This window comes from Mchenga conophoros, linkage group LG6 (genome assembly GCF_057382185.1).
Source record: "Mchenga conophoros isolate Kocher_MC1m ecotype Shallow Benthic linkage group LG6, M_conophoros_male_GT1.1, whole genome shotgun sequence".
In the NCBI taxonomy this organism is placed as follows: domain Eukaryota; kingdom Metazoa; phylum Chordata; class Actinopteri; order Cichliformes; family Cichlidae; genus Mchenga; species Mchenga conophoros.
Window position 1 is genome coordinate 4756264 of NC_140531.1, and position 116182 is coordinate 4872445.

The 116182-nt window shown below is 40.2% G+C and overlaps 9 protein-coding genes across 12 annotated transcripts; 4 read left to right on the forward strand and 5 right to left on the reverse strand.

Annotated features, from left to right (window-relative positions):
• Positions 1-1689: 1689 nt before the first annotated feature.
• LOC146571920 (malate dehydrogenase, cytoplasmic-like) lies at positions 1690-15125 on the forward strand. 2 transcript variants are annotated; one of them, XM_085275914.1, is made up of 9 exons: positions 1690-1967; positions 8198-8296; positions 9631-9727; positions 11000-11175; positions 11987-12109; positions 12755-12931; positions 13015-13128; positions 13372-13461; positions 14693-15125. In XM_085275914.1, the coding sequence occupies exons 1-9, from the start codon at positions 1914-1916 to the stop codon at positions 14813-14815; spliced, it is 1053 nt and encodes a 350-aa protein (XP_085132040.1). In that variant the 5' UTR covers positions 1690-1913; the 3' UTR covers positions 14816-15125. The 2 variants fall into 2 exon arrangements, with proteins under 2 accessions (XP_085132040.1, XP_085132041.1); XM_085275915.1 differs by lacking the exon at positions 1690-1967 and adding an exon at positions 7027-7180.
• A 1155-nt stretch (positions 15126-16280) lies between these two features.
• On the forward strand, positions 16281-32294 carry LOC146571921 (UTP--glucose-1-phosphate uridylyltransferase-like). Of its 2 annotated transcripts, none has more exons than XM_085275917.1 (10): positions 16281-16470; positions 19371-19486; positions 21133-21240; positions 25797-25982; positions 26119-26252; positions 28798-29095; positions 29183-29380; positions 30311-30553; positions 30926-31030; positions 31905-32294. In XM_085275917.1, the coding sequence occupies exons 2-10, from the start codon at positions 19388-19390 to the stop codon at positions 32010-32012; spliced, it is 1479 nt and encodes a 492-aa protein (XP_085132043.1). In that variant the 5' UTR covers positions 16281-16470; positions 19371-19387; the 3' UTR covers positions 32013-32294. The 2 variants fall into 2 exon arrangements, with proteins under 2 accessions (XP_085132043.1, XP_085132042.1); XM_085275916.1 differs by lacking the exon at positions 16281-16470 and adding an exon at positions 18498-18685.
• Positions 32295-34318: 2024 nt separating this feature from the next.
• On the reverse strand, positions 34319-52572 carry vps54 (VPS54 subunit of GARP complex). Of its 2 annotated transcripts, none has more exons than XM_085275919.1 (23): positions 52413-52572; positions 47891-48065; positions 47105-47346; positions 44884-44968; positions 44353-44387; positions 43956-44087; positions 42440-42825; positions 42195-42321; positions 41561-41668; positions 41394-41449; positions 41143-41239; positions 40612-40964; positions 39715-39844; positions 39442-39623; positions 39158-39270; positions 38337-38400; positions 38085-38190; positions 37788-37875; positions 37552-37673; positions 37321-37401; positions 36774-36881; positions 36594-36688; positions 34319-36032 (listed from the first exon to the last, which is right to left on the reverse strand). In XM_085275919.1, the coding sequence occupies exons 2-23, from the start codon at positions 48033-48035 to the stop codon at positions 35927-35929; spliced, it is 2961 nt and encodes a 986-aa protein (XP_085132045.1). In that variant the 5' UTR covers positions 48036-48065; positions 52413-52572; the 3' UTR covers positions 34319-35926. The 2 variants fall into 2 exon arrangements, with proteins under 2 accessions (XP_085132045.1, XP_085132044.1); XM_085275918.1 differs by lacking the exon at positions 52413-52572 and adding an exon at positions 51883-52090.
• A 3726-nt stretch (positions 52573-56298) lies between these two features.
• On the reverse strand, positions 56299-72568 carry LOC146571923 (E3 ubiquitin-protein ligase pellino homolog 1-like). The gene is made up of 7 exons (XM_085275920.1): positions 72355-72568; positions 65065-65225; positions 60464-60593; positions 60031-60132; positions 58791-58988; positions 58520-58708; positions 56299-58189 (listed from the first exon to the last, which is right to left on the reverse strand). The coding sequence occupies exons 2-7, from the start codon at positions 65148-65150 to the stop codon at positions 57611-57613; spliced, it is 1284 nt and encodes a 427-aa protein (XP_085132046.1). The 5' UTR covers positions 65151-65225; positions 72355-72568; the 3' UTR covers positions 56299-57610.
• Positions 72569-75668: 3100 nt separating this feature from the next.
• LOC146571924 (equilibrative nucleoside transporter 2-like) lies at positions 75669-85596 on the forward strand. The gene is made up of 13 exons (XM_085275921.1): positions 75669-75797; positions 77151-77202; positions 77313-77394; positions 77812-77948; positions 78885-79024; positions 79317-79451; positions 79592-79689; positions 79856-79925; positions 80060-80151; positions 80514-80619; positions 80837-80922; positions 81536-81732; positions 84662-85596. Exons 2-13 carry the CDS (start codon positions 77171-77173, stop codon positions 84771-84773), a joined length of 1287 nt encoding a protein of 428 aa, XP_085132047.1. The 5' UTR covers positions 75669-75797; positions 77151-77170; the 3' UTR covers positions 84774-85596.
• A 121-nt stretch (positions 85597-85717) lies between these two features.
• On the reverse strand, positions 85718-91079 carry LOC146571925 (uncharacterized). The gene is made up of 2 exons (XM_085275923.1): positions 85872-91079; positions 85718-85793 (listed from the first exon to the last, which is right to left on the reverse strand). Exon 1 carries the CDS (start codon positions 90999-91001, stop codon positions 86313-86315), a length of 4689 nt encoding a protein of 1562 aa, XP_085132049.1. The 5' UTR covers positions 91002-91079; the 3' UTR covers positions 85718-85793; positions 85872-86312.
• Positions 91009-92539, reverse strand: LOC146571926 (uncharacterized). The gene is made up of 2 exons (XM_085278427.1): positions 91143-92539; positions 91009-91017 (listed from the first exon to the last, which is right to left on the reverse strand). The coding sequence occupies exons 1-2, from the start codon at positions 92454-92456 to the stop codon at positions 91009-91011; spliced, it is 1323 nt and encodes a 440-aa protein (XP_085134553.1). The 5' UTR covers positions 92457-92539.
• Positions 92540-94519: 1980 nt separating this feature from the next.
• LOC146571927 (galectin-related protein-like) lies at positions 94520-102589 on the forward strand. The gene is made up of 6 exons (XM_085278554.1): positions 94520-94642; positions 95703-95750; positions 96641-96724; positions 100889-100977; positions 101777-101960; positions 102213-102589. Exons 2-6 carry the CDS (start codon positions 95709-95711, stop codon positions 102354-102356), a joined length of 543 nt encoding a protein of 180 aa, XP_085134680.1. The 5' UTR covers positions 94520-94642; positions 95703-95708; the 3' UTR covers positions 102357-102589.
• A 3971-nt stretch (positions 102590-106560) lies between these two features.
• On the reverse strand, positions 106561-111876 carry LOC146571928 (myelin and lymphocyte protein-like). The gene is made up of 4 exons (XM_085275924.1): positions 111587-111876; positions 110405-110572; positions 109338-109481; positions 106561-108161 (listed from the first exon to the last, which is right to left on the reverse strand). Exons 1-4 carry the CDS (start codon positions 111674-111676, stop codon positions 108087-108089), a joined length of 477 nt encoding a protein of 158 aa, XP_085132050.1. The 5' UTR covers positions 111677-111876; the 3' UTR covers positions 106561-108086.
• Positions 111877-116182: the final 4306 nt, after the last annotated feature.

The following is a 116182-nucleotide window of genomic DNA, read 5'->3' on the forward strand; positions in this document are numbered from 1 at the left end:
AGTTACTTTGTGTCTACCGTTCTTTTTCTGTTTCCCTTCCCTAAATAGCTGCAGTATTTAAAGCGAAATGATAATACACACAGTACTGTGCAAAACTCAACTTCTTCAGTGTGTATTGGATACTTTTTCAGTTATTATTGGTCAGTCTCCACCTGACTACTTTCATAGGAATGTTTGTTAAACGACTTCATTCTGACTTAAGAATAGTACAAGAATACAAAAGGCATATAACTCACAGAATGAATCAGTGCTGCATCTGTGCATAAGAGGGGAGAAAACGTTCAAATCTATCATTAACTAACCCACAAAGATTTCACAGAATGATCTTAATGGGTACAGGTCCCCCAGTCAGAAACCTGCCAGCATGTAAAATGTCCTTTGTGAACAATGTCAGCACGCACAGCTACTGGCATCAGTATGTTTACTTATTGCAGCTTACTGCAACTCTGCATCTTTCTTTGTGAACACTAGCTTTTTAAAGTGATTTTAAAGTAGACATGAATACTGCTACACTATGCATAAATATGCTAATTTACACAATGGAGCCTTGCTTTTAAACACTGAAAGATTTAACAGTCTTTCATGCAGCGGTCCTCATGTGAGCCAGTTTTGTCATACCGCTTGATGATTTTTGCAACTGGACTTGGGGACACATTCAAAGTTTTAGCAATTTTCCGGACTGACTGACCTTCAGTTCTTAAAGTAATGATGGACTGTCATTTCTTTACTTAGCTGATTGGTTCTTGCCATGATATGAATTCTAACAGTTGTCAAATAGGGCTGTCAGCTCTGTACCAGCCTGACTTCTGCACAACACAACTGATCGTCCCAACCTCATTAAGAAGGCAAGAAATTCCACAAGTGAACCCTGATAAGGCACAGCTGTGAAGTGAAAACCATTTCAGGTGACTACATCATGAAGCTCAGTGAGAGGAGGCCAAAGGTTTGCGGCGCTGTCAACACAGCAATATATTTAGAGTTATTTATCTTTTTTTTTCTTTGCTACATAATTCCATATATCTTGCTTCATATATTTGACGTCTTCAGTATGTATCTACAATGTAGAAAGAAGTGAAAATAAAGAAAAAACATTAAATGAGAAGGTGTGTCCAAACTTATATTTCACCTTAGTCTCCTTAAAATGTAAATATACTTTAGGTTCCATCTTCCCATTTGAACATTTATCATCAAAAGAGTAGTTAAATCAATTAATCACGAAACAATAGCTTGATTATTACATGATCAAATATAATTGTGGCCAACTTTCTTGTACCCGAACTCCCCTAACCTCAAAACAGTTTATTTGAACATTGTGAGTTTTTCTGTCTTTAAATCGAGCCCTGTCTGAATGTCTTTGCACATCTCTGTATCAACACCTGCATTACTATTGCCCCTTGCTTTCCTTCCAAGACAGCGTTGATTCTGCAGCAGTCCTCATGTGACCTGAAAAACATACATTTTGGGTTGGAGCAGCCATGATATCCCGTTCCCCTGCAGTGACGTCACCTACTACAGATATTCTTATTAGAAAAGCACTGCTATATTACGCCCATTATGACGATTAATTTACACCTATGGTTGCAGAGGAAAAGCTTTAGCGGTTTGGTCAGAGGCTATTTGCGTCCTCAAAATCTCATTAAGGGACTAGACGGACTGCAGCAATCGTGTGTGTTTGTGTGTTAATGTGTGTGTATAGGTAGAGAGTGGAGGTGTGACTCGGGCATACGAGAAACAAGAAGCCGTGAATGTGACTGCACCGCGGGTACAGTCGCTTTTGGTGTCGCGGTGGGATCCTCGCCTGCCGTATTCTCTTTCTGAGGGTGTCTGTGTGTCTTTCTCTCGTTACTGAGGCGCCATTTCTGCTTCAGAGGACGTCTGTTTTTAGTAGAAGACAACTAAACACCAGCGGCACCATGTTAACGCTGCTGACTTCCATGTATCTGGTGATGCGGACCGTTTCATCGCGGGTGAGTGGAAATCAGCATCAGCAAAGCATAGGATGTTAGTTTTACCACCTTGGGGACGGAGCTGACGACGCGTCCTTGAACGCATCATTAAAGTCAAACTTGACCGATGCAAACGGTCACTATTCACTTTAGCTTTCGAACTAATTGATATTAATAATTCATGTCTGCGTTAGACAGGTGCATGCCATTGTCGTTTGTTCTAACTGTTGTAGTAAACCGATGGTTAACTCATACAGCCCTATGTTGTGTTTCACCTGGGCCTTTTGCGTTTAACTACTGGTATGAAACTGGCTACCGGAAAACCTATGCTACATTCATGTGAATGAAGAAACTCAGCCAGCAGGTTGCGTCTTTCTCTCACCCCGTTGTCATTGATTTGACAACAGCCGTCGCCTTCACACTTAGCAGCTTTGGTAAAGCTTACACTGACAACCAAACTAAAATAAGCAAACCAACTTCCGCAGGGTTTCTTCAAAATAAAAGAAAAAGCCCCCCGATTTTTGTTTGTTTTTTTAACTCAAGCATGAAGATACACCCTTGGCACGGCAGAAAGTACAATAGTAAATATATTATGATAATGTCCAAATTAAAACTATGATAAAACATGTTATTGTTTTTTAAGTAAAATTGAAAAGAATAATTACACAGAGTAAACTTAAAACATTTGAATGAATAATAAATCAACACCCTAAACCTTCGCTCTGCATGAAAAATGAACACACAAAAAAATTCCCTGGCTTGCTGGAGTCTCTCCCAGTTCATACAGGAACCCATGTACAGTGCACCTAAGAAAAACACCCTTAAAACTATATAAACAGAATAAAAGGACATAAATCGTGTAACATAGATGTTTTGTCTGCCAATGAAAGCTTAGCAAATATTATACACTTTCCATCCTTTTATTTTGAAGGCCATACACCGGTGGTTGTTCCCGCTGCTTTGATGCAGTACACCACGCTGCAGATTATCAGCACCGCGGTCAGTTCCCGCCCAGCTACCGCCAACACAGACCTGTTTCGGGAAAGTTTAACTGGGCCCACACAAATCCAACATGGCTGAGCTGAATGATATGCAGAAGAATTCTGACTGTAACTGAAAAACTCACTTGGTCCTCTGTTTTTTTTCCCCTAGAACAGACCCTGCATTCCTTCACTTCCCTCCCTTCAGTTATCAGTTGCTAAAATACACTACACAGCCAAAAAATGTGTGATGGCTGAATATGAAAATGTGCCGCTACAGCCTTGACTCTCCCATTCAGGCTTTCTGCATTGTGTTGTAATTCTTTTACAGATTGGATATTTGCAGTCCCTGATTATGATTGACACCCATTTAAAGCCAAAAAAACCACTCTCTTTAAAAACATACCTTACCACTATATCCTATATTTATCAGTGTAACTATCAGTATAACTGTGGTTAAATATTTTTAAAAGGCTACATTTTGTTGTTAAATTTGGATTTCTTTTATAGGTTAAGCTTCAATGAGCAATGGGAAAGGATGCATAGAGAAAGTACATTAAAAAGAAAGAAGTTTTGGCATCATTGGATAGTTAGAGTGGAAAGAGGGCAGAGGAATGACTTGCGAAAAACAGGGGACTCACAGCTTGAAGTTATTTTATTTTCCCCATGTGAAATGCATTCTAACTGCTAAGCTATCAGGTCACTTCAGCCTCCTGACTCTTGTTTGTGACCTTGGTTGTGCCACAACACAACAGCAGATTAGATAGCTCAGCTCAGTGCAACTTTACCCCCTGCTAGGTTGACTGGCAACTTAACAAGATAGCAGCTGATCATGTTAGCTTCCTGTAGTGCATGAAGTGAACTCACCAAAAGTAACTGTTCACTTTTGGCCCTGACTTGAAAGCAATCAAAATAATTCACACCTTACTGTAAAACTGACTGACTTTTTCAGATTGACTTTTTCTACTATCTACATCAGGGGCGACGTTTTGAGGAAAACATATTGCTGCTTAGAGTTTGAAATGAAATCTTTAGAGTTTTAGATGCTTTAAAGGGGATACAAATCAACTGAAACAAAAGTCTCAAAGGCAAAGACTTGTGGTAAATAAAATAAAGCCTGCATGATGTTATAGGGGTCTTGGAGTGGGAAAAAAAAATCCCAGAGGAAACACTTAACAGGATTTCAGGGATTCTTGAGGAGGTTAGTAAGGGAGCCTCATGAGTTCTGATGAGCCTGAAAAGCCTGGTCTTTTAAAAATACACAGGTTCCAAGTACTTAGATGTAGAATAAATGTGCTTGGTGTGAATAGTCAGAGATGCATTTACTATTTATAATATTGTTGGTAGCCAAAAGGTGTCATCTACTATGCTTCTGACTTACAGAGAGAATGAGAAATACTTTATCTCATAGTTGAAAAATTATTTTGTTTTTATTTTTTATTTTTGTAATTATAAAATAATAATAATAATAATAAGTAAACATGAAATCATTGAAATGACTCCATTATTCATATCCAATTCTGAGCTTGAAAGTACTATAAAAAATTAATTCGGAAGTATAAACCTGTATTACACCAATCCCTGTGCAATAACACCTGCTTGCTGGCCTGATTTGATTTTTATTGTTTTTCAACAAAAATAATAAAAGAAATGAAAAGACTGTTACAAATTTGAATTCTAAAATGCAAACTATAAGAAATTCTGACACCTCACACAGTCGCAAAATGTTCACTCATTAACGGGAAAAGAAAACGGTTTGACATTAATCTATAAACACTTAATGTCATGTAATGCATGATGACCTTCATCTTGAATTTAATGGAAAAAATCATCAAGTCCTTTGAGGAAGTTCCAGAAGTACTTTCCATGGATGATAAGGGTCCAAAAGGCTTGGTTCATGTAAAAGGCTCACTGATACAATGAAGAGATTCTGTACACTTGAGGTTGATCCTGCTACTGCTATCAGCAGTTAAATCATCAATAAACACTAGTGACTCACTTAAACTCTTAACCACACAAGCAATCTCTACCTCCACCATGTTTTAGGACTCTAAGAGCTTTCATCACAAACTCAATGGGTACAACAATAGAGGTCGACTTCAAGCATATAGCACAAGTCACCATCAAGTGTGGGATCTACCAAGGAGATGCGCTGTTCCCACTGCTGTTCTGCATAGGCAACATTGCAGACATCGAAGACAGCTACAAGTACATGGGAATCCCACAGGCAAATGGGAACTACGCAGAGGCCGCTAGGAAAGCCGCAACCACTAAGTTCCTGCAGAGGGTCAGGCAAGTCCTGAGGAGTGAGCTGAAGGAAGAGAACAAGATCTGGGCTATAACACCCACGCCCTGCCCACGATCAGGTACCCTGCTGCAATAATAAGTTGGCCAAAGGAGAAGATAGAAGCCACTGACATCAATACAATGAAGCTCCTGACCATGCATGGAGGGTTTCATCCCAAGTCCAGCACCCTGAAACTGTATGCTTAGCGGAAGGAAGGAGGCCGGGGACTAGTGAGTGTCAGTACCACAGTCGAAGATGAGACAACAAACATCCTCGGTTATATCAGGAAGATGGCCCCAACTAACCAGGTTCAATCAATACCTGAGGCAGCAGCAACCCAAGAAAGCAGAGCAAGAGGAGGAACCATCATGGACGGACAAGCCCTCTGCACGGTATGTACCACTGGCAGATAGAGGAAGTGGCTGACATCTAGAAATCCTACCAGCAGGCTGACAAAGCTGGATTGAAAGACAGCACAGAGGCTCTAATCATGGAAGCACATGAACAAGCTCTAAGTACAAGATCCTTAGAGGCTGGGGTCTATCACAACCAAGCAAGGCCCCAGATGAAGGCTGTGTAAAGATGCTCCAGTACATCACAGCAGAGTGCAAGATTCTAGCAGGCAGGGCATACATGGAACGCCATAACCAAGTGGCCGGCATAGTGTGTGCCAAGCATGGCCTGGATGTCCGGAGGTCAAAATGGGAGACACCCCCTAGGGTGGTCGAGAATGACCGAGCTAAGGTCCTGTGGGACATCCAGATACAGATGGACATAAATAGTGATGGCTAACCAACCAGATATAGTAGTGGTGGACAAGCACAGGAAGACGGCCGTAGTGATAGACGTAGCAATACCGAATGACAGCAACATCAGGAAGAAGGAACACAAGAAGCTGGAAAAGTACCGAGGGCTCAGAGAAGAGCTCGAGAAGGTGTGGAGGGTGAAGGTAACAGTGGTCCCTGTGGTAATCAGAGCACAAGGTGCAGTGACCCTGAAGCTAGGTGAGTGGCTCCAATAGATCCCAGGAACAACATCTGAGATCTCTGTCCAGAAGAGCGCAGTCCTGGGAACAGCAAAGATACTGTGCAGGACCCTCAAGCTGCCAGCTCTGGTAGAGGACCCAGCTTGAAGAATAAAGACTGCCTGCAGGAGCAAGAGGGGAATTTATGTGTGTGTGTGTGTGTGTGTGTGTGTGTGTGTGTGTGTGTGTGTGCGTGTGTGCGTGTGTGTGTGTGTGTGTGTGTGTGTGTGTGTGCGTGTGTGTGTGTGTGTGTGTGTGTGTGTGTGTGCGCGTGTGTGTGTGTGTGTGTGTGTGTGTGTTTCACCTCAGTTCTGTGAATACTTAATTGACAATTAAAGTGTTCTAAGAATTTTAAGGGAATTCATCCACTTCTTGATATATTTCGGTAGTTTCGGTAGCCAGAAAGGTTTATGGGGTTCCATTCATTGGGTCAGTGTTGAGTCCCCATATTCCCAGTGTTATTATGTTATTCCATTGGTGTTTTCGTTTTTTAGATTGCTCATTCTTAAAACGTTCCATAGAGAGGGCCTTAAACATACTTCTGTAAGTGTAAATAATGCCGTTCTTGAGTTTCAAAGCTGTCATTTTGCGAAACAAATGATGTTCCGCTGCCGACCACAAGATGTCGACAACATACAGTTTATAGATGCTCTGTTAAAAAGGACGCTTTTCAGAAAACCATCCACCATATTCAGCACAAAGGGGCGCGGTTTCACCAGAGTGATGCATTGTGGGAGAATGGGTTCTTTTTTGTATTCTCGGCTGTGTCAAAACATCTGACTTAATATTGAAAAGGACTACAAATCCCATGGTGAGTGTGAAGAGTCGGTTCGCCGCCTGACTTGCAACACAAGGCTAGAGGTGACCCCGCAGTCCAGTCCGACTCTGACAGGGGGAATCAGGCACCGCACAGCAAACCTATCTGCATTCGCTAGTTAAAATGGTAAGCTGGAATATTTTGACCTCGTTGGCTGATAGTAACTATGTAAACTAGACGTCGAATATCATAATACCGTTTCTCTTGGTTAAAAAAACGGTTTATTTAATGATGCACTAATCGTTAACATTGACAAGAAGGCGGCAGAGTAATTGTTTCATCTCACTTCATGCTGATGGTGTTACGAGTTTTTAATAAAGGTTATCTTTGTGTTGTACGAGACCCAAGGGCAAAGCAGACACGCGCAGGCTGTGGCGCAGGAAGGAGATGCGTTATCGAAAATACGGAAGATGTAATACAGCAACGGTCTGTTGCGGGTTAGTGCACCGCTGTACTGTTTAACAGTCGCTGGTTCACTGTACATCAAAACCTCCATTTTAATATGAAGGAGAGGCGGTGGCGTGGCATCGGCCTCAAATTACATCAGCGGCCTTTTCTTTCAATCTGTTGGCGTAACCAATCACAACAGGAGCTCCATCAGATTGAAATCTCTCTTACAAACCGCCCAGTTAGAAATAATGCAAGGCGGGCTCTGAACATACTTGTGTGCAGTTTATTTTGTGTTTAAAATGCACGTTAACCCTGTATGCAATTCGCCCATTTCATTGATTATTTCTCATTAAAGTGAGTGCGAAGTCATACAAGCATGAAAGGAATTCCTTCCATGCTTGTATATACTTAAGTATGTCTGTCCACTGCTTGATGAATTTCATGCATGGACAATGAGACGGAGATACCAAGTGCTCACAGAAAATAAACAATAATTTTGCTACTCTTGCTATTATGCAAGAATATTAGATCATTCTGTTTGTCCTAATTTTCAAACGGGCTTTGTTGTGAAGTTTTGTCTATGAGGAAGACATCACTGTCCTCAATGTAAAGATTTAGTTTGTTATGCATATGTGCTTTTCAACTAGAAAGAAAAGTCACAGCCAGTGAGCCAACAATGATAGTTACTGCTCCTTCATTTCCTGCCTCAGTTGTTTAACTGGGTCAGTGACGCTAATGTTTTTGTCTACGCAGGCTGAACCAATCCGTGTTCTGGTGACCGGCGCTGCTGGCCAGATTGCCTACTCCCTGCTGTACAGCATCGCCAAGGGAGATGTGTTCGGGAAGGACCAGGTGAGATTCATTCTGAGCTTTGATTACATAATGTTCAGAAGCAGCAGAGTCCCCTTCTCTCAGATCCCGATCTCTGACTGGGACTGTTATATAATGGAATTAGCATGAGTAATGAACATGCCTTGTTAATGGAGTTCTGATCTGTGAGAGAGTGTAGGGAAAAAGGAGAAGTGAACAAAGTTTTCAAATAAAAGGCCTCTTTATGAACAAGTAGTCTCTGTGAGCCTAAAGCTCAGGCTGCTCTAAACGCTCTTTCGCTGACATGGACATCTCATGTACACAGTGCTGCCTGTAAGCACAAAAGCCCCTCCCACTTGCTGTTCACTCTTATGTTTGATGAGTGCAGCCGTTTGAAGAAAGTTGACTTAAAGGGAGTGTGGTCTCTAAGTGGGAGGGGCTAAAACAGCTTGTTTTAGAAGATGAAGCCAATGTAAGAGTATTAAACTCGTAATCATGCAAAGGTATGCTATTAGAATAAAATAACAGAGCTTTAATAACTCATATGGATTTAGGAAGGCATTGGAGAAAAGCATGGGAAAACTCCCACACTTGTGAAGGTTTGGAAGAACAAGTTTTAGGAACAACAGGTTCTACTTTAGTGATTGCATCTGAAACCTGATTCCATGCCAATATTGCAGTTTAAAACATGACCTTAATGAGTCACTCCATGTGGGAGGTGACACCGGGAAATGCATCGAAAGGTCTTTGTACGAGGTGTAGAAAGGAGCTAATCTGTCCCAAATCCTTTCACTTTCATGCTATATTCACCTTAATTACAAAAAATAATAATCTTGCTTCTACTGAAACATGCTGCACTGAGTGTTTTGCACATTTTTCCCGACATTTATAAAATGAGCTCTGCATAACCTTATCAAAGCATTATTAAGTGACTTAAGTTTGCTTGCTTTTGTCTGCCAGGATACTGGACAGCACAGGAAGTTTGGATAACTGACTGATCCTGTCCGTTCAAGATAGCATTTTCACTAGAAAGAGCTTACACGTTAGAGGACATGCTAGAAATAGCCAGTGTTAGCCAGACGAAAGACAAAGTACGAAATAATTCTGTAGATGCCCGGCTGATGTTAACCATGCGATTTCCCCAAGTATCTATCTGTCCCTGGATTTAGCCACTAGCAAAATCTAATTTTAAGCCACATCAGTGTTTTTCGTGGATACACCCTGTTTTGCTTACAAATAAATCAGTCAAAAGTTTTTGGGTTTTTTGTTTGTTTTATATCACTTACAATAAAGTGTTTGGTTTGAACTTGTGTGATGCACATTGAACACCATAATTCAAGTTGTCTTACTGTGATGTCACCATGTTGTGTTCTCAGCCAATCATCTTGATCCTCCTGGACATCCCCCCCATGCTGCCAGTGCTTGATGGAGTCGTCATGGAGCTGCAGGACTGCGCCCTCCCCATTCTGAAGGGTAAGCCCACACCGTGTGTCTGTGCATGGCAAGAATTCATGGTGAATCTTCTCAATCAGCTGGATCTAAACTAGCCTTTTAACTACAAAAATAACTGCTTGTTTATTTTCTGGAATCTTAAAAGGTGTTGCCTGCCTTTTGAAGATGTTGACAAATATTCTGCAGAGCTTTTGCTAATTATTTTGAATCAGAAACCACTCTATTATGTTAGCATGCAATACATTGTTCAAAAGCTGTTTATTGCTCATTTTAAGCTCAAGTGGATAGAAGGATGGAGATTTTAAGAAGTCAGCGGCCAGATGCAGCCACAGATGCTTGTTGTGCTCCATCTGGAATGCAGTACACTGTGTGTGTGTGTGTGTGTGTGTGTGTGTGTGTGTGTGCCCTTCATAAACTGTGGGCAGAAGCCTTCTCTGTCTACTGCTGCTGCTCTTTGGAGGAGTGTCTAAAGTACAGTTTCTGGTTGGCTGCTGGTTCAGGCACCACAGCAGCCAATCAGAGCAGTGGTGGGACAAATATGAATGGAGTAGAGATGAACCCCGACTGAAGTCCAGGCTGATACCAGCCAGCTTACGTCTAACATCAGACATCAAGCACATCTTATCAGCAAAGGCAGAATCAGCCAAGGCTGCAGATATTCATGTGGACTCAGTCGCTCAGTAACAATGAGCTTTTATTACAGTAAAAATTGTGAGAAGGTTAATGTGACCCTATCGAGGACTATCTTCACTTGGGAAATGATCATTTTTTATAAATTATCACACTGATTTTGCCATTAAAAAATAAATACTACTGTCCAAAGTTTGTACACAACTAAGAACAAAAAAAATCGCATAGTAGGCATGCCAATCAGCTATACCCTACGTATCTTTGAGATGCCAAGCTTCTGTAACTTTCATTAAAGTAGTCGCTATTTTTAGTCAGAACTTACAAAGTTATGCGCAAAGTTACGCTTGCAGGGAGTAACTGGGTACACTGGGTACTGATGCTGGTTTTAAAAATCAGTGTGTGTCTTATCAGTCCATGCATTTACTTTTTCTTATCATTACGTTCCTGCAGGGGCCCCTTTGTTCAGATAGCTCATGGTGCAGTGTAGTGATAAACACAGAAAGAAAATCTCCTGACAGGATTGTGCTTGGGGTTTGCAGACTAAAACAACTGTGTGCAACTGACAAATAAAGGCTCTCTCTCATCTCACTCATCAAAATGTTGTCAAAATATTGGAATATTTAAGTCCCAATTGCGACAGCTAACGTGCTTCGTCTCCAACAGAGGTCATCCCCACTGACAAGGTAGAAGTGGCTTTCAAGGACATTGATGCCGCCATTTTGGTGGGTTCAATGCCCAGGAAGGAGGGCATGGAGAGGAAGGACCTGCTCAAGGCCAACGTGGCCATCTTCAAGACGCAAGGAGCTGCTCTGGACAAGTATGCGAAGAAGACTGTCAAGGTGACCCCTCGACTTTCACTATACCCATATTTACGTTCATTCCATTCGCTTTTTTGGGGGGGGGGGAATATTATTATATTAGTATAATATTATTTTCAGATATTTTGTTGAAAATCTGTGACTTAATAAGCCAGTTGCAGCTGATGAACACAGGAAGTGAAAACGTCTTTTGCATGTCAAAACCATCTGTTTGTCTGCTGGACGTCACACAGCAGCGTCACGCTGCTGCATAAAAGAACTGCAGGTCTCCAAAGGTTCCAAGTGTGTTTTGTTGAACTTGCATTTTGTACTGTGCCTAATCTTAAAATCTCTAATTCAGTGAGGATTAGTCCCGAGTACTTTATCTTCAAAAATCTTTCTTTTTCATGCCAGAGTTCTGTTTACAAAGGGGAGAAGAATATTTGTGTTTTAAGTCCTTTTTGTCAAGAGAGCTAAATTTATTTGTGTGATTCATTTCTGAGTTTGTTTATGCAACAGAGCGCCGTGGGCCATAACAACCTGCCCTGCTGACTTTTAACAGAGCAGCTACAAACTCGGGTCACTACCAGCGTAGAGCTAAATCGCTAGTGCCGTTCTTTACTGTAAACGTTTACGTTTTTGATTACTCCATTAGTTTAAAAGTTTAAATTTTTTTTTTTTTTTAATAAATGTGTATTTTCAGGATAACAGAAGATTTGAGCATCTTCTAAATTCTGCTCACCCTGTGACTCTGTTTTGCCAGTTGTTCATTTGCTTTCTGCAGGCAAAGCAAATTCAGGAAATTGTCTCAGACTCTGTGTCTGACAGATATGTTTGGATCTCACCCTGACAGGTTGTGGTGGTTGGAAACCCCGCAAACACCAACTGTCTGATCGCCTCCAAGTCTGCTCCATCCATCCCTAAAGAGAACTTCTCCTGCCTGACCCGACTGGACCACAACAGAGCCTGCTCCCAGGTACATGTGTTTACAATTTACTATTGTTTTGTTTACAATATACATTTGTATAATACAGGACAACCTGCTCACATCTCCAACCAGCTGTTGACCACACATCACTGAGGCAATTAAACACTCATCCTGCTGGGACAGTTTCTGTGAGAAACTCTTAAATCAAGCTGACGAGAGTTGTCATCATGAAATTATTTTGAATTGTGAACTATAGTAATGCATAAAATCCTATCTGACGTGACTGTAGTTCGTCTCTGCCCTAAATATGTCCGGACATGCTTTAAACTTGTTTTGTTTTTTGGAGTAAACCGTATTATAATATTGTGATGTACATTAAGATCTGAAACTGACATTTGTCTTTGCAAAGACTGCTGAACAATATCACGCACAAACAAGGGCCCAGAACGTTTAGTTGCACAAAGTGTTTTTTCAGGTGCTCAAACTTTCCTTTGGTTCGATTCTGTCAGATGGAAAAATACACTTAAGTTCCCCAGTAACAGTTTGTTTTGGGTTTTTTTGCTTATATTGATAAAAGATTTTATATCGAATAACCACTAACTGGAAAACGCACCATTAATTATAGTGTTGACATATCATGGTTACTATTTTAAAATACTACTTCTGTTTTTGTTGTTGTATTCTCTCCTGAAGGTGGCGATGCGCTGTGGCGTGTCCTCTGACCAAGTGAAGAACGTCATCATCTGGGGCAACCACTCCTCCACCCAGTACCCCGATGTCCACCACGCTAAGGTCAACCTCCAGGGAGCCGAGACGGAAGCCTACCAAGCCATCAAGGACGATGCCTGGCTCAGAGGAGACTTCATCTCTGTGAGTTATTGACTCCATGCCAAACATAACAAACAGACAGAAACTTTGTTCTAATGTGAAACCTTCTCCTCTTCATCCTGCAGACAGTGCAGCAGCGTGGTGCTGCTGTCATCAAGGCCAGGAAGCTGTCCAGTGCCATGTCTGCCGCCAAGGCCATCTGTGACCACATGAGGGACATCTGGTTTGGCACCAAGGAGGTCAGTGTGGATACAGAGATTAATCCCAGCTCAATTTTATTTTATTTTTTTAGTGTTTGACAATAATAAGAATCCCGATGGTCAGAAAGGTAAGTCCTCATCTTTAGACCTGTAAGATCACATCAAAAAAGCTTTTTCTTTTCTTTTTTTCCAGACAAGTTGCTGAGTTTGTAGTCTTTCTTTATACATTTCTGCTTACATGTTATTGATGCAAACTGATTGAAACTGTTACCTGTCTTCAAGGGTGAATTTGTCTCCATGGGTGTCTATGCTTCTGGAAACTCCTACAACATCCCAGAGGACCTGATCTATTCTTTCCCAGTCCAAATCAAGGTGAATACATGCTGGACCGTAAAATAGGTCCAGATTAGGAAGTAAATGGTAAATGGCCTGTATTTATATAGCGCTTTACTAGTCCTTACGGACCCCAAAGCGCTTTACATATCCAGTCATCCACCCACACATTCACACACTGGTGATGGCAGCTACATTGTAGCCACAGCCACCCTGGGGCGCACTGACAGAGGCGAGGCTGCCGGACACTGGCGCCACCGGGCCCTCTGACCACCACCAGTAGGCAACGGCTGAAGTGTCTCGCTCAAGGACACAACGACCGTCTCGGTCCTTGGGCGAGACACTTCAAGCCGGGGCTCGAACCGTCAACCTTCCGATTACAAGGCGAACTCCCAACTCTTGAGCCACGATCGCCCCAAGTGACTGTTCAAAATCTGTCCAGGTTCTTGTGTTGGGCTGGTTTATATACAGGCTACATACATCTGTCTATATAAACAGCTGCTGCAGATCATTCCCACACTCCTGCTGCTTTATGGTCCTTAGATAACATTGTTTATTTAGCTTAAATAAACAATGTTAGTGCTTGTAAATCTGTAGCAAACCGATTTGTCTTTTCAACAGCATGTCCACCTGCACTCTTCTGCCTCCATCGGTTCAGAAAATGAACATGGCCCAAACTCTTTAAGGTTGTTGAGGGTGTATTTCTTTTTGCCTGGGCATCAAGCAGTTTGTCAGCGTTAGCAAGTAAGCTGATGTTAGCTGATATCAGCTAAAAAGAAGAAAAAAAACATGCTGTAAATATTAAAGCCTGTCAAACAGCAGAATACTGCAGTGGACATCGACGGAACATTTGTCTCACTGAACGGATCTTTTGGTTTTCGTGATCAAACACAATTCTGGCTCATGTTACCCAATGCTTAACCAAAATCAGATTAAAGTGGTTGGCTAGCTTGCCTAATTACTTAACAGCTGCAAAATGAACGTGTGCCCCTTATCACATTCATGTAAATTTAGTCGGCATTATAACTGGTACTTGTATATAAAGTGTATATACTCGTCTCCCAGATGATGTATAAGATACATTAGTGTCCAAAACTGTAGGTTAGTCACATGTAAGTCACTTCATGCTTTTAGTCGATGTTTGTCGCACAGTAACAATAACAGTGTAACAACAATGCTCTTTTGCTGACAGCCTTAGTTGAAGATGAGTTTGGACAAAATGCAATAAATCTCATAGCTCGACCATTGACTCTTCTCTCTCTATCCACAGAACAAGACCTGGAAAGTGGTCGATGGCCTTCCCATTAATGACTTCTCCCGAGCCAAGATGGACGCCACAGCGGCAGAGCTGGTGGAGGAGCGAGACACTGCCCTGGATTTCCTCTCCCAGTGACTGTCACGCGCCGGTGTCCAGAATTTAGTTCCCCCAAAGGCGCGCTGCTCTCGGCTCTGAGATTCCACCATAATAAACCGTCCAAGCTGGCGCCCGCGTGTCACCTCTGTGTGTATGTGTTTATGCGTGTGTGTGAGTGAGTGTGTGTCACTTGGCCACTTCAGGTTTTCAGAAAACCTGTTTAATGAACATAGCCTGGCCTCCTACATCTGCAAGACACTGAAAAATGTCTGTGGTGGTAGATAACACGCAGTAGCTGTCCAGAAACTGTAACGGAACATGTCACCAATAAAGCAAGAAACCGACCAAATCAGGCCTCAGTTGTGCTTCTTTCATGTTTAGGAGTCTCAGCAGTGGATACAATACAGGTTTTAAACTTTTCTTTAAAGACTGGGGTTAAACTATCATACCCACCTGGATCTGTTATAATAGATGGTCCACTGTCAGAATACAGTCTGAAAGACACATGAATGCAGTATAGGGGACATTATGTGCAGCACAACCTTTTAAAATATTATTGATATCTTTTCTATATCTCAATCTTGTAAATCAACTTGCAGTGATGTGTGGGAAATGAGCACCAATATTGGAAAGTTTTAGCCAGTGTCTACCTTATATGACACTATGTCATTATAAGGTAGACACTGCATAGTGTGGTGTTTTACCACTCTGAAAACCTCAGAAGGCAGAACAAAGCTCAACCCAGGTGGTGATGATACCTTTACTTTGTGATTTCTATTAAATCCTCCAGACAGTTGCAGTAAAAGCCTATTAGCCACAAGAGGGCAGTATCAATCTGCACATAGACAGCTGAGGATTTTTTTGTGTTGCGTTCAGTTAATAATTTATAATCAGACTCTTCCTGTTTGCAACTAAATTAATAGGTAACTATAGGGTTTCAATTGTATTACCAGTGTTTATATAAATGAAACCTTTTTTTTTTATCAACAATAGAAGATTTCTTTTTCTTTTTTTAATAGAAATGAATACAATACAAATAAAACCAGAGTAAGATATGTGGAAACAGGAGATCAGTAATGAAGGCTTGTTAACTTCAAAAGAATAAATGGCAGTTATACTAAAGCTGTTTTTGTTTTGTTTTTGTAAAATTAAGCACTGGCCTACAAAAGACAGAGAGACAGATAAATGGATCAATTTAAATATCCACCAGCTCCTTTTAAAAGCATGCATTCCTCCCGTTATAACCATAAATAAATAATATAAAGAAATGGGGCTAAAACCTGCAGCAAACAGCATAAAAGTTTTAGATGTGACAATTTTGGGGGCTTGGGGACGTAAACAGGGTTTTCTTGGTTTTCTTTGTAGAGTTTTGCAGTTTGGTGGATCTATCTGTAGAAAAAGGAAGAAGGGTTAATGGCCAGCAGCTTCGATTGACAGGCGTTTTTAGCCAATCACCACTTGGCACTAAAGGGCGCACCGTTACGTCACTTACCATCCCGGCTCGCGCTGCGCGGAGCTGGTTGTGGCTGCTGTCAGCTACAAGCTAAAGGCAGGATGACGACACCTTTTAATGTTATTTGTTTTTAAATTAAAATGAACTCCCCGGTCTGAGCCCTACTCGATCCCCGTCTGAAGTTGTCCGTGTTGTTCTCGGGTGTGTTTTGAGGCCCTTCCGTTACTTTGACAGTGTTCAGGTGAGTAAGAGCTCAGTGAGAGCTGTGGCTGCTTTGCACGTTGGTCAAAACGAGTGTTTGGAGAAGCGTAAATGAACATTGAAAAGCGCTCAAACACGAAACTGCTTCTGCCCTGTGTGTGCGCGCTGAACAGAAACGTTTCACCACGGTCTTCACACACCCTACAGCCAAATGGACACACAACAATCTGCAGCTGATAGCTTTAGTGAATTTTAAGCAAATGTTGCAGTTTTTTCTTTGTGGTGCAATGATACGTGCCTTTACGTTGTGCCAGCTGGAGTGGAATCTCAACCTTTGACCTTTAAACAGCAGCGTAAAGGTCAGGGTAAAGGTCACCATTAAAGCTTGCAGGTGATTTCAGCAACAAACCACTGATAACTTGGGAAACCAACTAAATGGATTATCTGAATGGAAGAAATATAAGATAAGATAAGATAAGATAAGATAAGATAGAACTTTATTAATCCCTCGGGTGGGTTCCTCTGGGAAATTCGATTTCCAAAAAAGCACAGCACCGACAGAAGTTACAGAGTTATACACACACACATATATATAAATACAGAGACAATATAAATAAAATATACGAAGGGGATAAATAGAATAAATAGGAATAAAAATAAAAATAAATAAAATAAATAAAAATAAATAAATAAATATAGCAAAACCTCACATTTAAAAAGGTGAATTGATTTTTTTATTAATATTTTATTTTCAGCATAGCGTTTCTACACGTACCAGTTTTCTTTAGAAGCATAAATTATTTCTGTTTGCACACAATAAAATAGAATAACGACAAAAAAGAATTGTCAACAATATTAGCCCCCTGAAAAACTGGACTAGCATGAAGTACAGCTGTGCAATGAAAATGCTTCATCTCTGTAATGCTCAAAGCAAAATTGAGTTTAATGTGAAGGATAACTTCCAACTTACACACAGTATAAAAACTTAAGCAAGGGTTTGTCACTTGAAAAAACATGCTAAAAAAACATTTTAGACTTTTTCTGTACACCATATAGAAAAAGCCTGACAGAGATGAAAAGTGGATGATTTCAAACATGCTGAAAAGAAAACTAGTGAGAGAAGTGGCTTAAGACTCCAGAACCACTACGAAGACAGCAATGACTGACTTCCCTGTCAGAAATTGTAGTCTTAAAGAAGGTCAATACCAGAACCTTTTACACACCAAGAAAAACTCCACTTCTGCACAAGCGATATGTTCAAGCTCAGGACAACCTGGAGAAAGATTATGCATACTGGAAGGCCATCCTTTGGTCAGATGACATTAAACTGAAGCTCTTCTTATGTTTAGAAAAAGAAACCCAAAGAACACCATCCTCTCAGTGAAACACTGTGTTGGGAGTATTGTGAAAGGAATCATAAAGAAAGGACGTGAAGAAATTTGAAAGAAACCTCAAGCAGCAGAATTAGATCTAGGTTATCGCTGTGTCTTTCAAAACAACAACCCATAACATACATCATCTCTGGTGAAGAACTACATGGCAAAGTCCAAAGTGAATATTATTGACCGACCTGCACATCCCACTGAAAGGCTGTGGCCATCAAATCTACAGAAGCTTGAGAGACTCGTCAAAGTAGAATGATGGGGTGGGAATCCTCAGGAGGTAGATAGGAAGAAATGAGTGGGCAACCCCCAACTGTGGGCAACTGCAGAAGGTAAAATAGACGAACAAACAGTTTTAGGGTGGACCTACTCTGTGACTGAGGAAGTTGTTATAGTATGAGCAATCCTGACCTTGGCTTGTCAGCCAGGTCTACCTCAAGCTTTAAGGCCTTTGGATAGTTTTTATTTTTTAATATAAAGTTGACACTAAAAAAAAATCTGAAATCTAGAAATCAGATTTTTACTGTAACGCAGGACATAAAAAGCCAATCTGTATTCTGTTTCTTAAAGAACTGATTAACTGAATGTTTCAACGGTACACAGCGCCTTGTGACAAACCCCCTGGCAGCTTGTGATTGGTGTGTGGGGTTGGGGGCAGGCCTTGAATTAAGCTTGGGGTCAGAGCAGCGGCTCTGTGAGCTTCCTCTGAGCTGAGGATGAGGAGTATGTGTGTTGTTCTCTGACAGCTGCTCACTCTGCTTTTCTTTGGGACCATTGTTCACTGTGAGCTGACATACCTGCCACCAAAAGCTGCCAGCTGCTTCGTTTCTGCTGACCTCGCCCCCACTGTTAAAATGACTCTGACTGTAGCTGGTAAGTTTGCATCTTGGTTGACAGGATGGACTTTCTGAGTGCAAGTCTGTTCCCTCAGACATTCGTGTTGTTAGTGTCAATAGATTTTCTGGTTTTTCCTTAAACTCTCAGTCACCAAGATTACCCGAGGGGTAAAAAAGCGACTTGAAGACTCCAGCACGTCCTCAGACATCCTGAAAGTCAGACTTTAGTATTGACACAAACACTGACATAAAAGCACCTCGTACTGTTTTAAAAGTGAGCTTCTGCTGACTGGTTTGTGTTGCACTAACTTTTTTTTCTTATGTAATTCCGTATGTAATTATTTGTTCCCAAGCTTAATGTGTGACCTAATATTTGATGTATTAAGGATAAAGTACAAGCGTTTAATTCCAGAATTACAATTCCTGTCAAACCTGAGCTTTAAAGGTTTTTTTTTTTAAAGCACTTATAATTTATGTAGCTGACAGAGAAATAAAAGGACAGAGAAATTAGCTAAATGAATATTAAAATATATTCAAAGTTGCAGCTGGCACCTAAGAATGCAGTAAAGAATAAATTCCAATTCACAGATTATAATTGTTCCTTTAACTGTGGCTCTTTTTCTAAAATATATTTGGAAACCAGTAACAGCCTGTGTATTTAATCTTTGAGCAACACATGTACAGTTAAATTAAATGAAGACGACCCATGCGTATGCTTACAGATCTGACTCGGAGAGCAATGACAGAGTTTGAGGAGAAGCTCCGTCAGCAACATGAGGATTCGATGCACCGCGAGCTGGAGGCTCTGCTCACCACAACCAACAAAGCTGAAGCAGAGGTGGGAACGCCTTTGGCTCTGCTGCTCCCTCCAAACATCCCCACAAATGCTCTGAAACTCTGAAAAATCCTCTCAAACATCACAGGACAGGAGTAAACGTGGGATTTTTCTGCATAGGATTATCTCGTGCAGCCCCAGAAAAGCTTTTTTGTAATTTAATACTATTTTTCCCTCTACAGTTTTGTTAATTGAGGTTTCATTTACCTAATTGTAGTTAATATGTGAGAGAAAACATGCATATGTCAAATAAGGTAACACATACCCATTACTTTTACTGCACGCAGACTGGCGACTGGCCATGTGTACGTTTTTTTTGTGTTTGTTCTTCTCATCCTTCGAGCTTTTGTCATCTTCTTTCTTATGGTTTTGTTGAATTAAAACAAAGTTTCTATCACAGGGTCGTCACAGAGTTGGTGCGTAGGTTGTAATGACACAAAGCGCCATCAGCTTTTTTGCCATTAACTGTTTGGTTTTTACTAGTAATTTTCATTTTGTCAGATTTAGCTCTGAAGCGATGTGGTTCTTGAAGGATGCGGTGTTTGCACTGTAGCATAAGACAGCATCTGATTCACTACTTTTGTTAAATTTGTAATTTTCTGTTACATTCTTGTAGTTTTTGGGAGACACACGAGGTGACAGATGCCATGGACTCATTGATCTGTTATATATGTAGAACAAATGTTTGTACAGAGAGTCCATTACATTCATCTGAGCACGTAGATTTTGTTGGCAGAAATTTGGCCTGACGGGGGAACCTGAGGTGAACAACCCAGAGGTCCTGTAAATGATTCATACCTGCTTCAGTAATCGGCCTCAGACATTATGAAGATATTAATGTGGTGTAGCTGTCACTCTGAAGGATGAACGAAGACAATGCTGCTCCTTTTCTTTTAACATGCTACAACATTAATTGATAGCTTATAAACCTGTTATGGTGCTAATTTATGAAGCAAGCATATATGAGTAAGTGAAAAAGCAACTTTAGACACGTCTAACCTGTTTTCACAGATGAACTTTGTGTTTGTGTGTGAGGTCTCAAAGTCCAGGGACACTGCGCTTGTGTGAAATGTTTTCAGTTTGTCTTTTAATGAGGTGGTTGTTCGTGGTCGATTATGTTTTTGTGCTGGTTTAAAGCCATTTCACCTCTTGAAACCAGCTGTCTTATCCAAGTTATGAAGGTTTCATCTGCTATGATCACATAAGAAGTTGAAATTCTAAAGACATCCCTTTGGTCTTGTTCTGCACTAATATACCACAGTATGCACTGTGAATGAAGTCCACTTTGTCCTTGTTATGCTTGTGGGCTACATAAAATATTATTAGGGGTGCACTTTAAGAAACCAGGGTAGACATGTAAACCAACCTGCAGATTAGAGCTTTAATATGATTAGCTGACAAAAACAAAATGTTTGTAAATAAAATCACCTTTGTGTTTTTAGTTTGAAGCTTTTATTGATGTATAGCCAACCTTTCTGGTGTCCGACTGACTGACTGTTTCTAATAAAGCTTATTTTGTATTGATTTATTTAATGTAGGAAGGGTAGTTTGAAAGCCAGTGAAAAATCACTGTAGATAAATGCAACATATAGACGTTAAACATAGATTCCTAATCAGTGAGTTTTGATATTTGACTTCTTTTGTTTCAGATCTCCAGAAAAGATTTTGATGGTTTCAAGAAGCTCTTCCACAGATTCCTGCAAGTCAAAGGGCCTTCAGTGGACTGGGCCAAGATCAGCCGGCCACCGGAGGAGTTGGTGAGCACAAGATAATGTTTCTGGTTAACACGGCTTGAGTTTTGACATTGCAGTGCTCTGTGCTGGTGCTCATATGTGCTTTAAATGTTCCATCTAAAGCGCAAGTACGCAGTGTGATAGTTGCACACCCTCACTCTCTGCGCATCATCTGCACTTGTAGTTTAGTTGGTTACAGTTCTTACTGTCTTGGAATAACTGCGACCACATAATTTCCTCAGGGATTAATAAATTATTCTAGAAGTAAGCTAAATAAAAGTAAGCTAGAATATAACCCATCTGAGGGCAACAGAAATATGTAAGAAAAACCTCACAGTTGGGACCTGCTAACAATCCACAGCTGCTTAAATTGTAAGGGAATAATTACATAATCTACAGATGAGCAAATGTATTTTTCCAAATATTTTCTAACTGCTTCAGTTTATATCTTAAAGCTGTATACATGTTATACAGTATGTGCAGGAGCAGCATCCACTCTTAGATCAACTCCAACCCTGAACAGTCTTTGAAAAGACCTTCTGAAGCTTTTAAATTAAGAATTAAACATTTTTTAAGACTTTTATATGCCCCTAAAAAGCAAACTCACTTACTGCATAGTTCAGCTTAATCATTAATTCAATTCAATTCATGTAGAGATGTCCTGTCCCAAGAGTTTGCAGCCAGTGTGGTGATGGGCTTCATGGCTGCAAACACCATCTACACTGTGCTTTATTCCAAACACCAATTTCTTTCACGTGTTTATTTATCCTTCAGATGAATTATATTAAAAGTTCAAAGAAATCAACAGGCAACGTTTTAGAAAGGTGAATTCAAAAATGAACATTTTAAAGATGAGTAATCGTATTATTAGAGTACAATGTTTACTTATTAACTTGTAACAGTGAGGCTAGCGCGCACTTACCTAACTCCAGTCTTTATGCTAAGGTTAACATGCACTCTCCTGACTCTCCTACACCACTGTGGCGACGGGTGTCATACTTCAAAAACAAGCTACTGCAACCAGATCTGAGGATAGTGAACGCTCAGGCCAAAGCCAACTGTTTGTCAGCATGGTGACATTTCACACACATGTTCAGTTCCTGCCTACGGTGTTCCCAAACATATCAGCCAAGTGAAGGTTAGGACTAAGATTAGCCTGACTGCTGGAGCATTTCAGAGTGTCGTGCGGAGCACCCACACATCTTCCACTCGCACTCCCCTTCTGACCTTAATCACCCTGTGCCTCAAACCACCGCTGTCGTCATGAGCGTGGTTCAGAGAAAATGAGACACTGCGTTCTAAGTTTACTGGTGCAAGACATGCGTAACACTCGCCTTTATATGTACAGCATCGACTTTGTGGGATTTCCATACCTTGGTGATTGAGCATGCATCAAGACAATGTGATGGAGGTTTTAAATCCTTTATTTACACAGTTTTTGACATTGTCCATGAAACCACCCTCACATTTTCATGTCTCAGTTTATTTCAGTCTTCGACTGAATATTTTCCAGAGTTGAAACAAACACTAATATATTTACAGTCATGATGAGCTGTGGATATCTCAAAGGAATATTACAGGAATAATGGATATAATTCATTTTTGCTGTTAAAAACCAAAATCACTGGTGGCCGTGGAGCTGTCCACTTGTTTTCTCAAGCTTTGGCCTCCTGTAGCTCAACAGGCAGAGCAGGTTCTCTATCTCTACAAGGTTTGTTGGTCAGTTCCCGGCTGCTGCAGTCTGCATGCCAAATATCCTTGAGCAAGACACTAAACCCAATTTGCTCTCCAATACATCCACAAACATGTGAAGCAAGACTTTACTGAGGTCATAGAGCAAAGGTCATAGATTCCTCTATAGCTGATCACCTGCAGCTGACCGTCTTTGGTCGGCCTCCAAGCTCACACCATTCCAGTAGATCTTTAAAAACCTCAGAACGTCACAAAGCATGAAGAGAAAAGCAATACAAGATGTCCCAGTGTTTGTTACAGTGTGACTTGCTATATATTTAACAGTTGCTCTGTTGTTGGATAGCTGTTTATAGAAGCACGGGCAGAAATCCAGCTTTGATATGGTGTGTAGTGTGACCATAAATACATGTGTCCTTTCTGTGTGTCACACTGTGTCATGAGGTTTGAAAAGTCAGAAGACTGCACTTCCAAAAGTAACTCTGTTCATTCCAGTTACGGGAGGTTATCTGTTTTGGAAAAAGTTACTGTTTAATAATGGAGCCACAAATATCCAAGTAAAACCTTAAAATAGAAAACTCCTCCTGCCCATAACTGTAGACTACAGCTTCACCCAGTATAGACCCAGCAGGCTTTATTCGGCATGCACCATTTGGAAGCTAAAAAACACCACAGAGATTCAAATTGGTTTCCCTACACATTTTTTTATTTAATTCTTACTAGAAATGATATGAATATACATATATACACATTTAGTTTACTTGTCCATGTTCTAATACCCAGCTACACATATATTTGTATCTGGGTATGCATGTTTGTCTGAATATAAAAAGGGTTCAAGTAAATGGTCTTACTGTAGACATTTGTACCACAGAAACATCTCTCTATAAAAATATACATTAAGTGTTATGTTTTTCCTTATTATCTGTAATGGATATATATGCTGTTACAAACATGGTCAATGTTTCAAATAATGAGGTAATACCTGTGAGCGCCAGACTGCTGCTATCACAGTTTCAGACAGTCTTTTATTACTCTTGGTTCTGTGTAATATCTGCAAGCAGATATTCCTAACATGGATTTGATATATTGGGGAACAAGTGAAAATTGTGTCCCCAAAGTTGATCTGGTCGAAGCAGGAAAAATGGGCAAGCGTGAGGATTTGAGAAAGTTTAAAGAGGGGCAAATTGTGACAGCTGGACAACTAGCTCCCAGTCTGCAGTGGTCAGCAGTGTTGGTCAAGTTACTTTAAAATAGTAATTAGTTACTGATTACTTCTCCAAGAAAGGAATCCTGTTACTTTACTGATTACTTATTTTCAAAAGTAATTCGTTACTTTATTGCTTAGTTACTTTTTAAAAACATGATGCACAACCTGAATACGTAATAAAGCAACAGACCTTTCAGGCCAATTCTATTTTTTCTGCATAATCCATCATATAAAATTGAATCAAATGAAAAAGTTTTTTTTAAAACATTTTTTAGGTTTAATCTTTCAACTTTATGCACATTGCATCAAGCAAAAATTAAATTATATGCAACAGTGTTTGACTTGAAGAAATTTGTTTAACAGTTAAACCTATTTTCTTCATATTCCAGCATATAAAATAAAATAAAATATTTTTTGTGTTCACACTCTTTCAAATACATGCAAGTAAAACACAGCAAAAAATAAATAAAATCAAAAACTCATCGGCACCGAGTCCTGTCGCTCTTAAATCTATTGTCACCTGTTTAGCAGGAGTGGGGCGGGTGGAGGTTTGCCCGGTGCTGCAGTGGCCATGTCAGCGGGGGGATCCGGGGGTTTCTCTGTGGATTTGACACTCCCGTGGCAGCGTGCTGGGTGCTCGCTCAATTTGAACTTTACTTTTTGTAGAAAGAAGTTTTCTTCCCTCACAGAGTGAACAGCGGACGCTAATGTTTCTGTTACTTTTTACAGAATCAAACTCAAAGTAATGTCAGTACTTCCGAGCTTTAAGCGCTGCACGATCATACTCTCTCATATTATAATATATATCTCATAATATGTTACTCATACTTGTTGATCTGCACACGTCTGTTGCCACGGACATCGCACGCTCGTACGTCATTGTCATGAGACACTCTCACAAACAAAATCACGGTGCAGTAACGCAGCGTGCATACGGGAAAGTACAGTAATCGAATTACTTTTTGCAATAGTAATCCCTTACTTTAATCGTTACTTGAGAAAAGTAATCAGATTACAGTAATGCACTACTTTTCATGCGTTACTCCTCATTTCTGGTGGTGACATAGCAGCTTTGTAGTGAACAAACAAATCTAGCACTGATGGGTTTCACTGTGTAACTTGCAGAGCTGTTTGCTGAACCTTATCCGTACCTTATTATATATATCTGTACTATGTAAATAATGTATATTTTTATAGTTTTTTCATTTAAATTATTACAGTACAATATCCTGCACGTCATGGATATATACTTATAAGCACAAACATATGGACTTTTACATTGTTTTTTATATTATTTTTTACTTTTTAACTTTTGTTTCTTCCCCCCCCCCCTTTTTTTTTTAGTTTATGTAAAATCCTTTTTAGCATGTCTGCACAGTCGGGGGGAGTACTTTTTTAGCCAGGAAAAACATTTCACTGTATGTTGTACCAGCTATAACTACATGTGACAAATAAATAAAGAATTGAGAATTGCTGTCTGTGCTTATCAGACTAAAGCCTGGTTGTATTGTTGCATAACATCCTGATGACTTACATGTAAAACAAACTGAACTGTTTGTTCAATCTCACCTTGACCTTAACTTGAGCCTCTTCACTGTTTTGTTTTACAGTATTAAAAAAAAAGCTCTACTCTTCGTAGACTTTTAACTCCCATCTTACTCATTTGTGGGATTTTGCTCAGATCCAGCCCTATGACAGGATCAAGGCGAGGGGACTACCCGACAACATCGCTGTCAGTCTCAACAAACTTGCTGTGGTCAAACTGAATGGCGGTCTAGGAACCAGCATGGGCTGCAAGGGCCCAAAGAGTCTGATCAGTGTCCGCAATGAGAACACCTTCTTGGACTTGACAGTGAAACAAATTGAGGTAAGAATGCAGAAAAACACTGCACATCTTAACCTCTGATGATCAGGATGAGTCCAGGGTCATGTTTTTGCCTCTGGTGAACTACCTTGAGGCAATTGTTGTTCTAACATGGTGCTAAATGATTGTGTGTTTTCAGCATCTAAACAAAACCTTTAATGCTGACGTGCCGCTTGTACTCATGAACTCCTTCAACACCGACGAGGATACAAAGAAGATCCTGCAGAAATACAAACACCACCAAGTCAAAATCCACACTTTCAATCAGAGCAGGTGCAGTGCGCACACACACACACATACGGAGAGTCTGTGAACAAAATCTGTTAAGTATGAAATAAGTGTAAAAAGCCAGAGGTGATTAAAGAAATGGTTCATTATTTTTTGGGTGGATGGAAACAGAGACAGATGGAAGTTACAGTGGGGCAAAAAAGTATTTAGTCAGCCACCGATTGTGCAAGTTCCCCCACTTAAAATGATGACAGAGGTCAGTAATTTGCACCAGAGGTACACTTCAACTGTGAGAGACAGAATGTGAAAAAAAAATCCATGAATCCACATGGTAGGATTTGTAAAGAATTTATTCGTAAATTAGGGTGGAAAATAAGTATTTGTTCACCTCAAACATGGAAAATCTCTGGCTCTCACAGACCTGTAACGTCTTCTGTAAGAAGCTTTTCTGTCCCCCACTCGTTACCTGTATGAATGGCACCTGTTTGAACTCATCATCTGTATAAAAGACACCTGTCCACAGCCCCAAACAGTCAGACTCCAAACTCTGCCATGGCCAAGACCAAAGAGCTTTCGAAGGACACCAGGAAAAGTATTGTAGACCTGCACCAGACTGGGAAGAGTGAATCTACAATAGGCAAGCAGCTTGGTGTGAAAAAATCAACTGTGGGAGCAATCATCAGAAAATGGAAGACATACAAGACCACTGATAATCTCCCTCGATCTGGGGCTCCACGCAAGATCTCATCCCGTGGGGTCAAAATGATCATGAGAACGGTGAGCAAAGATCCCAGAACCACACGGGGGGACCTGGTGAATGACCTGCAGAGAGCTGGGACCAAAGTAACAAAGGTCACCATCAGTAACACACTACAACGGCAGGGAATCAAATCCCGCAGTGCCAGACGTGTTCCGCTGCTGAAGCCAGTGCATGTCCAGGCCCGTCTGAAGTTTGCCAGAGAGCACATGGATGATACAGCAGAGGATTGGGAGAATGTCATGTGGTCAGATGAAACCAAAGTAGAACTTTTTGGTATAAACTCAACTCGTCGTGTTTGGAGGAAGAAGAATACTGAGTTGCATCCCAAGAACACCATACCTACTGTGAAGCATGGGGGTGGAAACATCATGCTATGGGGCTGTTTTTCTGCCAAGGGGACAGGACGACTGATCCGTGTTAAGGACAGAATGAATGGGGCCATGTATCGTGAGATTTTGAGCCAAAACCTCCTTCCATCAGTGAGAACTTTGAAGATGAAACGAGGCTGGGTCTTCCAACATGACAATGATCCAAAACACACCGCCCGGGCAACAAAGGAGTGGCTCCGTAAGAAGCATTTGAAAGTCCTGGAGTGGCCTAGCCAGTCTCCAGACCTCAACCCCATAGAAAATCTGTGGCGGGAGTTGGAAGTCCGTGTTGCTCGGCGACAGCCCCAAAACATCACTGCTCTCGAGAAGATCTGCATGGAGGAATGGGCCAAAATACCAGCTACTGTGTGTGCAAACCTGGTAAAGACCTATAGTAAACGTTTGACCTCTGTTATTGCCAACAAAGGTTATGTTACAAAGTATTGAGTTGTATTTTTGTTATTGACCAAATACTTATTTTCCACCCTGATTTACGAATAAATTCTTTACAAATCCTACCATGTGGATTCATGGATTTTTTTTTTTTCACATTCTGTCTCTCACAGTTGAAGTGTACCTCTGGTGCAAATTACTGACCTGTGTCATCATTTTAGGTGGGGGAACTTGCACAATCGGTGGCTGACTAAATACTTTTTTGCCCCACTGTACATATGTCATTGTTAAAGTGGTAAGCAGTAAAACTACAACAAGTCCATTAAAAGGAAAGCTGGAGCGTTAGCAGTGGACAAATAATCTTTGGTGTGTTCTTAAAAAAACAAAACCTGGAAGGAAGACAATGCTGGATCCATTCAGAACATCCAGACAAGTAAAGACCAGATCACTGTCCATCAGACCTGATGTTAATATTCAGGTCTGCACTGAAAAGAAAACTTCATGAGAGCAAACACAGAGGACTCATCAAAAAGTACAATCCAGTGATTTGACTCCAGAGCGAAACAGTCGGATTAGGCTTTAGGACAACGACTATAAGGAAAAATAAGAAAAGCAAGTTTTTAGAAGACTTGAAATGTCTTTTGATTTGAAGTACACTACATGAACTATAAAGAAGAACAGGCATGTATGCATCAGCATTCACTACTAATTTTTATGATGATGTTAAAAAAACATTTCCAGATTCAAGATTCTGAAGACATATCGAGCTATGCTGTCTTCTCTGATTTGGTAGTAAACAGACAAGTACAAAAGTGCACAAAATATAGAAAAATATAATTTATAAGTCAGTGATTCGAGCATTAAACATTTGTGCGCACAGATTTGTGTGTAGAAACTGTTGGTAAATAAGGGCCATCGTTTACATCTGCTGTCCAAAAATAAAAGTGTCAAAGTTGCTTTGAGGGTAAATTTGTTTTGTCCACCATCTGATTTTCCTTCACTTCTCTTGGAATAGAGAGCTCTTCAGTTCTTTATAGTCTAAATGACGGACTCTTTATTTTCTTAATAGGTATCCGAGGACCAACAAGGAGTCCCTCCTGCCAATTGCTAAGAGCATGGGCACCAGTGGCGAAAATGCTGAGGCCTGGTACCCACCAGGGCACGGAGACATCTATGCCAGCTTCCAAAACTCCGGGCTCCTGGACAAACTCATTGCTGAAGGGAAAGAGTACATCTTTGTTTCCAACATCGACAACCTGGGAGCCACAGTTGACCTGTTCATCCTCAACCATCTGATGAGCCAGCCGGCCGACAAACGCTGCGAGTTCATCATGGAGGTCACAGACAAGACCAGAGCCGACGTCAAGGTATGTTTAGTATCTCCCTCATGGCGATCTGGCCCCGGCTGAACAAAGTGTGGCTCGGCCTGTGCAGCCTGTTTCCCTTCTGTCCAGGGTGGTACTCTGATCCAGTATGAGGATCGTCTGAGGCTGCTGGAGATCGCACAGGTCCCCAAGGCCCATGTTGACGAATTTAAGTCTGTTACCAAGTTCAAGATCTTCAACACCAACAATTTGTGGATCTCTCTGCCTGCCATCAAGAGGTTGCAAGAGAAGAACTCCATGGACCTGGAGATCATCGTCAATCCAAAGGTAATCCTGCGGAAATCTTTTTGTTTAACATTATGCTGTTAGACTTGTTTGTAGGAGCTACCACTGCAAAAACATTACCACTAACCTCAGCCAAAGGAATCCAGTGTGCCTGACATGAGTGACACTGTGATTCCCTTTTCATGGATAACTTAAAAAAACACCTGCTCATGACTAAGCAACAATTCTCAGATCCTTCTTAAATACAACCATCCAACAAAGAGGTGCCGCTTGGTGTTGGGAGGAAAAAGAGTCGGATGTCAAACTCAAAACTGCATGAAGAACATATACGTTGCTCCTAGAGGCTGCAAAGTTTGTAACTTGTAATGTCAGAAAACTGATATTTAAGAATCAAAGTACCACAAAATACTCAAGGACCTTTAAAAACCTCATAATCACAGTCCTGAGCTTTTGTGTTCTCTGGTGTTGTGATATGAAGCGATATTTTAAAGGTACTTCAAGTAATGAGGCTGTGAAAAGTTTTGGGGGCAGTATTAAAATGTTTTGGGTGTGTGCTGCTTGTCTTTTACTTTTTCTTTTTAACCCTGCTTCCATTTTCTCAAGAGGCTTTATCAGACGAATACTGTTAATATGTCGTCTTAGGATACAAATTGGTGTTATCATACATCCCCGGCCTTATCTTACACAATAGATATTTTTGACATTAGCTCAGAGCAGTTTTTTCTGCACATTTTGTCAATAGATTTGGTTTATTTTGAAAGCTATTTTTGAACTCAGGACTTGTGTAAAGTCCTGAGTTCAAAAAATTTGTTCATTCCACTCCTTATCGTCCACTCATCTTAGTGGGGTACTAAGTGTATTAGTACCACACTAAGATGAGTGGACGATAAGGAGTGGAATGAACAAATTTGATTATGAGCCTGTTGGAACTGTTTTTCCTCCTATTGACTGAAGCGCTCCATCTCTCTGTAGACCCTGGATGGTGGGCTGAATGTCATCCAGCTAGAGACAGCTGTGGGTGCTGCCATCAAAAGCTTTAACAATGCCATGGGTGTGAACGTACCCCGTAGCCGCTTCCTGCCCGTGAAGACATCATCTGACCTGCTGCTGGTGATGTCCAATCTGTACACCCTGGACGCCGGCTCTCTCACCATGAGCAAGAAGAGAGAGTTCCCAACCACGCCTCATGTCAAACTGGGCAGCTCCTTCACAAAGGTCAGCTGCCACCCAGAAAGCATCATCTCCACTCTCGATCCAAGCCTCTCTCAGCTTCTGTACTTTATCATTGGGTGCAATAAGGAATTGACAGGTTTAATCACGTTATATTTCTAATTAAATCTAACTACAAGTTAACTAAAGGAAAAAAAAAAATCAGTTCTCAGGAAATGGAAAGATAATGTTTTCAGCTACAACATCATGACCTGCTTGCTGCTCAGCGTAGTGAGAAAGTAGGAGCATGTTTCAGTTTAAATGAAGTTTTATTTAAATAAGTCTGAACAGTCATCTGAAGGTGTTTTATGTTATAATGTTAGAGAGCCTAAATAATAAAATCAGGGTTTGGTTGCTTTTTGCTTTGTTGCTCCACAGGTTCAGGAGTTTCTGGCAAGGTTTGAAAACATCCCTGACATGTTGGAGCTTGATCACCTCACTGTGTCTGGAGATGTCACCTTCGGGAAGAACGTCTCTCTCAAAGTAAGCAACCGCTCCAATAACTGAGGCACAGTTGAACAGCGCCACCTACAGGCTTAAATCAAATACTTCTACAGAGCATTATTTCAGCTCTCTGAATTGAATTAACGTCGAGCCTTATTCGGGCCTACAGTACTGTTCCAGAAATTAGAAAGGAATTCCACCTTAATCAGAATCAGAATCAGAATCAGAATACTTTATTGATCCCTGGGGGAAATTATATAACTGAACTTTGTGAGATATTTACAAATATACTTGCCAACAGAAATGTCCTTGGATAGAATTTACAGTATAAAATGTAAATCTTTCCTTGATACCTCTGTTTATTTCAGCCACTCTCAAGAGAAATTCCATTGCAACTATTTTCTGATTTGAATGAGATCATTTCAAGATGTATTTTGCAGGGAAAGAAACTCAGAGTTAAATCTTAAAACACTGCGACTCTCCAAGGAAATGGGGGGAAATGGCCCCACCCGATTTTGAGGATTATTGCTATGCAGACCAGATTAAACATTTCATTTATGTCCCATGTTAGACAGAATAACGAGCAGCTCCTTCACTTTCTAACTTGACTAACCATTGTGAACAAATTGATTGAAATTTAGAGCAAATAGGTAGTGCATACACAGAATGTTTAGTTCACCTTTTAACATGTTTGCTCAAAGAAAGACCAGCTTAAAGATTTTTAGCCAGACTCAACAGTTTTCATGGAGCTTATCCCACAGGGCGGGAGGTGGGATACACCCTGGACAGGTCACCAGCCTGTCAGGGCTACTCAACTATATTTTTTAACAATAACCTTTGATTTCGAACAAAGGTTGCAAGAATACGTGACATTTCTGTCAGTTTTTCACTCGTTAATCGTTTTATTCATCAGGGTACTGTCATCATCATAGCCAATCATGGTGACCGGATAGATATTCCTGCTGGAGCCATGCTGGAGAACAAGATTGTTTCAGGAAATCTGCGGATCCTTGACCACTGAGGCCTTCTGGGAAAAATGCTCAAAGCCATTTGGATCTCAAAGATGACTTTTAAGAGATTCTGTTCTTCTGATGAACAGCAGGGTTGTTACAGCTTTTGTTTTAAACAGTTGTGTCAGTGTAAAGTCAGCCTGAAAAGGTCAGAGGTCAAATTCATCGTGCTTCCAAATTTCTCCAGCACTGTGTAGAAGAAATTTGCTGTTACTGCAAGACAATCACTGTAAAGTCTGGCTCACTGTGGTCATCTTTTTTCTTGTGTCAATAAAAAAGTGCAGTACGGGTCAGCAGAGCTTCCTGTGTTTTGTGGAAACGTCGGACTCATTCTTTATTTGTTTTATGTTTTTTTGTGTACAAGGTGAGATCAGAAAGTTCTGTGAACAGGCCCAGAAAAATGAAAATGATGGCTGATCTCACAGCGCCTCTGTGCTATTCTCAGAGTTGCTGCTACTTCTAATCACTGCTGCATCCCTTTACTCCTGCATCAATGTGTTGGGTTTGCTCAAAAACATACAAAGTCATTTGGATCTTATAGGTAGACAGGAGCATTAAGAGCTGTGACCCCATTAGCATATAAAGTGATTAAACCTGTCAATTCCTTATTGCAGCCAACGATAAAAGATCAGTGAATAATTATGCTCCTGGTCTTGCTCGTCACCTGACACTCGGCCTTAACTTAAGATCAAACAGACTTAAAACCCCTTTGATCTTAGTTGCAGACTCAGATTGGATCACTACTGATGATCCTCCTCACAAAACTCACAAATGATCATTTCATCACAGAGCACACAGTGTTAAATGGTCAGAAGAGAGATTCGTATATACTAGAATTCATGTTTTTGTACCCAAATCAAAAAGTAACTAGAATAAATAATAAAGTGCTTTTTTTGGTTTACATTTTGTCATTCAGAGCTTGCACATAACTACTGATTTTGGTCATTATTTATACTGTTAATTTGGGGCAGCTGTGTTCTGTTCGCCTTGTAATTGGAAGGTTGCCGGTTCAAGCCCCGGCTTGGACAGCCTCGGTCGTTGTGTCCTTGGGCAAGACACTTCACCCGTTGCCTACTGGTGGTGGTCAGAGGGCCCGGTGGCGCCAGTGTCCGGCAGCCTCGCCTCTGTCAGTGCGCCCCAGGGTGGCTGTGGCTACGATGTAGCTGCCATCACCAGTGTGTGAATGTGTGTGTGAATGGACGTGTAAAGCACTATACAAATACAGCCCATTTTACCATTTGTTCTAATAAATAAATATACACCAGTCCCCCTTGCTGGAATCTGCTTGAGCTGCTCCTCCAGTTTCCTACCCACTGGGATCACTTCATCTGCTCCAGCTGCCTCTTCAGCTCCTGGCACTCATCTTTTTTCCATTTTCTTTCTTCCTGATGTTACTGTCTGCATTTGTGATACATGTGGCAATCTCAGCAATCTTCTCCTCCCTGTCAGCCACCACCATCTCTAGTTGGCTGGCGAAAAGCTGCTTGGAACTCAAATTGTCACAGGACCATAACCCTGCTGTTCTCAAGCACCTTTGGTGTCGTCTCCCATCAGGGCTTGGGACTTCCAGTCCATAGATGCTCCTGTACATCATCTTAGTCACTTGATTGTGCCTTTCAGTGTACGAGTCACAGTTGGAGAGTCTCAGTCTTGTTGCCTCTGGTCTTTGTGCTGCCAGGACTAGAGTTTTGTACTGTTGTTTAAGCTGGCCTGTTCTAGCTCATTGGTAGGAGTTCTTGATGCTGTTTTTTTTTTTTTTTTTAGTTATCAAGTAATAGTAATATTTCAAGTAAACCTTGTAAAGTTTTTGGCTGTTCCATCAACCATAGATATGACAAACCTTTCATATTTTTAGCCATCGTCATTCTCACTGTCTAGAGTAACTTAAAGCTTACTTCAGTGAAAGCAAGCGATACATGATCCAAAAAGCCGATGTGAGAAAGATCTAGTACATCCAGCAATGTCAAACGATCTCTTTTAAGTGTTCTCTATCCTTACTTCAGTAACTCCGCTTGAATCAAATACTTCATGTAAAATCTTTCATATCAATTTGGAAAGTGATAGAAAGGGTCGAAAATCAAATTTTTAAAAAACTTAAGTGGTTTCAAGCCAAAGATCTTACAGGAAGTGTTTGATGTGAGTTTTAAGAAAATGAATACAGCTAGAACTGTGCAGAATAGACCGATGTAGTAACATTGGCTAACTGGAAATAATAACACTCTTACATTTGCCTTAACATGTTTTGTGAGGCTCAGACAGGAAGTATGCTAGCTCTGAAGATGACAATGTGCAACAGATGAACAGACTGACAATAGGTCGCTCCATCATCCTGTTTTATTCACAGCAGGTTTGAAGGAAACAGATTCATTTGGACTCATACACACATGCTCATCAAAACCCCAAAAAGTCTCTCACACACTCACACACACACACAGTGGTATGGTAGGCACACTGTAGTGGAGAGCTCAGATGTGTCGTCTCTGATAGTCGATTCAAAGTAGGCACTTCTGAAGCAGACAGTGATGATCGTTAATGCTTCTGTTCTCTGGCGCGCCTGACGCTGACCGCTGCAGTCACATCACATTAATCCAACTGTGCTTGTCACCATATGTACACCATTTATGCCTTCTGATTAGTGTGGGAGTTAAGAATGATTAATCTAACATGTGCAGCCATAGTCAATCATTTCAGAAGGGCAAATTATTGCAATGCCAGCTCATTAGTTTCATACCAGGAGATTTATCTTGGAAACAAGCTGCTTACAAAAGCCAACACATAGACTAGGAGAGTAGATGAATATTTGCATTTGGGAGTCGAATGGTTCCAAACAGCAGCCTGTCAGCCTGTAGTGTTCTTACTGCTGCAGAGACTGATCTGTGACTGCATCTGGACAGGTCGTTTGCTTCGTGTGACGGGAGCTCTCGGTAGCTGAACAGTCAGGAAGAGAAAATCTGATCAAATCTGATGTCATGAAGAAAACTCTGCTAGCAGGAGGAGGGAGAGCTGTAAGCACTTGTTACTTTTACCCCTGTGGGGAGTTGTGACACAATATTGCAGCATCAGAAGAAGGTATTCTGGATGATAGGTTTAATCAGATTTTCTCTTCCATCTTCGCAGAAAACTAACAGCTCACACAGACTGGAAGGTGCAAAAGTTAACAGCTGATATTCATGCTTCACATCCTGCAAACTCTCTGCATCAGTTTAGCGAGTTCTGCGCCACTGTCAATCATCACAACGACCAGGATCTGACTGGGCTGAAGCAACTGCATGACCAAACTGTTTTAAGGTGGAAGTTAAACCTTTTGAAGTGAATCTTGTCACTATGCCCACATACTGAAATTAAACCTTTCTCTCAGCTACTGTTATTATTATTTTGGAGTACAAAAAAGTAAGCAAATAAACCCAAAAGCAGCTGATCAGAGAGGATTGGAATAGTGTTAACATGGAACAGGAACCCTGTTGATTTTTTTAAGCAATAAGAATGACCCCTCCCAAGCTCTCCGAGTATGCAAAAGGGTAACCTGCCGAGCATGCGGTGTTGATAAAAATCCTGTCAGCTCCAGCATTGCAGACTGCTGGAGGAAAAAGCCTAACACAGTATAGAATGTTTCCGGAGAAAGAAAAATAAATTACCCCCAAATTTCATAAGAATAATCCACATCCTGCCCTCCCACTAAAACAGTAATAATTTATTTTTTCATTTTCTATTGAATTGCACACACTGCGATGAGGTGGCAACAGTTTTTCACCAGGCGCTGTGCGTTTCTGAACAGTCTCTGAAGCACCGGTATGCTGCTGCTCTTCTCCCATACTCGCATTTTTGGTCCCTTTGGGCCTCTTCCAGCCTCAGCCAGCCCCCGGGGGTCAGGCTCCCATAACTGCTGAGGTAAGGTCAGTTCTGGAGATGCAGATTCCATCCTCCATCACCTCTTCTGCTCCCAGACCTCAACCATGTTCAGGTCGAGCCTCTCGAGGCTCTTCAGCCCCTGGATGTTCTCGGTGTAGAACGCCACGTCTACCACCACCAGCCTGCAAACACGAGTCAAAGTGTCAAAGACATGAAAGATGGGGAAGAGCTATGCTCTGACAAGAAGCAGTTTATAACCTCCTAAGACCTGAACTCTTCCACAGCAGCATTTTTAATTTCTCTTTGATATTTGGTCACATTGGGGCCCGATGAACGTAAAAACAAAGAATTACCAGATTTTTTTTTTACCTTATTTTTGTTTTTAAGAAAAATGAGAGCCACATATGAGGATATTCTTTCAAAATTGGCAGCAATGATTCTGGCACCATGGCAGCTGTCACTGACACACACCTATCACCTACGTTAATTCCAAAACTAACTCACAGAAGTGGAACTCTAAATTTGTGTCAGGTTTGTTAAGTACAATTCTAGCACTTTAATATAGCAGATATAAAGACATGTCAAGTATTCATGTAATGTTCAAAATTCTCTTTCAATAAAATGTGAAACAACGGGGAACACCAACAGGAAAAGAGGTGCTACTTCTCTTCAGAGCGAAGCAGGAAGTGCTGCTCTGTCATATCAACATACTCCAATCATTAGCTGGTTTTCAGGGCACTTACCCATGCTGCGGTCCTCCATCATTAATAACTCCAAGCCGAGCCAGCTGCCTCTTCAGATGCATTTTGAAACTGGCATTGATCCTCAGAAACAGCATCTGTATATGGATACACAACTCTCAAGTCTCTGATCAACAAGCTGTCACAGACACAAAAAGAGTAGAGAAAACAAAAAGATCTCACCTGTGTCTGTTCTTCAGGTAAAAGTTCATAAATGGCTTCGTGCATCTTTGCCATCTGCTTACAGATGTTTCTGAAGCAGGCTGAGGGCATCGGAGCCTTCACTTCATACTGAGGACATAAAAGGATACGCCTGAGGTCATGTGATTCTGTGCGCATTTGGAATACAACAATTTAAAATACACAGAAAGATTCTGAGAAAGTGCATTACACATGTCAAAAAGTCATAAATTCTGTACTAATAAAGGACAGAAATGGATACCTGACCATCAGGTATACAGTGCAAGTATAATTTAGTAGGTTCGATTATTGGTTATTTGTTTGTTCTATTATCTAATAGCAATGATTCTATTAAGTCTACATTAATTCAATACTATTATTAAAGTAAAAAAAAAGGATTAACACAACTAACTGTGGAAATATTAGGCCTACACACACTGCCTGAATCTCATTACAACTGAAAGTCCTCTGTAAATAGAATTATTTTTATGCTTGCATAAAATTTAAAACCATTCATAAAGTGTTCTCGTGTTCCCTGCCCTCATCTAACCTTTGATAGAACCTTCTCAAACAGACTGTCCATGATGGCCACCAGCTTAGCAGAGATCTCTGCTATGTGATCGTTGTAGTCCTGCAACACAACAAACAGCCTCAGCAACACGACTCACATCGAGCTGAAATCTTTGGAGATTTTGTCATGACATTTTATTTTTAACTCTTCTCTCAAACTTTTATTTAGCCAGGATGAGGCCACACTTAAAGTGGTCATGCTGAGTGTTACCTTGGTGATGTGATCAAAGTGTCTGAGAACACTGAATTGTTTGGGCTGCAGTTTGGTCTCAAAATGAGCTCTGATGATGGGAATGTAGTGAACCACCAGCTGCAGACAGCGGGAAGCTAATGCTACAACACACACAGTTAACAGTAAAAATCAGCATTCTCAACCATTAAAAGTTGCTTCACATACTGAAAAAACAGGTCTACTTGTAAGCAGTGTGTGTAGCAGGTGTTATATACCAAGGTTTTTGGTGGTGATGGTCTTGAGGCCGACGATCTGCAAAGCTCCGGCTCCCAGAACCAGCTGGCAGCTCCGAGAGTTGAAGTGCTGCAGAAAGACAATCCAAGAAAATTCAGTAAACACCACCACTCTAAACCTAAGGCTAGCATACCAGCATGTCACGGCTGTGTCAAATGTAAACACTTCAGTGTTGTGATCAAATTGTCTCTAGGAAACAAAGTCTTTTCCTGTTTACTAACTACAAGAGGCTGAACTAACGTAGGATCGTGTGATTTGTGTGCTGTTGAGTTTCTGACCTTGAGGAGGTCTGCCAGACGCGTCAGCATGTCTGTAGAGATGGATGGGATGTCATTGACACACTGGCAGTATTCTAAAAAGATCCGGATCAGCAGCAGAACCGTCCTGAAGGAACACAAAGGCTACTCAGAAAATCTTTTAAAACTAAATGTTCACATTTAAAAAGCATTTGCGCTGTCTAACTTCCAACTTTAATGACAGTGTGAGGACAGAATAATATTTAAAATCATGAAATATGTGATTTCACCTACCCAACAACTGCATATTTCTGCCCGTTGACAAGCAGAAACTCTGTGGGTTTCCTGTCATTGGGACCTGGAATGGGAAAACGAATGTTACAAATAAGAAAGCTGTTCTTCTTGTGCTGTGATGTTTCTCTGTTGCTCTGTATGCAAGCTGTGGAACCAAGCCTCAGTGCATCACTAGAAACCTCCAAGCACCTGGAGCCTCTGACAACAACACAGAGCAGTTCTGCTCTACTCCCAGCTTCTTAAGTGTAATTTAAGTCTGTCTGCATGCATGTTTCTGTCCAAACTGGAGGAGGGGGAGACTGCTGCTGCAGTGAACAGGTTTCACTGTTTTTAACACTCTGTTTCACTACAACTCTTTGTATGTTACAAGTCCGCTCTTCTCTGCGCCTGCTGACAGACCAAGAACAGCACAAGCAGCACCAAGCAGACACACGACTGCACTTTAACATAAATTCTGCTTCATGTGGTCCGTTAGGGAAATTAACTGCCCAACCCTCACCCAACAGGTCTCATAGATAACTGCCTCTCAGGGAGTTCTTTTGTCCCCACTGTTGCCAAGTGCTGCTTATAGGGGACTGTCCAATTGTTGGGATTTTCTCTCTAAGGTTTGGGGGTCTTATAAACTCCTTGACTGGACTGAACTGTGAATCTTTACTTCTTTATCCATTTTCTTATTTTACATCAAAGTCAGCATATATATGCAACGTGTGCGTAGGTTACTCTGTAAGTAATCAAAACATTTCAGAACTGTAGAACTAAAACTACAGAAATTACAAATAAAATCAGGTTAATGAGGATTTTCGGACAGTGGAGTCTGATACCTGGGATTTTGCGCTCTGGTAGTGATATTCTACCATTAGCAATGGAGTTCACCAGATCCTGAAACTCAGCAGGAACCTCAGCCTGCTTCCAGCGCTCATTATCCAGCAGCAGGCTGCAGGGGCACAAAAGCAAACTTCAGCACCTACACTGCTACATTACAGGAGTAAGACCAGATACACACTCAAATTCAACCATGAAACTAAACCTTCACTCACTCACACAAACAGTTATCATATTTAAAAGCAAACCTTCACATCCTGAAAACAATGGTACTGCAGGTTACCTGAGTTTGGTCTTGCGTTCTTCGTGGAAGCGGTGGACGAAGCGGTTGGCCTGGCTCTGCAACGCGCCCCTCAGGGAAACGCTTCGCCTGCCACAGAGCTCCTCTGTGTCCCTGACAAATCCCTCCACTGCCTGTGAAAGACAAACGAACTCCGCTGAGGTCAGACGCTCCAGAGATCCATCCTGTTAAACGTAAACACAAACACTTCAATTACATTTTCAGGTTTATCCTTTTCCATAGAAAACCTCAAATACAGACACATGTACACCATACCTTGGCTCGGGCTGTGAGCACTTTGACGCAGCGGTCATGGCTGATGTCGGAAGCCGTGTACATGAGCTCCTGGAGGTTGTTTATCACAAGGTTCAGCTCAAAGTCGGTGGGCATCATGTTCTCACCAGGCCTGAACACAAACACACTCACTGTTAACAGGCTGAAGAACCGAGTCAAAGGTTTCACAGCTTTAATCCCTCTCAGTCATTTTCACTTTTGGTTAAATCATTTTTGTACTTTTTCTTGGGCAACAACACTTCCATTTTTGTTTTAAGAGAGCCAGTCTCTACAGGAGATTATAAGCCACTACAGTCCACACCACTCTGTAAGATCTGCTGCCACTGGTTTTCAAGTCCAGTTCTCGTGTAAGTTATGCGTGTTTGCCATTTTCGTAGAATCAACTAAAGAAATAAGAGCATCCTGTGTTTTTGTGATAGGCGACCAGTAACAAAGTATCTAAAATGCAGTCATAACACTGGTTCATCCCTTTTTTTATGCTTGAATAATTCACGGGTCAATGTTAAGTAGCATCACAAACAAAAAGTGTTTTTCACAAAGTGCTCTGATACAGGAGCCGAACTGAAAAAGAGAGAAAAAGCACCCAATGTCTAAAGAAAAGCTCCTTCAGAAAGCCTGGAGAACTGCTGCTCAAGACAACTTTAATTACAAGAAAATCTGTCTTGTTGGAAGGCTCAAGACTTTTGAACAAAACTGTCACTTTACGGTTTGATGCTGTTTTCAGTAAATAAGAAGACCTGAATTGCAAAAAAAGGAAAATGCAACAGCCTTTTAACCAGATGTCAGTTAGAGGCTATGGTGCAACGGGACTGCAATTACCATGATATTTTTGTTTTTGTTCAAACAGAAAAAGAAAAGAAAAACTTAAGAGTGACATACATGAAGCTCTGCTCTCTGCTGGCAGACATTTCTGTGGCCCCAGAGTCACTACTGGCAGTCTCCACCCGGCCCTGCTGGCTCCTGAATCCTGCTGCAGAGCTCTGATCCTGGGCTGCCGGCACTACTCGCTGTTGTTTCTGCTCCTGCCGTTTCTGCTGGGCATCATTCAAAGCATCACTGATGAACAGGCCTTCATGGGTGAGGTAGGCCAGCTCAGCCTCTCCCTGCAGGAGTGACGGGACCTGAGAAGCCTCTTGGCCGGATGGTTCTGAACAGGAGTCCTCCAGGAGACGGGTTTTCTGGTTTGAGTCCAGAACCTCTAGAACCACATTCCTGATCACATTCATAGTGGCCTAGCAAACAGGCAGTTGGGTAATAAGGTGCACAATTAGATTCAGTTTGTTGAATTCACACAGAAAGAATATTTTTACCTGCATCAAATGTTGGATAATGTTTGTGATGTGTGAACCATCTTCTGAAGTCTAGCAGACTAAAAATAGGAGCTCTGTACCAGGAGCTGTTTTGACTAACCTTGATTCTCTGCAGGAAGAAAAGGAAGCTCTCAAAGACATTTTTCAGCAGGTCAAACCACTGAGGGAATGTCATCAGACGCATTTGGTCAGCAAGCCTTGAGAAACACAAATGCACACATGTACAGCGAGTCTCCATGAGGTTCAACTTGGACTGGTATTTTCTTTGTTTACAAAGTCAATGTGCTCATTAAACATTCCATAAAATGCTTTAATACAACCAGTGGTATTAATCACATTGTTCCAACTTACTTAACAACGACTTCAGCATCAATTTCTTCTATCTGCACAACACTATCTGCCACACACTGCAAACACAAAAAGGTTTCTATTACATGATAAATCGCAGCTGGATCGCTGTTATTTAATGCAGCGCTTAGAAACAGATAAAGACTGGACTGTGTCAGGAGGAGTCACACCTGAGAGACGATTGCCTTGGCCGCTACGATCATCTCATCACTGTAAATATCCAGAAAATCCAGCTTCCGCTGCCGCAGCAGGCCGAACACCAGCGACTCCAGACGCTCCTAAAATCCACAGACAAACGCACCAGAAAATACAGGGTCCTAAAACACTGACATGACCGGGCAGCAGGGTTTCAGAAAGCTGAGATGAATTTAATATGAGACCGAAGAATTCAATTACGTAATCACATTCAAAGACTAAAAACGAATACTGATACTCAGCATGAGCAGAGCTGCACAGCTGTATATAATTGTTTCTGTCAGACTATAATAATGACTTGCTGCCAGAATCAGATTCTACATTTTGTTTGATGTAACTGAAACTAAAAGCAGAAGCACATTCGAAATGACAAAGAAATATAATTTAGTCTTTCGATATTAAGCATCACACTGATGACAGGAACAGAAACGTTGATGTTTTGTGTGTGTAGATGTAGCAGGAATACTTATATTTATCATGTATACAGAGATGCATGCAAATGTAAATGGCAACCGCACATTCCCCAACAGTTGTTGTTGTCAGTCATCTTCTAAACATGACCATCCTGAAATCTATTAGACCCTTTGTGTTGAAGGTGATTGTTCAGACCTTCTCCAGAACCTGTGGCTCATCTCTCAGGCTGCGGTTCAGGTCACTGTGAGCGTACATACTGAAGTCCTCCACCATCATCTTATCAATCAGCTTCTCTAGCTCGCACAGCTGGGAGCCCAGATGTCTGAGAGATGCAAACACAGCATTGTACAGCTGCTCTGTTGGCTGCTTGTAGAACATCAATTTCAGACATCACAACAAAAACTATCCTAGTAAAACTGATCCAGTAAACACACTCTCACCTGAAGCTGTGGATGCCCTGCAGCTCTTGCTGGAGCACCTCCTTAGTGGTGGCAATAAGTTCCAGTGCTCCAACAAACTCAGAGGTGGAGAGCAGCAGCTGTACAGTGGGCTGTGTCTGATGCACTGCGGCCATCAGCTTCAGCTTGTTGTGCAGCTTCACGCAGTTGTTGCGAGTCAGGGCGGTGCAGAGAGCCTGGAGAGGTCCTTGGCACATGACCTGGTCCATGGCAGCTGTACGGCCCCGAAGGACGGCCACGGCATGCTGCGTCTCCTGCAGCTGGTCCTGCAGCTCGTGCTGCGACGACATAGCATGGAAAAACGCTTCGGAACGCAGCGAGATCTGTCGAGCAATGCTCACCTCCACCACATCTAGGTAGTGGCTGAGCTGGAGGAAAAAGAACATCATTTGATTAACTTCTACATATGAAGGTCGCTGGTTTAACTGATCTAATGACTGATGAGCACAAAAGTGCAAATCAACAACTATCCTGTTTGATTAGGATCCTGTTAACTGTAAGCAGTTAATCACATGACACATGACCGATACTAAACCTCCACTGCGGTTATATTCTACTTGTCATAAGTTTTAAATATCTTCAGGTAAATTAACTGAACAATAACAATATGCATTTCATCCTTAAATATATAACAACAGACGTCTAATTTCTGTGTTTAGATCAAGTCCATCAAATACAATTATAAATAAATTACAATTAGCCATCATTTTTCTTAACCTCTCCAGTCAACACCAACCAGTGTCCTTTTAGAAATCATCTTGGTAACACCTCAAGGTAATTAACTTATAGAATGTATCTACAGGAACTTTAATTTCACTCCTCATCAAAAGTGACTGGACCGGTGAGTCTACAACTCCTGCTAGCTTTCCCTAAAATAAAGATTGAACGATATATTACAAAATTTCCTGGAGTGCCACGTGTCTTTCTTGTAAAACTGAGAAAAGCAGAAAATACTCACAGATGTAGAAGCTAAAGGGATTTAAACAAGTATTTAACAAAATTGCTACTAAAACTTATTAGTATTATTATTTTTAAGTTCCTTTTGTTCTTTTGTTATGCTACAAGGCCCCAACACCAAACTACCTCTTACTGGTCAGTGGTTGCTTCTTGTTTAGGTTGTGATTAGCTGTTTAGACAGATAAACATGCCGGTGTCAGAGCCAAAACCACTGTTTGTGGATGTGTAAAATTCAACACAAACAGCAGGGGGGGGCAGGAGCACCCTGAATTCAGCCCTCTGCAGGTTGATCATTTTCATTCCCATTAAACAATCGCATCCTTTATTCCTTACATTTCACAGTCCATATCAGTACAGATACTCAGCATGATGCTTTTCTCCATTGTGATCTGATGCGTTTTCAAAGGAACACTATATAACTGCCTTGGAGTGTTACCAAGATGGTTTGAAAGGAACACTTTGAAAACACATCAGTGCAGGTTTACTCTCGATCTACAGATCGCCCTCCCTGGGTGATCTGTATGTGTTGATGAGAATTCACCTTTTCCTGGAGCAGTTTGGAAGAAGCCACGTCTCTGCTGCTCTTCCCCCCAGCATTGTTAAAGTGTGACCAGGGAAGGACCATGTTGAAGGTAGCGGGGTCCTCAAGAGCAAAGTCGGGCTTCATGAAAATCTGACAATATAAAGCACAGTGAGACAGTGAAGCAGCAAGGTCACTCTGGAGACAGCCTGTTGTCACAATAGTGTCACTATCATGTCTAAGCTAATAAATGAGACATGCTTAGTTGCAAGTGTCAAAAGAGTCACAATGTGTTTGAGTCCACAGCTAAAATGATACAACGGAACTGCATTAGAGCATTGGCCACACTGTCAAAGTTAAAGGGAAAGAGAAATCCAAAGAGAATCAGACAGAATATTATGCATGTTTGCATAATTACCTTCGGGACTTGCTCCAGCTCAGTTCTGGATTTGTCTGGAATAAGCAACAAAAGCTCTAAATCACTATCGGTTACAGTAGTTATGTTTAAGAGTCAGAATATCCTTTTGTGTTGCTCAGCTAACAAAGTTTGACAAAGTTTAGTTTCTAAGACTGACACTAGAGTGTGCTCTGTACAAACTAAACAATAAAAATAAAAAAGACAGGAAACTTGTGAAAAGTGCAGCAAGCAGAGAAATGTGTTTATCAGATCAAATTCTGAAATGTGCATTAAAGGCATAAAATATTGTTTTGGAAGCAAATCAAAAGAAAGATAATAAAACCCGTGTGTTAAACTGTAAAAACCCTTAAATCTATTAAAGAGCCAAGGTTCAGGACCAAACTACGCTCACATACACTTAATGTGTGGTACAGTCAGATGTGACAGTGTATATGTATACACTGTAGCCTGCATATTTGCATCTGAAGTCATTGCGTGCTGCCAATCTTAGGCAGTCAGAGAGTCCTGCAGCAGCTGGTTAATAATTCATACCTTGGTTGGTGGTGATACTAGAGACAGCGTCGACATCATCTTTGTTGGGGCAGATCGTCTTGCAACGTTCATGGATTCGTTCCCTCTAAAAATGAAATCATGAAATCCAAAAAGGAAGTTCAGGATTTTTGGCCCAGCCCGCTCTCTGTAAAGCTAACATGATCGTTACGCACCAGGAAAAAAAGGCTTGAGTGAATCACAGAAGCCAAGTTTGATGATACAAACTAACAAAGGTTACAGCTGTGGGTCATTAGAGAAGAACAAAGCAACACACTGAACAAGAAATCAGATGCATGAAACCCGTAGGAGGAAGTGAAAACAAAGCTACAATAACATTTCTAAAAACTAGATGACTCTTACAAGAACAGAAATGCACTGTCAGAAGTGCAAGAGATGTTACAGCTCAATCTCACCACACTCAGCTGGTAACAAAAGTAATAAAAGACTAAATGAGGAACAGAAACCTTCTGTAAGAGCTATTTTTGCCACTTGAGGCATTATAAAAATGAAGCAGCACAGGCCAAGACAATTTAAGAATTTAAAAACACATAAGAACTTTAAAGCCTGTTTGTATTTTATTTTCATTATTTTAATTGTTTGTAGAATGTTTGTTGACAACATTAAAGCATCAGCTGCATTTCAAGACATCTATTCTACTTGAAACATGACAGCCAGTAAAGGAAGGTTTTAGAATCAGAATCAGAAACTTTATTGTCATTGTCATGAGAACAACGAAATTAAGAATGGTCCCCGATCATTGCATCATCCCTAGCAATATCAAAATATAAATAAAACAATAAAATTCAATAAATAAAATAGATAGAATACTTAAAATACTAATAAGATATAACAGTAAAACATTCACATACATTCCCACACACATGCTTCAGACCGTGCATAGATTAACACAAGAGTGGCGTGATGGACATTTTTTTGTAGTATTCAGATGTGTTATTGCAGTTGGATAACAGCTGTGTTTGAGTCTATTAGTCCTTGCTCTGATTGCCCTGTACCGTCCAACACATTTATCCAACACATTAAGGTGTGTTTGTACTGTATCGAGACTGGGTTCCCTTTAAAACTTTGAATCTTGAATACAAACGTACAGCTGCTGTCTCTTAAACACAAAGACATTCCTCACTGGGGCTGGGTTAATGATGAACGTAAGACTATCTCAAAACGCCATTTTTACTCACGTCACTTCCATAATCGTTTAAGCACGCTACTCATCCTACCCACAGCGCTCTGGCTTTGGCTTGGTTACCAGTTAACTTCTGTAAATCAAACCCTACTTTAACTATTAAACAATAAATTACTATCAGTAACCATGTATGTTACTGTTCGTATCTATACACATAACTGCAGTTGTCATGTTTCCTCCAGTAGAAGCTATCAGTTAGAACTAATGTAGCTTAACTGTGAGGCAAAACAAGAAGAGCAAATCTCAGCCAAATGCCAGAGTAACACAACCATTGTGATAAGTAACTCTGTCAACAAATGAGTGCATGTACAAGAAAAAAAAAGAAAGAAAAATCAACATGAAAACCCTGACTGGTTAAAGTGAAAATCACATATTTAACATACAGACTGAGACACATCTTTCCATCACAACAGCTTTGGCATCAGTACTTCTATTGCTTTTTTATTTAGTAAACTCCTCTAGGAAATGCAAATGCCTCCAGTATTCAGGCTGTTTGAATTCCTGAGATTTAAAAAAAGGTCCAGCTTTATTCAGACATTTTCATCTTTTCTTCTTCTATAATGCCACCTTTGTTCTAAATGGTGGGAAAATACAGCAGCTGCTCATCAGCGGGAGACAGTTGCATTGTTTGCACAAGATCCATGCACAAGATTTCTTAAACTAAAGTTCTTAGTTAACAGATGCATTTCAAGACTTCTACTTTACATGTCCTGAGCAAAAAAGGCTACAAAGTGAAACTGCCTCAGATTCTTGACAAACCCAAAACAAGAGAAACGTAGAATCTTTCTCAGGAACCCCAAAAGGTTGATTGTAGGGTTTTCACTGGGAGAAACGTTTCGTCACTCATCTAAGGGACTTCTTCAGTCTCAGCCGACTGCAGGTTTCCCCAATCAAGACTCTCTCAAGAACAAAAATATCCTAATAGCATCTTTAACATTGACTCCACACAGATCTGAGCTGCAGTGATACTGACTTGTCAACAAATCATAAATGCTCTTAATAATTCGCTCTAGGTATTACCTGAGTCATCTCTTGCAGGTAGGGCCCAAAGTGCTCCTTGGTGATGTTGGGGAGGCAAAATGAGGGCATCACCTCCGTCTCGGTGAAGTCCAGCCCCCATGTTTTAGTGAAAAAGTCAGATTCCCTTTTGGCGAGCCGAGGGTCATTCAGTGCAGCTGGGAGGTTGACCTTCGAGCTATAAACTGTCCATCGGTCGTGCTCTGCCACCACAGATGGGCCATTACACAGGCCCTGCCCCTCACCTGGAGGACCACATAGAAATAAAGTCAGTGCTTTCATTTTCTGCGGAGAACAACAACTCATAATTTAAGCATCTGGCCTGCCATGGTTTCTTGGTTTTGTTTCCATGTTCCTGAACTTAAATCACAGCTGTGGCCCAGGTGAATGCAACAAACAGCAACATCACAAGCACAGCAGTAAATCAATGCACAACATACAGATAAAAACTGCAAGACGCTGTGTTTTCCTGCAGTGTCACAAATTTGTCTATTTAAAGTTCATTTGTGTTCAATATGACAACGTGAAAGAAAGAGTGGGCTTTAGATAGCCAGTATGTAAAAAAAAAAGTATACTTAAAAAGATATTAGCATCACTGTTTATGTTTCTATGTAAACTTTAAATGACTGATGACCCTTAGCGCAGATGTATAGATGAACATCTAGATTTTCACCACCTTTTATAGACTATTTTCACTAACTGCAAAATATGTATACTTTCTGGTTATGTTCTACTGCTAAAAATGATGCCTATGCATGCCATTGCACTGAAGTCAGTCATTCTTCCTACCAGTCGGCTCCTTCGGGCAGACGTCAGGCAAAGAGCGGATATGCCGGTAGCGAGGTGGGGAAGGATCTCGCTCCTTGTGATAGATCCCATCTCGGCCTCCGCTGCTGGGACGAGGCACTGGGGAGGAGCTGTGACTGGAGGCCATGTCATTGGGACGTGCCTCCCAGCAGGCTAGCTGGAAAAAAAGATGAAAACAGGGCTAGCATTAGATAGAGAAATCATAATCAGCACTATCAACTCCAAATCAGCAAAGTTCCAAACGAGTTATGTGGTCCATCTCTCTTAAAACTTTGCCCAATCTGTAAAGAGTCACAGATGTTTTCAGAAGATTGATCTTGTAAGATGTTAAAGCATCAATAATTTCATAAAGTCACTGGGCATTGTTTTGGGGTTTTTTTGTTTTTTTAAATAAATAGTAATAGTGAGTCTTTGGGAACCATTTTTTGTAGTGGATGACTAGGGGACTTTCTGAAGTCTCATTCCACATCTCTGCAGGTTTGTGGTTTCAAAATGATGATTTCTTGAAATTGGCAGCTTTTAGTATCACGTCTTCCCCTTCTGTTGTACACCATTAGGGATAGCAACACTATATTAAAAAAAACGATTGGTGGCTGAATCTAATTAACCTTTAAATTTGAGTGTTTTTAGACCCATTGCCACAGTCTGAAATCAAGCACATGACCATGCAGTCTGTCTTTACAAAGTTTTGTGAAAGAATGAATCATTCTAACAAGCTCAGAAAATTCGAGTGTGGTACTGCAAGAGAAGGCATCCTAGTCCAAGTCTTCCCTCCTAGATATGATCAACTGTGGGGGTACTGTAGGGGATGTTATTGCAAAGTGAAAGCATTTAGGAATCGCAGCAACTCAGCCTCAAAGTGGCAGACTGTACAAAGTTATACTGTGATTGCTAAGTGTTGAAGTGCATAATGTGTAAAAGTTGCCAATCTTCTGCTGACTCAGTAAATGCTGTAGCATGGGTTTCAATGGCTGAGCAGCTCTTGTACTTGTAATGTGTTGGTGTTCCTTTAGTTTTGCCATAAAGTCTTACACATTCATCTAACCAGCAAAAGATCCAAAGTTTGATCATGGGACAAGACACAAACCTCTTCATGGTTGCATCAGAAAGAACATCCAGTACAAAAAAATTCAATAAAATGTGTTGAGCTACCTGCTATAGCGAACCCTTGTATATAACAGACAAATCAAAGGTAGCTTTTAGTGTAACTTGTTAGCTGCAGTAGAGAACGACTATGTGTTCAGCTTGCCATGTACAAGGCAGACTAAAGTTACATCAAAATTTGTGAAGGGCCTCAATTTCAATACAAGTTCTACATCAAACTGACACAGAAACGTGCCCTGGTTCATCCACTGGTGCAAGCAAGTCTCCAGCTCTTTCTGTGTGGTAATGTACACAGTGGTTTTATGGGGGGGTGGGGTGACTGGTACAGCTTTCAACAGTGCTGCATTAAATCTAACAACTGAGATAATAACATGCATTCATTTTGTTAACTACATTTGAAGGTTCAGTTAACACTTGCATGAGGCTGGTGACCTGTCCAGGGAGTACCTTGCTTATGCCCTAAGATAGCTGGGATAGACTGCAGCCCCCCCCACACACACACACAACCCTGAAGTATAAGATACCATAACTGGATGAGTAGGTGAAGAGCGAGGTTATCAGCTAATGTTGGCAAACTACATCCAAAAACTGACTGATACAACACACACATACATACATATGTGCTATTAAATAAAAAGTAAAAGACTTTTTGTAGCTCTCTGATGTACTGTATAACATATCGAACAGTATCATTTATCATTTCATTAAAAATGCTCCAAATACACAAACAACACAAATATAGAAAAGTCCTTTGGTTAAGTGACAAATTTAAGGCCTATCAACCTCCAGTCAGTAAGCCTACATACATCTGCAACGTGGTGAAAGTGCTCTCAGATGTGCTTAAATTCTTTAAAACTTAATGCAGACATTTTCTGCAGCATCTGTAGCGAAAAATGCAAGCTGACAAAAAGCTGACCAAGGCGGCAACACCCGATCAAACACAAAATGCATCTAAACTTTGACCACATGTTTCATATTTGATGCTCTGCTGATTCAACTGGAAAAGGTACCCAGCTCCACCTGCCTGGGTCAACAGACCTGTGCTGCTTTTCGGCCGTCTTACAATTGTTATACAAGGAGAAACTACCTATAGGGTCAGTTTTGTGTACCACCCTGTAAAATTTGGACCAAAGCTGACTTGGCCATGGAAGAACTGCATTTTTTAGAGTTTTACATTGGCTCCATTTCACAGCCCTGGTGGTTAACAACTGAAAGAAAACTGCTGGTTAAATGACAGCTGTAAACCAATGATATGTTGCTGTGCTAACAGTCAGTTGTAATCTGACTGCTCAAACTGTGGAGGTGTATGACCCTCTGCTGTTAATCCCATCACACAAATGAGAGGATTATAGATCTATGCGCTCCCCATTATTATCAGAACCGTTTTTAGCTCCTTCATATTGCTTTTACATTTTAAAAAAATGCTGTCAAAATATTAAGAACCATCTTAACACATAAAACTTCAGACTTGTCACAGATTCAAGCACTCACAACCATCTTGGATCCTTGGCCCGTCAATTTTCTACCACCCACTGCAACTGCATGGAGCTAAAAATAGGAATGATTGTCCGATTCATCTTTTTGAAGACAGACTGCTTTGAAGGAATAGGAAGGAATGGCAGTAATATGGTGATAGCCAAAGATTAAAATAAGTATTATTTGAATTTATTTATGCAGGTACATCAGGTATATAACTGGCTAGTTCTTCACTATATGACATATAAGATATGTCAAGCAGTAACACTGAATCCCATCCATAAAAGAAAAAGAAAAAAAAACAAGCAGGAGCAGCTTATAACACCTTCCTCATTTATTTTCATCTGCCCTTAGACAACCGTTGTAAAATACTCAAAAACAATAAATCATCAGCAAATTACAGTAAAACAAGAGCATAACTGCACAGAGATATTCTTGCTGAGATCATAAAAGCTCAGTTATATTTCTATGTTGACATGTAAAGTCCAAAGAAAAATTATTTACCGATTCTTAGAAATCCAAATTATTCAGGAATAGTTTTGGACGGCATGTATGGACAAAGAATACTTGTTTTTTAAAAACAAAAAAACAAAAAAAAAAAACAGTGTGCACCATCCTATATTAGGATCTTATTAATTAATCAGGCTTTTAATCCTTTTCTCGGTATCAACAAAAGTGAAAGCACAATACCAAGGGGAGCCGCTGTATTGAACTCGATTCTACTTGTTTCAATCACATTATGATCTACTCAGCGAGAACTGATTATTTTCAGGCATAAACGTTTCCTTATAATGTAAATCTGAAACCCTAATATATTCCGGAAATTGTGCCAAGAAATAAACATGGCCTTAATGGCATTTTTTTTTTTTAGTAATTAGCACCGTTAATAAATTATACTATAAATTTCCTCGCCCAATAAAACATCGTGATTATTTCTGAGCGGAGAAAAAACAGGTGTCCCTTGTAGTCATTTAATCTTTGATATTAAAATGTTTATGCTTTCGGCTGTCATCGTTGCTGTGCCTCCCATCGGGACAAGTAGATGTAACAGAAGCTAGGCAGCTAGCCTTAGCCTAGCTACAGTGCACGCATTGCTGGCAGGTGTTTGCATTACAACCGTTCACGCTGACAGTGAAGTCAATGCCTAACAGCAACATGAAACACACAAAACTAATTGCAGTTTTGTTGTCAGGGGCTGATGTGCTGCAGAATATTCGCGGCCTTATTAGCTACATGCTAGAGCTAACGCTACAGCTAATGTTGTCAACGGCAGTTACACGTAGACTAGCCAATGGTAGCAAGTTAGCCGGATAAGCTACCCCAACAGGCAACATAAAAACACCAAAGAAAGCCCGGAATGACAGGGGACCGAGAGGCTTCATTTGGACACCTACCTGTCATGTAAAATAAAGCGGACGGTGTGTCTTTTCTTCATAATCACAGTAGCACTAAAGGAAACGAGGGGAAAACAACAGGACTCACAGCAGTTAATACCGGTATACGGACCATCATGCACCGCTGGAAAGAGGAACATCAACGTCAGGTTCTTTATTTGCCTGTTTGCAAGTTTCAGTCTTCAAAGCTCGCTGCTGCCCCCTGCTAACTAAAGCTGAATCGGTCCATATCAATGTCATTGGTCCGTATACAGTAGACAACAAAGTGCGCACTCACCGGCCACTAGATACAGCTGTTAAACTGTTATATAAACAGTTTATGGCATATCTAATATAGCAGCAACTCAGCATTTTGTCATGTAGACATTGTTAAGACGAACTGCTGTTCAAATTGAGTATCAGAACGGGCAACGAAAGGTGATAAGTGATTGTGAAGCAGGGTTTAACTTAACTGCACAACAGAAGATCAGAAAAACGCTGACCGGGCATACTTACAGTAACAACCGCATAATTTTAATGGAATAACCTACGAGAGTAGTGCTATTGAACTTTCCGTCTTCTTATGGCCACTGTGTCCCCGGTCTTTCGATGGCTACTTCCAGCAGGATAATTCGCCATGCCGCAAAGCTAAAATAATTTCAAATAGGTTTACTGAACACGATATATTAAACGGTGTTACGGCAGTGCCTATCCCAGCTGTCGAGAGACAGGGTCACCAGTCTAACAGGGTTAACGAAGAGAGATAGACAACCTCACAATGTCACCTATGGGCAATTTAGCCTAACCCCATTAACTGCATGTCTTTGGACTGTGGGAGGAAGCCGGAGTACGCGGACAGGACCCACGCAAACACGGGGAGAACATGCATAGCATGATTGTGGAATTGAACCCAGAACCTTCCTGCTGTGATACAACAATGCTAACTAATTTATTTCTCGCTGGTAATGCCCTCATTCATTTTAGGATGCTGGATCTACCCAAGATTCAATTCAATTTTATTTATAAAGCGCCAATCACAACAGCTGTCGCCTCAAGGCGCTTTATATTGTAAGGCATACTTTACAATAATACAACAGAGAAAACCCCACAATCATGTGACCCCATATGAACAAAGCTTTGGCAGCAGTGGGGAGGAAAAAACTCCCTTTTAACAAGAAGAAACCTCCAGCAGAACTAGGCTCAGGGAGGGGCGGTCATCTGCAGTGGCGTGTCTAGAAAATTTTTGTTGGGGGGGCCAGGTAGGGGCACAGATTTGGAGAAGGGTGGCAGATTTAATTGGCAGATAATGTTTAAAAAAAAAATTCTACCAACCCTTAACCATAATTCAATAATCCTATAAACCTAATAACCAAATGCACTTTTAACTCTTATTAGAATGAGATTTTAACCACTACGGTGCAAAGTTTTTAGATACTGCGTTGATAAAGTACAAGAGATACAATCAGTGTTTTGTCAGTGTTTACTCAGCAGTCAAGGACATCAATATTTGCATAGTATTTTTACTGACATATAGTGCACATATGTTTTGGGCAAAAACATTTTTGAATATTAAAATATGAACATTTGTAACAAACAATTGACAAATTAGCCAATGCAAAACTTTATCTGCCTGTTAAAAAAAGAAGATAATCTTCTCACAAACTGGTGTTTGATTTTGAAACAGGAAAAAAGTGGGGAAACAAATGAAAAGACTAACATTTGAATAAAACCTGAAAGCAAGTAAATACTTTCTATGCTGCCTTATGGTAAACTTTGGTAATATTGATAAAGAACAACACTGGCTGATGATGAAATACAGTCAGCTGGCATGGTGACACTGCCAGTATAACCTGCAGGGCTGGACTGGGACAGAAAATCGGGCATTTTGACTACAGACCGACCCACCAGGTATTAAAGCCATAAAGACTTTGACTGAAAACAAACCCTGTTGTGACAGTGATGTATAGTCTTGTTGGTATATGTATGATTTCTATACATTTTACGTCAGATAAAAACTTTGGTTGTAAGATTTAGATAATTATTTAATAAAAACTAGGTATTTTAAATGAGAATAAGAAAGAAAAGTATTTCTTTGTGCCCACCTTTCCCTGTTAATGCCCTACCTGGCCCCCTGGCAAAACTTTCCTAGACCCGCCCCTGCACAGTTACCAGCTGTCAGCTACATAAAAAAGGATCCTGGTGTTATTTGTCTCTCAGAAACAGTTGATAACTTCAACTCATTCATGTCACCTAAAAGGTAAACCTGTTTCTCCATCACAGTTCTGATGATTCAGTAAGGACATCTCCTGGTTTCATCTTCATGTTTCCCTCTCACCACATATCCAAACCGACATCATGACCAGCAGTTTTACAGCTGTGGCTCCAGCAAACATCAGCTGATACTAGAAATTAATATTAAATAAATTCTAACAACAGCCGATCAAGCTTAAACGTGCTGCTGTTGTTTAGCGCAATATCTGCTGGTTTCCTCTTTCTGGCGCAAAGTGGGCGATAAACAAGAGAGAAAAGCCGATCAGCTGATCATTGATCAGTTTCATGATTGAAGTAGCAACAGGAGAGGGAGAACGAGAGAAGAGGCAGCTGTGCAGCGTAACGACAGAATAACTCCAGCTTTGTGTCTTTTTTCCATTCTAGCTAAAGTCCGGGACAAACTGCGTCTCTTCTCAGCTCAATACGAAACGTGTAATATTTTCTCTGAATGAGGGACCATTCCATTTTTTTAAGGAGCCGTTGGCAACTCTACTAACTAACCTTATGAATAAAATAAAGTTCACTATCAGTAACATCATAGCACCCACCCAGCTGTATAAAAACTCTGTCAAGCTGGCTAGAACGCAGTACGAGTTATTGCAACTGACAGTAAAAAGTCAGCAACATGAAAATAAACTCCACCTAAACTTGGTTTATATCTGACCCAGATAGACTGCAGGTCATAACTTCTTACCTGAAGTTCAGTTCACCTGACACTCGGACTGGCGGCTGCTTCGGGGCTCTCCTCCTGCCTCCCCTTCCCTCATCCACCTGCTGGCCTCTGTGGAAGCCCCGTCATAGCCACCACCAAACAACGGAGTTATTTCTACACATCGACCTGCATCTGGCCAATCCACCACCTCTCATTGTTCATGCCATTACAAAAAAAATAAAAAATAAGTCAAATAAGCCCGATGGCCAGTCCAGCTATGTTAACCTGCAACCAAATTTGCAGCTCCATACAGCAATGTTACGACTTAGATTATATCTTATAACTCATAACTCTTATGTTAGCTGCCCTCAGTAGCATACTGTCTGAAATATTCCACAGCTGCAATAATTCTTTAAGTGTTATTTTTTCCTTGGTATTCTAATTTCACTGAAGTTTACTAAACTCAACAAACTTAATATTACTTACCGGGACATTTATTCTGTCCTCATTTTCTTTCACCGAAAAATTGTTTCCTGCAGTGCTGTCTTTTGCGCTTGGCTCTCCTACCTTTGCTAACGTGATGCGCATAGCGCAGAAGCGATGCTGCATTCACTTACACTCGGATATCTGAGCGTCACCGTGAAAACATAATCGGACATTTGATATTTGATTGAATTTTATTGTTTTGCCTTTGGGGTGGCACCTGGGGTGGCCAGTCTGGTTTGGGGGGTGGCCTGTGCCCCCCCAGGCCACCCCGCTGGACACGCCATTGGTCATCTGCCGTGAGGGAAATAGGACCAGATATGTTGCTAAATTTATTTTTTCATATTGTGAAATGTTTTAGAAAAAAACTGTAATTATAATAATTTTATGTTATTCAGAGGTTGAATGAAAATACTAGATACTTCAGTACACCTTAGTGCAGGCTAAACTGTGGTAAAGTTCACAGTAATGCACTGGACTGGTGCAGGACAAGGTGTGATAATCATGCTCAATGCGAGGTTACAAGGGTAGCGGACATTAATTCAAGGTACTGATGCTGATTAGATGAATGAATTTTACCTTTTATAGCAGCTTTATAGTGTGTAGAGGTTGGAAATGAGCCATATAGCTTATTGAACAACTGGTTATATCTTCTTGAATTCACTAAATCAGTAAAGACCAGTGAACTGGAGTCAGATCACATTCAAAATACAAAGTGTAAATGTTCAGTATGAATCCAAAGATGTGACTTGTACTTGAAAATGAGTTTATGCACATTTACCAATCTTGATCCAGCTGGCTTTCCATCAGCTGTACTTTTCCAGTTTGGGCTAAATGACGTCCCTTTTGCTCCAAACACATTATCCAGTCCACATCAGTACAGTACTCAGCCTGATTCATTTTCAATGTTCTCAATTTTTTGTGTATACACATCTATATCTTGATATATAGATAGACTCATTTAAAATCTAACTTCCACTACTCTTATATGAATACTCTGGTTGTATATGTACAATAAACAAACAGTCACATAAATTTCAGCCTTGTTTTTATTGTTCGCTATCGGTACAAAAAAAGAAAAGAAAAAAAAAAGGAAAAGAAAAGTGTACAGCATGACTGCATAACCAAGAAGGAGACACACTTTAAAAACAGGCTAGTGACAAAATATAATGAATACCTGGTTCACAGGAAATGAGTCAGAGCGAACGTATCAGCATCTGCTTTGATGCTTTCAGACTAACCTTCCCTCTCATCACGGTTTTGGTTGATGATGCTGTTAATTTCTTGCACGATGAGTCAAAACAAAAAAATAACAATAAAGATACTTGGATAATATTTCTTAAAACTCATCAGGGACAAAAATAAAGTTTAGAGAAAGGTACAAGAAAGAGGTCCAAGAATCTTTACAATCAGAATAAAACATAATTAAGAAAATATGAAGTACATGATGAATTTAAAGTGACAGGTTTGGCCTCAAGATACTGGACAAATGCTGAATACAGAGCTGCTGAGCTACCTGGGTCTGTAAGGAAATGTAACTATTTCCTTATAAATAGTATAAATGTAACTATTCCCTAATAAATAGTATAAATATAACTATTTCCTTACAGACCCAGGTCTGTACGGAAGTCTATATTTATTGCTTGTAAAAAAAAAAAATTGTTAAAACAATGATCGCTGATTTGAAGTCATTCATCTCTTTAGTTGAAAAATATATAAACTTATAGATGTTTCAAGTCACAGGAGAGCAGCTTAAAAAGTTTCCCAGATACAGTTTTGCTAGCTTGGGTTCAGAGTTTGCATTCAAAAAAAAAAAAAAAAAGAGGTCACTTGATTTTGGAGTTTAAAAAACAATCCCCCCCAAAAAATCAAAATGTAGTCTTACACTCCACGTAAGAAAAAAATGTTTAAAAAAAAAAAAAAAAAAAATCTAAAATCCAGTGTTTCCCCTGAATAAGCTTCCAGACCAACATCTGCACACAACTCTTAACTCGATCTTGTTATCAGCTCATTAATGCAGTATGAGACGGTAATCAGCTACAGAGAGATGCAGGGAAATGTTGCACTGACTCATAGACAAAATTACATTAAAAAGGTAAAAGAATAAATTAAGTGTAAGTAAGTTAAAGATCATCACAGCTTTTCCAGACAGCTGTATCTGGGGAAGAACAATCACCTTTTTGGTGCCTGAACCATATAACCGTATAAAAGGTAAGAATCAACCCAATAAATGCACAAAAACACTAAATTAAGTTAAATTAAGTTATGAAAATTCCCAAACTGTAAATAGTTGCATCCCTCTTTTGTTGATTAAGGCTTCAGATAAAGAGTCAAGAGTCGTTCCTAATCCAGCGGGCTTTGGAAGATCAGTTTGACACAGCCGGTCTCCCTGCTCAGCGGCTGGATGCAGAATGGGCAGGCGGCATGGAAGGCATGTGTGCCATGTGGCAGCGGGATCTGGCTCCAGTACACAGTTGTTTTTTCTGAACAAACGTGGCCACAGGGGACAAAGGCGTGGGTAGGGGACTCCGCATCGACGTAGAACCCCGGCTCGCAGCCAAGCCACAGTGGCACATAAGGGCCCCTCGCACGGCACATGGGGCACTCCCGCTCCTGACACTCTGCTTCGACCTCAGGATCACAGCGCCCTCCCCAGCCATGGTAGCCATGCACATGGCCGCAGCGCAGGTATGCCCATGGTTGCTTCTCATCCAGGACGTCCTTGCGACGCAGGCTGGGGAAGGCCAGTGTGTTGAAGCCCACGGGACACTGTGGCCGCCCGGCATTCAGCTCCTGCCGTAGGGCCTCCAGGTGTTTGACAGTGGGAGTGAGGGACAGTCCTTCGGCCGTGCGCCACAGCAGGGTGGCACCACACAGGTCGATAAGAGACCCATCCACCAGCTCGTTGGACTCAGATTCCACCTTGGAGGGGGCATTAATGACCTGGGATTAATGACCTGGGCCCTGCGCATGTCTGTGTGTAACAGGTTTGCATGTCTTTGTGGGGACCAAAGATTGTAAGTTTACTATGCTTGTGGGGACCAACGGCCCTTATGGGGACAAATTCCCCTCCCCCACGTGTTTGAAGACATTTTTGAGTCTCAAAATGTGGTTTTAGTGTCAGGGTTACAATTAGGTTAGGATTAGAGTAAGCAGCTAGGGAAAGCATATCAATTAGATGTCCCCACGAGAATATGAAAACACAACTGTGTGTGTTTGTGTGGTGTGTGAGAGAAAACAGGAGTCGCTCACCATATTCCCCCTCTGCTGAGCTGATCTGGTCTCCCGCAGTGTAAAAACATTCCCACAAACTGAGATTTCCCTCCATTGACCAGGTTTGGAGTCCTGGCAGAAGCCGTGGCGAGGATGCATCACGAGAACTCCATTTGTCGTCAGTGCATCCATCTGCCCATCCTGCATTCTCCACTTGGCTGCCTTCTCCTATGAAGAGGTCAAATGTATGTTTAGCACATTCAAACTGAAGAAATGTTATCACAGGAAATGAGCAGTTTGTGCATTCTACCCCAAGGAAGATGTTTTTAGACGTGTCAAAGCCTGCGGCGTAAATTCGTGCAGAGTAAGGTGGGTTTCTTTGGCAGATGATGCGGCAGGCAAAGCGGGAGATGGTGCTCTGAAGTGTCTGACTGTCAGCTTGGTTCTGACCTCCAGGCACAGTATCCGTAACCACAAAGTCAATGGGACTCTCTGTAGAACGGCCAATCTGTAATTACACAGAGACAAGTGCTCATGTCTTGCTTGTTTTCAGTGGTGTTCATTATGCTACCTACAGAACATATTTTGTGGTAGACACCACTTTAATAAAGAAAACTGACATGTAACAATGTCATTCATCCAGTGTTCACTTTGACCTAAAAATCTTACGTGGATCTTACGTGGTCAGTACACACAAACAAAACAGTGAAGAAGGCGCAGCAGCGCCTCTTCTTTCTCAGGAGACTGAAAAGATTCGGCATGAGCCCCCGCATCCTCAGGACCTTCTATCGCTGTGCCATTGAGAGCATCCTCACTGGATGCATCACCACCTGGTATGGCAACAGCACCGCCTACAACTGCAAAGCTCTCCAGCGAGTAGTGCGGTGCTCTGAACGGATAATTGGAGGTGAGCTTCCCTCCCTCCAAGACATCTACAGGAAGCGCTGCCTGAGGAAAGCGGGGAGGATCATCAAGGACTCCAGTCACCCCAGCCATAAACTGTTCAGACTGCTTCCATCAGGAAGGAGGTTCTGCAGCATCCGGTCCCGTACCAGCAGACTGAGAGACAGCTTTTTCCATCAGGCCATCAGACTGCTGAACACGTCATAGACACCTCAGCTTCACTACTGGAACTTCAACATTATGCACTCCACACTGTACAGTAATGCCACTGTTTTGCACGTCTCAACTCTGTATATTTTATATATTTTATTTTATTGTTTACTCTATTTAATTTGTAAAATATGTGTATACACACACAGAAAAATATTTAGTATACACATCCAGAAATGCATATACTATTATATATTGTACATATATTTATTAGTTTCAGATGTAGCCATTCTTGTATTTTGCTTGTTTACATTATTGTATTTTGCACAACTCTGTTGCTTGTGAAGCTCGCGCACAAGAATTTCACTCACATGTGCTGTACCAATGTACCTGCACATGTGATGTGACAATAAAAGTGATTTGATTTGAAAAAGGATAATGCTGAAAATCACAAGGTTGAATATCCATGTAGGGTGTATGCTTTTCAAAGTACACACCTGGAACATGTCTGTGTTGCTGTCATGAGTGTACTCCACCACCACTGTCTGTGCGCGAGACAGCGTGTATGAAATACTGTGCTGCTCCTTGTTGCTGACGGCCTTAACAAAACAAACATGAAAGAAGAAGCTCTGTTAGTGTGTTTAAGACATGAAAGAATTTCTTCTACAGCAATCGCGGGGATGTTAATACTGATGGAAGCATGTCAGGAAGAGTATTTTGAAACTGGTAACAAATTCAAGATGTTTTAGTTAAATCCTATTAAGGGCATGTTCCATTTAGAGCATCATATTTAACCTGCAGACCTTTAAGATAGAACTGATTAAAAGAGTTAAATATGCGTTCCATATTCATTGTAGTTTCCTCACACTCGTCATATTTAGATTAAAATACACCAGAAATGTGCCACTTTCATTTGTGTTGAACTCTCACCTTGGCAGCTTGAGGTGTGCATGACATGTGGACAGTGCTCGGTTTCACACCGTTGGCCTTATTTCTGCGACACAAAGCGAAGCGGCTTTTCCGCCTCCCCTTGTCTCCATAGGGTAGAGACCCATTACACCTGAACACAGAGGATAACGATGAGCAAAACTGCTTTATGTTCAGCTGCATTTCAAAAAGGCATTTTAATTTTAATAATACATTATTATGAATGAATGAACCAAAGACAATGGCAAATCAGAAAATCATCTCCTGGCAGCTCAGCATTTAAATCAACTTAGAGTATGTTCATCTAGAGTTAAGCAGTGAGTAAGGAAACAAAGGGTCAGTGGTGCTCCAAATATTAGGAATCAACCTGGGAATGGAGAGAGCAGTGCCTCCATTTTAATCCACTAGACTGAGGATATTTCAAGTCTACCTGAGCACTCGAAGTGCTTTATTCAACATGCCTTGTTCACTCATTTGCACAAGCACTTTTTTGTATGCTTCAGTGCTTTCTAACATTTACACTCTGATGGATGTATCAAAGAGCAGCTTGGGGTTAGTAAGGATATCTGGTATGCAGACTGGCGCAACCAGGGATCAAACCACACACCTTCAGACTATTAGAGGACCTGCTCGACCTGCTGAGCTTCAGTAACATGTCAGTGCTGATCATAGGAAGGAAGAAACGAGCAGTTGTAATTAACTTAGGCCACTGTCTCAATAAAAGTTCCATATAATTTTTTATTATTATTTATTTTTAGGAAAACACAGATTTAAAAAACGCTTTAAAGATTTAAACATGGTTATCCCAACTGAGCCTTCATTAAATCAGTCAAAGATACACAGGAAAGAAGGTCAGACACCAACTAGGGAGAAACCGAATGACAAACAGAACAACATTGCCGTCCCTTATGTAGCAGGTTTATCAGAGAATTTTCTCCAAGCATGGCTTCAAACGCCACCACACCCTCAGACAAAAACTGGTTCATCCCAAGGATGAGACTCCCACACACAAACTAAACAATGTAATGTGTGCTGTGTAGTGCAGTGAGGAGTGCTCAGACCTCTACACTGGAGAAACCAAACAGCTCCTCCATAAACGCACAGCACAACATAGATGCGCCACCTCGACAGGACGAGACTCAGCTGTACATTCGCATCTACTAGATAAAAGGTCACTCCTTCGAGGACACCGATGTTCACATTTTAGACTGAGAAGACAGATGAACAGACCAGGTGGCTTACAACACCAACTGTCTGCCACCTATAACGCGTTTTTTTAAAAATCCCTTGTCAGGCGCCTCAACCCCAGGATGATTGAAGACCTACACAGACGTATTCAGTAAAAAATGTAATCCAAAAAAAAATTTTTACTCCAATTTCTTAAAATCTCTGCTTTAATGTTCGCCAACGTAACTATGTCTAATCTGATCCAATCTTAGCCTGCCTGGAACTGGGGCTGACGTGGTCTAAATCAGTGATCAGTTTTGGATCCATCCTGCTTTGCAAGTGAACTCATATTCAGAAGACGGACTCTGCAGCTGCAATTAAAGCTCTCTTTGAAATACATTTTATACAGTTTAAGTCTTCAGACTCTTCACATCATCTCCAAGATGACAGCTATCTTTCCGTGTGACCGATTGCAACATGACAATTGATTCATTGATTGGTGTGTTCTATGGCTAAAGCTTTATTTAAACAGCGTTTGATAAAGTGACACACAGTTAGGTTTGCAGTACGAGGAAACTGGACAAAAATGCTCCTCTTAGACGGTCAGCCAGAGTCACAGAGTTAGAAAGATGAAGACTATAGTTTTTATTCTGAGCTGATATACATCTGTAACGCAACTGCTGTTTCAACCTTATGAGTGTGAAAGTTCTCAGTAAAGTGAGTTGGAGTTGAAGTTAACTCACTTTTTGGAAAAGAAGACCCAAAGCGTCCCTCAACTCATGGTTAACAAACTCAGAGCTGTTAGCTAAACCTGCAGGTCCCAGGTCTGCATCCAATAGAAAAACAAATAAAACGAAACTTCTCTGAATTTCCCAGAGAAACTGTTGCAGCCTCACCAACAACAAGGAACCACCTAAGAGAAATTTATGCCTGACAACCCTAGCAGCTTCACTTTCAGTTTTCTCTGCTAGTTTGTGTTGGCTAAACACACCGAGGCCGTTTCTCTGTAGTGTAGGTAAAAAGACGAACAGAGATATTGCCCAAACATTCCTTCCACAGCTTTCACTGCAGACAGGAAGCTTTGAGGGAGGGAGCAAAAAGTAACTACGGTTTCAGTCCAGAATTAAAAGCAGGATGCTGCGGTTGAGAGATTTATAGGTTATCCAACTGAGCCATTAGGATACCATTAAATGTGTCTGTTTTTTAAAAGCAAACTATCATGTTTTGAAAATTAACAAAAAACACAAAACAATGACAGCACCGCTGTCGTCCTGATGTGTTTAACATTTGAAAACACAATCCTGAATGTTATGGGAGCTCCAATAAGAGTCAGTTTAACTGAAGTTATCTTCAGAGTCAGGCTGCTGTTAGCTGCAGGTCAAGTAAACAGTTGAGACAAGCCATTCTTTCACTGCTTAATGCAAACTTCCTGCGTTTGAGATGAAGTACCAGCCACCTTTTTCTTAGACAAACACTAGCCACCCCAGTTCCGCTGTGGCTCCACTCTATGAACCACACTACAAGGTATGTTTTCACAAACTATGTGGATCTTTCTAATTAAATCTTATGACTAGTGTAATTGCCAGCCTCAGGGCAATCCAGACTGTTTAATTCCACGTGTGGTCACAATAATACAAAAGCAAACAAAAGGGCTAAAACCACAGCAGCCACCACGTTCCTGGCCCGACCTCCCTGAACCGCAGGCTCACTCTTGTGTGCACAGTGAATGGCCTTTAGTCAGGAAGTCGGCAGCATTTAATGGCTGCGGTTGAGTTTCCCAACACACTTTAGTTATGCAGCACCCAACTGAATTTCTCACACTACAAGGCACATTAAAATAAAGAGACTTGCTTAAACCTACCCAAGTTTAGTCAATTTCTTACCTAAAACAGTGACGCTTATAAACTTCAAGGCACACAAACAAAGACTGCCAGGCCCTTTTAGATCAGCAACAGCACAATTTGTCCTTTATACTACAGCTAAAGAAGTTGAATGTTACAACCAGGTTTAAGGATCGGTTATCAAACTCCAAAAATGGTTTTGATGACATCAAAAATATGTCTGCAATATCCAGCTGTTTTATCGTTTGGTTTAGAATTACTACGTACATTTTAGAAATTAAAAGGGATTTTAAAGAGACTTTTACCAAACACTAGCCACCCCGAGCACACAGGTTTCCAGGAACATATCTATAAGATACGGTCTAGAAATGGTTCAGATGGCCTCAAAAGTTTATCATGATATATCATGGAAGTTTGTGATTATGATATAAAAATATAGATAAAATATTGAAGAAAGTTGTATAAGTGATTGCAGCTTGCAGGCACTAAACTTTTTTTATAAGTGCAAACAAAACTAAGGATGTATCCCGTCTTCCTTTTCCAGGATTTTACTGTCATTAATGACAATCACATTCATGCCTAAACCCAATTAAAAATAAAACAGTAAGCTAACATTAGACGTCTTTGGCTTGCGGGAGGAGGCCAGAGTCCTTTACATGTAAATGAGTGGTTGTGACATTTATTAAAACATTTAGTTTTAGACCGCATTAAAGTCCCCTATCAGTTATGAATTTAACTCCTTTTTCTACATCCACTGTATAGAACAACTTTCTAGTATCAATTTCAAAAACCTACGTCGCCTTGTTCTCAAGTTATCATATTCACAACATTTTCAGAAAGCTTACTCTGACCTTGAGATTGAGGTCACTGAGATTCAAACTTGTCCCAGATTTTTTGTAGATGTGCCTCTGGTATCAATTTGAAGCTCCTATGCTGCTTTGATCTCGAGTTATCGCATTCACAAACTTAGGTGCCCACACCACCCGCCTGGCAGGGTGATGACAGTACCCCATCTTTCCACCTGAAGGGCTTTTACTCTGTGGGTTTAGAGAGAGTTTGCCTCTGTGGTCTGTGGGTTTAGAATGAGTGTGCGTACACAGTGTCTGCATTAACCACTTTTCCCTTTGACAAAAAGCAAATACGCAGATGTTGATTCCTGCCATGTCAGTTGTTCTTCATCTTACCATGACTGGGACTGCTGTATTAACCATCTCCACTGGCGGAAAAAATTCATATTTATTATGCATGTTTGGTTACTGTATGCCTTTTAAGTTTGATATTGAGACAACAGAACTCAAATGGAATCCCTCCTTACAGCTAAATCCCCCTGTTAAAAAAAATGTAAGAAAGGGTTTCCTCTTGTTAAGCCAAACACTGTGTTTTCACCATCGTTGATTTCTTGCCTGCATGTGTGCCTGTGGGTAAAATAATAGGATTTTGTTCCCTCCTTCCTGGAAGGTACAACATTGATCAAAAGCTGCTTATTTCCTACACATTCAACAGTTTTAAAAAGGATTTTAAAGAAAAAAAATGGTCTGAAGAAGTTCTGCTTTGATGACTTATGAATGTATGTGAACTCAGTAATTAACCGCTTACCCCAGAACGATGAGCTCCCCATATTTGACAGGTCCTTTGGTAGACATAAGGTGGGTGGAGATGTTTTCCTGACCCAGCGAAAACATCTGTGCAGGTTTCTGAAAAAGGCAGGCTGAGTACCATCAGAGATTCTCTACTGAAAGAGGCACACAGCCCGCCACCTGCAGACACAATCAGACCAAGGTTTATATTCTTGGATATAAAATCATCAAAAGTTTTCATGATTCGGTTTTAAAGAAAAATAATGAAAAACATACATCACTGAATATTCACTTTAAAAACATTTAGGCATTCATATAAACACACAAAGGCTTCAACACAATCCTATTCATTGCTACAATACACCCAGTGTCTTTGTACTGGGAGCAACAGTGGCGCACAATGTATCCATTCAAATCTACTGAGTGTTGTTGGGGTAATGCAGGGTCCATTTTATCTGTGAAGGCTGACTCACTTAGAAACACGCCAGGACTGATGTTATGTTCTTTTGTACTATGAAATAAACAAAAAACAGAAGAACAGAAAACACTTAACAAGCTGAGCCTGTATTCAGAATGCCAGCTCTGATGTCAAAAGGCCAAAGAGGACACATCATGATCATCTAAATCTGCGTGTTACACAATTATGACAAATACTGCACTGATCTCGACTGGTTGTCACACAGATGTGGGTATGTTGAAGGACCCCCAATTTTTTTCTTTGAGTGCAATCCCTAGAGTTAATATTCCAGCTTATGGAAAAAGTGTGGCAGATCACCGTCACAGATTCAGGTATAATTCCGCTCTTTGTTCAGCATTGCTAATATTCTGAAAATACCATTTTATTAATAATAATAATAATAATAATAATAATAATAATAATGGATACTTTATTGATCCCCATGGGGAAATTACTTGTTTTTCTCTGCATTTGACCCATTCACTCAGTGAAGCAGTGGGCAGCCCACTAAGCAGGCGCCCGGGGAGCAGTGTGTAGGGACGGTACCTTGCTCAGGGGTACCTCAGGGTAGCCGTTAAGTGGATTCGAACCGCCGACCTTCCGATCATGGGGTGACCACTTTACCTACTGAGCTATCCCTGCCCCCCATTTTAAGCAACGCTTTAAAAAAAAAAAAAATGCATTTTTTTTTTTAAAAGGGCTGTTTTTAAAAAAAATATATTTCTTCACTCAACTTTTAAGGATTTAAGGAAGAAAAACTATCAATGAGTGTTGGCTATAGTAACAGGCTAAGAAGGACACGTTCAGCACAGCTGATGGACCAGTAAACGTTGTGCTATGCAAGCCGACTGGCCATGACAGTGTTTTCCTATAATCACATTTTTCAGAACAGGGAAAAAACAACTCCGTGTTGAGAAAATAAGTACAATCCTGCTACATTAAACTCATCTTTGACATTTTACCTGACCAGCTCAGTTATTAAGGCATTAATTTATGATGCATCTTTGTTACACCCCATCCAGAACTGACATCTGTCTCACTGCATTGAACAGTTTTCTCCATAAAAGTAACAATACAAATATTGAATGAGTGGAGAATGTAAAAAATACACCTGAGTGTGCAGATTAAAGGTTTTAGAAGATTCAGCTTCCATTTTTCCCACAATACAGTAGTAGTGTAGGTGACGCCATAGCTTATAGTGAAGCTGAAGCTGCTCCTCTTCCATGATTGTTCTCTCTGCACCCAGTAAAGCATACAAATGGCTGTTAAACCCTGATCTTTTGGTTGTGGGGGAAACTGGTTACATATTTGTGGTATAGACTAAAATGATTAACTGAATGTTTAGTGGAGAAGACTGTTCTTGACCTTTTAAGCTTATGAACAAAACACTAAAATTTCTGTAACGTTCACCAATATTTATATTTAGAAGTCCATTACAAAGCAGAATTGTCTACAGCCAATAAGTTCAGATCAGGCCTCAGAGCACAAGAAGAAAGAAGGTAGCAGGAGTAACAGTTAAGTTTGGCAAACATCATCCAACATAATCGTTATTACAGGCAGGACAAACTGAAGCCTTTACAGCATGTTTCCTCTTAATACCACAGATAAACGCATGATACAGCTAAGTGACGGGAAACAAGGAGTATATCAAGACACTATCAAGATAAGCTGGTATCAAAGCAACTTAGCAGAAAATGTATTAAAAGCTGTTAGGATGTGGCATTTCGCTTCTAGATGAAGATATGCTGATGGCGATAAGCGCTATTCTGTATTAGCATGCACTGAAAAGCTGTGCCATTTCTTGCTTCCCGTCAGCCTTTCATTTTAGCACATACTTCACACTCAGAAGCCTTTCATGTGTTTTCTGCAGTATCAGAGCTTTTTGAGTTGTTTCCCCCACTCAGGTGTCCTCATGCTCTTCAACTTTACAATTTAAGAATGCATGAACTTTAAGACAAAACAGTTACCTTGTGTATTTTCACTAAAGCAATTTTTAATAATCAACCTACTTTAAATACTGTTAGATAAGATAATCTAAAACAATTTTACATAAATAAATAATAAAGTATTATTATTAATAATAATAATTAAACAAAAATATTAAAAAAATATATACATCCGTAAATGGTGTTATTTACCGATTCTTAGTTGCAAATATCATTCAACAGGGCCAGGACCTGCTAATCCAGGATAAACACATGCACCTGTACGTTTCTACATCTACAATTAATTATCAACTAGAGCTTTAATGATAGTGATAATGATGAATGTGTAGTACGCCACCTGCCTATCTTTAAATACACCGCTGAAGGCTGACACTAGCTATGGCTGAATCTCAGTTGTGGACAAGGACAGGGTCAACTGAAGATACCACAGACCAGTATATTTAATGATGCAGCCGTAACTTGTGTTTTATATTGAATAAAAAATTCTGACCCTTAAACTTTAGATCTGTAACACCTGCTGCATCTGCTGACTCAGGCTACGTCCACACGTACCCGGGAATTTTGAAAACGCAGATTTCTCTATGCGTTTGCACCTTCCATCCACACGTAAACGGCGTTTTCAGTCACTGAAAACTGAGATTTTTAAAATCTCCTGCCAGGGTGGATATTTTCGAAAACTCAGTTTTTGCATTTACGTGTGGACGAGAAAAACTGAGAAAACTGAGAAAACGCAGCGTCAAAGGTGTGCGCCTTTTTTGACGTCACACTGTGCGCCACGTTATTGTTTTGGTTAAATGAATTTCTACAATACTGTTAATTCTACTCTCTGCAGTGTTTAAATGCTTACATATACACACAGTTACTGTCCTTCCACACATACGACTCGGTTCTGCTTCTATGCCCCAGCTTTGTTTACTTTTTCCCCACCGAGGCTTCTAGACTTCTGATTGGCCAACATTTCTGCACGGTTAGGAATCTAGCGCCACCTGTTGCTTTGGCATGTTCATAGCAGCGTTTTCCTTCATTTCTGCGTTTACGTGTGGACGGGATTATTTTTTAAAACGAAAAAGGAAAATCTCAGTTTTCAAAAATACCCGTGTACGTGTGGACGTAGCCTCAGTTCATAGCGTGTGATTCACATCATCTTCATCACAGGCCATTCCTGTCTGGACACATAAGGTTAATCACTTAGAATAACTGATCTTCTGCATACTATCACCAAATGTCCTACTGTATGGATCTATCTCAGGTTTACATTAAAAGGAAAATGCATTAAATGAACTGAATTAATCTGTTGCTTCCTACTAATAAGTACATCAAAATATGTCACTTCTTCAAAATGCCGCACTTGCAAAAGGAATTATGTTGTGAAGCAGAAAAATTATCAACATTAAAAATTATTCTGAACAAATCTGTAACATTGTAATAATTATTTTACATTACACACTGTTTCCAAGTTCATTGCTATAAGAATTATATAGACACACAGCTTTCAATTTCTGACTTCATTTGAAAAACATCCTATGGCTAAAATTAAAGATAAACCTTGTAGGATCTCCTTGCAGCTGACTGGAAAGCTTAAGAGGTAATGTGATTTCAGTGCATTTACAACAAAGCGATGTCCCCGTGACTATCCAGTGCCCTCAAAAATGTCCAAAGTTTATTTCAGTGAAATGCAGGGTTGAAGAGACACAGTCACTATCTGTAAATTGACACCAGATAACAAGGTTGAGTTCTAAAGTGACTTCACTCCTCTTTCTCATGTGCGTCTTTTCCCTCTTGTGAAAGCAATGTAGATTCTGACATAGATGCTATGTTCATACTGCAACTCACTGTATCCCGCCTTTGTGACCCATCTCTCAATTTGTAATCAGCCTCAACAACACAAAGCTCAAATGGAGTCACGGCTCCTCACGCGACCTAGTTTGGGCTGCCGTTTCTCACCACTGGCATGGTGACGATTCAGCCTTGATGTCATTTGATGGAAGCGCTGTTACTTTAGGTTATCAACATCAGCCTCTTATAAAAGAGTACAAATTTTTAGTGTACCATAATTAATTAACTTAAGCGGATGGGTATCAGCTGAATACCTGACTGCAAACTACATTGTCTGCTGCCTTCTTAATTTTTAAACACACTTTTTTTGGAAAGTCAAGCTCAATTTCACTAGTCACACGTGGGCCAGATTACTGCCAGATCTGTTAAATCAAGATATCACTTAAATAGAATCTGTCCTACAAAGTGGAGTAGACTGAAAAGACTTCAAAACGCAACACATCTCACAGTCTAAAGAAACAAACACAGTCACTGACATCCACCAGCCAGAAAAGGTTTACCAACCATTTCTAAGGCTTTGAGACTCCATTGATCCATGGTGTAAGCCATTTCCCACAAACAAACAAAAACTTCCAACAGTGGGGAACCTTCCCAGGAGTACCAGGCCTACCAAAAACACTAAAAAAATTCATTGACAACTCATCCCAGGAGGTCAAAGAAGAAACATCATCTAAAGAACTGCTGGCCACAAAAAAATAAAATCCATAGGAGAGTACAAGTACAAAAGGGTAATGTCACATTTGCCAAAAAAACCATCTTAATGATAACCAAAGCTTTTCAGAAAATAGCCCGTAGACTGAGGAGGCAAAAGGAACTTTTTGGAAAGTTAACATTCCATTTCATCTCGGTATGAACTAACAACACTTCCTCTACAGTGATGTGAAACACCCTTGCAAACATTTGCAGTTCTTGGTGTCAAAAGTGCCACACCAGCAGGTTCAGGGGAAATTCACTTTCAGATCGGGCCAGGTATGTCTAAATAGCCTTTTTCCCCATTAATAAATAAAATCATGATTTAAAAATTGCAATTTGTAATTCTCATGCCATCTATGTTTAATATTACTTTACATCATATAATAAATGATGTTCCAAAAATAAAAAAGAAAGACATCAGAAACAGGGAAAATACTTTTCCACAGCACTGTACATTGAGCTGCAGAATATTCACTGGAATACCATTCAGGATGGCTCACACTTATTTAGCCAAGCCAGAACGCCAGCATGGGATAAAACCATTATTAGGATTAAGACAATCCTAAAGTGCAAAGAACTATCATGGCTATGAGAGTTGGAGCCCTTCTATGGCTTACATGTACATGATGAAACTCTTAAAAGAAATCTATTTTAAATTTATGAACTATGCTAGAAAATTATGAGTTTACTTGGAACATCCAACCAGTATTTCTAAAACGCTGTGATCTGTAACTATTATTGAGTTGAAATAAAAGATTAAGTTATTCTAATCTAAAGCTCAAAGGAAATGTCAGCCAAGAGTTGTGGGTACTATACAAGTTAGTTAGCAAAAGAATGACACAACAGGATTAACTCATGTACAGTAATATTAAAGAAATAACAGGGGGGTGGGGGCGGAGGTGTTGGATGTTTACCAAACCAGACCAGCTACAAGGTACAAGACCTATACCATTCTGTGATGATTCCACATAACCTCTGAAGAAGAAATACCTCCCACTCCACACACATACCGCAGATGAGCCTGCAGAACACGAGCAGGCATGTTCTGCAGATACCTAAGAGGGGTGTGAAAAAGTGGGGACCGGCCAAAAAAAAGTCAACATTTTCAGAGATCTCCTCACTCCAGTGGTAAAAAGTCAAAGACTTTCTGTTTCATTATCTGGGTGTTAATTGGCTCTCTGGTGACAAAGTTGGGACAACTACCATCTTTAGCATTTCAGAGTTCTCCCACAGATTCGCCCTCAGGATTAATATCATAATTTTTCTGCCCTTTTGTTTGTGAATACCAGTTTGAACAACAGCCACAGAAACGTTAACGTATGTAAATCAGCTATAAATTGTGATATTCTGACAATGAAATATCTCAATTTACGTAAACTGTAAGCATCACTTCTGTTTATCCTCTGGTGCAACTCTCACCTAGAACTCCTAAAACTTTCCAGGCTTTAGATCAACATTCGTCTTTGGAGATGGGCTGACACATCTGTAGGCTTTTAATATGAGGGGACAGTTGGACAAAGAGGGCAAAGTTTTAACATTAAAATGGGGAACAAAAGCATCGTCTGTGGGGACAGATGGATGCTCTGGTAGGATGGTGAATGCTAATGAGTCTGTGTGGCCAGGACAAAGAAGGCCAGCTGGGCTACAGGACAGGACGGAGTACCACCACGGACAGAGCCCTGTTTAAGACACTAAATATACACACACTATATGTTTTACCTAATATGAATAATAACTTCAAATCCTGAATTCAATGAGCTGCAGAATATAGCAATGCTGTGTGTACATTTTAATTAAATATCTGGAGTTCTATTTGTGGCCACTCTATTGTGGACAAAACAGTACGACACACTATTACAGAAAAGAAGCTATGTTAGTGGAGTCAGCAGACACTTCAGAGCCGTTTATGACACACATACACACAGGACACTTCACAAGTTACTACGAAAAGGACGTGTCACCGTAATTTATTACGAAATTTAATACCATATACGACCATAAAAGCGTCGATAAAATTTGATTTACGTTTTCCAAAACTCACACAATCTCCCCCCCCCCCCCAAAAAAAACAACTTGTGTTTGGGATTTTGTCAGTGAAAAAAAAAAGACGCTTATCAACCTAAACCTATGGCGCTTTCAACCTAAATCTTGAATTGTTTAAGAGATTGGTATACTGTTGTTGCCCTATATAACGTCATTACGGTAACTCGTAGCTAGTTAGCATTTTTCGATCGTAAAACTTGAGAAAAAGCAGAGAATGTGTTAGTTCATTAGGTACTTATTTAGCATAAGGTTACCACTAACTACAGAGGACTAAGGCGGCGTTAGTGGTGCTAACAATGACGAAAAGAATCAACTCCTTAGACAATTAACTCACCGAAGTTACAGTTCGTCTTAAAGCAGTCTCATGTCCCGGATGTCTTTGTTCCAGGAACGAACGCTGTTAGCCGTTTTAGACCATAAATGTCACAGTTACTTAAATGTTTACCAGGAGTTCGGCGACTTTTTATCGATTTTGTTCCTAACAAAACCACACTGAGCGAATGCTGGCTTAACCGTTTTCAAACTCAACTGCGCCTCTTAGCTATCAAGGCTACTGATTTCCGGTTAACATTTCAGAGTAAAACAACTTAACTTACTTGAATACCAAAATACTCAATACTTACTCAAATGCCAAATTGTTTTCAAGCTGAAGTAAATGCCAGTAGTATGTCTTATAAACTTGAACGTCTACTTTTAGTTTTTAGTTTACTCATAGTTAATTAAGAGAACCTGGTTATTTGAGATGGTTGCACCATTAACACTTGTTTTATTATGAAAATACAAAACCTGTACTTCCGGTTTTCTCTGCGGTCTGCGTGTGTAGCTGTGCACAAACAACTATGATTTTAGGTTTATGACTTACTGCAGCTGTTACCCCAATAAGACATCCTCTCAAATTAGTCAAATGTTTCCTCACATTAGGTCATTCAGCTAAATTAAAATCAAACTCTGAATCAGAATCTGAATACTTATTAATCCTGAGGGCAATGGTTTGGTAACAATCAATTAAAAATATATATATATGAAAGACAGGAAATGTAACTGTAACTGTAACTGTAAGAAGAATGTAAACCACACAGCACAGATGACAGCACACAAGCATAAAACCTCCTGCGCATGAAATAATATATTTAAAGCCAAGAAGTCGGTAGTGAGCAAAATACGTGTCAAGTACATTCCAGGGACCTTAATCGTAAGCTGGGATAATATGTATTTAAAATGTTAATAATGTCTGTTTAAACGCCGACGTGTCAGTTATACGTTTTGGTACCTTAGGCTGCTGCGTAAACTTTTGGAAGACAGGGGTGAGTTACCAACTGGTTTATTTTGATTAACCGTCCCCAACGATGTAGAGTTCCTACAAGCTTCATCCTGTTCCTAAATATACTTTAAAAAGTTATCTTGGTAGTTGTTGTTTGGGGGTTTGTTTTTTTTTAAATGTAAATAGTGTTGATTTTTTTTTTTATTAGTATTTTTTCCAGTCATGTCACAACACAATTTAAATCAGATATTATACCTAAAACATCGGCCCGTCTATTTTCTTATACCAGTTTGAGGCAGGTTAACACACAGAGACAGACAACAGATAAAAAAAACAAAAAAACAAGTGCTGGATAAACAGAACAGCTGTAACAAGGCTGGTTAAGGTAAAACGCTGTGCTGTGCTTGTAATGGAAGAAGAGCACTGTCCAACTTTGAAGTGATCTTAGTTCCTGGAAAATGAGCCATGTTCCTTTACTGAGAGTATTGGATCTGATTTTTACAGCCTATTTTGTATTTAGGATCCCAAGGTGGAAACCGTTTCCTAAACAACAGGAACAATAGCATACACTAACAGTCATGTCAGACATTACTAACTGAGACTGAATTCAACGTTTCTTATATGCAGGAAGATTAAACTCTGATGTCACAGTTCAACCTGTCAAGGTCTAAATCATCTGATTGAAGACAACACTGATAATCTTCAGTTATGAATTTTATATGCTTTAAATTGTTATAGCATATATAGCTATATGCTCAAGTCAACCCTGCAACACAACGCGCATGTGGCACGGCATCCATGCCATCACTAACTACAGGAAGACGACACCTGCCTGCCATGGTGACGCCTCCATACCAGATGCACTGAACAACTTCTGCACGGTTTGACGCTCAGAATGATGTGTTGGTGAGGAAGTCGAACCCCACTCCTGGACTGGAGAGACCTCAGACAGTTCGGATCGGTAACAGCATCTCAACACCACTACACTGAGCACTGGAGCCCCTCAGGGCTGTGTGCTCAGCCCACTGCTGTTCACTGCTGACTGACGACTGTGCAGCAATGCACAGTTAGAGACACATCATCAAGTTCACCGATGACATGAGTGTGGTGGGTGTCATCAGCAGCTTTGATCTTTACTTTCGTCTTCTTCTGCCTTTTCCAATTCTATTTAAACAACTGACAGACAATTTGTTCTTTTTAAGCATCCTCTAAGAACATTGTGGTGCTGTGAAAATCACATAAGGATAGCATGACTGATGTTTTCTTTGATTACACAAACCTCATGCAGGAGTAGTAAATGAATAATAGCTATTGCTTTTTAAATAACTGGATATCAATGACTTTAGCTTATTATATAATATTATACAGCATATTTCTAACCAACTCAACTGTGCGGTTCAATTTCTCTTGACAGCACTTTCTTTAAAAACATAACACATTTTGGGATGAACTTAGGGCACCATGGCATCATCTAGCAGCAGATTTTTATCAAGAATGTCTTGGTATGTTTTTCCATTCATTGTTTAATTATTTGAAGTGTGACTGTAGCCTACTGCTGCTGAAATACTGAAAAACAGACACCATCATGTTCCCACCTCCAAAATTCACTGTTGATGCAGACTGAGCAACTTTCTGCTGGATGGTTTAACTGTCTGGATTTTGGCCAAATGTATAATTGCCAGATTCTGATCCACTCTTCCTTTCCTGGTCCTCGTTGTGAGTTGTTTTTTTTTTTTTTTAAATCATAGAAGCTGTGCAATACTGTACAGCAGATTAATGGGACAGCACTGCAGATGCTTTAAAACCTGCCATAGAATCCTCTGGTTCTTCAACATTAAAGTAATCCAGTGACAGTTATGCGTATTTCCACTGCTGTACAGCAAACAATAACTGTTAATAATTAATTTTGCAAACTTTATTTTTCAAACTGTAAACAAATACGGTTTAAAAGAGCACTTCATAGCTGCATAAGAGCAACTCAGATTAACCAAGTAACCTAAAGTGTCCAGCTATCATATAAGGACCCCGTCCTACTTTGGGCTCCGCCTCCACATAACTTCATACGCGCGCGGGTTATTGAATTTACGCGCGAGGAATTTAATTCCGCCAGTGAAATGCAATTATTTGCTCAGATTAGTATTATTATTATTATTATTATTATTTGCTCGTGCATTTGTTGTAACATAAATGTCATTCCATATTTGTCTCTTCTGGTTTCTCACCCATCTAAGGGGCTCATCATCTCTGCCAAGTTCTAGTTAAAAGAAGAACAACTTAATTTGAATGCTTAATAGGACTGTATGTTACAATCCTTAGAGTAATTAGCACAATCCTTGAGTGGGTTGGAAGCGGGGGAAGCACTCGAACTAATTCGAAGTTCCGACGCATCATGTTTCATTTCATCATTTCCTTGTTCTAACGCTTTTGGCGGCACGTTTTCCCACAACCATCTTCTTCACCGCGTTTTCATTCATCCATCCAGGGATACCCAGAAGAAGACGTTGTTCGACTCGCAGGTCAGCTCCGACTCGAGTGCTTTGTTTTTATTAGCTTGCTTCAACACAGCGTTTGGCTTTTGGATGTTAATTGTCGGTTTGGTTTATATCGCATAAAGAATCGGAACACGTGTACTTGTTACTACTTAATGTATCGGTTACTCGTCTTTTAACTTGCTGGGTAAATTTAAATTCATCAAAACAATTAAAGTTGGGGTTAATTAAACTCAAACGCAGCTTCCGTCGCTAGAATAACGAGACACATATATTTATTCAAAGTTAATATCACTTTAATGATCCATCCTCTAAAGTTTCTTTAGTCAGGCAGTTGTTACAGATATTTAAAAAAAACAGCAATATGCTTTAATCCGTTGAACATGTATTATGTTCCTTTCAGTAGATTAAGAAATAAAGTAGAATAATGTGATAAGACAACATGTGGAGATGTGACGTTAAACCATATTAATGACGCAAGTCGATGTCTCACAGCCAGTCTCGGATGGACAAACCCTGCGGCATGGGGTGGCATGTGCCACACTACAATGATGTCTTGCCACCCTAGTTTTGCATATGACAGTGTTGTTTATTAAAATAAGATAGCATTAACACCTTTAACTACAGTTAACACGAAATATAAATTCTCAAACTGAACATATTGCATAGCGTTACCCCCCACCCCTCCATCATTAACACGTGGTTCAGCCCCAATAGTGCGGACAGATGTTGTGCCAAAAAGTGTTGCCTGCCAAAAACTGATTTCCAATGTTTCCGTGTGTTTTTTATGTGTAATATCTTTACGTATGTTGGTAAATAGACTTCGGTGAACAAGGTTTACAACAGGGTTATATATAAAATGTATAAATTACCTGTTTGTCAAGTATCCTTATAACTCTGTGTTATTGTACTTACATTATAACCAATCCGGTCCTTTTTGTCCACTTGATTGTTACAGGGATGTTGTTTGTGGCCCATGATTACTTGATGTCATTCATGAGGGTCAATTTTGACACATGTTTTACATATTATAGACCAACAACTTATTTATAGCATTTTAAATATGAGCAATCCGTTTTTGTCAAATACGGGAAATCAGTTTTTGGCAGGAGATCACTTTTATCCCTGTGGTGTTCTCCTCTGTCTTGTGGCAGACAAACAAATTTTTACAGTCACAAATAATTTGTGGGGCAACTTATTGTGACACCTGACTGTTCTCTCATTTGAGTTATACTAGTATTTTTAAATGGTTGTACAAAAGAAACAAGAACAAAAAAAAGTTTCTGTTCCTGCAGTCGACAGAGCATTTACTCAGTCAGTACATGTGATGGAAACACATCATTTTAATCATTATTAAGGGTCTTCTATTGACATCCGCAGAGACGTGACAAACTATCAGGATGTCGAATGAAAAGAGTGCACCTGTTGACCGGTGAGTCTGATTCCTAGAGATATACACACATCTAAAAGAATCCTCCTTTACATTGGAGGATTCTTTTACACTGGTTGGCGCTTCTTCTCACTTGTATTTTGTTTTCACAGCGGACAGGCTGTGGCCCTGATTATCTTTGTGCTCGGTCTAGGAACTCTGCTGCCCTGGAATTTTTTCATCACAGCATCTAAGGTTTCATGTTCACGTCATTTTCCACATTTTTAGCAGCAGATTCTTTACTCTAAATTGAGACCATCTTGACTATCGTCTATCCCTGTATCACATGTTAGCACTGTTAACTTTGAAAATGAATTGTGTAGGTAGGCAGGTCAGTTTGTTTCAATGTATACATTTTAATTAAATGATTTTATTATTAAAATAATGAAATAATGATGATTTTACTTAAAAACTGCTTGTATTTTATTCTTATTTAGGATTTTCATGATACACTACTGAGAAGAAAATAAGTTAAAAAAAACATGTCTGCAATTTTGCACAGGGATTCAAATCATTCTTGTTCTTTCTGTGTTTATTCTGTTACTTGAATCTTATAGCATGTACAGTATGTCCTTTTATAGTAAATTGCTTTTTTTAATCTTCCTCTTTAAGTATTTCAATGAACGTCTCAACTCAACTGGCACATCAGGAACTTCTCCCAAAGACTATAGCTATGACAGCTGGATGGCTTTGCTTTCCCAACTGCCACAGCTGCTGTTTACCCTTCTCAACTCTTTCCTGTATCAGCGGTGAGTGTTAAGAGCACTAAAACTGCTTGAATGGCTCTTCTAGATTAAGTTTGAGTCACAAGAACAAGACCTTTAAAGTTTTTAAATCTCTGACACTTTGGCTTCAGGTATCCTCTGATACCAAAGTGAAATAAATAAGCTGTAGTTATTACTTTGAAGAAGAGGCCATGTATCACTCTTTATGTGTAAGACAACATCATAACCATAATACAAAGATGCAATCTACTTTCCTAACTTTGTAAAAGGATAAAGATAAGAAATAAATAGATCCAGAAACATAAATTTACTGAAATGTTATGAGTGACCCTAGTTTCTCATGCAATGGCAACATAACATGTTCATTTTAATAAATGCTTTCCAGCAAGTATTACACTGACTATAACTACAGTGAAATCCAAGACACAGTGAGGGAAAGCATTTTGGTCATCAGCTTTTCAGATTTTTCATTGCACTTTTTCATAGTGGACTATTACAAACACAGAATAGATGCTGCCGCAAATTCTTCCAGACTTGACCCTTGACCCTCCCTCCATGATGTTAGCGTTCCAGGTGCGCTGTTGCAGATGGGTGGGACAGTAACAACAAAGAATTTACATTCATTGAGTTTTTGAATTAGAGTTAATTATATGATTAATGTATTTATTTGTATTTGTTTTGCTTTAAGCAGTAGCAGTAGTAGTAATGTTAATGTTTTTTTCTTTAAACTGACTGAATGAACGAGCACATCTGCTCCAAATCTCTGTAATGTTGTTAGGAATTACTGCAATAGTCTGTAAGCATAGCTGGCTGGTACTGACAGAAATATGATGTCAATGTTAATAAAAGTTGAACCAAGCTGTCCTTAGTGGACAGGACAGGACCAGGTTTACCTGAAAACTAAAGAGTCTGATTATCTCCTCTGTTATCTGATGGTAATGAAGACATGTCTCTGTGCAGCGTGAGGGAGCGTGTTCGTGTGCCCTTCAGCCTGGTCGGCATCTTCCTCCTTTTCTCTCTCACTGCTGCTTTGGTCAAGGTCCCCATGGAGCCGGACAACTTCTTTTCCATTACTATGGCAACCATCTGGTTCATTAACAGTAGGTTCACTCAAACGATCCCATGACTGCAGTAACATTTTTACAGCTACAGATGAACTATGTAGCAGCTGTAAAATGTTTGTATCAGATCCCTAAATGTTACATTTGGCACTGGCAAATCACAACGTAGTTCAAACATTAAATTGTAAATACTTTTCAGGCTTATTGTCTTTATCAAAAATATGCCAAGAATTATAGTCTAAGTATATATATGTATATATATATATGTGTATGTATATATATGTAGACTATAATTATAGTCTAACTAATCATGTACCTTGTGTGAGTGCAGTGTGCGGAGCAGTGCTGCAGGGCAGTCTCTTCGGTATGGTGGGCCTCTTTCCCCCTCGTTACAGCACTCTGTTCATGAGTGGTCAGGGCCTCGCTGGGATCTTTGCCGCCTTAGCCATGCTCTTCTCTATTTTAGGTAAGCATTGATCCTCCTCACAGGCAAAATGTATTTATTTTTTTATTTCATCGTTAGTAATTTAAATATACCAGTATCACACTGTAAAAAATGTAAAATTACTGGAGTTTGGAGGTGTAAATGAAGCTGTTTGCCTGCAGGTAAATCAGATCAAAGCTCGGCTGCACTGGGATACTTCATAACACCCTGTGTGGCTACTCTGGGGACTCTGGTATGCTACCTGCTGCTGCCACGCCTGGTATGGAGACACCACATAAAATCACTATCACAAAAGTACATGAAAATGACTGTTTTGAACTGAACTGAAAAATCTGTGTCATATATTAACTAAAAAAATGAATTGAATCATGTCAGTGGAAGAAAAGCCACATTACAGTCTTCTGAAAATGTTGACTCCTCTGCAGAAGTTTGCTGATTTCTATCTGAACAGACATCAGCCTGATAAAGTGGAGGAGGTCTTCCTTGAGAGCACAGGTTGGTTCTCATTAAGTATAATGAATAAAAATATGATTTCTTTCAGCGTTATGTTAGATAGCTGACATGTTAGCCGAGCTACGTTCAGTGTTAATGAGGCTTACAACTGATTCTTTTGATTTTTCCTTTCAAAGAAAAAAATAAAAAGGACCTGGAGGCAAACGGGAAGCTCAGTAAGCAAGAGGAGAATCAGGAACATTCCTCAGTCCTGGCTGTCTTTAAGAAGGTGAACGTTAGCTTTGGTGTCCATTTTTTAAACTTCTTCTGCTAGCATTGACTAAACCCCTCAAACCTCCTCTGTTGATCACAGTAACATGTTTTAAACTGTTTAGACTTTTGCCTACATAGAGACATACTGGTCCGCGGCTCCAAATCTAACAACCCAAAATTGTTATGATGGCGCAGTCTAATGTAATAGTGGAAGCTGGCTCTGAGAGGTTGTACAAAGTCTTCTATCAAAGAGCTGATACACTTTTGCTAACCTCAGATGAAAAATGTTCCTCGTGTAGTCCTGGAGCTTATCTTCACACGCGTTCCCAAATGCCTCCTTACTGGAATCACTGACTAACACCTTCCTGTGTTTCTCAGATCTGGCTGATGGCTCTGTGCGTGACGTGTGTCTTTGCTGTTACCCTGTCGGTGTTTCCTGTCATCACGGTGCGAGTAAGGACTGTCTACGACAATGCTGAATGGGGTAAGACATCATTACAGCATTACTGCAGACTACAGAAGCATCTGGTTGACCATATGACTCCAGAGCAGGTTATGTGTTCAGCACAAGTTTGTGTAATGGTCTAACCAAGTTAAAGAGAAAGAGAAACCCTCAGGCCATTGAAAACTTTCTGCAAAAATTCCTCGCTCACCGATGAATTCTTCCTTATAGTCCACCCTCTGCTTCCTCTTCCTAACAGACAATGTGTTCACCTGTGTCTGCTGTTTCATTGTTTTCAATGTCATGGACTTGGCCGGTCGCACAACCCCATACATCGTCCAGTGGGTGAGTCTGCAGCCTGCCTTCTTCAAACATTTTTGTTTCTAAGATAGAAATCAACAAACCAATCGAATATTGTTTCGTGAGGACTGGAGGTGTTTTTTTCCACTTCAAAGGATTCCTGTGGAAAACGGCCTTTACTGAAGGATTTCAATAAAAACCATTTGGATTATGAAAACAATAAAAAGAAATGTTGTTTTAGTATTGGAATTTTTACAGTGTCCATAGTCTAAATATATTACTTAAATAGTTTGATAGCATCGTTATTAGTTATTAGTTATTAGTTATTTACAGTTACATGTGTCCACATTATAGACAATATAAGCACGGTTATTTTGTTGCATGGTTATTGTGATGTGAAACAATAACAGATGAAATCCACAAACTTTATAGTTTAAAGTCCAGACTTTTGACACAAGTTGAAACTGAGGCTGCGTCTTGCTGCTAGATCATCTTAAATCATGTGATTTGGAAATGCAGGCGTGTCTACTGACTCCAGAGGACTGATAGCTGAAATCCACACAGCACTCATTGAGTCATTATGTTACACGTAATCTGACTTTGAAGTTGCGATGTTACAGATAACTTCAGCGACTGATTTCTGTATGTTTTTGTGCAGCCGTCGAAGGAGAGTCGTTGGTTTCCTGCCGTCGTGTTTTCTCGCCTGGTCTTCATCCCTCTGGTCATGTTATGTAATGTCCAGGACTCTAAACTAACCGCCGTCTTCCGCCACGACTGTGCCTTTGTCGTCATCATGGCTCTGTTTGCCTTCTCGAATGGATACCTGGCAAGCCTCTGCATGGCCTACGCTCCACAGTGAGTCCTCAACAGACCCCAATTTTAAAAAAATCCCTCTATAGGATATAAACTGCTCTTTAATGATGTGACTTAGTTTGTGTGCTAACACGTGAAAACTTCCACAACTTGATTACAATGAGGCAGATGTGATGGAGCTTGAAGCACAAGATAAATCAATACTTTACTGATCCCACGAGGAACGTGATTGTGTTACAGCAGCAGCATAAGGTCAAAGTGCCACAGGTGCATAGTGAGGGACTTTTACTGTGTGAGAGTGAGAAGAAAATCTCTCTATAAAACAGTAATCTAAAATAAAAAATAAGAATGAGAAAATTTCCATTGGAGTTTTATTTGATTTGTTTGAATATTTAAATTAAATTAAGCGTTTGTACCTGAAAGTAGGTGAAAACTGAATCCTTGCTTCACTTTAACAAACTCAAGAATTACAGACAGAAGAAGCCAGTCACAGCTCTGAGTCCCCACATGTTGGGCACATGAGCTACACATAAAATGTAACATGGGATTTATTTCAGCCGAAATAAAGAAATAAATCTGCCAAAGGTGCAGACCGCCTACTTTATATGGCACCTTATATGTATGTTACCACTGACTGAGAACACTACACCCACTGACACATGCACACCATTCCTGTGTTTCTTGTGAAACATGTCATTCAAGTCACAGACTTCAGTGGAACAAAACAAAGACATTCAGCACAATTTTCTGGCTGAACAAAACCCAAGAAGAAGAAGAATGTCTTGTGGCACCTAGTGGCTGGATGGTGCAACTGCAAAATCTTTTGGTGTGAATTTTGAACAGGGTCAGGGAAAGTTCCCTCTAAGCTGCGCACGTGCGCACTGCTGACACGGTCTCTGCGCACAGAAAATCTGTGTTGTGCACAAAAAAGAAAAAAATTTAACCGGAATTGAAATTAAAATTAAAACTTTAACAATTCTGTTTTGCAGTGTTAGTAAGTGACTGGCTGCTCCCATATGGTAAATGGTAAATGGCCTGTATTTGTATAACGCTTTACTTAGTCCCTAAGTACCACCAAAGCGCTTTACACTACATTCAGTCATCCACCTATTCAGACACACATTCACATACTGGTGATGTCAAGCTACATTGTAGCCACAGCTGCCCTGCGGCGCACTGACAGAGTATGGGATTAGAACGATGCCACCTTATCCCATAGTCCAGCCAATAATGTGATTCACATTCGTATATACGCAGCTAATCAACGTTGTTGACAGGCTATGACAGCGTCCTTATGTGCTGACACCGGTGTTTTAGCTAGCAAAGCGGCGTGGCTGATGTGGAGTGAAGCCACGGTCATGACAACATGTACAATCTTTGGAGATGTGAGCAGGACAGACGGAACAATTGGTGGAAAAAGTGTGGACTTTATACCAGTTTTTAAATTGTGTTGATCGGCCACATAAAACCAGAGTTATGATAAAATATCTGCAATGTTTGGTTTTCTTCCTGAATACTGTCGTTGTTTATAGTTACTGCGGGAAGAAACGGTAAAAACGACGTTTTATAAGGAAAACACTCGAAAGCCTGTGAGCAAAGACAAAAAAAAACAAACCCTTTCCTATTGGTCGAAAAATGTACCGTGTCAACCAATGAAAAAATGATATGGCAACAGTTGTTTAGGAAGGGGGAAAGTTTTAGGGGTGACGGCGGTGTATTGCGACGTTTAGCGCAAATCTTGTGTAGTTAGTGTGTAGTGTAGTCAGTAGTTTTGTTGTGTGTCAGAACAACGAGGCGACTGCTGAATGTTACAGGTGTTACAGCAGTGATACATCTGCTGCTGTCAGGCCTGCAGGTATCAGGCTGTTGTTCTCCTTCATCTCATAGTGGACAGAAATTATTTTTTGGAGTGGCACAAATAATTTGTGTGGATTCAGATTTGATGCAGAACAGCTGATTGTTCTGTAGAAAGTTTGAAGTGTTTATTTAAAAAACGCCTTGGCTGCATTTTTAGATAAACAGCTGCAAAAAAAATTGCTGTTTGCAAAACTCAGTTACTTTTTTGAAGAAGTAACTATATAATTAATTGCCCAACATTGGTCATTATATACTGTATTTTGCAGACAGAGTTACAGGACTCTCTCCCAGACCACAGACTCATAATACAAGTCACAGCTTTATAAAAAAGAAAGAAAGAAAGAAAGAAAGTTGTGTTTTCAAAGTTGGAGTTCAAGTTATTTTTACTTCCAATTGTGTTAGCATACTACACAGGTCATGAACAAGATTTTTTTTTTAATTTTCATTGTAAGTGGGGCTAAAGCACTTAATTAAAAGTAGTCTAACATAAATGTAAATGCTGTAATTTGATTACTTTATTAAACCATGTAACTTGGATGGATTCGATGCCTGCGTGACCACAGTGCACACGTCTGCTGTTGCTCACAGTGGTCCAAGTGTCCGCTCAGGGAGTTTGTGTGTTCAGGGATCCCTGAAACCCTCCACCAGCCCTACTGCAGAACAAAAAGCAAACTAGGATACATTTATAGGAAGTAAATAAGGTACTTTAACTAATAACTAAAAAATAACAAACTGCTGCACAATAATTGAGAGAAAACACATCCCAAATGACAAAAAACTTTCAACAATGAATACAACAAAAACAGACTAAACACAGGGGAAAAAAGGAGACCAACTCTGAACTTTATCAGGCATTAACAAGAGAGGGAAGAGAAAGGCAACAGGGAGGAAACAGAAAGCCACATGAGGTTTTAAACCTTCAAAATAAAACAGGAAGTAAACCAAAGTAATACAGGCAACATGAAGACACAAGCACTTCACTTGTACTGATGGTTTGTGAAAAACTTTCATGTGTTTTTGTCGAAGAATAAATGAAAAAGATGAATCGACTTCTCTGTGTGTTGTGTTCACTGTACTGGATAGTGTTGTAACTGTGTGTTTTCGTCTCCTTCAGGTTGGTGCGGTGTAAGGATTGCGAGACAGCTGGCTCTTTGATGACCTTCTTCTTGGTCCTGGGTTTGGCTGTGGGAGCATCGTTCTCATTCCTACTAGGAAAACTGGTTTAAAGGTAGTAGGAAAACTGTATATCTGACATTTGATGACATATTGTTATGAAAAGTGTAAAAGCACTTGATGCTTATCCTGTTCTTAGTTATATGTTATATCTTATATGAGACACAACGACAACTCTATATAAAGTACTGAGCTGTCCATTTGTTGCACTGGCATTTTAAAGTAAGCCATGCAGGATTTCTAAATGAATGTTTTACTCTTTGTAATACAGAGTAAGTATTTCAGTCTCAGGTAGGTGCTGGCATTATTTTACGTGATTTGTGTCACATTGAATACTTCATTGGAAAGGGCAATTCATTTGAGAGACATTGATCAATGCAGCTAAAATAAATCATTTCTCTCTTGTTGTTTTTTTTTAAATATTAATTAATGGGACCTTTTATATCTTTGCTTTACACGACTGTATTTATCTCTCAGTTTTTCAGTGTTTTTTTAAAAATATTAATGTTTTTTACCTGAAGACAGTTTAAAAAAAATACTTAAATTAAATGAACTATAAACTTTTTCACTGCTTATTTCTGTTTTTGTAATTTTTATACGTTGCAATAAATGTTTTTTTTTTATGTATGTTCAAACTTTTAATAAAGGCTTGTTCAAAATGGTTTCCCATTCTTGTTTTATGTCACAGTTTTTACAAATTGATATATTTGCCTTTGTATCAAAATGTCAAAGTATCAGTGAGTCCAGTTTTTGTATATTTGCATGACCTGGCAGTTCAGTACATCCCATCCTGCCTTAGTGGTATTAGTCATAGTTGGGGCATTACTCTGTCAATTACTCTGATTACAGGCCTCATCCAACTTATGTGATCCAACCTGTCTAAATGGATGGATGGGTGGAATTTTTTAAATAGGGAAATTCTATAAAAAAACGTACTGGCGTAGGGAACCACGGTGGTGAGGTGGTTAGCACTGTTGCTTCACAGAAAACTCCACCTGTAACTCCGAAATGACAACACAGGCACGGCTTCTTCAAGACGGGCGCTTCGCTGCATTTATTGAACGCCGTGAAAACTACAAACATAAAACACAAAGACTTTAAGCGCTTCAGTCTATCAAAATTAACACTTGTGCTTTAACAACGAAAATTACCTCGTGGCCGCCTGCCACTTCGGAGGTCCTAGAAGAATAGCTTTACAGTCTTGTGCATTCTAAATTAAAACATAAAATAATTAGAACACCATACATTACAAATTTTTACAATATCACAATACAGTTATGGCAAATGACAAATACCTTGTACCGCTGGTAGACTAACCAGGCCTTTGCAGATAGCTCGCTGGACTCCTTAGCGTGACTATTAAACGTGGGCTCACAGCCTATACTATCACGCCCAAACCTCGCGATAATAGCGGTGTAACAAAACTTGTTCTTTCTGACAAGATAAACACACCCTTACAATATTGGCCACAGAAACGTACAAGCAAGAACATTTTAACTGCTGGAACCATCTATTAAACTTCTTTATACATAAGCCATTTCTGTGACACTTACACTCCCACCAAAATCACTCATTGTTTGCAATGTGATTTTCTAATGAGTGTCAACATTAGAGTCTGTTTCACTTTGCATGTCAGTCTCCAGTAAAGTCACTAACTTGTGAACAGGTCTTTCCAGATATATCAGCCTTGTCCGTGGTTTCCCCCCGTCAAAGGTAGTTTCACTGGTCTTGAGCTTCACCTTTCGAACCTTGCCATCTGAGCTCTCTATAGCCTCTACTATTAGAGCAAGTTTCCATTTACATCTTGGAGCATTATCATCCTGCAGTATCACAATGTCATTTACTCGCAGGTTTCGTGAGACGTTCTGCCACTTCTGTCGCCGCTGGAGATTTAACAGATACTCTCGCCTCCACCTTTGCCAAAACTCATTTGCCAGAAATTGTACTCTTTTCCATCTTTTATTCAAGTACAAATCCTCTCTGCAAAACTCTCCTGGAGGTGGAAGAATAACCGAAGATTTCATCGTTAATATGTGATTGGGAGTTAGTGGCTCTGGTCCCAAGGGATCATTGAGATACTCAACACTTAAAGGTCTGCTGTTAATGATGGCCATTGTCTCGTAAAGCAGTGTTCTTAGACTAGCTGTATCGAGTCTGTTTGAGAACTTGTCCAGCATCGCTGTCAGTACACTTCGTACTGTCCGAATTTGACGTTCCCAGACGCCCCCCATGTGGCTAGCTGCCGGAACGTTCACCACAAATTCACAACCCATAGCTCTTTGTGGTCCTTGATCCATATCCTTCATTAACTCCAAAAGTTCTCTTTTGGCGCCCATAAAGTTTGTCCCTTGGTCGCATCTTAATTGCCGGACAGGACCTCTTATGGCTATCAGAACTCGAAGAGCGTTCATGAAGGCATCTGTCGATAAGTCATCTAGTGTTTCAATGTGCACAGCTCGTGAACATAAACACGTGAACAGTAGTCCATACCTTTTGACTTCCTTTCTTCCTTCCTTTACCATGAATGGCCCGAAACAGTCGACGCCACAATACGTGAAAGGAGGTGCTGTTTCTGTTCTCACTTCTGGCAAATCTGACATCTGTTGGACATTTGTAGCCTTTCTGTATCTTCTGCACTTAACACAATGGTAAATGTGTGAAGAAACAACACTCCCACATCCTAAAATCCATATCCCATTTGCCCGCAATTCATTTATTGTCATCCCTCTTCCCTGGTGATGTACACCTTCATGGTAGTGTTTGACGAGGAGGGCTGACACATGGGACTCCTTGGGGAGAATTGCAGGATGTTTTACATCATAGTGTAAAGTTGATTGAGATAATCTTCCTCCTACCCTGAGAACATCCGACTTGTCCAAAAAGGCATTCAACTGCCTTAGTCTGCTGCGCTTGTGCAGAGAATTTTCTCCTTGAGATCTGATCTTCTGTATTTCCTCAGTAAAGATGTCTCTTTGCACTAGCTTGATGATGAATAATTCTGTGTCTTTTCTTTCTTCAAGATCTGTCACTTTGTTCGTTCTTCGTTGAACACCCTTGTACTCTTTGATGAATCGCCTGAGCCTGGCAATGGCCTTGATAGCTCTCGACCAACTGGAGAACTTCTTTAAACGCTCTAGCACTGGGTTTGCTTCCTTCGAATGTACAGTGTGCGTATAGCCTTTACGGACTTCAGGATCCATTTCTTCAACCTCTCCCACCATTTCCTCTTTGACTGGAAGCTCTTGTTTCCAAAGAAAATCGGGACCTTTCAACCAGTTTGAATCTTTCAGCTGAGTAGCATTTAAACCTCTTGAGGCCTGATCAGCTGGATTTTCCTCTGAGCTGACGTGCTGCCATTTCCCAGGACTTGTGCTTTGTCTTATTCGTTGAATTCGATTGGCGACAAATGTGTGAAATCTTTTAGCATCATTATTTATGTATGCTAATACGACTTGTGAATCTGTCCAATAATATTCCTGTAGATTTTGGATGTCTAGTTCTCGTTTGATCACATCTGCAATGCGAACTGAAGTCACGGCCGATGACAGTTCGAGCCTTGGGATGGTTGTTTGCTTAATGGGCGTTACTCTTGCCTTGCCCATGACGAGTGCACAACTGACCTGTCCTTCTCTACCTTTTGCTCTGAGATATGAACATGCGCCATAACCACTGAGGCTCGCATCCGAGAAACTGTGCAATTCGTACTGCACAATGTCCGCATCTTGCGAGTAGCTTCGTGGGATCTTCAGAGCTGCCAACTTGGGCAGGTCTCGCAACCATGCTTCCCATTGTGGTAGAATGTGATCTGGGAGATCCTCGTCCCAATTAACTTTGTCCTTGCACAACGTTTGGAGTATCTGCTTTCCAATTAATATGAATGGGGCAACGAACCCAAGGGGGTCAAAGACTGAAGCAACAATCGAGAGCACCCCTCTCCTTGTCAATGGGTTGTCTTTAACTTGGACTCTGAATTGGAATTCATCTGCCTCTATGCACCATTGCACTCCAAGTGCACGTTCAATGTGGAGTTCTCCAAGAGCCATGTCCTGGTCTTTGGCTTTAGCTTGTTCCTCTTGGGGAATAGCTGCAAGCACTTCTTTGTCGTTTGACACAAACTTATGCAGATGTAGGTTGCCTGTTTTACAAAGTGCCCTTGACTCGTTTACCAACTGTATGGCTTCGACTGTTGATGTCACACTAGCGAGTCCGTCATCGACGTAAAAACCTCTTTGGATGAACTCAATAGTCTTTTCGCTGAATCTGTTTCTACCTTGAGAAGCAATATGTTTGAGTCCGAAATTGCAGCATCCGGGAGATGAAGCTGCTCCAAAAAGATGCACTCTCATCCTGTACACTGAAGGCTCAGAGTTTAAATCGCCTTTGTCCCACCAAAGAAACCTCAAATAGTCTTGATGCTCCTTGATGACGTGGAATTGGTGGAACATCCTCTCCACGTCACACATGATGGCGATGGGGCCCTTTCTGAATCGACATAACACTCCAATCAGTGCGTTGGTAAGATCTGGTCCAGTCAGAAGGTGATCGTTAAGAGATGTCCCCTGGAAACGGGCCGAACAATCAAAAACCACACGTATCTTCTCAGGTTTGTGGGGGTGGTATACTCCATGGTGTGGTATATACCATGCTGCCTCCTTATCCAGTTCTTGCTCTGGGACCTTCTCTGCGTCTCCACGGGTTATGATGTCGTCCATGAACTTGACGTAATCCTCATAGTATTTCTCATCTCTTCTGAGCCGACGTTCCAACGACGACAGTCTATGCTCAGCACATTGTTTGTTGTTTGGAAGATTCGGGTCGTCGGTTTTGAGTGGCAATGGGAGTTCATAGTGACCGTTTTCCTTTTGCCTTATGCCTTTAGTCACCTTTGACATGAACAAAATGTCTTCCTGAGAGACTGGATTGTCATCTGTTTCATGCTCAGAGAAATCAGATCCCAAAGCCTTTATTACATCAGCTGGACCCACTTCCTTCACTTGAGTTCTGCATACAAAATGCACTTCTTGCCTGAGTTCAACTGCTTGTTGTACTGCAGGAGTAACTTCTCGAACAATGATTCTGTGGCTTATGCCAATATCATCATTGTGATTTTGAACTTGAGACGTACAACCAACTATGCTCCAGCCGAGATCAGTTAGCTGTGCGTAAGGCTGATTCTCCTCACCTGCAATGACTTCCCGTGGAAGAAGGGCTTGCTGACAGTTATAGCCGAGAAGCAGACCAACTTCGCATTCAAGCATTGGAGGTAACCTATCTGCCAGCCTTTCGAGGTGAGGCCAATTCAAAGCAGTTTCAGACGTCGGGATGTGTGATCTGTTCACAGGGATGAATTCTCTTGTATAGACCGGTGGCAATGTAATTCTCTTTTCCTGCTTGTAGCCTCTAACTTGAAGATTTCCCAGTTTCTCACATGGTATGACTGTTGACTTGGCGGACATGGTCGATAGTCTTAGATGAGCCTTACTCTTATCTGTGTCGAGACCCTGGGCTACTTCATCCAAGATAAAGGATGTATCGCTCTGAGAATCGAGGAGGGCATACACTAGAACTTCTCTGTCTGGGTGATTTTTTGATGAAACCCAGACAGGTAGAATGGAGGATGTCAGTGTGCTCGAAGTTACTTGAGTTACTCTATTAGAGATTGCGGTTGCTGGTTCATCTCCTTCGTCCTTGTCTCGAGAGTTATCATTCGGTGCAGGCATTATCCTTTTACGCTCCACAAACTTGTCATCATGTAGACACGTGGGATGCTTCTTCTGGCATTTCTCACACGTATTCCTTTTATCACACTTTTTAGAATGATGTCCCCCCTTCAAACATCCAAAACACAGCCTTTCTGCTTGTACAAACTTGATACGATCCTGGACTGATTTTTCCATGAATTTGAAGCATTTATCCAGTGTGTGACCATTTCTTTTGCAGTAAAGGCAGGTCATGGGATTTATGTGACTTGAGGTGGTTAAGTGACTTGAAGTTGCGGTTAATGTTTTAGCTTGAACGACTTGGCTGCGTGAGTGTTTGGGTTTACTGATTTCCAAACCCTTGAGTGCTTGCATTGAAGCTATGGGGTCACATGCTAGGTCTGCTTCAGTGGATACAAAGTCCGTAAACATGTGAAATGATGGATATTCTCCATTAAGGGTTTTTCTTATTTTCATCGCTGCGCGATTCCATCTTGTTGTCAACCAGTCAGGAAGTTTCAGCAAGAGTTTCTGAATTTCCATACAGTCATTGAGAACCTCTAATGTCTTTATGTGTGACATCGCAGCTTCACAACTTCTAAGGAAGTCGGCAAACTCTCTCAACTCACTTCCATCCTTGGAGCTTATTTTAGGCCAACTGTGAAGTTTGTCTCTGAAGCATTTTCCTATAGTGAACAGATCTCCAAAGCGCCTTTCCAGCACTTCCCAAGCTGCATCATACGCTTCATCTGTGCCCACTAGGAGAAATCCTTCAACCACTCTCTTTGCGGGTCCACCAAGGTACTTCCTGAGATAATAGAGTCTTTCGTTCTTTGGAATGTTTTTTCTTTCAATCAAGGTCTCAAATGACAACTGCCAGTCCTTGAACTTTAAAGGGTCACCAGTGAACAGTGCAGGTTCCGGAGTTGGAAGACGATTAGCACTTATTGCGTCTGCTAGTATGCCGACTAGATCCAAGTTTGGCTGTGGATGAGTTGCTGAAGCGGCAGCTTGTGTTGCTTTAGGGATAAATGGCGGACTTGATGCGTTTCCTGCTTGGCCTGTGGTGCCCTTAGGTTGCACACCAGGGTTTTGTTGGGCTTGGTTTATGACTGTGGGAGTATGTGGAACAAATGCAGGGTTTGTGGCATTATGGGCTTGGATTGTATTTGGAGCTTGAGAGGGAACTTGTGGTGGAGCAGGGATTGCTGAGGTTTCGCTCTCAGTTTTGATACTGCGCACTAAACTACGACTTTCTGAAATACTTTCAGCTTCTGCATAAACCTTTACTTTAGCTCTTGCAGCATTAAATTTTTTAACCTCTTCCAAGCGTTCAATCTTTCTGCGCTGCTCCTCCATTGTTTGTTGCCTTTCCAAGTTTTCAAGTTCCAACTTTTTTAGTTCAGCTGCTTCCCTTTCTTGATCCTCCATTACTGCTAATATTTCCTGACACGCAGCTGCCTCAGCCTCTGCTTCTATTCTTTTAATTGTTTGTGAGTATGACTGGCTTGAACCACTTTTAGACCTTCGTGATTTTGACCTTGATTTAGTACTTTCAGATCCTAAGCATGATCCAACGTCTGGCCATGGCTCTTCATCACCATCTGCAAGGTCTCCTTGTAAGTGTTTTTCAGCTCTTCTGACAATGAACAAGGAAAGTGACGTACATGCATCCACTTTGCGTCTTTCATCTGCATCAGGAGTTTGTGTTTGCCGTATTTGTTCATAAATGGTTTGTACATCTTTGCAGGCAACATTTACATTGTTGATGAGCTCATTCAATTCACTCTCGGAAACTTCATTTCTTAATATTACTTTGCTCAATCTTGCTTCATATCTCCATTTTTCAAAAACAACAGCATATCTGTGTTGGAGGCCTTTGAGTTTCTTCTCTTGAAGCTCTTTACCCTTTTCTGTTAGTGTTCTTACTCTTTCACTTTTACGAACAGTCTGTAGTTCTGTAATTTGTTCATCATCATTTTCTTCCACTTCGGTAAGTGATACAGCATGGTGCTCTTCGAGATCTTTGTCAACCATCTCGGGAGTCTAGTTAAATGTCATTAAGCGCACTGTGTTCAGATTTCAAATACTGTATACTTTAAGTGCACCTTTTCTTAAAGGACCTTGTAAACGTCACTCAAACTTTGACCTTAAGCAAGCACACAGAACTATTCACCAAACTACAAAGCATCACCTTGAAGTACAGTAGAAATAAATAAACTTTGACAAATGTATTATAGAAACTTATTGTGGCTCTTTAAACTTGACTTAAACCACTATTATTCTACATTTAACACTGTCCCTTATTAATTTCCACCTTACTCCAGTTGTACAACGTTGTTGCCGCTGTGCTTGGCTGCTTGAGAACGGTGAGCTTATGCAATGGCGCCCTCTTGTGTCGCTCCAGTTCACCGTCGCTCTCTGCAGCTGCCGTCTTCGTAATTAGCTTCTCACCGGCGCTGGCTAGGGCGAGTTTTCACTGTAACTCCGAAATGACAACACAGGCACGGCTTCTTCAAGACGGGCGCTTCGCTGCATTTATTGAACGCCGTGAAAACTACAAACATAAAACACAAAGACTTTAAGCGCTTCAGTCTATCAAAATTAACACTTGTGCTTTAACAACGAAAATTACCTCGTGGCCGCCTGCCACTTCGGAGGTCCTAGAAGAATAGCTTTACAGTCTTGTGCATTCTAAATTAAAACATAAAATAATTAGAACACCATACATTACAAATTTTTACAATATCACAATACAGTTATGGCAAATGACAAATACCTTGTACCGCTGGTAGACTAACCAGGCCTTTGCAGATAGCTCGCTGGACTCCTTAGCGTGACTATTAAACGTGGGCTCACAGCCTATACTATCACGCCCAAACCTCGCGATAATAGCGGTGTAACAAAACTTGTTCTTTCTGACAAGATAAACACACCCTTACAATATTGGCCACAGAAACGTACAAGCAAGAACATTTTAACTGCTGGAACCATCTATTAAACTTCTTTATACATAAGCCATTTCTGTGACACTTACACCACCCTCTGAAGTTTGGATGTTCTCCCTGTGAATACCCTGACTACCCTGAATTCATTAAGTGGAACAAGATGGATGATGGGATGTATGTTAACTCTCAAACTCTACAGCCACAACCAATCAATCCCCAGCTCCTACAGTCCATGTGTATGCAAGATACATAACCTTCTCTGCCCCTCATGCATCCATCAGGGTTTGACTGTGTGTGTGGGGAAAAAGTGTTTATGCATAGATGAAAGCACTGTATGAAAGTGTGTGACTGAGGAATGAGCCTTGTAGTAGAAAGGCCCATTTACTGTGTTAACTGAACCCTAACACTAGATGGATTTCTAGAGACCTGGTGGATGCTAAGGTTCTAGAATACTGCAACAACAAACACTGATATGTGCTGAAGGAAAACCCACTTGATAGCATTCACTTTACCAAATTACCTTATAGACTGTGTATTATTTTGTTTCTCTTTGTACCGATTTTCTCTCTGCGTTTTAATAACTTGTGCGCATTTTTCATCTCTTTATAGTCATTTTGTTTCTGTGAAGATGTCTGAAATGTTGTTGCATTCATTATCTGTAGTTTTAAACGTCACTGTAGCCATTTTGTCATTTTCCAAAACAGTTTGGATGCTGCATAAAATGTGTCAGTCAAAACAGCATGTACTGATTTGAAAATCTCATAAACCCACATTTTATTTAGGTTGTAGCTTTTCCTGCTGTTGCTTTGTACTGTTCTGGTTGTATGTCATTCCTTCAATTCATACACTAACATATGCACAGTATCACATTTTCATTCTGGTTAGAAGGGGTGGAGCTTCTTCACATGTGAATATCCCTGCTAGCTTTGTTTCTGTTATTACAGCAAATCACTGATAAGTATCTGTTTAGTGTAATCAGAAGAAACTGTAGCTACCAACAGATGCTTTCATGTGGTGCCCAGCATGTAGAACACGGTATGCAGCGAGTGCACTGTAGCCTCTTGTTCTAAGGCTGCTTGCATTTCCCGTTTCCTGCAGCTCAGCCCATTCCTGTGACTCCATGTCCTCTGCTTCCTCCCATTCTTTGATTCTTCATTTGTGACTTCAGAAAAGTCACAACAAGAAGTGTTTCAGTATTCTCTAAACCACATTAGAAATGCAATTTCAGGCCCACAGACAGGTAAAAATAAGCTCCACAGCTCGGCTGCAGACACTGTGAGTATTTATGGATTGAGTCTATTCTTTATATCCTGATATCTCAAATGGGATAGGAACACTGATTGTATCCGATTAAAAACTATTGTGTATCTAAAGGTAGTAACAATTAAGATAAGTCTAGTGGTTCTGTTTGTATTTGGCCTCATGCACTGTCCTACTGTAGAGCTTCAAAAATATATTCCCCTTGAAAAACAGTAAAAATATTTGTTGTTTGTCTTTATTTTTAATGATGCTCTCAATTTGAGAATTACTGAGTGATGGACGAATAGATTTACAGCTCAAGGTCAAATCAGTTTTATTGTTTGTTTTTTAAATCGTGATTTCTTCTGTGCACTTGAGTTGTTTTACTCTGCATATCTATATTCTGCATTGTATTAACAAATATAGAAATGCAGACCAAGTTTGATTACCTGGTTTAAGAAACATTTCTGTATGGGGCGCCGTTTGTAAAGTGAAACATGCTGAAATTAACGGCAACATTTTTCCACATTTAGCTCAAAACCTTACAAAAACATATTTTTTCGAGTAATTTTTTACAACATTTAGTAAAATATTTGTAACTTTTCATCAAATGTTAAATATTAAATCTAAATATTATATTTAATAATATAAATATTCAGTGGACAGCTGACACGGCACACCACCGAACAAATGTATCTTCTCCCGCTGAGCTTTTGCGTGAACTCTGCACTTTATCCTCAGACATGAAGGTAAATAAATTGACTGCATTCTTTCAGGCACTTTTTTCGAGAATTCTTGGCAGTATGAAAAATATGAGACTTGTAAACTTGAAGCTTTTGAAGTAAATAAGACATATTGTATTTAATTTGCTGTGCTTGAAGCGGATTTATTTTATTTTGCCTTAAGTTGTAGCCTCACAATGAGCGCACTTGTTAGAAACAGGAAGGCATGCAGGGCAGCTGATTATCAAAAATGTGTGTGTGTGTGTGTGTGTGTGTGTGTGTGTGCTGAGATTAAGCTTTGCGTCACTGTTCATTCAGCGACCAGCAGACAAACTGGATCTGCAGCTTATTTCTTTGCTTTTTGTTCCCTTCAGGTTAACATGGCTGAAACACACAGTTTGACAGCAGCGCAGGGCAGGAAGGTAAGTGACCAAGCAGAGAGGGGACACAGAGACGAAGCAGGCTGACAAACTACTTCATTACTTTCCGTTTCTGATTTCGATCTATTTCTCAGGTGGCTGTTTAGACACAACCTAAGCTTTCTTGGCTTTGAAAACTATCAACCTGTTCTAGTACAGGTAGTTTTAAAATGGCAGAAGTAAGTAAAGCGACTCTTCCGCTTAGAGCCACCAAAATAAAGGCCCAGTGTTTGCTTGTTTTTTAAATAAAAATAAACACACGCGCACAAAGAAAGAAAAATAAAACTAATACAATCAACTTAAGTCTTATATCGAAATTATATTATGGTTATCCCATATTCCAACTTTACTTTTCCAATATCAGTTCTTGAGCAAGTTAATAATTGGTTTAACAATACGCGTAGAAGGGTTGATGGTCGTGATAGAAGATTCAGCTCCGGTCTGTAAAAATACTCACTTCATTCTTTTCTGGTAAATTATAAATCAGCTGAACATGTAAATTGCTCGTAAGTGAGCTTCTGATTTGTTATTACGAAGTTTGTAGCACGAGTTCAAATCTGAAGCTTATATTTTGAAGGTCAACGTCAACTCAAATAGCTTCCTGCCTTGTTCACGCTTTGAGGGCACGTGATCAAACTGTGACCTATGCTTTGACTTCATTCGGCCAGCAGGAGTGAAGTAAATACCAAGCTTTCTATTGTAAACCGAAATAATTGTCTATGTAATTGTGATGTATTTATTGTCACGCTATCTATCTATCCATCTATCCATCTATCTATCTATCTATCTATCTATCTATCTATCTATCTATCTATCTATCTATCTATCTATCTATCTATCTATCTATCTACACTTCCGGTGAAGTTGCAATCATTTTTTTTGCTTCCTTTCAGAAATGGAATTTACCACAGAGAGGTGGGACTGAGCCTAGAAAAGCAAATACTGACCCTCCTGACAGAGACACTGAGAGAAAACTGGTAATGTCACATGAATATCAAGCAAACACACTTTGATGTGAAGGCTGCAAGTAACAAAATAACACAAAACTATTTCATCTTTGATGGAAATTTAAAATGTAAAGTTTGTTATTTTAATCACAAATAAGCTGTGCATCATGTCAATAACAGTTACATTATTAATAGCGTATTAATCAGTTTCAGTGTAATAAATAAACACAATATATTTGAATTTCATGTCATTTCATGTCAGTTCAAATCAATTCTATTTATACAGCGCCACATCACAACAACAGTGCTTCATATTGTAAGGTCGACCCTACAATAATACATACGGTGAAAAACCCAACAATCATATGACCCCCTATGAGCAAGCACTTTGGCGACAGTGGGAAGGAAAAACTCCCTTTTAACAGGAAGAAACCTCTGACAGAACCAGGCTCAGGGAGGAGCGGCCATCTGCTGCGACCGGCTGGGGTGAGAGAAGGAAGACAGGATAAAAGACACGCTGTGGAAGAGAGACAGAGATTAATAACAGATATGATTCAATGCAGAGAGGTCTGTTAACACATAGTGAGTGAGAAAGGTGACTGGAAAGGAAAAACTCAATGCATCATGGGAATCCCCGGCAGCCTACGTCTATTGCAGCATAACTAAGGGAGGATTCAGGGTCACCTGGTCCAGCTCTAACTATATGCTTTAGCAAAAAGGAAAGTTTGAATCCTAATCTTAAAAGTAGAGATAGTGTCTGTCTCCTGAATCCAAACTGGAAGCTGGTTCCACAGAAGAGGGGCCTGAAAACTGAAGGCTCTCCCTCCCATTCTACTTTTAAATACTCTAGGAACAACAAGTAGGCCTGCAGAGCGAGAGCGAAGTGCTCTAATAAGATAAGATAAGATAAGCTAGAACTTTATTAATCCCTCGGGTGGGTTCCTCTGGGAAATTCGACTTCCAAAAAAAGCACAGCAACGACCAAAGTTACAGTTACAGAACTGTTATATATATACACACACACACACACACACACACACACACACACACACACACACACACACACATATATAAATACAGAGACAAATATAAATAAAATATACAAAGGGGATAAATAGAATAAATAGGAATAAAAAATAAAAATACAAGTGAATTGCACATTTCAAGTATTGAGTCTATTGCACTGTTGACTATTTACAAAAAGTATTGCACAAGGTATTGCACAGTGAGGTGAAGAGGCACTACAGCTTAGTTGTTCCCCCCTCCTTTGTCCTCCTGTTTCCCCTCCCTCTCCCCTCCAGAGAGGAGTTAAACAGTCTGATGGCGTGTGGGACAAAGGAGTTTTTAAGTCTGTTAGTTCTTGTCTTTGGGAGAAGCAACCTGTCACTGAACAGGCTCCTCTGGTTGTTTATGGCCGTGTGCAGAGGATGCCCAGCATTGTCCATAATGTCCATCAGTTTCTTTAATGTCCTTTTCTCTGCCACTGTCACCAGAGTGTCCAGCTTCATGCCGACCACAGAGCTAGCCCTCCTGATCAGTTTCTCCAGCCTGCATGAGTCCTTCTTTGCTGTGCTGCTCCCCCAGCACACCACAGCATAGAAAAGTACTCCAGCAACCACCGACTGGTAAAACATCCTCAGGAGCTTCCTGCAGATGTTAAAAGACCTCAGCCTCCTGAGGAAGTACAGTCGGCTTTGGGCTTTTTTATACAGGTGCTCTGTGTTGCATGACCAGTCCAGTTTATTGTCCATCCACAGCCCGAGGTACTTGTACTTGTTGACCACCTCCACCTCCTCCCCCTCTATCTGAACTGGCAGTGGACCTTCTCTGGACCTCCCGAAGTCCACAACCAGTTCCTTAGTCTTTGAGGTGTTGAGTTGCAGGTGGTTTGTGTGACTCCATGCGACAAAGTTCCTCACCAGACTTCTGTACTCCTCTTCCTGATCATCCCAGATACACCCCATGATGGCTGTGTCGTCTGCAAACTTCTGAATGTGGCATAATTCAGAGTTGTAGCAGAAGTCAGAGGTGTACAGGGTGAAGAGAAGAGGGGACAGCACAGTTCCCTGTGGTGCTCCTGTGCTGCTGACCACTGTGTCAGACGTGATGTCCTTCAGCCTGACGTACTGTGGTCTGTCGGTGAGGTAGTCGGAGATCCAAGCCACCAGGCAGGGGTCCACCTCCATCCTGTTCAGTTTTTCCTGAAGCATACAGGGCCGGATGGTATTAAAGGCACTGGAAAAGTCAAGAAACAGTATCCTGACCGTGCCTTTTCCCCCATCCAGGTGTGAGTGGGCTCTGTGTAGGAGGTACAGGATGGCATCCTCCACTCCGACACCCGCCTTGTATGCAAACTGTAGTGGGTCCTGGGCATGTTGTACCTGTGGTCGGAGGAGGTTGAGGAAGAGCCGCTCTAGAGTCTTCATAAGATGTGACGTCAGTGCCACCGGTCGGAAGTCATTCAGCTCATTGGGCCGGTTCTTTTTGGGGACCGGGACGATGCAGGATGTCTTCCATAGGGCGGGCACTCTCCCCAGTCGCAGACTGAGGTTGAAAACTCGTTGTAGCGGCTCCCCAAGTTCAGCAGCACACGCCTTAAGCATCCTAGGACACACCTTGTCTGGGCCTGCTGCCTTTCTGGGGCGAAGCTTCCTCAGTTGCCTCCTGACCTGATCCACTGTGACACTGGGAGATGTTTGGGAGGAGGGGAGGGGGGGAGATGTCTTGCTGCTGAGAGAGGGATTGGAGGAGGGGGGTGTCATGGTGTCAGGAAGGGGGGGAAGCGAGGGAGGCAGGAGAGTGGGGAGAGGACTCTGTAGTGAAGGTGAGGGTGAGGGTGGGGGGGTTGTGGGCTGGTCAAACCTGTTGAAGAAGTTGTTGAGTTCGTTTGCCTTCTCCACAGTCCCCCCCCACTGTGCTTTTCTTGGTGTTGTGGCCTGTGATGGTTTTCACACCATTCCAGACCTCCCTCATATCGTTCCTCTCCAACTTCTGCTCCACCTTCCTCCTGTAGGTGTCCTTTGCTTCCCTCAGGCAGCGTTTCACCTCCCGCTGTGCTGCTTTCATCTCCTCCTTCACTTTGCTCCTGAAAGCCTTCTTCTTCATGTTGAGGACAGCTTTGACTTCCTGTGTTACCCACAGGATAAGATAAGATGGGGCCTGATTATTTAAGACCTTGTATGTGAGGAGCAGGATTTTGAATTCAATTCTGGATTTAACAGGAAGCCAATGAAGGGAAGCCAAAACAGGAGAAATATGCTCTCTCTTTCTAGTCCCTGTCAGGACTCTTGCTGCAGCATTTTGGATCAGCTGAAGGCTTTTCAGTGAGTTTTTTGTACTTCCTGATAATAATGAATTACAGTCGTCCAGCCTGGAAGTAATAAATGCATGAACTAGTTTTTCAGCGTCACTCTGAGACAGGATATTTCTAATTTTAGAGATGTTGCGCAAATGGAAAATGTTCAATATGTGCACTGAATCTGGTTAGATACCATATTTCTAAGATTGTCAGGGCCGAGTACAAATAACCCCAATTTAATCTGAATTTAGAAGCGAAAGTTAGAGGTCTTTATGTCTTTAAGACATTCCTGCAGTTTAAGTAAATGGTGTGTGTTTTCTGGCTTCATGGACAGATAGAGCTGGGTGTCATCCGCACAGCACTGAAAATGTATGCTATGCCTTCTGATGATACTGCCTAAGGGAAGCATGCATGATGTATAATATAATATAAAATGTGTATTTTTCTATTTATTTTGCAGTGGATCTTGTAAAATTTTTATTTTTATCCAATTTACACTTTACTTAGAAAACATTTTGGAAATAAAGTAACACTTTAGCCTTTTCTGGTCAGATTATGCTACCATTTACACAGTGACTGCCCTACAATATATAGTGCCTGGAGGTGACTGTTGTTGTGATTTGGTGCTACAGAAGTGAATTTCATTTTTTCAACAAAAAGCACATTTGTATTCTTTCCGTTTTGTCTTAAACGTTTTCAGCTTTATTCTTGAATTCTCAGTAATTTTTGTAATTTTATTGTACCATATATTTCCATTAGATTCATCCAAAATTATTTAGGCTCACCACTTGCTTGCCTTTTGATTTTTTAGTTTTTAACTTTATTATTTAAATCAAATTTAATTAACTGTGGTTTTTCAGCATTTTGTTGCTCTATGCAAATGCTTGTGTGTGCAGGCAGTTCCTTTCAGAGGTCGTATCCCAGGAGGAATGCAGCTGGGGAAAAGGATCATAGTGATTGGTACTGTGAATCCCCATCCTGATAGGTAGAAATGTTTTGTGTAATTACTGACTTTCCATCCTTCCCACAGTATTACCACATTATATACGAGATCCTTCTTCCCTCCATACCTATTCCTCTAAAATTATTTAATATGAAGGCAGCATGAGCAGAGTGTTACAGCCCCTTTAAGAATGTTGCATCATGGACAGTGTAGTCTGTGCTGCAGGGGGAATGTGTGGGACAGCCCCTCCTGTTGTGTGCATGTGAGGGCGAGGGAGGGAGAAAAAGGAGGGTCAAAAAGTACGAGTTGCTACTGATGAGAAACGGAAAATGAAAGCATGTAAATATAATAATAACCACTGCAGCCAGTGCAGAGTGCCCGATGAGTTAGTTAAGCATGAGAAAAACAATTGTGCTTACATCTGCAGTTTTGTCTCGTTATACAATATTTAAAATAAAAAAACTACATTTTTGGAAATATTTGTGGATGTTTTCTTTTTTGTTCTGATTGAATACTTAAGCATTCCAGCAGTGGCCCCTAGCAGCTCTGAGTTTGAGACAGCTGCCTTAAAGACTTTTGAAGTGAATGCTGAAGAAATGTTATCTAGACAGAATTTAAAACAGGTCTCTGTGACTTTGAGGGGTGAAGATGGGCTTAAAGTCAGTGACATCAGTATGGTAATCGCCTCTCCTACAGAGATTTCTCCATTATTCAAGTCCAAAACGATGCCTGATTGTAGGATTCCCTTTTGAGAAACCACCGCATATAAAATTCATTTATTATGTGATAATCTAAGGAAAGGTGTGGCCAGATTCATACTGTATATCCATCCCCCTGTTAGGTTCTACATTGCCCTGACATGTGGTTGTGGCACATCCAGGGAGCCTCCACCTGATGTGGCTCTGGAGATGTGTGTTCGATTCAAGGACAGACAAGTGCTACGAAGAGCCTGCATGTCTGGATCCTGGGGAGATGTTGACAAAGCTGTTCCTTTTTTCCCCTTCATCAGAGACCAGCCCTTCAAGGTACCATAAACTTGTTGATACTGTAATGGCATTTATGAGTTTATGCTATACATATAAATTACATGTGTAGAATATGTTAGTGCAAAATAGAGTACATTCCATGGATATGTTATTGTTACCGAGTGATTTTGGGTGTCATGAAATGATCGGCAATAACAAGGAGTACACGAATGAATGGCAACTACTCAGTGCACACCGCTCCTGAAAGAAAAAGACTGTAAAATTAACTAAACATTCGCTCTGTCCTCACAGATTGAGATTCGGTGTGAACAAAGCAGATTTCGTGTGTTTGTGGATGGCCAGCAGCTGTTTTATTTTCACCACAGAGTGACATCACTCAAAGACATTGATACCTTATGGATCAAAGGTAGCATCATTATCTCCAAACTGGGTTAAGCAGTGTCCCTGCTCAGCAGGAGGTCTCGGATTTCAGTGTTATTTGCACTGTGTGTATTCACTCCAGGCGTTCTGGTACCAGATGATGCTGGTACAACAAAACAAGATTTACAAATGTCCATATTAGTGTGTGATTAATAGTTTCTGATGTTCAGAAATGCATTGTGCGTTCTACAAACAAATGTTAGTTTAAATGAAAGTTAAAACTTTAATAAATTCAGATTCCACATGAATGGACTGTAGAGTTATGGGTCTCTGTCATGATCCTGGGTCGTTGACCCAGCGTTTTGTGTTTCTTTTTGGGTTCATCTTGTGTTTGGTGTTTATTCTGATTCTGTATTAATTCTTTGGGTTGGTTGTCGTGTTATTATCCCTACCTGTGTCTCCCCTCTGTGCTCCGTTCAGGTCCCTGCGTTTTTGTTGCAAAACAGTCTGTGTGTTTCCGGTTTTACTTTGTAGGTCTGCTTCTCATCATGTCCATTAGTGTCAGCTGTGTTTCTCGGTGTATCTACGTCTCTCTGCATTCTCCGCTCCCCGTTTCATGCTTAGGTTTGTCATTTAGTTTTCCCAGTCTAGGTTTTTTTCAGTCATTCGTCTTTTCTCACTACCTGTTCAGTCGCTCCACTTCTGTAAATAAAACATCACTCTCATCACCAGTCAACTGCCTGCATTTTGGGTCATTTTCCTCCTACACCACACGGCTCACCCCGCCAGCCGTGACAGTCTCTTTTCATCAACATATATCACAACATCAGTTCCTAGTTCAGTGTATCAGTGTATGTATTAACAGTCTGTAAGTGGAGGCTTTATTATATAAATACCTGTTTGTCCTAACTGGAATTTTACTTGCTACAAAAATACTTTTGGTTTTGTTAAATTTTTGTATTTTTTGGTAATTAATGCATTTATCAATACTTATAACTTGAGCACTTTTGAAAATCTTCTGTTTGTAGATTATTAGATTACAACATATATTTCTTAAACTGGTTAATAAATATTTAAAATGTATACGTTATTGCCTTTTATTAAATCTTAAAGTTAACTGTAAGATAGTAACAATTAATGACTGACTTTTATTGTTCTTTTATTTTTTATCTTTATCTTTTATTTTTTTAAGCTAATAATAGAATCAGGTGCATTGTGTGTATTCGCGTTTTAGGGCTGTTATCAGTTTTGCTTTTATTGACGCCAATGTGAATAAGTGTAGGCCTTAGCTGTAGTACAGCAGTTTCACCATAAGGTGGCTGCAGAGGATATTGGTATACATGAGGCAACGGTACAGGTTAACATGAAATGATAAATCTTCCTGAGAACCAGCCCAATGTAGTAAATAAAGGACATCCTGGGCTTTCCAATGATATCTCATGTGTTTGGGTGACCCCAAAGACACGGGAAATTACAAAAAAAAAGTTAAATCGGAAGAATCTTTTTCCTTGGTTCTCAGGAGGATATAACAAAACAAAGCAATAAAAAGTTGGATAAACAGAAAGAAAAAACATACCTGTTGGTATTTTTTGCTGCAGCATTTTGGATCAACTGAAAGGCTTTTCAGGGAGTTTTTAGGACATCCTAAAAAAATGAATTACAGTCGTCCAGACTGGAAGTAACGAAAGCATGAACAAATTTTTCAGCATCACTCTAAGACAGGATATTTCTAATTTTAGAGATATTGTCAAATGGAAGAAAGCAGTCCTGGTCAAAAATGACTCCAAGAGTCCTCACAGTGTTACTGGAGGCCAAAGAAATGCCATCCAGAGCGCGTATCTGGTTACGACCATATTTCTAAGGTTTTTAGGGCCGAGGAAAATAACCTCTGTTTTATCTGAATTTAGAAACAGAAAGATAGAGGTCTTTATGTCTTTAAGACATTCCTGCTTCATAACTAGTTGGTGTGTATTATCTGGCTTCATGGATAGATTAAGTTAGATATCATCTGAAGTGCAAAGAAAATGTATGCTATGCCTTCTGATGATACTGCCTGAGGGAAGCATGTATAATGTAAACAGAATTGGTCCTAGCACTGAACCCTGAGGAACTCCATAATTAACCTCAGTGTGTGAAGAGGACGCTCCATTTACATGAACAAACTGGAGTCTATTAGATAGATATGACACAAACCACTGCAGCGCAGTACCTGTAATACCTACAGCATGTTCTAATCGCTCTAATAGGATATTATGGTCGACAGTATCAAGCACAGAAGGACAAGAAGTTTTCTTTGTGCCTAAACTAATGTGCATTTTAACCACTGTAGGGCCCATTTTGGGGGTTGTTATATATCCAAAATGGTGACACAAAGTTGGAGGATCACTGCTGTCTACAACATCAAGACTATCCATAAAAGAGGCACAGACATGAAGTATCTTTGTCCATAATGCTTATCAACTGTTTGTTGTCTGAGATTAGGATGTCATAGTCATTTAGACAGACTGCATCATCCCAGGGCTTCTCTCGTCTTCAGTTTCATGGAAATACTCTGCTATTATCACCTCCTGCCTTCTCATCAATTATCCATCACAGCTACAGTTCACTGACCTGCCACACTGCCAGTATGGCTCCATGTGTACTTATATTTTCTTGACATGAAGCAAGTCCCCATGAGGATGAACTTGTGAGGTTTAGGATTAAGTTTTAAATAAATACTGGTTATGATCATGGGAGTTTTCCGTGAAATTAATATGCCAATGTAAACATGCATCTCTGAAGTGATGGAAACACAGCTTGTGTATGAGGCACCGTGTTCTGTATTTGCACTCTGCTGTACTTCTATAAAACCTGCTTTCATGTTTTCTCTGATTTAAACTCTTCACTGCTGGTCAGAATAAAAAGAGTAGTGGTTATTTTAGCTCAGTCATGTCCAGAGCTAAAATATCTGGACATGACTCATCCACACTACTTTTTAAAAATTTGATTAAGTTTGTACAGCTGTCAAATGAATTCAACGCTTTATAACAGCGGGAAATAACGCTATAAGGATCTTGTTGTTTATGTGTTTATGTCAGAAGAAATTGCTCGAGTGATTAAAATATAGTTATCAGTTGCTTTTCAGGACAAATGCTATTGTTGTTATTTAACTGATATAAATCATTAATGCTTCTGCTTCATGCTGTTCTGCTGCTCTAGCAGTAAAATGCTACTGTGGTTAAAAACAGAAAAGAAAAGCAACAAGCTTCTGCTACGTGAAATATTCATGGCTGCTATCCATTTCTATCTCGTGTTGTGTCTCTTTCTAGCTGTTCTGTTTACATGTAAATCCCAAGAATGTAACCATTTGGCCAATTCAGTAATCAATAGTTAAATAGTAATGCACTTCAGAACAGTAGCAGTTTTTGTGCTCTGTAATCTCAAATTAAGTGCAAATGAAGTGCAATACTCTTTTCTGGCATCGTTGTATTATACTCAATTGTATATAGCATTTGTATTCTATTTTATTCTATTTTATTCGATTGTATATATTATTTTATTCTATTCTATTCTATTGTGTACAGTTGTGTACAGTATCTATTGAAATCTTATTCCAGTGTTTTTCTTTTTTCTAATTTTCCATGTAACTTTGGATTGTCCACTGCTGTAACACAATTTCCCACACGTGGGACTAATAAAGGTTATCTTATCTTATCTTATCTTATCTTATCTTATCTTATCTTATCTTATCTTATCTTATCTTATCTTAAATGAATCTCATCATTATTTTTTTGCAGTTGGTTACGTCATAGTTCTGGTTCATCTTGAACCAGCATTTTGAGTTTTGTGCCTTTTTTGTATTATGTTCTAACTTGTGTTTAAGTCTCCCTTGTCCTTTGTGTGTCTTAGTCTTGTCTCTGTCTCCCTCTCTCCCGTGTCCCCTCGACCCCTGTGTCAAGCTTGTGTTGTTGCACTCACCTCCGGCTGCTGTGAGGTGTGTTGGCGAGCTGAAACCTCATGTAGCTTTTTTGGTCTTTCTTTTTGGATCCCTAGGTATGTGTTCATAATAGTATGTCCCTCTGAGAAATATATAAACATTTAAATGGCCCTTCATATAAAAAAGCTTCCCCACCCCTGTCGTAGGGGGTCATCTGATTTTGGGGGTTTCTGTTTTCTCTATATTATTGTAGAGTTTTTACCCTAAAATATAAATCACCTTGAGACAACTGTTGTTATCATGTTGCACTATATAAATGAAATTTGATTGAACAGAACAGATTTTCTTTATTCATTAATAAATTATTGACAAATTATTTTGTATTTAGCTAAACTTCTTCTCTGGAACTAGTTTTTGACCCTTCTTAAGGTTGGTTCCCCATGTTTACATTAAAATCGCGACTACAGTCCTAGTTCAAAGTTTCAAAGCTCAAAGTTGGTGATGTAATGGATACTGTTTCTATATACCACATATTCACACTGCATGAACTGCATTATGTTGAAAAAATCTGTTCACAAACTGAACAGAAAGCAACAAAAGCTCAAAATCACCTTTTGTGTGTGTCACAGCAGACTTGGTCTGGACTCCTTGGCATAAAATTTGTAAGCACTCAACACGTAGCATAACTATTCAACAAACCACAATCTCTGTCTGAATGTATTGTATTCACCTTACAAAATCTGGTAATATAGCATACAGAAACACTTCACCTATTTCATGTATTTCATGAAAAAACCCCAAATTTATTTAATTTCAAAGAAAGTGTGAATAAACCTACAAAAATATAAATGTTTCCCCACCCGCTCCTTTCTTTAGTCAGCTGAGAGCAGAACAATAATATTAATCGAAAGGTTTTCATTAAAGGACAAAGTTATCCAAATAATAATGATGAGAAGAAAAGGAGTAAAGGACCCATGGGAACCTGAAATTAATCACTGATAAATTAATTATCACATTAATTTAAACTAAATATGTCAAATATTATTTTCATGGAGTGTAGCAGAATGATCATTCAAGTGATGAGTTCACTCCTCGCCAAATGATATCAAGTGTTCTGATATCAGCAAATAAAAGTGACGCTAAGCTTGTCTCTCTAGTCCCTCAGTCTTTCTAAGTAAGCTGGCTTGCTCAGTTTTGCAGGGCAATGATAAATCTTTTTATGTCTGGCTATACAATCATTCTGTTCCTATCCTGGTTATTCTTTATTTTGGCGCTCTGACATTTCTATATAATGAGAGCTTGAGTAGTGATTGTGAACGCTTTGGGGTCCTTAGGGACTAAGTAAAGCGCTATACAAATACAGGCCATTTACCATTTACCAAAACAGCCACAACATTAAAACTACTGACATATACGTAGCATTGATTATTTTACTACAAAGCAGGGTTTTATTGGAACACTTTGTCAACTTAAAAATGTTTGCAAAATGAGAACTATTTAAAATGGCAAATGAAATCTGAAACTAATCTAAGGTGTTAATCTCAGACCCCATTATTCCTGGGATAAGGAGTGCAAAGGATCCACCTTTCGCATTCCAGTGCTTGGCATCCCAGCACATTCACAAATATCCAGTTCCTACACACTGTGTGGCCCCTGGTTTTAATCTTGTGGCTGTAAGTAGTGATACTGTGGAATGGTATTCTGGAAGTTAACAGTAGACATGAGGCAGTGTGAGGCACAGTGAGACCCAGATCGTCTTTCATTTAGCAGAGGGAAACGCCAGATCAGTAACTTGACAGTCTCCATCACCAAACCCCCGTCATATCAGCATTTCCGTATGTACAAAATGAGATTCAGTTCTGCTCATGAGGTTTATAGGGAGAAAGCTTCTAGAAAGATTTCCATCGGATGGCAGACAGGATTGTGTGGACGAAGTAGAGAAGAGTGGCTACATATGAGAAAACCTGCAAAGACAGAGAACATCAGGAGGTCATCAACACCTTAAATGATCTTTGAACCACTGAAACTTAAAGCCTTAAAAAAATCCAAACCAACACAGTATCAGATTTTAAGCAATGTTAACAGCAACATATAACATTTCCTCCAGGCATTACTGAAGCTAAATTGTTCATAATATCCATCTTTGATTAGAAGTCATTTGTTGAGAGTAAATCTTGTATGATAGAGCTAAATGTTAAAGCAGATCTGCTGCTGCTGCTGCAATGCAATGAAATATTTGCCCTGGAGAAAGAGGTTTTAGAATAGTCTCCACTTCACCACCTTGAGTGCACTAAAAGTTTATTCTTAAGTAGTTTCATATTTTAAAAAATAGGCTGGCTTCAGTTTCAAAGCCGTTGTTTGACAATGTGCCAAACACTCTCTTTTTTGTTGAGACTTAACATCTAGATTAAAACCACTTTAGCCTAGCTTAGTATAAAGACAAAAAACAAGTTAATTAACAAGAAATAATAGAATATAATGACTACAAAGACATAGAACATTAATGCAAATAGACACAAAACAATTACAAATGGATAGAAAACCACTAGCGACAAAAATGTCTACTAAGCGAGTCGATACTTACACAGCAGAAGACTGCAGAAGTAAAGCAGGTGAGATTTCAAAGTTATTTTAGTATTTTGGAATCATTTTACTAGGTAATGATAGCCTCCTATGTTTTTTTTTAAGTTAGGGCTATGGAGTTGATCAAATATTACATCCACGACAGACAGAAATTCATGAAGATCTGTGCAAATATTCTACTGACTTGATTTCTTCTGATTCTTCCTATTTTTTCTTATTAAAAGATCCAAAGAAAACAACTAATCAGAGCATGATCTAAAATAGGTTAAATACCTCAAAACAAAAACGGAACATCTACAAAGTAAAGTAAAAAAATCAGTACATTTAAAGTAAAATTAAAAATGATGCCTGAAAGAATTAATGCAATAAAAACTATTTGGTATTTTTATGTTTGCCTCACTGAAATACGACTACCTCTTGTATCACTATTTCAACTCACTGAGAGCCAACTCTGAAAGAAAACTGCAACCAGTGTGTAATTCTCTGTGGGCTTTATTTCATTAGCTTTATAATCATTCATTTCTTTGTGTCACCCAAGTAACAACAGCCTGACTCACCACTGCAGAGACGTCCAACTTGTAGTTGCGTGGTCCTGTAGTTGTGTTGTTGCTCTGTTTTCCGCTCAGATCCAGCGTCACTTTGGCCAACGCCACTGAAGCACTGAGGTAGAAGAATGCAGCAATGCCATGATACAAAAAGTCCTGACAGAGTAGGAAGAAAAAGAGCGAGACATTGTTATGTGGTGATGTCTTCAAAGTGGTGACTGCCTGCATTGGCATAGAGTCAAAACACACATATAGTTGCAAAATCCTGTCAAACACTGGCATGTAAAGCTATTGTGTTGTGTGTGTTTGCATCAAAAAACTTGTTTTGTAGCTGCAAATTCTTAAATATCAGGTGTCAGAGCACCACGGAAAGCAACCGAAGAAGATTGTCAAAGCAATCTTGCACTGATGCTTGTCATTTAACCACGGCAGAAGAAAAGTTCAGAACAATGATATATAATGGACACAAGCTCAAGAAGGAAAAGTAAAGTGGCTTAAATTGTAACATTTAATTGTGGTTTATATAAAATTATATGTACTATATGTATATTATATAGAATTATAAGGAAGGGTGCGTTTTCCTTAAAACTCTGCCAAAATCTCTGTTTCCTGTCTCTTTTTTACCTCTAAAGTGAGGCATGTGTCAGGGTTGATGATGAAGGTAGATGCTGTATATCTACCATCATTTAACTGCATCTATTTGCAATTAGAACGATCCGTGTTTCTCTGAAGCAACCATATTAATATTGTTCGCTGTATTATACTACAGTTTATAACAGACAAAACAACGAGGTAGGACTTCAAGCTGGTCAATTTCTATTGCGTATAAGTTGGATCCTCTATCTGCCAGGGGTACTTCCTGCTACTGGAGTCAAGACAGGTATGATAGAGCTACATAAGCAGGAATGAAACACACTTTAAGTCAGTTTTATTTATATAGCACCAAATCAAGAACAATAGCCTCAAGATGCTTTATAACTACTTTTATAACAAAAATAGAGATAAAAGTTCAACAATCAGACAGCTGCCAAGCAGCAAGGACAAGTAAGTGTGTGCGATATGATTTGTGGAGGACTTACTGCTGCTGCCCAGCTGGCTTTATTATGATGTCTCCCACAGGCGAACACCACCATCCAGATAAAAGTCATCACAAAGCAGAAGACAGAGACAAACATGACCCAGCCCTGAGGATTTTCTGGCACTACCAGTGTGCATGCCACCAAGATCCACACCAGACCACCAAAAACCTGCAACAACATGTATACATCATGTACACATGAGAAGAGCTGGAACATGTGAAAAATCTCCACACGGGCTTAGAAGCCCCTAAATGACAGCCTCAGTTAGATCTGGGACGATCATAAAGCTTTAGTTTAAGGAAATTATATGTTTCCACAACGTGTGCAGTTATTTGTAGAACCTGTACTTCTACTTGAGCATGCAGCACAGGCGTGACTGCCTTCGTTTACTCTACACCTTTAATGATTGACAGACTGCATTATTCAGGGAGCCTGACCCTCCTCCACCGTATGTCATCACTGTCTGAACTCCACCTGTTCACACACATTCATGTGAAAACACCTGCGACATTCCTCCACTGCTGACATTTTCTTAAGCTAAACGTGGCTTATGAAAACATTTTTTCTTTTCATATCTGTTTTCCTCCACTGCACAGAGTCATCATAGGAATCCAACCTGCTCGGTCTGTCCTCCGCCTATTGTGATGTTTGGCTCATGACATATTCACTGGAATATAATTAATTGTAATATTGCTCATGTAGGAAGATTATCCTACTCCTAACACACCCACATCATTAACCCTCAGTCAGCATCCTATAAACTTCAGTTATCAGTAGGGTGAAGCCAACTTAAAATTAGGCACAGGAGAGCACAAAAACGTTTGGAACCACGTTCTCTGCAAAGTGGCTGTAAATCAGCTCCTCTTACTACTGCTGTGAAGAGAAAGTGAGAAGTTTAACCTTATTTGTAACTTACTTTTACACTATACCTACTATATAAATATATTTTGAACCACAGGTTAACCAGAAATGAAACAATTTTGTCCTTCTGTTTCAGAAAACAAAAACCGTCACTGAAATAAAAAGTAGAAAATGGTTAAAAGTTATTTTCTTTCTTTTCTTTTTTTTAAATTATTTTTTAAGGGCTTTCCATCTGAACATCTCTGGATAAGAAAGTTTCTGCATGTTTTGTGAGTAAAAACTGTGTGACAGAGAAAAGTTCCTACAATCGCCGTTTCTTACCAGTTCTGGGAGGTACAGGATGTCGGGGAGGGTGGCACATATTCCGACCCCGCTGGGAAGGTTTGCCATAGTCCTAGTGTTGGAGGCCATCCTGCTGCTGCTGCTGCTGCTGCTGCTGTTAGACTAAATCGGATTCAAACCCGCTACGGTTGAAAAGCAGGTGGAGTAGGCTGCAAAAAAAACGGAATCTCCATCAGCACAGTGCAGACACGCCCGGTAATTGGGGCGTAGTCAGAGCGAATTTAACGAATATGGAGATGCCTTTGATGGATCATCAGTGCGGGACAGACGGCAGTGTTTGGACACTGGCTCATTTATCACCATGACAACGGGCAGCAGCTCCGCTTTCAAGAACATCAAATAACAAAAAACTCAAGAGCGACAATAGCAATAGCTCTGCTGGACTTTTTATTTATTTACATTTTCCTCTTCAAATTTTTTTTTTTTGACGCAAATTCAGTTCCAGAACGTCATAAACTTGGCAGAAGGATGCATGAGCGTCTCTTAACAGTTAATAAAGGAGTACTTCACTTCCCCGTCATTCTCAGAATACGTTTGCTTCAGATTGTTGATTTTAGCATGTGCACCACGCGTGCAGACCTAGGCAACAACTAGGTGGGACAAAATATTTGGGCCACATTTAAATTTGTGAGTGCAGGGCTCGATTTGGCAGAGTAGTGCAGAGGTCTCCAGCATCAGTTTTCATGAATGGAAATAAAGACATATGAAGACATTTTTTATGTGCTGCCAGCTGAACTCAGTTCCGTTTGTGAGCTTGCAGCTTTTCACACTACCCACTGTAAACAACAGTTCCATGGAAACGTAAAGGTGGCAAACTTGGTCATTTGGGTAAGTGAGCTGTTGCGCAAACACCTCTGATAATTGACGTGGTGGATCCGGTTTCCTGCACCTGTCACACTATCTAACCTACTCCTGGTGGAGACAACACTCTTCGTAAGTAAAGCCAAGAAACCCAAGAAAAGAAACAACAACAACAACAAAACAAACAATAATTGGTCAAGCAGAAACCGAAATTCTTTAATGATTCTCCAAATGAAGTTCCTTGTACTTGTAGTCACCGTGACAGAACCTTGCAGCTGTTCCTGATTCTATAAAATTGCAATACAGGTCAAAGCATTTTGAAATAATTTGTTGGCAGAAAGAGAACAATTAAAATTAAGCCAGGAAACACAACCTTCTATATAGTTCATAGTGTAATACCAAGCATTCTGTTGCAGTGAAAGGCTTTCACTAACCCATATATATCATTCCATCTTAAATCAACTTAACACTTAACACTGATATGCATAAAAAATGTTAAAAACATGAATAATGGATTGGATTTATATAGCGCTTTTCAAGGAACCCAAAGCGCTTTACAATGCCACTATTCATTCACTCTCACATTCACACACTGGTGGAGGCAAGCTATGGTTGTAGCCATAGCTGCCCTGGGGCAGACTGACAGAGGCGAGGCTGCCATATCGCACCATCGGCCCCTCTGGCCAACACCAGTAGGCGGTAGGTGAAGTGTCTTGTCCAAGGACACAACGACCAGGACAGAGAGCCCGGGGATCGAACCGGCGAGCTTCCAGTCACAGATACGCTTCCCAACCCCCTGAGCCACAGTCGCCCATTTATATATCAAGTTTTTAAATTTTTCTATATATATATATATATATATATATATATTTGAAATATATGAATAATAATATATGGAAAAAAGTCCCATATTTGAGCACTAATAAAACACTTCAAATTTGAAAAGTGGCTAGTGACTAGTTTCTGAAGGTATGTCAGAATCAGAATAGCTTTATTGTCCCTGTAACGAGTACAATGAAATTAGGTGCTGTCCCTGTGGTACTGAGAAGAACAAAAACAAATATGAAAAGGAAAGGAAGAGAGAATCTATAAAAGGATATTTAAGAAGGTAAAGAATATATACTAATACAAAAAAATTTAAATAAAGTATATTAGTCACACAAAAAAGCTGCACCTAATGCCCGGGATTGTAATAAGGAGTTAGGTGGTATTTAATATTCTATAACACAAAGTTTTCCATGGTCAGTCTGTGTTGGTGTATGCCTGGGCTTGGGTCTGGGGTTTGCTGACCCTTGGCTCAGTGGGACATGTTCATGGAGGGTGGATTGCCCCTTCCTACCACTTCCCATTGGACATTGCATGTGGATAATACTGCTACTTCTGGACATGTTTTGGTGTGGTTTCCTTGCCTGTTTGAAAGTTGCCAGATGTACCATTCCACAAATGCCCCCCACATAGATATTTGATATTTGAAGGTAAAATTTCATAGCAATCATTATAAATGTTAAAATCTGGGTTTTTTTTTAGCTTTAGTGTTGGGTTAGCATAACAGCCATCAAAACACAATGGATTTTCCATTTAATATCCCAGTTTAAAAGAATGTAACGTGGCAAGCAGTGAAATGAATAACATCAGTAGTTATGTCTAACAACCCAAAACAAATTCATCACCCCACAGAAGTGATCTTAATTAATATCCAATATTTCTTCTGATTTATACTCAAATTAATACGCAACAACCTTCCGTTTTGTTTTTTTTAAATACTGAGTGCTAAGTAGGATTCCATTTCCACAAAAATTTATCAGTTTTCTCTCCAGAAGTACAAATGACCAATAATTAGCTATTATTTCTAGTATTCAGAGTTCAGCAAAGAAACCTAGTTGCATTTCCACCAGGTACTAAAGAAAGAGCCAGGATAACTGTTTTAGCCTCCAAAATGATCTGGGGTGGAGGACAACGGGGCGGTGATGAATGTAGCTGATTTTACAATAATCAAGGGCGACCAATCCAAAGAGATTTTTCAAAGTTTTCTTTGTCAGCACAGTTGATACACTGTACAGTAGTCTGAGCCACAATATGAGAACTGAGTTTTTGTAATAACCAGTAAACCAGCCCAGCAGGTGTCTTACAGTTGTGGAGGCTGGGTTGGCTGGGTTTGTCATGGCATGTCATAACATAATAAGTTTCACCACAGTGGTGTTACCTGACTCTTCCTCCTGTAAATTAATGGACCTCTGTCAGTTGAAGCTTGTGTACAAGATTGAATTCTGCTTCCAAAAATATAAAATCCCCCAAATTACCAGAGTACCATTTTGGATAGTCAAAGCTGGTGAACACAGAAACCAGGGGAGATTCTAAGTCCAAACTTTTAAATGTTAAGTGCTACCATTTGTATCATATGCTATTGGAAATCACACAAAGCATCCATAAAATCTATGTGAATTATGTCAAAAATAATTGTTTTTCCATTTAACTATGTGCAAATTTGCTCACCTGGCTCTTCCTGCTATCATACAATTTCTTTGTCCTCTCTTCCTTCATTCTCCTCAAACTGTCATGGTCCTGGGTCATTTTTGTGCCTTGTGTTTATTCTGATTTTGTATTAGTTTAGGGTTGAACCTGAAGTTTAGTGTTTTATCAGCCCTACCTGTTTCCTGCTGTACTTTGAAGGTTCGTGTTTTGGATTTCCTGTTCTATTCTGAAGGTCTGTGTCTGTTGTCATTGTGTTCAGCTTGTGTCCTCCAGTCATCATGTGTATTCAGATCAGCTGTTCTTCCCTCCTGTGTTCGATTACCCGATTACCTTGTGTGTGTATATATAGTGGGTGTCGGTCTGTGTTCGTCGTTGGCTCGTCTGCGTTCTATGGTGTTTCGGTCCTGTCTCTGCGGCTCGCTGCCCTGCACCCCTTTTGTATGCTCTCGGGTTTGTCATTTAGTTCTCCCAGTTTAGGTTTCTTCAGTTGTTTTGTCATGCCTCACTGCCTGTTTTTGTCACTCCACCACTTGTAAATAAACGTCACTCGAATCATCAGTCACTGCCGCATTTTGGGTCCTCCTTTTCCTCCAACACCGCACGGCTCACCCCGCCAGCCGTGACACAAACCTTTGTACTGACAATCACACATAAACATACTCAGCTAGAAATGAAGAAAAATATAATCTTACGGTAATTACTTTAACAGCAGGTTGGGGATCTACATTCGTTTTGTGAAATCATCATCAATGAATGCAGGGAAGACAGAAGCTTTATAACGTTTTGTTGACTTTGGCTACATGTCCTATCTTACCTGTTTCTTTTAACTAAATGTAACAAAGAAATAGAATTTGCAACCTAATAAAAAGCATAAACTGATCCAAAGCAATATTAAAGGTGAATGTGGTCTACTCTTACCTGTCAATGTTGGCAATTGACAGTAAATGTGAATTTGACTTGCTTTTACTGAAGCTGGACTGTAAACTAACACTGAAGACCAGAATATCAATAAAAATATTTACCCAATAAATATAATAAAGTGCATCAGCTTCTTGGCTGGCAATTACCAATATAACACCAGACTTGTATCTCTGAAAGTTCTGAAAATCTCTGAGATTTTTGTGATCTAATCTACATTAGCGAATGTTTTTTATGCTAGTTAGAAAGAAATAATAAAAATAAGCAGCTACTTTCTAAGTCATAGCAGCATCTCTTGGAGGCCCCAGCATCCACGACCCCATAAAAGCATTGAAAACCTGAGGCCACAGATCCCAATGACACATGTGCGTCCACCCCAGCAGG

Coding starts and splice junctions, on each gene's coding strand:
- LOC146571920 (XM_085275914.1), top strand. CDS start 1,914: ATGTTAACGCTGCTGACTTCCATGTATCTGGTGATGCGGACCGTTTCA. Junction 1,968..8,197: donor TGCGGACCGTTTCATCGCGG/GTGAGTGGAAAT, acceptor TTGTCTACGCAG/GCTGAACCAATCCGTGTTCT. Junction 12,932..13,014: donor TCAGAGGAGACTTCATCTCT/GTGAGTTATTGA, acceptor TTCATCCTGCAG/ACAGTGCAGCAGCGTGGTGC.
- LOC146571921 (XM_085275916.1), top strand. Junction 29,096..29,182: donor AGACCAGAGCCGACGTCAAG/GTATGTTTAGTA, acceptor CCTTCTGTCCAG/GGTGGTACTCTGATCCAGTA. Junction 29,381..30,310: donor AGATCATCGTCAATCCAAAG/GTAATCCTGCGG, acceptor ATCTCTCTGTAG/ACCCTGGATGGTGGGCTGAA.
- vps54 (XM_085275919.1), bottom strand. CDS start 48,035: ATGGCCTCCAGTCACAGCTCCTCCCCAGTGCCTCGTCCCAGCAGCGGA. Junction 42,826..43,955: donor CCAAACTGCTCCAGGAAAAG/GTGAATTCTCAT, acceptor TTTTTCCTCCAG/CTCAGCCACTACCTAGATGT. Junction 41,450..41,560: donor CCAAGGCAATCGTCTCTCAG/GTGTGACTCCTC, acceptor TTGTGTTTGCAG/TGTGTGGCAGATAGTGTTGT.
- LOC146571923 (XM_085275920.1), bottom strand. CDS start 65,150: ATGTTTTCGCTGGGTCAGGAAAACATCTCCACCCACCTTATGTCTACC. Junction 60,594..65,064: donor GGGGAGCTCATCGTTCTGGG/GTAAGCGGTTAA, acceptor CTCTGTGTTCAG/GTGTAATGGGTCTCTACCCT. Junction 58,709..58,790: donor CTAAAAACATCTTCCTTGGG/GTAGAATGCACA, acceptor ACCTCTTCATAG/GAGAAGGCAGCCAAGTGGAG.
- LOC146571924 (XM_085275921.1), top strand. CDS start 77,171: ATGTCGAATGAAAAGAGTGCACCTGTTGACCG. Junction 79,452..79,591: donor CATGCTCTTCTCTATTTTAG/GTAAGCATTGAT, acceptor GTTTGCCTGCAG/GTAAATCAGATCAAAGCTCG. Junction 80,620..80,836: donor CTACGACAATGCTGAATGGG/GTAAGACATCAT, acceptor TCTTCCTAACAG/ACAATGTGTTCACCTGTGTC.
- LOC146571925 (XM_085275923.1), bottom strand. CDS start 91,001: ATGTCACACATAAAGACATTAGAGGTTCTCAATGACTGTATGGAAATT.
- LOC146571926 (XM_085278427.1), bottom strand. CDS start 92,456: ATGGTTGACAAAGATCTCGAAGAGCACCATGCTGTATCACTTACCGAA.
- LOC146571927 (XM_085278554.1), top strand. CDS start 95,709: ATGGCTGAAACACACAGTTTGACAGCAGCGCAGGGCAGGAAG. Junction 96,725..100,888: donor GAGACACTGAGAGAAAACTG/GTAATGTCACAT, acceptor TTGTGTGTGCAG/GCAGTTCCTTTCAGAGGTCG. Junction 101,961..102,212: donor TCAGAGACCAGCCCTTCAAG/GTACCATAAACT, acceptor CTGTCCTCACAG/ATTGAGATTCGGTGTGAACA.
- LOC146571928 (XM_085275924.1), bottom strand. CDS start 111,676: ATGGCCTCCAACACTAGGACTATGGCAAACCTTCCCAGCGGGGTCGGA. Junction 109,482..110,404: donor AAGCCAGCTGGGCAGCAGCA/GTAAGTCCTCCA, acceptor CTACTCTGTCAG/GACTTTTTGTATCATGGCAT. Junction 108,162..109,337: donor AGTTGGACGTCTCTGCAGTG/GTGAGTCAGGCT, acceptor CTGTCTTTGCAG/GTTTTCTCATATGTAGCCAC.